This window comes from Macaca thibetana, chromosome 1 (assembly GCF_024542745.1).
Source record: "Macaca thibetana thibetana isolate TM-01 chromosome 1, ASM2454274v1, whole genome shotgun sequence".
Lineage (NCBI taxonomy): Eukaryota > Metazoa > Chordata > Mammalia > Primates > Cercopithecidae > Macaca > Macaca thibetana.
In genome coordinates, this window is record NC_065578.1 from 30679298 (window position 1) to 30821303 (window position 142006).

The 142006-nt window shown below is 51.6% G+C and overlaps 2 protein-coding genes across 9 annotated transcripts; both read right to left on the minus strand.

Moving 5' to 3' along the window:
• Nucleotides 1-10121: 10121 nt before the first annotated feature.
• Nucleotides 10122-47167, minus strand: ADGRB2 (adhesion G protein-coupled receptor B2). 7 transcript variants are annotated; one of them, XM_050794391.1, is made up of 31 exons: nt 46894-47167; nt 39012-39828; nt 27700-27783; nt 27245-27409; nt 25897-26061; nt 25130-25294; nt 24879-25046; nt 24703-24804; nt 24449-24555; nt 23422-23616; nt 23185-23253; nt 23001-23109; nt 22379-22706; nt 21904-22009; nt 21659-21702; nt 21272-21398; nt 20692-20795; nt 20470-20572; nt 19624-19774; nt 19372-19441; nt 18878-18944; nt 18631-18716; nt 18233-18331; nt 16019-16190; nt 15563-15658; nt 15163-15202; nt 13850-14469; nt 11608-11643; nt 11193-11288; nt 11036-11092; nt 10122-10610 (listed from the first exon to the last, which is right to left on the minus strand). In XM_050794391.1, the coding sequence occupies exons 2-31, from the start codon at nt 39811-39813 to the stop codon at nt 10425-10427; spliced, it is 4719 nt and encodes a 1572-aa protein (XP_050650348.1). In that variant the 5' UTR covers nt 39814-39828; nt 46894-47167; the 3' UTR covers nt 10122-10424. The 7 variants fall into 7 exon arrangements, with proteins under 7 accessions (XP_050650348.1, XP_050650344.1, XP_050650354.1 ...); XM_050794387.1 differs by having other exon boundaries at nt 11193-11291; XM_050794397.1 differs by lacking the exon at nt 27245-27409 and having other exon boundaries at nt 11193-11291.
• Nucleotides 47168-73605: 26438 nt separating this feature from the next.
• Nucleotides 73606-102367, minus strand: SPOCD1 (SPOC domain containing 1). Of its 2 annotated transcripts, XM_050794505.1 has the most exons (16): nt 102277-102367; nt 100288-101700; nt 84884-84925; nt 83665-83841; nt 83242-83364; nt 83034-83088; nt 82627-82711; nt 81663-81822; nt 81429-81545; nt 79821-79946; nt 77331-77442; nt 76954-77104; nt 76495-76645; nt 75843-75932; nt 75371-75557; nt 73606-74433 (listed from the first exon to the last, which is right to left on the minus strand). In XM_050794505.1, exons 2-16 carry the CDS (start codon nt 101659-101661, stop codon nt 73784-73786), a joined length of 3600 nt encoding a protein of 1199 aa, XP_050650462.1. In that variant the 5' UTR covers nt 101662-101700; nt 102277-102367; the 3' UTR covers nt 73606-73783. The 2 variants fall into 2 exon arrangements, with proteins under 2 accessions (XP_050650462.1, XP_050650471.1); XM_050794514.1 differs by lacking the exon at nt 84884-84925.
• Between the last annotated feature and the right edge of the window lie 39639 nt (nt 102368-142006).

The window sequence follows — 142006 nt, forward strand, 5'->3', positions numbered from 1 at the left end:
GCGAAGCCCTTTGATTTTTCTAGCCTCGGGGAACTGTGCAGGCCTGAATGCAAAGAGCTGCTTGAAGTCTGATGGCTCATCCTGCGTTTGGAAAGAGCTAAACTTCTGGAAGCAGGCGTGCCAGGTGTTCCCAAGGGATGGGGAGAAGAGGACAGAGAAATGAGGGACGAAAGCTAGCTGCAGAGGGTGCAGAAGCTGGGGGTCCTTTGGGTGGTAGGGACCTGTGTCTAGCTCCCCTGACAGGTGGTAGCTCCCTTGACAGGTGACAGGAGCTGTGGGGATGTGTGGTAACGCACCTGGGGTGGCTGGAGTGCGAACACTGGGGAACCAGCCTTAGTGCCCCAAAGTAGCAGGGGAACACCTTAGTCACTGAGCCTCAAGAGACCATATGGACTACTAGGACAATGGACATCTCTGTGTAATCAATGTAGACTGAATACAGGAGGCACTTCTTCTGTGCCCATGTTCAGGGGGGCCAGCAGCTCCTTGCACACGTCAGTGGGAGAGGTGGTAGGGAGCCTCAGTGATGGTTGAGATTAAATTTTTTGCCAACTCATAGGAAAACGTTTAGAGTGAGTCAGACTGGAGTTGGTTTAAAGTGAACACAGAAATGGGGTATTTCTTATTTGTGTGCCAAGCTTCCTCCCTACTACACCTGTGTGTCTCTTAATACCCTGCAGAGCTGAGACTGTATGTACCTCATTCAGAATTGTATCCTCAGCACCCAGCGTGGTACCTGGCATATATTGAGAGCTCAAAATATATCGGTTGAATTCACTTTTCTTCTGTAACTACAGAAATCCTTCTAAAACCCAAGTCTGCTTCAGTGGTTCCTCTCTGGCCCTCAGAATAAAATCCAAACCCTGATGATGGCCCACAAAGCCACTGTGATCTCACCGCCCCGTATCCGCAGCCCATCCTCTCCAGCTGAACTGCACTATTTGCAATTCCCCAAACTTGCCAAGTTGTTTCATGCCTCGTGCCTTTGCTTATGAGGCACCCTCTGCCTGGAGTGCCCTTTCCCCTTTCTCTGCCTGCTGAGCTTTCAATTAGTCTTCAGAGCTCAGTGCAAGTGTTTCCTTGTCTTCCCCGACACCCTCTTCTGAAGGCAGAGGAAACCCCTCCTGCTCTGCAGCCTAATGCTCAGGCCCATGTCTGTCTCTCTCTTCCCCAAGCCTGGTTTCCTGGACTGTGGGCTTCTCTAGTAGAGTGAGTGCCCCGTGCCCAGCATGGTGTCAGGTACACAACAGGCTCTCAATAAATGCTCACTATTCACTGGGCTTTAGCCTTGATCCTCCAAGGACTCATGGTGTGACCTCGAGCAACCTCTCCCTTCTGAGCCTCAGATTTCCTTTCTGCACAATGGGAGGAGTGGAACGGAATGTTCTCTAAGGGCCCTTTCTTCCCTCAATTGAACTTGGAAATGAGAGCATGTAAAACACAACTCACCTGTGTGCAAAGCAGACCAGCTAAGAGCAGAACATGCTCAGACATAGAGCTGCCCATAGCATCCATGCATGGCCACCTGGGAGCAAGCCCTTACCTAAACAGCTGCACATGACACGGTCACACAAAAGTGCATGTGACCCTCTGGACATGAATGTGCTGTCCTCCCAATCCCCATCCCCCATGAACCACCGGCTCTGACAGTGAAAAATTCAGCAGCAGTCAGGGATGCCAGTCTGGCAGTGAGTTAATATTCAAGGAATGAGCCTTCTGCAATATGCATGCCCTGAGGCTGGTGTCCTATGGGGCTCTCCCCTTCCCAGGCCTGCACAGGCAAAGCCCTCCCCACCCCACCACAGGCACAGACATAGATAGTCTGCCTGCGGCAGGGTACTGAAAACTAGACCTTCGGCTCTAATTGCTTCCTGGACAGCCCCCTCCCAATGTCTCCTCATTCATTCATTCAGCAATATCTATGCAGTTCCTATCCTGTCCCAGCAACAGTATGAAGGTATGACCCTGTTCTGCCCTCAGGGGCTCACAGTCCGGTGGGGGAGACAGACAATAAATAGGAAACAAGTGATATAAACTCAGATCAGGAGAAATTATACTGTGGAAAGCATTAGGTGATGTGATTTTTAAAACATGACTTGGTGGGGGAAAGGGGTAGTCAAGGAAGGCGTTTCTGAGGAGGTGGCATTGGAGGAGTTATCAAAAGATGAGAGCCAGCAAAGCAGACAGCCAGGGAAGAGACTTTCAAATTGAGGACACAGCAAACACAAAGGCCCTGGGAAGGGAGAAGCCATGAAATGTGTTTGAGGAGCAGAGAGGAGGCCATGGAACTGCTCAGTCAGTGACAGCAAGTGGCAGGACATTCGGACAGGGTAATGGGCAGGGACCAGAGTGTGCCGAGCCTCCTGGGCCACAGTGAGAGACTTTGTTTTAGTCAAAGAGCAATGCGAAGCCCCTGGAAACAATATCCATCCCTTCCCCCAGTTCCCCCATCTTGGGAGCCTTCTTAGAGATTATGCCTTCCTCATCTTTACGTTGTTGGTGCCCACCCCAAGGCCCAGCATGGGGTTGACATCAGACACCGTTTACTGATAAATAAATGACCAAATCAAGTTCTCCTGGCTCAAGGCTTGACTCAGTGGCTCAGAGTAGGTCAACGGGGCCAGATTAAGACATTTACATGCCATCCATTGGGAAAAGTCTGGCACTCCCATACATCATTCATAACAGAAATAATATTAATCCATGGTGCATACTTCTTTACGCACATGCTGGAATGAAAACCACTTCCTTTTGGATTTTCAATTGCAAAATTCTGGATTAGTTCATGAAAGCAGAACTTCTTCTTTTATTTCCGTTTTTTTTTTTTGTTTTTTTTTTCCGAGATGGAGTTTCACTCTTGTTGCCCAGGCTAGAGTGCAATGGCACAATCTCAGCTCACTGCAACCTCTGCCTCCCAGGTTCAAGCGATTCTCCTGCCTCAGTCTTCCAAGTAGCTGGGATTACAGGCACCTGCCACCACACCCGGCTAATTTTTGTATTTTTAGTAGAGACAGGGTTTCACCATGTTGGCCAGGCTGGTCTCAAACTCCTGACCTCAGGTGATCCACCCACCTTGGCCTCCCAATGTGGTGGGATTACAGGCGTGAGCCACCGCGCCTGGCCTCAGAATTTCTTTCTGCTTATGTGTGTGTGCATATGTTACTGTCTTGCTGGCATCCCAAACTGAACTCAGTCTGCCCATTGGTCACCCAGTGCTAGATGGCAGGGCTTGCCCAACCATCCCCTCAGTGACATGGTCTTGGCTTGTGCACTCTGGATAACGAGGAGAACCAAGGGTGCCGTTGTGGCCCAGGCCTAATTGACAGCAAGCAGCCCTACAGGTAGGAAGAAGGCAGTAGCACTGTCAGCAGGTTTGGGAGCTGCTCGTTGTGAGAACTCGGAAATACCCTCCTTGGACCATCAAGGCTTGCTCCTGCCCATCCCTGACCCTCTAAAAACAGTACAAAGTGACCAAGGTCCAAGAGATCTCTCAGAGAAGGTACCTAAAGCTCAGAGAGGTTACGTTACTTGTCCAAGGTCACTCAGCAAGTTGGAGATGGAGTTGCAGTTGGGACCAAAGCCTGGCCCCCGAAGCAGACTGGAGGCATTCTCTCCCTGGGTGAACCGGGCTGGGGAAGAATGCTGAGGGGCCCTTATCTGGATCCACAGAACTGATAAGAACAAACTGGAAGTTGGACCCAGCCAAGTATTTGAATGGGGACTGCCCTTCCCCCAGCCCCTCTTTTGCTACCCAGCTGAGCTCTAAACCTCTAAGCTCAATGCTCCCTCAGCCTCCTCTCTGGGTCCTAGAGATGACCTCATCTCAGGGCTCCCATGCCACTTCCACAGCATCACACTTACAGAACCGGGCACCTAGGAAGGATCCAGAAGCCGGGTCTCAAGATTTGCTCTCACTTCTCTCCCAGTGGCATATGTGGCAGGTGCTAGCCCTCCTTCACTCAGTCAACCCCAACCACACCTGCTCTATGTATGGCCCCAGAAGGGAATTAGACTCAATGTGGGGGCCTGGGAGAAAAGTTGACCTCCCCTCCCCACTTCACTGACCTCCCCAGGGATGGCACTTAGGAAACTCAGACAAAGCAGCTCAGTGATTGTTGGGGGATTAGAAGCTGGGTGGTTCAGGGGAGCACCTCCACATCCAGGCCAGTTCTCCCAGGCCAGGTCCAGGCTGAGCTCTGCCTCTACTAGGTTGCACCCCACCCCACCCCCAGTGAGTGGGAAGTGACAAATGAGCCTGAGGAAGGAGGGGGGAGCTGACGATCGATGGCATTAACATGGTGCCCAAATTAAATATTGACTTTCTTGGTTGACTCTAGGGACACTTGGATTGATGGTTGAGGCTTTGTCATGCCACCACAGGGGATGGGGACATAACAGCCTGGAGCAGGTCCATAGGGAAGCTGAGGCCTGGAGAGGAGGGGCTCACCTTTGCTTCTGCCTGCTCAGGAGGAGTAGGGGTGAGGGCTTCAGGGAGCCTGGAGCACAGTGCCTGCATCTCCACCTTTCCCATGGAGTCCAGAGTCCCATCCTTCCAGAAGGTCTTGGAGTTCAGGATTTGTTGAGTGTCCCCCCACCCCGTTCCCATCTCCAGGAACTGTGGCTAACCTGAAGTGCAACAAATGAGCAGAATCAATCTCTGTGATGATACTCATTACTGGGTCTCAGGACCCGGTCTCCCAAGGTGGTAGGGCTGGTTATTTCTGATCATTATGTAGGATCTTGGGGAAGAGGTAGGGACAGCCTCTCTATTCATGAAAATCTCCCATCATCCTCTCCAGCTAACTCACCTTTAGAGACTACAGTAGGCCCTGAGCTTTCTCTCCCTCTTTACTCTTTTTTTCACCTGTCCTGAACAAAGGGAGCCTCCCTCTTTTCAAAGCTCCACTTTGAGAACTGTCTCTAGTCCCTTGATTTATTGACCTCCCACCCCACTCTACAACCCACCTCAATGCTGGTTCCTCCCATAGTAATGACTCCAGCCCAGCCCCTCATTCTGAGTTCCAGCCCTGTGTGTTCAACTACCTACTTTCTACTTGACATCTCCCCTTGACCATCTCAAAGTTAACATGCCTGCTATGGTTTGAATGTGTCCCCCAAAAAGCATGTGTTGGAAACTTAATCCCCAATGCAACAGTGCTGGGAGATAGGGTCAATGGAGGGGTGTGTTTAGGTCATGAGGGCACCGCCCTCATGAATGGATTAACACTGATTATAAAAGAGCTCGGGTCTTTGAATTCAATCTCTTGCTCTCTCTCTCACCCTTCCGCCTTCTGCCATAAGATGATGTAGCAAAAAAAGACCTTGCCAGATGATGGCTCCACAACCTTGGACTTTCCAGCCTCCAGAACTGCAAGAAATAAATCTCTGTTCTTTATAAATGACCCAGTCTCAGGTATTGTTATAGCAGCACAAAATAGACTAAGACAATGCCCAAGGACAAATTCATGACCGTCTCCCCCAAAGCTGGTCCTCTTCCTGTACCCCTATGCCAATGACCCGGTTATCCTTCCAGGTGTGTAAGACAGAAGCCCAGGTGTCATCCTCTGATACCCAATCCACACCAGGTGCTGAGTGCTGACAATTCTACCCACTACATATATAGAAATTCCATTCCTCCTCCACAACACCCTCTAAAGTCTCCTTAATGCAGGTCATCTCCTTGCTGGTCTCTCTCTATCCACCCTCACTCTTCAGTGTCCCTGCCCCCACCAATCCATTTTTCATCTACTCAAGAGAAATTGTGTTGATATAGAAATCTGATCATGCCAGTCCCCTGCTCAACACTCTTCCATAGCTTCCCACTCTCCTTAAGGGCCAAAACCCCCAATGGAGTCTCCTCTACCTTGGACACTTAGCATGTATTTTCAGGGCCTGAGAGTGTGGAAGTCTTCCTGGAGTAGGTGGCCTTGGAGGAGTGGAGGGAGGAATATGGTGGGTACTGGGGACTGGATTAGAAAAGCCCCAACTGGGCGACCCCATGAGGTTCCAGGGTAGGCATGAGGAAGCCTAAAGGGAAATGAGTCCTGAGAAGCAGAAGTCAGCAGCATCCCGCACCCAGGTCCTCCCTCAGGCCACCTAATTTCCTTTAAACTGGCACCTAATGGAAGTGATTTAAGCCCAATTGAGTTTTAATGTGTCTGTTCTAGTCTAGCCTCAACTTGCTTCCCTTCTCGCAGAGTCTGTGGCTGCAGTAAGGGTAAGGGTGAGGGTGAGGGTGAGGGTGCACCCTTCCCCCAGAGCTGCTGAGGGAGGCCTGATACCAGTCCACAGGTCTCCTCAGGACCTTCCCCTACTTCCCCAACACCTCCTCCCTGCCCACCGGTATCCCCAGGATATATGGAGTCCAGGAACCCTGGCTTTGGACCTCCCTTGTGCGGGCACTGTGCTGGCAACTTTCCCTCCTTCGCCTCCTCAAGCCCTCTCCATGGCCCCATAAGGCAGGCTGTGGGGAAGTACCTCCTTTTCACAGAGGGCACTGAGTTCACTTGCTCAAGGTCACTGCCTTTGTTCTTCCTAGAGCTGTGCTGTCCAACATGGTAGCCTCATGGGAGTACTAAGCAGTCAGAAGGTGGTGAGACTGACTTGAGGTACACTGTATGCATAAAACACACGAGATTTCCAAGACTTCGTATAAAAAAGAATGTTAAATATATCTCAGTCATTTTTTATATTGATTATATGTTGAAATGATCTTTTTTAATATATAGAATGAAATATATTAAAATGAATTTCACCTTTTTAAACTTTTAAATGGTTACTAGAAAATTCTAAATTACATATGTCGTTTACATTGTATTTTTATTGGACATCTTGCAGGGTCTTTTCTCATGAAGGTAGGGACGGTCTGCTCACCCTTGACCCTGCCAGTCAGGAAAGCAAGGAAAGGCTGCAGCTGAGCTTGTGTGGGCCTCTCAGTCTTGTCTCCTCATCCTTTGGGAGAAGACACGTCCCTTTCAGCACCCTGGACAGCATCCAGGGCTGGCTTCCCACTTGGGGTTGAGGAAGGAATAACTGTGGGAGGAGTAGATTAACACCTACAAAATGCTTCCCATGAATCATCTTAAGTCATGCTCCGGATATCCAGTGAGGAAGACTGGGTAGGGATTGTCATTATCCCAATTTTGCAGATGAGGAAATCAATGCTCAGGAAGATTTGTGTATTCCACCCTTCACCCACTAAAGATCCACTGATGCCTGCTTCATGTGGGCCTCTGAGTGCATAAACTGCAGTAAGGTCAACACAGATGACAGCAGTTCTGTGTGATCAGTGCAGCAGTGACAGTGCTGCCAAGGCCTGTGGGGGCCTAGAGAGTGCTGATTGCTGGGCCAGGCAGTTCACGGACAGCATCACACAGCAGGCTACTTGGGCTGGGTCTGGAAGGCTGAAGGAGTTTCCCCTCTGTGAGAAGGAGGGAATTTCAGGCAGAAGGAATGGTACATGCATAGGCATGGAGGTCAGAGAGATGGGCCAGAGGAGGGAGGCAAGGGCCACATTGCCAAGGGCCTTGAACTCTAGGCTAATTCCAGGATCCACAGAAGGCGTCTGAGCAGTGGCCTGGCCAGATCTGCATTTTGGAAAGATCACTTGGGCCATGTGGATGAAGGGCTGAAGACTGGAGGCAGAGAAAATGAGGGCAATGATGTGAGAAATTTGAGTCCAGAAAAGAAATGACAGGTTGTTAGATATTAGCTCAAATGGAAGGGATATTGGACCAACTCATTTTGCAGATAGGGAAACCCAAGTCAGACAGGATCCAGTGGCCTGTCCAAGGTCACATAGCAAGTCAGTGCCTGGGGGAGCAGGGACTGAGGGCTAGGAAGGGACAAAGCCCCCAACCCAGGAATGCTAAGTGGCTGGTCCCAAAACCAGCAGAGGCCTCTGCTGGCAGCTGTGGTTTGTGTTTGAGCAGAATCAACAAGGTAAATACTAAACTTCCTCTTCAACCAGATGCAAAGCAGGAATGGACAGGAGGGCAGGGATGTGCACATTGCACCTCAGCCCCAGAGGGCCCCAGAGGTGGTGACCAGCGGAGCCCAAGACCACGAAGGAGGGAGGTGAGAGCACAGGACAAGGCACTAAGAGGGCCTTTAGGTGATGGTCAGAGGAAGGAATGGCCCAGGATGTGGAGCAGGGTCTGCTGGTACACGGTCCGGGATGGGGGCTTTGTTTGTGCAAACCCCCTTCTACAAACAGGCCCCCCCTTTCTCCCCCCTCTCCCTCTCCCCCAAGGTTCCTGATGGGACCGCCAATCACAGTGCCCCGCAGCCCGAGCTCTTCCTTCCTTGAGGGTTTTCTAATTGGGATTCAAGAGAGAAAGTTCCTTCCCCTCTAGGGGCAATGCTGAGTGATGGAGCTGGGAGGAGGAAGCCTGGCGGGCCCTGGGGGAAGAGGCTTTAAGGAATGAAGCTGACACACATTCCAGAGAATGCCAGGAAAGGATGAAACATGCGGGGGCACTCCTGATCCCAGGTCCTATCACCAAGGCCGGCCGCGCTTGCCCACTGCTGTCCTTGCCACAGCATGCTCCTGCGTGAACAAAGCTCCCAGGTGCCTAAGCTGGCTGGTATCAGATTCTGCCACTCCCAGCCACAAGTCCCAGTCACAAGCTGTGGGAGCTTGGGAAAGTCATGTCCCCTCTCTGAGCCTCGATTTACTCATCTCTAAAATGGGGCAGTCACAATACCTACCTTGAAGAATCAAATGAGGTAGTGCTTGAGTGAGCTCTGTGTATGCTTAAGTGCTGGGGCTGCCCGAAGGGAGGGAGGCAGAGGAGTGACTCGCAGGAGCTACGAGGGTCTAGGAGCACAGTCCTGAGTGGACTCTGCCTGCACGGCTCCTCTGACCAGGTCTCACAGCAGGCAGGATTGGAATGAGACCAAGAGCAAGCCTGTGCCATCAAGGCCTGCAAAACTCTGAAGAGGCCTCCACCCCTCCTCCAGCCCCCCTGGGCAGGCCAGTATCTGTGATACCCCCTACCCCAGCAGCCAGTCACTTCTGTCACTCCCACCCAGGCTGCCGCAGCACCTAGCCCTCCCTCAGCTCTCCAGGGACCTGTGTCTGTGTCTCTGAGTCCGTGGGAAGGGGCCCAGAGGCGCCCATGTTGCTAAATGACCAGGCGAGCAAGGACCTTTGACCCTGTTAACTGTGCCTCTGCTCCAGCTGCTGCCTGACTCGAGAAGATGTTCCCACATGTCATCCTGTGCCCCCTCTTTCCGGGGGCCTGAGAACTGAGCAAGGATCTGCTCACTCAGGCACGTAACGAATGCAACTCAGCACAAGCCTCCTGCCCCCGGCACCAAGCCAGCCTGGCTCCCGCACCCCACCCCACCCTAGCCCTGGCCTGGCCCAACACCTGCAGCTCCACCACAACCCAGCGCCTGAGGCCCCCCTTGCAGCCATGGTCAAGTTCCAGGAAGCTGAGCTGAAGCCCCACCTCCACCAAGCATGGGTTTGAAGTCCCAGCTCTGCCTGACTGTGGCCTTGAGCAGGGCACTTCCCATCTCTGGCCTCATTTTCCTATCCACAAAATGGGCCAACAACAGGGTTGTTATGAGGGGCCAGGGGACGTGTGTGAAGCTCCTAGCTTAGAGCACTGCATGAGACTGGTGCCATGTGGTAACAGCTAATCCTTCAAGAGCTTATCCTGTCCCAGGTATTTGCTGAACACGTTATACATAGGAATTTGTTTCATCCCCGTAACAACCCTGTGAGGTGGGCATTGTTACCATCCCCACTTCACAGATGTGGAACCGAGGTCACTAAGCTCTGTCTTGGCTCTAGCCCAGGCAGTCTGGCCTCTGAGCCCCAGTGAATGGCAGCCATGACCATCACAGCCACCAGGGAAGGCCAGCCATAAGAGGTCCTCTCCCACACTCCCAATCTGCTTTCCCCAACCCAGATCGGGGAAAGGATGAGTCACCCAGAGAGTCAGGGACAAAGTTGGGGTCAGAGCCTAGGCCGCCCCCTCCCAGGCAGGGCTGGCCCAACCCCATCACATAATCTGATGAGATCAAGTGAGTTCAACCCAGGAGACAGGAACAAAGTCAGGGTCCCAGAGCTGGGCCTTTACCTGAGGGAAGCAAACAGCTCAGCAGCAAAATCCACAGAGTGAAGTTTATTCCCAACAAAGTTCCCCTCCCCCCTCCCCAGCCCGGGACAGGGACGGACAGGCTGGGCTGAAGATGGGGTTCCAGTGGCTGAGGGGCCTCTGAGAAACAAGGAAGGGACCTGGGCCCCTAGGCCAAGCCGTGTCTGGCTCCCCAAGCCTGGCTGAGTCCACGGCGCCTCCCTGCCCAGCCCTCGGGAGAGGGGAGAGGGTGCTGGCTCCTGGGTAGTTCCAAAGTGGAGTGTGAAAATAGAGAGATATATATATTTATATGCAGTGGGCAGTCCAGCGTGGCACTCACACCTCTGTCTGGAAGTCACCATCCGGTGGTTCTGTGGGCTCCCAGGCTGCTGTCCGATGCAGAGTCAGCCGTTCTCGGGGCTTGGGGGGCAGCGAGCCCAGTGTCATAGATTTGAAGGTGCTCCAGCTCTGATGGCGCCGATGTTGGGACAAGCTGGGGCGCTCCCCGGGGCTGGGCTTATCCTGTGGAGGGAGCGGGAGGGGCCGTGGAGATGGTCCAGTATCCTCACCCATTGTACAGAAGAACAAACTGAGGAGGCCCAGAGAGGGCTGGTAATGCCCAAAATTATGGAGCAATCAGGTGTCAAAGCAGAGTTCAAATACAGACCTGCCTGGTTCCAGGGTGGGGCTCCTGACCCCTGCCTGTTCTCAGTGGCCCCCGGGACATGTCTCCTGCTGACCACTCTCCCTCCCAATCCTGGAGGACCTCCACCCCTGTTCGCCATCTGCGGCACCTTCCCCACCCCCAGACGGCCCCAGACTGTTGCCCATGCCATGGGGGAGGCCCTTGGTGAGACAGGCTGGGGATGCCTGGGAGGGGCAGGAGGGCAGGGAGGGCACGGGTCCCTCAGGCCCACCTCACCACACCCAACCCCGGGGGGACTCACGGTGCACACGCTCCGCTCGGCCGCCCCACCCGAGGACACACTCCACCGCTTCTCCCTCTGCAACGGGGGCCACCGGTCAGGCTTCAACCCCAGGGGCTGCTGCACCAGGTCAGGCCCTGAGCTTCGGGGCAGGGGCAGCCATGGGAGGAGCCCTCACCTTGGCCGTGGACTGGCTGCGGTAGCGGTCAAAAGTGTGGAACTTCTGGTTGAGCTCGTGGTAGAGTTCTGAATGCCGTTTCCGGGTGTGCATCACCTTCTAGGGGACACAGGGCATCAGAGGGTTGCTCCCTGAGGCAGAACCATGATCCCCCCCTACCCAGGGCACTCAGCACCTCGGGCCCCCTACATCCCTCCCTGCTGCCAGCCCCTCTGGGACAAGCCCTGGTTCTCTTCACATCGGTGCTATGGGCTTGGGCAGGGAGGGAATCATGGGAAGATCCCACAGAACCCACAGGCTTGGGCTCCTGGGGTCAGGCTCTGCAACAGAGCTTGGACTACTTTTAGGAGTGGGCCCTCCAGGGACAGATACCGCAGCCAGATGTCCCACCGCCCAGCACACACACAGCCCTTACCTCAAAGTCCAGGTCTGAATACCGTAATTTCTTTCGCTGGGAAGGAGCAACAAGGAGGCGGTGGAGGAGAAGAAAGCTTTTTACCACATGCAGGGGCTTTAGAGACAGGAAGCCTGGCACCCCAGGGGTCTGCCCGCTGCAACTCCCCCAGCCCAGGCCCAGAAGTTAGGGACCCTCATGGGGCAGCTTTTTAGGCCTCACTGAACATACACAGACACACATACACGGGTCAAATGGCATGGTGCGAACTTCCAACATGGCAGGCTGCGATGCCCACATGGAATCAGAGCCGATGCTCATTCTCTGTGCCCTAGAGCCCACCCTGCATCCTTCCCCATCTTGCCCCATTCTCTCTGCCAGCCATAGCTACCCCTCCCCTTGGAATCTTCCACTTGTCCTGCAAACACAGGGATTCAGGCTTTCAGAAACCTTCCTTTGACCTCACACTGCCCCTTTTCCTGCCAAACCAGGCACTGCCTCCCTGGCCTCTCTGCTCCCTCATGCCTCTCCTGGCTCTCCTTGCCCCAGACCACTCTCAAGGCCCCGGGAAGCTGCGCCGCACCCAGTGCTGCTCAAGAAAGAGGCCTGACAGTCTCAAAATGCTGGCACAGGAAGACCCATGAAGCCAAGGCCAACTTTCCCAGGTTACAGATGGGGAAACCGAGACCCAGGGAGGTGAAGGGAATCGCTCCCAGGCCTTCGAAGGTGGTACTAGGACCACCATCTGGATCTCCCAGGCCTGTGGACGTGCTGACCACCATGGGCCCATGGCACCCACTCTCCTGGTTTTCCTCCCCTCTCCCTACCTGCTTTCTCCCCGCTGCCCACCCTGGCTTCTCTAATACTAGGCACTCACGCTCTGCCCTGGCACCTTATCTTGCCTTTACCACACATCATCCTGTGTATCCTCCTCATCCTGGCCACATCTCTCTTTCTGGGGGCAACAGGGCACCTCTCCCTGTCTGACGCCCCACACGCACTGCACGTGCAGCTCACACCAATGGAATGCACTTGTAATTCCCTGCCCAAACCTGCTCCTCCGCGCATCACAGTTGCCCACGCCAGAATTCTGGATGTCATCCTTGACCCCTCAAAGTGCTGCTGCATTTACTGCTGCCTCCCACACAAGGAGCCTGACGTCCGCCCTCATCAGTGGCCAGCAGGCAGGTGTCCACAGAACAAAACCCGCCATGACGCCAAGCGCGCCCTTCTCCGACGCTGGTGTTGTGTTTTGTCTTTGTTACGCCTTCCTGTTTTTGCCATCTGTGGCAGGAGCAGGCACCAAATGTTCCAGAAACATTTGCGGGAGAAAAACTAAACTTGCGAGCCCCCTAGCTACTAACTTAATTTTCATTGTGTGGAGGATGGGGAGTGGGTTTCTGAGGCCGAGCAGGAACAGTCAATTGTGGCTAAGCCATGACTCTGGCCTCTTTCCTTAACCACACCCACTTCATGACTCCAATAAAGTTGTAGAATGTTCTAGAGTTCCACAGCAGGTCACTACTGTCTGTCTGTTCCCAGGGATCCTCTGCAGGGAGCAGACCTGAGGAGGCCAGTGGAAGGTGGAGCATTCACAGAACACACACAGGCAGGGACCCAGAGGGGTTTGCTTTTCCCAGGAAGAGATGGTCAGTTATCACAGGCCTGTGGGCGGCGCCTGCAGCTGATTTCAGGGACGCTAACAGCAGCAATCCCCAATTATCTAGCACTTTCTACTTGCTCCACACGAAGATAAATGCATCATTCAATCCTCAAAACTACTCCACGAAGAGACTGCTACATTATCCCCACTTTGCACACAAGAAAACTAAGGCTCACTGATCTCACTGCCAATCACAGAGTCCAGACTGGAACTCAGACCTGCGTGACGCAGAAGCCCAGGCTCACACCCTATGATGTGGCTTCCCCAACAGCATAGCACGCTGCCTGAGCCACAGTCTCCTGAAATGAGGACTCATCCCAACCAGTCACCCCAAGTAGGCCCTAAAGCAAGTACGAACGAGTCGAGAAGCGCACTTCCAGTGCATGAAGTCCCAGCGTGTCTGAGGGATTCACAGACCCCACAGAGCTGCCATGAGCAGAAACAGAGGGAGAAATGCTCAGTGTACCCACCCCCAGTGACTTTTACAAAAGGCTGCTCTGGGGAGGTTGAGGCTGTCCCTTCCTGGCTGCAGCCCGTGATTGACACACAGTCTCTGACACAGAGTCTCAGACACACACCCCATTCCCTACAGCCCCTCACCTCCAGGGAGCCCATCTTCATGGTAGAGCCAGGCACGGTGCGAGGCATGGTCCGGCTGCGCTCCCCTGGCTCGGGCACTTGGCGGGCGCTGGGTGTCGGTGGTGGCGGTTGGAAGGTCATTCCGTAGGGATTCTGGAGAGACCCATAGGCAGGGCCCAGCCCCAGGCCCGAGTGGTCCACGGACAGGAAGCTGGGGTAGCCTTCAGTGTGGGCCACTGTCTTGGCAGCCCGCCGGGGGGTCCCCTCCGGCCGAGCCCTGGGGGCATCCTCACCGCCTCCACCCCCACTGCCAGGCTGCAGGCTCAAAGTCCGCCGAGGCAGCACCATGTAGTCCCCCTCAGAGCCCGGCTCAGTGGGCCGCAGCCACGTGAGGTCCAGCTGCCGCAGGCCGCCCTCCCCACACATGTACACGGGGTTGGCCTCCTGCGGGGGCGGCGGCTCCCCCAGCCCTGGTGAGGCTGCCATGGGCACCAGGATATTCCCAGGCAGTGGTGAGAAGCTGAGGCTGCCCTCAGGGCCCACGAGGCAGGACTTGGGCTCCTCATCCTCATCCAGGGACAGGCGGGATAGTGTGCCCGTGATGGTGGACGGGTTGCAAGTGTTGACCTCCTTGAACAGAACTGGGGGCAGGAGTGGGAGGGAGGGGGTGAGTCCTGAGGAGAAGGAACCTCCAGATGTCCTTGCCCAGGCTGGGGAGGTACCAAGCCCCTGCGCTTGGACAGGAAAGGAAACTGGGTTCTGGAGAGATGGCTGGGTGGTTGGTAATCTCTCACATACAAGAGGGGTTAAGAAGACAATGGCCCCAAAGTCCCCACAGTGAGACAGGGCAAGAAACAAAGGCAAGGCCCAGCTCCCAATGTCCTGGTGCAGGTCCCGACTTTGATCCCATAGCCCCAGGGCTGTCAAAGGGCTTTGTCTTCCCACCTCCCTGTGCAGCAGTTCCCCAGGAGACAGAAATGGAAAGCGATTCTGGTAAGAATCTGGAAATCATATAATAACGTAACACTCTGTACCGGGGTCCTGCTAAGGACTTGATGTTCCGTGATTCAGGCATGCCCCTGAGCCTCCAACCTGCCCTGGGAGGACAGTATTCTCTCCTTTACAGGTGTGTTCACTGAGGCTGAGAGAGGCAGGTTGTCTGCCCAGGGTCATACAGAAAGGGACATTCGCAGCCTTGTATCCAACTCAGGGCTGTCTAACTTCGAAGCTGGACTCCAGCAGCCAGAACTCCATCAGGGCCTCCCATGATGGGGCTCGGGGCCTCCCCTTCTCCAACCCCAGGGCCATTCTCAGCTCTGTCACGGCACACTCACCTGTTTGACAAGCCAGATCCACATCCTTTTCAAAGTCTGACTATAGGCGGAAAGGGAGGGGCAGGTGGGCAGAGGGAGGATTAATGTAACAGGGTGGGAGGAGGCTCAGGCTCTCCCCAGCCAGCTTTGCCCAGTCTGCCTGCCTGAGGGTTGCCCATGGCCCAGTCCACAGCCCAGCAGAGCCCAGGCATGGTCTACCCCAGCCCTACCTGATGGCTGGGAAAACTGAATGGGGGAAGGATTTCCCAATGCCACCCATGCATTAGTGGCTGAGCCTGAATCAAACCCAATCCCTATCCCAACCCTGCCATGGATGGGGAAGGTAAATGGTCCAGGGCAGGAAGACTGGGGTGTGGGGTGCCCAGAATCTGCCCAGGCCCTGCCCAGGCCCCTAACTCACCAGGATCTGCAGCTGCCCGTTCTTACATGAGTCAGGGGAGTCTTCGCTCTCATCAGCCCGGCACACCCCCATCTGGCACTTCACCACATCCTGGACCTGGGGACAGAGGGCGCCTGCTAGGCCTGTGGCCACTGCAGGGCCCCCGACCACAGCTGGCTGTGCTTCCCACCCCAGATGCCCAGGCAAGTGTGGAAAGCAGGCAACACATCCAGCCTTGGGGAAGGTGATGACACCTGGGTGGGGTGCAAGGGGAGGAGGAGACCCAGGATGCCAAGGATAAGCATAGGGGACAGTTGTGGGTACCCCGGGCTATCAGCTTCCACACTAAGGGCTGCCCAGATGGGGCCTGGAACACCCTGGTCAGGGCCTTGACCCTCCCGGTCTGCACAGTGGGGAAGCAGCCAGGGGCCTGGCAGGTGTGGTGGGTACACAGGGGCGGGAGAGGCCCAGCCCCACCTCTCGGCGCAGGAAGCAGTGCACAGCAGTGATGACAAAGCCCTGCGCAGAGTTGAAGACAGCAAAGAGGGCCTGGAAGAGGACGGAACGGCGGTCTGTCATAGCCAGGACGGCAGACATCCAGGTGAGCGCCAGCAGGGGCAGCACCACGCAGGAGCTCCAGAGTGAGGCCCTGAGGGGACAGTGGCAGAGCCCATCAGAGTGATACTCCAGGGGACAGGATGGCTTGAGCCTAGGCCTCCACTCAGCTGGAGCCCTTCAGCTGCCCAAGACTGGGAGGGCCCCAAACCCCAGGGCCTCAGTAATGTCCCCAAGCAGAGAGGGGCTGAGGAGCCGGAGCCAGAGAAACAGAACAGAGACCGAAAGCAGCGAACTACAGGGTCAGAGCAGGGACCAGGAAGGTGGGGAGGGACACAGAGACACAGTGGGACCGAGCCACAGACAGTGGAAAGGGACGGGGAGAAAGAAGAGGAGGTAGACAGAAGCAGATGCTGTTTCAGCCCCAACTTGCACAGAATCACCTGAGAAGCTTTTTTAAAATGCAAAGGGCCTGGATGGCATCCCCAGAGCCTAAATGGGTAGGCTAGGGAGGGGGACTGGAAGAGGGACAAAAAGACAATAACCAGTGAGAGAACGCATGCGACAGAGACACCCAGACAGAAAGATTAAAGAGGCAGAGCACGCCGGGGACATCCAGAGCATGAATCCTCAGGGAGAAGACCGGGGGCCAGGACCAGTGAGGCAGAACTCCCCACACACACAGAGAAGGTGCCAGGCTCCCAGGCACTGCTCAGAGCCTTGGGCAGAAGGATCAGAGCTGGGGCTGAAAGCTGGGGTTGGGGCCTCCCTGCCAGGGGAGGGCAGAAAAAAAGCAGACGGGGCCTGGCATCCGAGCCATTCCCACCCCTCCCTAACCTGCTACAGCACACGAGGGACAGCGGGGCCACCATACCCTCCCGGGCCAGGTGCCACACTCAGCCCACTCTCCTTTGCAAACACCCCCAGTGGGAGAGTCAGGCACAGCTCTGGGCAAGGCAGAGGGTGGCACCATTCCACAGAGACAGCCGGGGGAGGCCAAGGCAGAGAGATGGGCAGGGGGCCAAGACCTGCCCTAGGAAGAGCAGTTCAGGGCTGTTCAGCCTGGCAGGGGGCGGGCACAATGGGCTCTGAAGCCCCTGGAGGTGGAGCCAAGACCAAGAGAGGGTCTAATCACAGTAATAAGAGCTACGCTGATTAACCACCAATTCTCTACCAGGCCCTACACTGAACACTTTACATATATTACTTCAAATCGTGATCAAAATAACTCCAATTAACAGGCATGGGATTATTATCCCAATTTATAGATGAGGAAACTGGAGTGTGCCCAGCTGGGCAGGGAGAAGCACAGTTGGGATACAAACACAGCTTGACCGACTCCAAAGCCCAAGCATTGAAACAGCTAGTGCAGACAGGGTGAGGGAGGCAGACGGCAGCCCAAGACAGAGGGAGCTTCGCAGTGACGGTGCCAGCCGCCTCCAGAGGCTCTGAGCTCCCTGACCCTGCAGGTGTGCAAGATAAAGCTGGACCTCACTAAGCAGGGAGGCTCGGATGGATTTCAGGCCCTGGGTGGGAGGCTGGGCCTACGGTCTTTGTGGATTCGTCTCACCCTCGCATAACTGGGATTTTAAGATTCTCAGATGCTAGGGCGGGGGTCTCAGTGAATTAATTCTCTACCTACATGATTCTCTGTCTCCAACTGAGGGTGAGATTCAATGCCTCTGAAATGCTAAGTCTCAGATTCTATGACAGATGATAAGACTCAATGATTCACTCATTCTAACATGCTTAGCTTCTGATTGTCTTATTCTAAGATTCTATCATTCTAATTCTAAGGTTCTATAGCTCAAAAATTCTAAGGCTTAAGATTGTCTGAGTCTCTGTAGGTTGGGGGTGTGGGGCTGTGCAGGATAGAACATTAGCTGGGAGTGAGGGCAGGGGCGGGATCCAAGGGTGGGCGAAGGAACCGGGCACCTGTGGGAAGCACAGACATCCACTCCTCATCGCCTTGGCCACCTCTTGCCGAGCCCTTGAGAGTGTGTGGCGGCTGGCAGGAAAGGGTAAGCTTTCCAGGGCACTGGGCTGATATCCCTCCTCCTCCCCCCACCATGGGCACTGCCCCCCCAATTCCTTTGCCCCACCCACCCCCACCGCCCCCCAGGGGGCACGACTAACATGGCGTTCCTGGCCGAGGCTGAGCTGAGCAGGGGGCTGGGGACCGCTCCACACGCTGAGCAGGGGAGGAGCAGGCTGGCCCAGGGGCACCGCTCCGACCTCGGGGGCGGCACAGACATGGGAGAAGGAGGGGAAACACATGGGAAGCCGGGAGATGGGGCAGAGTGAGCCCCGAGTGGGGTGGGAGGGGAGGGCAGACGAGAGAGAGAGAGCTGGGTTAGGGTGGGTGAGGGGCTGCGGCTGAGCACTCCAGGTGCCCACCTTGCCTGCAACCTTGATGCAACCAAGGTTGGGGAGCCCCGGTCGCATCATCGAGCCCTGAGTCTCCAAGAGCACCCATGTCCCTCCCTCCCTGCACCATTTCCAGAAAGGCCAAGTCTCAGAGGCCCTCCCCTTACCCGGCCCTCTGCTTCTTGGATTTGTCGGAGATGCCATCACGTGCCATGAGCTTGTTGAAGACGATGATTCCGATGAGCATGTTCACCTGGGGGCCCAGTGGAGTGGAGTGGGGGAGACAGGATCACCAGGTGCCCTCCTGGCAGGGAAATTCCCACATGGGAGCTGGAGTGCAGGGAGGAGGTAGAGGGAGAAACAGGATGACCCTCTGGGGCCACGCCCCTTCCAGGATGCTGAACGGGCACGTACCAGGACAATGACGGCTGCAGGGCCCACAAAGGCGTAGAGCAGGCCGCCCTCCAGGGAGAGCCAGCAGCTGGGGTGGGGGAGAAGAAGGGTGTCAGACACCCGGCAGCCTCCCTCCCCACCCTCAAACACCACCCCTCAGTCCTCCCAGGCTGCCATGCCCGCATGGCCAGTGCAGTCTGAGCCCCACACAGTGAGAGTGATCCACTGGCTCCTGCTGAGCCTCGGTTTCCCCTCCAACAAAGGTCCAGAACATTAGGCTCATCCCCCAGGGCTCCCATGGGGATGACACAAGGCTGATTCCTGAGCTAAACAGTCCCTTAGGGATTACCCAGTCCCAGCACATTCCCTCAGTCAGGGAAACTGAGGCTCAGAAATGGGGAGGAACTTGCCCAAAGACCCACAACAGGCATGGGCCAGGATTTCAGCTGGCCGCCCAGTCCAGTTCCCTAACAGATCCACTAACCCCTACTACCCACCACGGGAGGCCCACGTACTAGCTGGATGTACCGTATCCTTTGGTTCGGGTAAAGCCAACAGACACGGCCACCACCAGGGCAGGCAGACCTGGGGGAGTGGGGGCACCAGAGTAAGACAGGTGCTGGTCTTCAGGGACCCCTTGTTCTCCCAGACTCCCAGCCCAGCTGACCCCTGTGCCCAGAGAGCTGGGCCAGGGCCAAAGCTGAACCTCTCTGGCTGCCCCTGCCCACCAAGGCCCAGCAGCAGAGTCCAGCACTGGCCCTGCTCACCCCAGCCCAGGCAGAGGAAGCGCTTGCGAACGAGGCGGGTGCGCATCCGCCCAATGACAGCCAGGTAGGACTGCCAGGCCTCGGTAAGCACCCAGCAAAAGGAGGAGAGAAAGAAGAAGTGCAGGAAGGCAGCCGTCATGGTGCACACGCCCTGCAGGGAGAGGGAATGGGAGGGAGTGGCCCTGAGCAGCCGCCAGGGCAGGAGGCGCCGGGCTTCCCACGCCCGCTGCTGGGCGCTGCCACAGCCGCCCACCTGAGCCCCGCCCCCCACAGAGCCCTGCCAGGCTCCCCCGCCTTCCTGCACCCACACACAGCACGACACGGGCCTGGTGACACACACACAGCACTCGGCATCTAGGGAGGCGGGTGGGCAGGCCGCCCACGCACAGACGCGGCTGGCAGGGAGGGGGACAGACATGAGCACCTGCCACATCACAGCCGGGCAGGCCCCGTGCCTGGCGCTGTGCAGAGAAGGCCAAGGGGGCATAGGGAACAGTCTGCACAGGTCATCCACAGGTAGGTGGCAAAGGAGGCCTCACTCGGGCTCCCACACGCTCACAGACACGAGGAGGCCCAATGCCACCTGCCCAAAACACACCCGGCGCTCAGCTCACACACACATTTGCTGATGTTCACAGACGTTCCTCACTTGAGTACACACCCCCTCTCCAACGTCTTCACATACGGTCTCACACACTATTTCATACACACTCTAATCTCAGCATGGGGCACGCACACGCCACCACTGATGGACATACAAGCAAACACACACACTGCGCTCTCCACCCTCACCCCTCCACCCTCCACCCCGCTCACACCCTGGCAGCCCTGGAAGCCTGCACCTGCCTTGCTCAGCACCCGGGACTGGCCCACGAGGATCAGGATGTTGGATGCCAAGATGGAGAGGCAAAAGTTCAGCAAGATGATGGAGCGCTCAGATTTTATGAACCTGCCGGGGCACAGCAGGCAGAGACAGAGGCGCTGGCTGCCCTACCCGACCTGGTGTGGCTGGCCACCTCCTGCGCCCCTCTCCCCTCACCAGCCACCAGAGCCAGGTGTCAGACCTACCTCCAAAAGGCGGCATAGATGGCGAGCAGAGTGAGCAGTGCCATGCACGACACCGCACAGCCGATCACCAGGGGGACCGAGGGGGAGCCCGCCAGCTCCAGGGTCTGGAGAAGATGGGCAGACGGTCAGATGGGCAGACGGTCAGATGGGTAGATGGTCAGATGGGTTGCTGGGAGAGGGGAGCTGCAGGGGTGCCCCGTTCCTTCATCTACCACAGACTGGCATACCCATAGGCAGAAGGGCAACACCTTCTAGATGTTGTACTCATGCATGCACAGAACAGACCCAGGTATCCATGTGGACACATATTTACGCTCAGTCACCTGCACTCTTCCACACACCCAGACACACACATGTGCACACACACACACACACAACTGGCCACTGCTGCATACCCCCAGGCAAATATCATTGCTGTCAGCACAATCCCAGGGACACAGACTTCCACGTGCAATCCCACAAGTGCACCTGCAGATGCACATTCAGGATCACCCAGGTGCCTGCCAACACCATCACTGATGACTGCTGGAAGCCCAGGGCCTCCTCCCTTGTCCAGCCCAGGCACCTCTGTTCCACTCACCAGGTCCTTGGGTGGCTGGGCCAGCACAGCAAAGGTGGACAGGTGCTGGCACTGGCAGCGGGTGTGAGCTGCCTGGGTCTCCAGGGTCTGGCAATTTTCAGTGTCCCAGTCTCCTGAGCTGGCATCTCTTGGGTAGGGGAGAGATTCAGTGAGCCCCAGGCCAGCTACATGGCCTTGCCCCCAGTCCTGGCCACTGCCCAAGGACAGGCTAAATCCACAGTAAGGCCACATCCACGAGGCAACAGCAGGGAGGCCCAGGATATGTTCTTGACCCCTTAGGCTAGGATGGCACCAAAAATCCCTCTTGCCTTTCAGGCAGGAGACCCCTTTCTGACAAGGGGCCCTAGGGCTGCTCCCTTCCTCACCCAGAGGAGCCACCCAACTCACGCTCTGGAGTAGTCCCAGCTGGCGCAATGGGGATCCGTGGTGCCCTAGGGAGCAGAAGACATGAGTGCAGTCTAAAGAGGGAAGCTCACCACACTCCACCACTGCCCATGCCATGGGGGCCACAGCACCTCCCACACAGGTCCAAGGTTCAGCCCACCATCAGGGACAGAGTGCGTCCCACCAGGCAGGCCTCTGGCCACCCAGGTTGGGGTGCACCCAGGGTTTCTGCGTGGATCTCCACTCACATTGATGATGTAGGAGAGCTCCACAGTGATGAGGGGCTCGGCTGGAGGCTGGGTAGGGGGGCGCACAGTCACTGTCATCACCCGCGATGTGACGGCCAGTGGGGGCCTGGGGGACAGGTACTGAAGTCAGCTCCTGCCAGCGGGTGCCAGCCCCCATCAGAAACCCTGAAGCCGCTTTGGATTGGGGGGGCAGAGGTTTCCAGGGAGCCAAGACCTAGGGGAAGGCCTAGCTCAGTGGGGTCCAGGACCTCGGGTGAGGTCTAGAGCTCTGTCCATCACGCCCTGGGTGGCAGCCCAGCCTCTGGGAGCAGCATGGATATATTTGAGAAGCACGTATCCAGAGCCAGGCAAGGGGTTCCTGAAGGCGGAGGAGGCTGCCGTGGATCTCTGCAGCCAGCACTGGCTCAGTCCTCCTTCCCTTACCTGGGCCTTCCTGGACCCTCAGCAGCCCCATCCACCCATCCCCAGGACTCACCTGGGGGGCGGCAGGATGAGGCCAAGGGTGCGGTAGAGCACAGCACCAATCACAAAGTAGGAGGACTCATCGGGGTCTGCTGGGAGGAGGCGCTGGTGGGAGTGGCCCGGGCCAGGGGGCACCGTTCCTGGGCCCCTCCCCCTGCCAGGGCTGCCTGCTGCCCCAGATGTGGCTGGCTTCCCTGGGGAGGAGAGGCTGAGCACCTCCTTGGGCAGGAAGAGGCGGTCCTCTGAGTGCCGCACCCAGTCCTTCATGCCCCGGCGGCCCCGCATGGGGAACGTGATGTCGCTGGACACAGCTGAGACGGGCTCTCGCTGAATGCTGATCACTGCAGTGGGAGAAGGATGGGCAGAGACAGACAGAGGGGCAGAGGCAAAGGGTGGCAGACCAGGGGAAGAGATAGATGTAAGGGAAACACGTACCAGGAAAGGAAGATGAGGACACCGAAGTTGGTACAAACACAGAGACAGAGAGATGTACACAGAGAAACAGACCACACAGAGAAGAAGGAGAGGGTGGAATGTGGAGAGAAAGACACAAATATGGGGTTAGGTAGAGGAAAGACGGAACCTCCTGAGTTCTGGCACATTCAGGACCCCCTCCCCTGCCTGCCTCCTTCTACCTAGATTGTCCGTGACAATCAGAGAGCTCTGGAAGGCCTTGAGAGCATCGCCCACCAGGTGAATGAAGTCCTCCACGACACGGAGCAGGTGCACAGAGCCAGGGGACACCTGGGGACAGAGAGTGTGTAAGGGTCCAAGGCAGGGTGGGTCACGGGAGGAGAAGCTGGCAGCTGTGCCCCGCACCTGCTGAGCATCGTCCCACTTCTCCTTGTTTTCCGCATCCACCATGAAGCTCACCACCTGGAAGAAGCGCTGGGGAGAGAGCAATGAGTGGCAGGGGGTCCTAGCCCCAGGGAACAGGGGATTTCCCCCACTACAGCCAAACTTGCTGCCTCTGCAGCAGACTCTGCCTAGGGGCCTGGCCTCCCCCTTCAGTCTGGGCCTTCTCCACCCTCCGCCCTCCTTCCTCCTAGGCGGTACCTGCACATCATCAGCTGAGGGCACGTAGGTGGCCCTCTTAAAGGTGTCAGTGACATTCCTCAGAATGTCCACAGAGAAGAGCAGGTCCCCACTATAGTAGGTGCGCCGGGCCAGTAGCTCCTGCAGGCTGCGCACCACCTGTGACATGCCCTCGCCCGCCAGCATGCGCTGCCCCTTGGCCAGGTGCTCCCTAAGCTGTAGGTGATGAGGGGGCCACAGTCACTGAAGTGTCAGGAGCTGGAACCAGACCCTGGCCCATCCCACTCCAGTCCACCCACTGCTTGCATCCACGGGGAGAGAAAGGGGGAAAGGGTCAAAGAGGCTCAAAGGGGCGCACAGGGGAGACAGAATCCGAGAAAGAGACTCATAAAGACAGAGAGAATCCCAAAGGGTACTTTAAAAAAGACTGAAATAGAAACACCTAGAGAAAAAAAGGTGTTCAGATGTACATATGAAAGATATAAGCACAGTATGGGAACAGGGTACCTCCCCATCCCAAAGGGGTCATGTGTAATGAGTGTGTATGTGTGGGCGCGCGCGCGCACACACACACACACATTCTCTTTCTCTCTTTCTCTCACTCTCTCTCAACACAAGCTCTAAATGCATTCACACAATTAATACCCAGTTACAGTCAAACATGTACACATATTTGCTGACACTGCTCTTACCCTACGACTGGCCCTGGGCTGGGCGCTGGGGACACAAAACTAAATTCAATGTTTCCCCTGCCTTCCAGGAGGCCCCAGTCTAGCAGCACACACAGATACTTGGATGAGCACCTAATGACTGAGGAGCTCATTCTGCAGGAGTGCAGAGGTAGGCACCAGGGATAAAAGAAGACACTTGAGAGTCAGGCCTTGAGGTATGAGTAGGAGTTTGCCAGACAAGGAGAGGCACAGCCAGGCAGAAGTGGGCACAGCATATGCCAAGGCACGTGGGAATGAGTGAGAATCACGCTCCCTCCACCCCTTAGCAGAGTCTGAGACAGATTCTGCGGTGCCCCAGCCCAGCAGGGCGCACTCACTGACAGATACAGGTAGCGGTACTCATGGGAGATGCAGCGAGCAAAGCTGGGCAGCCCCCAGTATGCCACGCCTTGGGCACTGAGGAGACAGCGGCGGCTGGCAGACCCTGCAGGGCAATAGGACAGAGGTCTGGGCATGGGCACTGAGCTCTCACCCACACTCCTCCACACCTCAGAGAGGCTGGAGGTGCAGAAGGGGGGCAATGAGAAGGGGGGGCAATGAGAATGAACGGGGAAAGCCACCTGCCCCTTACCTGAGGCATTCGGGGGGCACTTGTTGTAGATGATCTCACCAGCAGCTGCCTTCTTCCACGTCATCAGCATCACGTACTCATCCCTGCACATCTCGTGGAAGGCTGTGGGTGCAGGAGTAAGGCTCAGCTGGGCCCGTACATGGGGCCCCCAGCCCCCAGGGTCATTAGGGCAGTACCTGGACACCTCTTCTCACTACAAGGCTTCACCTCCTCTCCGGTGCCCTCGCAGGGGTAGCCCTGCGTGCCCGTGGCCTGGCACATGCGGAAGCGGCGCTGCCAGCCTGTGTCACATGTCTTAGAGCACAGGCTCCATGCATTCCATGGCCCCCACTTGCTATCAGTGGCTGTGGGAGAGGGGAGGCATGAGTGGGCCCAGGTGCCCCCATGGCCAGAGCTGCCACCTGCCACCCCTGGGCCAAGCACTCACCTGGGCACTCGAGGTTGCTGCACTCCCGGGTGTCAGTGAGGGCACCCGTGCATGTGGCCCAGGCTGGGCCCGCCACACTGCACTTCCGGCTGCGCTGCTGGGTCCCATTGGCACAGGACGTGGAGCATGGGCCCCAGGGACCCCATTCTAGCCACTGGCCTTCCACTGCATGGGGAGACACAAGCAGGGGTGGCTGTTGAGCAGGATGTGTGAGGGCTGGTGGTGTGGAGCACCAGAGGGAGACCCAGAGCCTGCTAGGCATTCAGATTTGAGCCAGGCCAGACCCACTGGAGTGGGGAGGGGAGGGGGTTATGAGGGAGGCTGGAGTGAGCAGGTAGTGCCTGGGCCTTATGCTGCCTGCCTGCCACCAGTTCCAGAAATACAGGACATCTCTCCTCTTAGCACCAGGCACAACTCACTTCTGGCTAAGGGAAGGGGCTGCAGGGGTGTCTTCTGATCTTTGCCAGTACTTCAGCCGAACTTTGTGTCCTCTCACAGTCCAGCTGGCCATGCACCAAAATGCAAGGGCAGCCCACGACTTGGAGAAAGAGTGGTCCCCTTTTGATGGAGTCACAGGGTACTAACTCAAGTCAGGGCTAGGGGGTCACCTCGCACACAGGCAGGCATACTTCTCCAGTCTCCCCATGCTTGGTCAAAGTTTACGGGGCTCCCAGGGGCAGGTCACTGGACCTGATTGCCTCCCCAGGTCTCCCAACCCCCCACCGGGCTGGCCAGCGCCCTCATGGAAGCCCACGGGCGCTACTGACCCGGGCAGGCAGCCATACTGCAGAGCTTAGTCTGCAGCTCGGGACCCTCGCAGGCCTTGCCGCCGTGCTGTGGGGGCACGCAGGTCCGCATCCGGCTCCGGGACCCCCGCCCGCAGCTGCGGGAGCACAGGCTCCAGGACCCCCACTCCTCCCACACGCCGTGCACTGCAAGGAAGCACGTGGCCGGTGGCTGGGCGGCACCATGGCCCCGCCCACCACCAGAGCCTGCCCATCCGCCCACCAATCAGGAGCTCCGCAGCTCTGCGGCTGCTCCTCATTGGCTCTGCCCCGGGTTCTGTTGACAGGGGGATCTCCCAGGGCCCCGCCAAGGCACGACCCTTCGAAGGGATGTGCAAGACCAAGGCTTCTGGTCCTAATTCACATAGGATAGCCCCTGTGGACGCCTGGACAAGGAGGCCAGGACCAACAGAGGAGGAGAACCAGGGGTCCTCTCCTGAGGGCACAGGAAAATTCAGGAAAGGACCCAGGATCCACGCCATTCCACCCCTCCCCACCCCACCCCTAGACCCAGAGCCTCAATACAACACAGCAGTCCGGGGGCAAGAGAAGTGCCCTTCCCAGCCCCAAGCGCAAAGACACACAAATAAACATGAACCTCTACACAGACACTGACACACCGAGCTCACACTCTGGAACACAGCTTTGCCCCAGGGCTTTGCAAACTCCTGCCACACCCCCAGGTACCAAGAGCCCTTCCCAGGTAGGCCCTGCTCTAAATCCACAATACCACTGGCATGGCCTAGGCCCCACTTCACCCCCTCACGGAGCAAGGAGCAGGACTGGCTGAGGCTGCCCTGCCCTTACTGTCTCAAGCAAGCACATGCATTTCCTTAACAACTACACACTCAACTGAGGGAGGCTTGGGGGAGGCTCCCTGGAGAGGGGGAGTCCAAAGGAGGGAGGGGAAGGTCAGGGAAGTGGCATTTGTCTTAGATCTTGAAGGATAGGCTGAATTTGAATAGCCAAGGTGGGGGAGGAAGGATAGGACAAGAATCAGCAAATGCAGGGAGGTGGGAAAGTGCGCAAGCTACCGATATGGCCAGAGCGGAGTGGGTAAAAACATGAGCCTTGGTTACCAGGATGCAGGCATTGGGGGAATGATGTGCCCAGAACCGGACCCAGTAGCATGGGCCCTGGTCTGATCCATCTGTGCCCCCAGTGCCCTGCGCCAGGCTGGCATGGTGCACAGTTGGGCATGGTGTGGGGAGCAGCCACATTTATTGAATGAAAGGAGGAGGCAACTAACCATTTTGGAGATTAATCTGCCCGAGTACCAGGCAGGACCTAACCCTGCAGGCAGATGGGGTGGGGAGGAGGATGGGCCTACCTGGGCAGGTGGCTGAATTGTTGCAGGGCCGGGTCTCCCGCAGGGGCCCGCTGCACAGGGTCCCATAGGGGGAGGACACGCAGGAGCGGGTCCGCACCTGCAGACCCTGCCCACACGTCAGGGAACACACGCTCCACGGGGACCACTCCTCAGCCGCCGGGTCGCCTACGAGAGAGGGACAGCGTCGGCGGCAGGGGGCACCTCCCAAGCACTCAGTCTCATAGGGATAGGGGGAGCGGCAGTAAGGTGGGGGCAGGCATCAGAGGGATCCTCCTACCCTGACCCCAAGTAACAGACTCTTCAGGAGGCCACCCAGCCCTTCCCACAAGCTTCATGTGGCACAGATGCGACTGAACTCCAGGACAGAGACAGACAGGCACACACCAAGCACACATGCCACCAGACACACACAGTCGGGCCCCCGCCGCAGAGGAAGGGAGGCGGGCCCGAGTTACCTGTCTGTGCCATGTATAGCCCAGGCTCATCTGCAGACCTCGGCCACTGGGTTTTCACTTTCGGTTCCTCTTCCGGCTCCTCACCTGGAACACGGAGGTGGTGGCAGGGGCTCAGCAAAGGCCAGCTAGGTCCTGCCACAGTGGCACAGTGAAGGCAGCCTTGCTTGCCCTCCGCCTGAGGGCCTGGAACCAACTGCACGATGCTCTCTCAGGATCACATCCTGCCCTCGGTCCCACCACTACTGCTTCAGACAAGGAAACTTAGGTTCAGAAGGCTACACAGGACTAGCCCCTGGCCTCACAGTCATCTTTTCCACCTCTTGCCTCAGCCAGATGTGGGGGAGATTTAAGGGGCACGGCCACCCACATGAAAAAGCTCTGGGAACGCTTCTGTGCCAAGTGCAGCCCATACCCCTCTCCTTTAGTCCTCTCACTGGAAAGAAGAACCATCATCTCTGTTTACAGATAAGGAAACTGAGGGCTAGAAAGGGGAAGTGCCTTGTCCAAGAGCACACAGCTGCATTTGCTCCTCCACTGGACTGACTTCTAGGGACTGAAGAAACATCCAAGCTGAGCTGCGGCAACCCTGGCCCCGAGCCTATCTCTGAGATACAGTTCATGCTCCTCAAGCAGCACTGGACTATGACCTGGAGGCACAGGTCAGAATGCCACCCCATGAGACCCAAGGGGCCTAGGGCAGGTGCCCACATGCAACAGACCTTTCTCCTGCTGGCCCTGAGGCCAGGAGAGCAGCAGGTGCTTGAGGAGGCCAGGCTACCTTCACCCTGGCCTCACCAGGCTCTCAGCTGTCCTCATTTATGTGTCTGGTCTAGGCCTTGGAAGCACTACTAGCCCTGGTGGCTTCCATTCTCCAAAGCCTGGCCCTCCTGCACAGACATGCGCTCATCAGGGCCCTCTCTCACAATGGGGTGTCAGGGAGGGGCAGACATGGGCGCAGAAGGGAAAGGCCCAGCAGCCTCTGCATGAGCAGGTGGGACTGGAAGAGCCTTTGAGGATGGGCTCACCCCACGCTGTCCCCAGAGTATTAGGTGCTCCTCTCCCCCACCTCCAGGCTCCTTCCTAATCCTAAAAGCCGGCAGCACGTGACAGGCGCTCTGAGTGTGAAGAGAGCCACCAGGGCTGCCTCTTCCTGCCCCCTGCTGCCCAGCCCAGGCACAGCAGCCGAGAGGAAGCTCTTTCTCACCAAGCATGAGGAGCTGCCACCCTGAGCAAACCCGCTGCCTGGGGGCTCGGAACTGCCATCCAGCTCAGCCTCTGGTCTCATCCACTCTGGGGCCTTTCCCTCCACGTCAGTCACCAGCCCCAGGGCCTGAGCCACACGGTCCCTGAAATTTCTCCATCTCTGAAACCTGGACTCCCAGAAGAGCTTTGGAGTGAGTTAACCCTGGATCCCAAACGGGGTGTTGACACTGACCAGCTGCGTGGCCTCAGGCAGGTCTCTTCACCTCTCTGACCCTGCTTTATCCTCTGGAGAACAACATTCATTATACTCCGTCCCCAGGACTCGTGAGGACCCCCTGCCAGGAGGGCCCTGAACCCCTCAGCCCCTTGCTTGGCACACGGCAAGAACTCAGAAGACAGTCGCTCTCGTTTATTTTTATCATCTCCCTTCTCTTCACAGCCTCCACCCCTTCCAGCCCCTCGTGTGCTACCCAAGCCTACTCCCTCTGAATAGCATCTGCAGTTCCACTTGGCCCCTGCCTCTCTTGGGACCACAGAGGAGGTGGCAGGGCCAGGCGTGCCAGCTCCTCGATCCCCTCCCCCAGCCTTCCGTCATGCCCGCTCAGCCGTCCCCAGCCCTGGAGCCTTGTGACAAGCTACCCTCTCCACGCCCACCCCCAGGCTGCTGAAGAAATCTATGGCTGTGCCAACTGGCACCGTGACAGCTTCAGGGGCTCCACATCCGCTGGGCACCCGGGGCTTCTCAGTGGCCCTTCTTGGCTCCATTCCCTCCTCATTCCCCACCGCGGCCATACTGCACCTTGTCCTCTCTCCTCAAGCCCATCTCTGCCCACTCTCTCAGCGATGACCTCGACATCGGGAGCCCCCAACTTCTTGCCCAGCCTCTCCAACTACCAACTTCCCTGCAGCCCTTCTCCCCACAAAGGCCAGCTCTGTGGCCTGGGCCTGCATCCCCCTCCTCCTGCCTTCAGGAGGGCTCCACCCATTATCCCCTCTCATCAGCACCCATCAGCATTCTCCCCTTGCAGCAGCCCAGGAACGGATCCAGGCCTCCTCCCTTCTTGGACAGGCCCTGCTCTGACCCTCTGCTTCCCACCATCAGTGACTGGTCCGCAGCCGGCACTCTGGTTTTTCACCTGACACACCACTTCCTGGCTCAAATGTCACCTCCCCTGTTAATCCACTGCAGTCTGGCTTCTGCCCACATCTCTCTGCTGAACGTGCTCTTGATAAAGTCATCAGCGCCCTCTGTGTTGCTAAATCCTGTGGACACTTTGCAGACCTGGTCTTGCTTCACCCCTCAGCAGCATTTGGTCCTGTTGACTCGTCCTGCCTTGAAGCACTCTCCTGGTTTCCCACCTCTCTAGCTACTCTGTCCCCATCTCCTTGAGTGGTCTATTTTCCTGCTGTTTCCCATATCAGGAGTCCATGCTTTGTCCTGTTTTCACTGCAAGCGCTCCCCGCAGGCTTAATTAACCCCCTCTGAACCAATGCTCCCAAATCATCATCCCCCGGCCCTGCCTTTCCTGTGCTCCACTCCTGGATATCCTCCTGCCTCCTGAGCAGTTCTCCTGACCATCAAATTCAGCATGTCCAAGAGGCCCCTCTCAAACTTCTACCTGCTTGTTTCCCCACCCTCTTTGCCTAGAAAACTCCTACTTGACCTTCAAAACCCACCTCAAATGACTTCTCATCTATGGAGACTTCCATATTGTCAACTCCCGAGGCAGAGTCGGCCACCCGCTCTTCTATGTGCCCTCTCATCACAGATGGGTCCATCTTCTGACTGTCAGAAATACCCCCCAATCTCTACCATAAGCCCGCTGAGGGAAGGCTGAGTCCTCTCCTCCACCCCCAGGGAATGCCAGCACAAAACTCAGCCCAGCGAAATACCAAGAAATAAGCACCAATGAATACATTGTTCCCAGTTTCCCCCACAATGGGGCTCACGGGGAATGGTCATTTGTAATCCTGACTCCCCATGCAAAGTATGAGCTCCTTCCCACAGCACCAGCATTCAGATTTGATATGCCAGCCTGCATCAAAGGGACCACTAAGACAGGCTCAAAGACACAGCTTCTGGCCCCTATTTATTCACGAACACTTTGGAGGTGCAAATCCAACTAAGAGTCCTCCCATCCAGCTCCTGTGTGGGCTTCCTGCCCATCATCATGTCTGGGGCATCTACCAGTCTGGCATCCAGTGCCCACCAAATGTGGACACGTGAGAGACCAGCCTGACCTGCTTGTCGGGGACTCACACCGCTTCCTGTGGTCCCTGCTCCTCTTCTAACCGCTCACGGACCATCTGCTGGCCAGCCCCACAATGTCACAGGAGGGGCAGGGCGAGCAGGGAGCAGGTGGCGGTCAGTGGTTTCCAGAATCCACCCTATTTGAGAATCAGAACATGTCCGAGGTTCAGCTTTTGGATCCCTTTTCTGGCCTCCTGAGCTGGGCCAGAGAGGGGAAGGTACAAGCCCAGGGCCACACAACCAAGCCCTACACTGCCGGCCCGCCCCTCCATTCCCACCCATCCCACTCAGAGGAGAGGACAGGCCAGCAATTTATCCCCACACAGGGGAGGCTGGTTCTCCCTGGACGGGGAAGAAGACAGGTAAGAGCAGAGGTATCATCTACTGAAACACACACTTAGGCAGCACACACTGTGTGCAGGCCCCAGCCAGCCCTGAGGCCAGAGCAGGCTAAGCCACAAGGAAGCTGAGCCAGGCAGGGTCCAAGAGGACAGGAGGGGCCCCCAGAAGGGACGTGAGTACCCCGAGAACTCCCGAGTGTTCCACCCAGTGAGCTCAGCGGCTTGTGGGCCAGGTGCCCCAAGGCCTGCAGTCCTGCAATCTATCAGCTTTCCCATCGGGTTGCCAGTCGTGGGCACAGATGTGCTACCTGGGACAGGCTTCCTCACTTGACCACCTGATGACTTCATAACTGTTCTGTTCTGAATAAGGCAACGTTTACTAAACAACTCCTACACGCCAGTCACTATGCACTCGGCATCACCCCATTTCATCCTCATCAGGGCTGGTTTCCCCCATTTTACTAAAGAGAAAGAAGGCTCCAAGGTCTCACATTGGAGAGAGCCTGAGGTGGGATTCAAACCCAGGCCTGCCTGACTCCAGAGGCCGTGCTTTTTCCACTGTACTGCACTGGCTCTGACAAAATGCCACTCAACTTGGACCTCCTTGGAGACACCTTCCCTAATTTGCATGGGACCCCAAGTCACTCCCCGCCTCCATCTAAGCCCCTAGTCCTCGCCCCTCTTATCCTGTTTTCGTGCTACTGTCTAATTGCTCCTTTGCACACCTGCTCCCCTTTCCCCTGACATAAGCCTGATTCTCCTCTGTGTAACCTCCAAAGTGAGCCTTGGGGATCCCAGCCTCAACCACACCACTCCCAGCTGAGGAAATCTTCAGTGGCTCCTCCACTGCTACAGCCAGTGTGAAACTCTGAGCCTGGCATGCTCCGGCCCCTGCTGACCTGTCCAATCCTGGTTCCCTCACCCCACTGGGCAGCCAAACACACTGCAAACCCGTATGGACCTGTGGGAAGGGCACAGATTCTGGAGCCAGACACATGTGGGTTTGATTGACAGCTCTGCCACCGTCTTGCTGTGTACCCTTGGGCAAGGCACCTCACCTCTCTGAGCTTCAGATTCTTCAACTGAAGGTAAGGAGGACCCTTCCTACCACATAGCTTCATTGTGAGAATTCAGTGAAACCAGAGATGTGGACTGCCTGGAGCACAATCCACTCTCAATGAAAAGGAGATGTCAGCTGAATGCGGTGGCTCACCCCTGCAGTCTCAGCACTTTGGGAGGCCGAGGAGAGTGGATTGTTTGAGCCCAGGAATTCAAGATTACCCTTGGAAACATGGTGAAACCTCATCTTTACAAAGAAATACAAAAAAATTAGCTGGGCTTGGTGGCATGTGCCTGTAGTCCCAGCTAGTTGGGAAGCTGAGATGGGAGGATTGTTTAAGGCCATGAGTTCGAGGCTGCAGTAAGCCATGATTGTGCCACTGCACTCCAGTCTGGAAGACAGAGGAGGCCCTGTCTCAGAAAAAGAAAGAAAGAAAAAGAACAAAAAAGAAAAAGAAAAGGAGATATCACCACTTTTAATTATCCCTAGAATGTACAAATGCTTTCCTCCCTACACACATCTGCTAACACTATTCCCTGCCCTTGAAATACCCTTCCCTCTATTGTAATCTGCCAAAATCAATCTACATGTCAGTTGCCACCTCCTCCAGGAAGCCTTCCTAGACTGACAATACCGGGGTTTGGATATGTTGGTCCCCTTTTCTATGGCCTAGTCCCCAGGTCACCTTCTTCTATAGCTGTGAGGATCCTGGGCTCATCCCTTCTGTGGTCCCTGAGGAGGGGTCTCAGTCTCCCATGCCACTCTCTTGCCCAGAGGGCCTAGCTTCCGGGAAGACAGGCATTCAGCAAACATGGGCCAGATATTGCTGGGAGTTCCTCCACCCCAACCACACAGAGGACCCTCTTGCCTCACCCCTGGTGCCAGCAGGCGGGGTAAGCACAGGCTCTTTGCCACTTGCACAGGACTGCAGATACCTGCTATGCTGTGCTTCACAGACCCCGCCCCCCAAACTCCACACAGTCCTGTGCCCTCAGCCTACTATGGTATGAATGTGTTAAAAATAACCACAATAATCATCACTTCCATGGGGAGAGAGCGCTGTGATTTACAAAGCAATCATCCCTTCCCGGGGCTCCCTGCTTCCTCCCTGAGGCTGGCCCCAGAGCCCTGAGCAGGAGCTGACTGATCCCCCTGACATATGCTCTGTCATGTCCCTCCATGGCACCCCATCCCCAGCAGTGCTTCTTGTACCCCACAGTGTATCAGAATCACAGGGCGCAGTGGGGGAAAGAGGTGGCTTTTGAAAGGCACAGGCTCCACCCCTGCAGTCCAGTGAAACTGGGTACCCCTATGAGATCATGTACCTAGCCAGAATGCCAGACCCCTGCCTCCAATAATTCTTCCTCCCCAGGCTGCTGACCTATCTACTCAGCCTCCCATCAGAGATAGCTGGGTCCCTGCCACCTCCCCCATGTGGCCAGAAGCTCCTCGAGAGCAGGGATCGTGTCTGACTCAGCCTGCTTCCCCCGTGACGCCCAGTTTCTTGCTGCCATAAAGCCCTTGGCCAAGAGGATGAGGCCCCAGTGTCCTGGGATGGCAGTCAAAGTCCTGGCCCCGTCTCCCTCCATTAGGGCTACCATCCAGCACCTCCAGTCTCTTTATAGCTCCTACCCCCAGCGTGGTTCACACCTCCACGCCCTTGCACAGGCTGTTTCCTCTACCTCAAAAGCCCTTCCTCCTGAGAGCTTCCCCAAAGCATGGGGCGGAAGATGACTTGGGGTGGCTCACAAATGTGCCATTAAATAACACTGGATCCTAGACTGAGGCTATCAGGCTCTCCCAGGTCTCATCAGTTTGTATGGGATAGTCTGGTTTGTGCCTGTTGTCCTGATGTAATTGATGGTACCCACCTCTTCCCCTTCATAACCTCAGATGTGCCCTAGTTTAGATGATAAATTACATGGTCACTTTAATCCTTCCAACTGCATGAGAAATAAAGCCTGTGCAGTCCCAGACTTTAACACATCCCCAATGTGTGCTAATTCCTCTCTCTAACAAACGGAAAGGTAGGAAAAGCATCTAGCTAGAAGTTAATAATGGTGCTTTGTTTTCACTGTGGTTGTTTCTTTGGATATCTTCTATTTCAGATAAATGATACTCTTTCCATTTAAGATATGAAACTTATTTTTAATATATTAAATTTTAAAAATGATATGATTGAAAAAGAAATTTCACAGGCTAGTGAATTCCTATTCATTCCTTAAAACCCAACTCCAAATCACCTTTACACTACCGTCCTCCCCTCTCTTCCTCTTCCTCTTCCTTTGACATCTGGCAGGGTCACAATCGTACCTATTACACTAAATTATGATGACCCAGCTACTACTTTGTTAGGCATCTACCACGTGCCAGGCACTGAGCACTTACTCTCATCCTCTCACTGAACCCACCCCACAGCTCTGTGGAATAGCTGTCACTACCCTTGCTTTACAGGTGATGAAATAGGGGTGAAGGAACTTATCAACAGTCACTCAGCTAGTCAGTGGTATGGTCCGGAACTGAACCCAGACTGGGCAACTTCAGTCTGTGGCCTTGACCACCACTGTCCTAGTTAGTGCTCTCTCTCCCCCACCAGCGGGCAGACAGTGTGCCCAGCTCACCTCCTATCTCATTCAGAGCCAGCCCTAGGCCTGGCACAAACTCCACTCTGATAAAGACATGAAGATGTGTGTGAGGCATTGGCTGGAACTCAGTCCCTGCTGAGATGTCTGGGGACGTCTGGGCCCCACTCCCCAGCCTACGATAGAGAACACAGAGCTCCCCCAGCACAGATCTGGGCTGGAAGGACCTTCCAGGAAACACCACCACCGTGTGTGCTGGGTCTCCCCGCCCCCACTCTGCCTCCTCACTGCCTGAGCCTCCAACAGGCAGGGAAGGTCCCCACTTCCTGCTGCCAGACCAGGATGGCCAAAAGAGAGCAGCAGGGTCTGAGCGCTGGGAAGGAAATGCCAGTCTCAGGACAGGGCTGGGCAAATCAGAGGCAGCCTCCTAGAGGGGACAGGGCTTGAGCAGTGCTTAGAAGGAGGCAGGAGTTCTGGAAAACCAAGGGCAAAGACCATTCCAGGGGAGGAGTCTCGGTTGAAAGCGTCGGGGAAAATTTGGAAGAAGGCTGAAAAGCAGGTGTTAGCTAAGTCCCTGGTGGGCCTTGAACACCAGGCTGAGGAGTTTGGGTAACACTGGGGATTTGCTGGGGACTGGATCAGGGAGTGACACACAGATAACTGGGGGTTCTGAGGCCCCAAGATGGGCAGCACCTCGACCAAGTCACAGAGCAGCAGTGGCAGGGTGGGGGTTTGAGCCCACTCTTGCCTCCCAGGAGACCCCAGGTTCACCTGGTGGCCACACCCCAAGAATGGAGCCTGGTGATGGGGAGGGCGAGCCTGCAGCAAGCAGCCAGGGGCAGGCCAGTGCCCACAGGGGAGGTAGGGATTGTGGCCAAGGAGAGAGGCGTGCATGAGGTGGGGTTCTTTCTCCCAAGTGTCACTGGGCACAGCCATTCCCACTGCCCAATGCCTCCTCAGGATTAGAGGGTCAGTGGGCAGGAACTGCAGGCTGGCACCAGCCCTCAGGGCTGAGCCCTGCAGCTGGCACTACCTCTGCAGCCCACCTTCCAGCCCTGGCCTCACCCAGCCTCCGTGTCAGTCCTCCACCAAGCTCCTTCCTGCCTGCCTTTCTTTTCTTCCTTTCCCCCCACTTAACAGATTGCGGCAGCAAGATGGCACAAATTTATGGCTCAACTCACCAAAAATAACAAGAGATCTATCAAAGGCAGTTTGCGTGAAATTAACAGGCGCCTGTACCCTCTTGTCAAACTCACTCGGCTCTGAGGCGTCCCAGGCACTCCGCCCAGTCACTGCCCACCAGCCCCCAGCCCAGTGCTCTTCCGGTACCAGTCCAAGCCCACCCTGCTAGGCCTTGCTGTGGATTCCCCTCAGCGGTGTCCCAGAGTGGATGAACACAGCTTCCCTGCCCTGGTGCCTGGGAGAGGGGCCAGGACAAGGGTCTCACCCTTCCTGTTCACTACCATCCCCACGAATCTTGCTCTCAGTCTGGCAGCTGCAGGTGCCAGTCCATTCTCCTGAAGCCCAGTGGGGAGGAGACAAGGGAAGAAATGGAGGGGACCAAAGGCTTGGCAAAGGTGGTGCTGCCACAAGGCACAGACGGTGCCACGGACTCTCAGACATGCCCTGACATGTGGAATAAACAGTCATGTGCCCCCTGTGTCTCGCACCAGAAAGGTTGGGCAGGAGGGAGGAGATGGCAGAATAGAAGAACTTCCTGCCTGCCAAGGGAGGGGAAGGGGCTGTGCCAGCCCAGCTCTGGGCACCAGTGTGCCATGTGAGCCCCCTTATGACAACTGATGCCACACCATCCCATGCCAACTCCCTACAGGGGCCCTCCCTGAAAAGCAACCCCAAGGAAACATGCCAAGTAGGACAAGGGGCAAGAGCAGAGGTCAGGCTTGGGAACAGCTGGGAGCCCTAGCTCAGGGCTCCCTGCTCAAAGAGACACCTGGCCTCATGCCCAGGAATAATCAGGCATCCAATCTCCACCCATCTCTAGCCCCAGAGGCCTCTGCAGAGGTTCTGATGATGGTGCCTTTCCCATCGCCGGCCCTCTCTGATCCCCAAAGACACCCCAGCTACCAACCAACTCCTGCTTCCGGCTTCAACCAAGCCCAGCTGGCTGCTCCTGGCTCTGTGCTCCACATGGCAGCCTGCCCAGATGGTGCCCGCCCATGAGGGCAGAGCCTTGCTCCGTCCACTGCAGATCACTGGGCCGATGGACCGCAGGGAAAGCCAGACAAAAGAACCCGCCTGCAGCTGAGCACGATGGGGGAGACCCCCACAGAGTGACAGGCAGTGGTGGCCATGCAGGAAGAGCCATAAACCTCCTGATATACGCCTGGCGTTCTCCGCCGATGTTCAACAAAGAAGCGAAATTCAATTTCTTCCTACAGGCACTAAATCCCAGGCCAGCCTCCGGGGCCTGTAACCTGCCCGCGGCCTGGCTGTCACTCGGACGGCTTCATTGACCGCCGTTAGAGGCCAGGCTAGCCTGGGAGAGAGGCCACAGCAAGGACACTGGGCACTTGCTGTGGATGGGCACGATGCCAGATGTCTCATTGGAGAGGCCAAGAAGGCCCCCATCCAAAGTACTGGGTCAGGCTACTTTCAAGATGACTACCCCCTCTAATTAATTCAGGGATACCTCCCCATTCTACAAAGAAATCATTGCCCACCATAAATAAAGGGATCAACTCAAGGTAACAGTCAAAGGTAGAGGCCAACTCCAGGGCTCTAGCCAGCAAAGCAGGGCTGGGGACAGGCTGCACTCCTCCAGTGCTCCTAGCAGCCCTCACACGATACTCCGTCTCCTTGTAAACACTCTCCCAGTGAAATCCAGATGCCCTTTCCATCCTCTATCCCTGCATCCTTGATCCTCATGAGGATAGGCCAGCACCTGTTATACCAAATGGGGAAACTGAGGCCCAGAGAGAGGAGAGGCCTCCTGTCGGTACCAGAGCTGCAGAACAGACCCCAGACCTGCCTCCTTCCCATCCCCATGTCATCAGTCCCTGTTCCCTTCAGGTCTCCTGGTCAGTCCCCGGCCCAGCACTGTTCAGCGGGCACACAGGATCCAGCTGAGGCCCTCAGGCCCTTGAAGCTGCAGGAAGCAGGGTCTGCAGAAGGCAGCCTCGGCTGAGGGAGTTGGGGTGGGAGTGGGAGCAGGCAGGACTCAAGGGCTCGCAGAGCTTTTGCCCAGTCAGCAGGAAGCTCTAGCAGCTGGCGGCCTCAGTCCCAGAAGACATGGGCCCTGAGGGGGGAGACAGGGGACACCGGGAGCTGAGCCAGCCCAACCCTCCAAGGCAGCCTGGAAGCTCAGGCCTCTTCACCTAGGCACACTCTTCCTTGCCTCTCTCTGCCCTGACCCTGGGGCAACTGCCAAAACTCACTGACCTGTGTGGACAGGAATGCATCCCTGTTCCCTGCCTACTCCAGCCTCCAGGCAAACTTGTCAACTTGCAGCACCAGGGCCTGCCACGATCACTCCCAGCCTTGGGCCTTTGTGCACGCTTCTTCCTCTGCTTACAATGCCCTCATCTCACTTCTGCTTGTCCTTCAGGTCTCTGTTCCTGCATTACTTCCTTCAGGGAGCCTCTCCTGCCTGCCCAGTTAGGAGGTCCCTCCCTGGGTTTATATATCACCCTGCATTCTCTGATCTGTGCCCCCACTCTTCTAGCCAGTCTGCAAACTCTTCAAGAGTGAGGTCTCACTGCCATGCATTTTGGTGACTGCAACATTTGGTCAAGGCTCAGCAGAAGGGTGACATCAGTGAACAGCTACATGCATGGCCAAGGATCTGCCAGGATGGACACCAAGGACACTGTCAGCCCCTGCAGACCCCGCCCCACCCAGGCCCTGCTCAGACTCACCATATCTCATCTCGGTTGTGAATAGATCATTGCTGCTCCCCGAGTGCAAATCGGCCTCAGCAGGTGGGGCTGGGCCCCCGGGCACCAGGGCATTGGACAGGGTGTGGGCAGCAGGAGGGCCTGGAGATGTGGTGGTGGCAGAGCCGGCCCCCGCCTCTCCAGGGCAGCTGCAGCCTGGCTGAGCAAAGCCGCAGGCCCTGCCGGCAGCGCGGCCACACTCCTCACTCCAGCGGCAGAGCACACCACAGGTGAACTGGCTGGAGTTGTTGTTGTTGATGAGCAAGACCTCGACAAAGCGGAAGGCTAGGGCAGCAGGCGCCAGCAGGCGCGGGGCCTCGGAGGGCTCAGCCGACAGGCACAGCTGTACAAAGTTCTTGTCGAAGTGCAGGAACGTAAAGGGGCCCGAGCCGCTGCACAGCTCCAACCCCGCTGCCGCCTCCGCCTCCTCCTCCTCTGGCCGCCCCACCTCTGACTCCGCCTGGGCCACTGCCTCCTCGGAGCTAGGCCGCAGGCAGGTAAAGTTGACCAGGTAGTGGTCCAGGGGCAGCAGGCGGGGGGCAAAGTGTGCGCACACCTGCTCCTGGCGGTTGAAGCGCAGGTAGAGGGAGTACTTGGTGGGGTCAGGGTTCTCCAGGGTCCAGGAGCAGCCCGAGGCGATGGTAGGAAAGAGGTCCTGCAGCGAGAAGGCCCCGTAGAGCACACCCGAGGCCAGGGCAGAGCAGGCACTGGGGGCGGGGTCGAAGGCGGCGGCCAGGCGCAGGGACAGAATCACAGACAGTAAGAGGGGACAGGCTGGGGTCATCCTATGTCCCTTGCCCTGTGGAGAGAGACAGTGGTCAGTGGGCCCCCAGCACAGCCAGCATGGGCTCTGAACCTCCTATGGTGAGCTGTGGAGTGGGCCTCATAGTTAAGACCATGGTCTTTCGAGGAGTGTCACCCAGGTCCACCTGTGTGAACTTAGACAAGGGACTTGACCTCTCTGAGCCTCAGTTTCCTTACCTGTAAAATGGACCAATGATAGTACCTATCTCACAGGTTTCCTACAAGGGTAAAATGAGATAAGTAAGGGAAAGGACTTGGGAGAGTGCCTGGAATCTTGTGAACCCTGAAGAAATAGTAGCTGTTGTTGCCATTGTTCTGTTTCCTCAGAGTCAGCCCATCAACTACAAGCATATTTGCCTGACATTCAGATCCAAGCCCCAGCCCCACCATCCAACCTGTATTCTCCATAACTGTTGCTCTCAGTCCCAGTGTGTCATGATCAGCTGTGAGGCATGTCACACGTAACCTGCGGTAATTGTCAAAGCGGTGATGTTTGACTACGATTTGCTTTTTTATAAATTAAGAGCAATTTGAGGTTATTCCTGGAACAATGTCATTCTCACTTGCTTTACTGAGAGGGAGAGAAAGGGGCGGAGTTACAGCCAGTGTGCCAGGAACTGTGCACAACCTGAGCCATGCCCACAGGAGCGCACTGTCAGTGTGGATGTCATGTGTATCACTGCCGTGGATTTCCTGGTTGGAACAAGGGGGAGAGGCACCAAGCAAGGGGACTATGGGCTTGAGCCCCAACCCAGCCAGCCGCCTGCTGGCTGGGTGACCCTCATGAACCTCAGTTTTCTCGTCCGTAAAATGGGAGCAGAAATTCCCCCTCTTACTTCCCTCTTTCCCTCCAGCTCCATGGGATTATCTTCCAAGGTCTGGTTCAGGGCCTGCTACCCCCTGCCCTGTGAAGCCACCAGCCAGTCGCGACCTCTCTCCTATACTATTTCCCTAAGACTCGCTCATTCAGCTCATGGGTCTTCCAGTTCCTAAGAGTGGGGACCCGAACTTGTTGATTTCTACCTTCCCTTAAAGTGCTGCACCAAGCTGAGCTCCCAACAGGTGTGAATGTACTCCAGGTGTGGGTGGGCACCTAGGACCCAAGCCCTACCCCTACAGACACACAGAGCAGTCAGGCCAGAGTGGGTAAGGGCTGAGGATGGGGAGAGCTGCAGGTGCCCTCCCACCCATCAGGCCAGGGCTGTGTCACTGCCCACAGCCTGCCCAGCCTCTATCCAACTACCCAGAAAATGGAACCTAGTGCGTGGTCTGAATCAGCCCCACTTCCAATCCTACCCCCCAAGTAATCCACACGGCCTCCCTCCTCCATGCCACAGGATCGCTCACAGCACTGCACGGGCCCCTAGAGCCCAGTTGGTCCACATCAGAGGAGAAAAGATGGGGCTAGGAAAAGGGAGACAACCCACTCCAGATCACACAAAGGTGGCCAGAGGGGACTCAAGCCCAGGATCTGAGGCCCAGCCCAGGCCCTTCTTATTCCACCAGTAGCCTCTGCTCCTTCCCTGTGCTTGCTGCTCAGGCTTCAGGCCAGATGGAGCAGCTATTAGCTCTGGGGACTGAATCAGAAACACAGGACAATTCACAGGTACGGCTAGATTTTCCCAAGACACAGTTGCTCCCAGGGAACAGACTTCCCCTTGGGTCTTTAGGAGTATCAACACTGGGCAGAGGGGGGACAGGATTTAGAACCCTAACTTTCCGGTCCCTGTGCAGCAGCCATGGAGCTCCCCACTGCCCCGGATGCCACATCCCCTCGTGCTATACCTCCAAGCCAGGCCCAAGCAAGCATCTGCCCCTCCCAGTCATACAGGGGCTGGGGGAGATGGTGGAGTAGCTCCAGGAAGACCTACTCACTGCAAAGGAGCCACCTCACCCTCCTCCCAAGACCCGCATGGAGTTATTCGGCAGAAGCCAGACAGGCTGTGCCTCTGCCCCCACCCACCCACCCTCCTCCTTAGAGCTGAAAAAGGGATGAGACCTCTGGTCTTTCCCACCCTACATCATGCCTGTCCCAAACTGCTCAGCCCGCCCCACCTGCTGCAGCACTAGCAAAGCCAGCGGCTGATGATGAGTGACATCCAATCCCCCTGCTGCCCCCAATTATTTTTAAGCAGGCTGCAAAATTCAGGCCATGGCTGCTGCTCAGTGGAGGGGAGGTGGGGGCTCATTATAGCCGGCCTCCCCTCCCCCACTTACAGCAGCTCAGGGAACCTCCCCTCACACACACACCAACACATGTGGGTTTGAACACCCTTGTGCCCTGAGGACACACCAAAGCATGAGTGCACAGACGTTCACAGGAGTTCTGCATACGAACGGATACATATGCACACGGACATGCAGACAGACAGGTGAAACCCACAGATTCATGCTGTCATGTGCACTCAGGAGTGAACACACACACACAGGGGTGTAGAGGCTCACACGTGTACACATGCACAGAGGTGCACACGCATTCTCAAGTGAGAACATACATGAGTATCTGGCCCTCTGAGGCTCGGCATATGACAGCTAAGTGTCAGGCAGGATCCTCTGCGGGGCCTTCCTTTGCGTGTCTGAAGCTGGGGCTCCCTCCCCTACCCCGCTCCTGGGCTGCTGCTCCCTACTCCACAGCCCCGCCCCATCAAGAAGCACAAGGTCCACATCCTTCACAGCCACAGGCTGGCTTCTCCAGAACGGAGCCACTTTTAACCCAACCCAAACCCCCCTCCCCTCAGTCTCCTTCAGACACCTTCACGCTCATTCTGGGATTTCATCCTGGACATGCGCGACCCTCACTGTGTCGGCTGCGGCATAAGACCTTTTGGGGCACCTTTTTGTATCACTCCCCATCATTCAAAATAAGGCAAAGACCCAATTCCAAGCTGGGTCACAGACAGCCACTGGTTCATTAAAGACCCTCCTGCCTGTGTGTAGCCAGGCCTGTCCTCCTGGGAGCACTGACAACCCAGAGGCCTCTCCCGGAGCCACCCCGGGAAGGGGACCTAGAAGGATGATCCTTGTCTCCACAGGCAGCCCAAGTGGCTCTTAGTCATGATTAACCTCCCTGAGCCTCAGTTTCCCTCTCTGTGCAATGCAGACCGTGAGCCTTGCCCTCAGGATGGCAGACACCTCATCAGCCTCCCAACAAGTTCCCAACACAGAGCCTGGCCCACAGCCCTGTCTCCTCTCTGTCTATTCAGGACCTCATAAACGCTATCCTCTTGCCTGCTGAGGTGCAGGGCACTGCCTCTGGGAAGGCTCTTTGGGTTGAACCCTAAGTGGCTTGGCTACCTCCAAACCCAGGAAGACCACAGACCAATCCCTGCACAAGAGTTAGAGAGGAGAGGTACTAAGGTCAGCTCTGAGGAAGAACTTCCTGGGCCAGAGGTGGTTGATAGGAGGATCAAAAGGCCTCCTCCCTGAGAGATGGGTGAGGAGCTGACTGGAGTAGTCTCCCTCTCACTTTTAACCCTACCCAAGACCCCTCCTCTAGGGGGCTGGGGGCTGCCTTCACCACATGCCCCTGACCCCAGCAAGCCCAAGAATCCCACTCTGCCCAAACGCACTCAATCCCCTTTCTTTCAACCCCTCAGGGCTCCCCAGCTTCCCTTCTGCACCAATAAAGGAATTCAAGGCTTTCGGCAGCTGAAAGGGCCAAGGCAATACTGTGGGGTAAGGGGCAGAGCAGCAAGAGAGGGGTGTCTCAGGGCCAGGGCCGGTCGGGGATTCCCGGGATGACTCCCATTTGACGCTGGGTGGCGGGGGAGGGGCGAGCCGGGGGAGGGGGCGCGGCGATGCGCACATCCGTCGCGTTTATCCACCTGGCAGCTCCAATTCGCCTGCCCGTCACTCACCCTCCGCCTCCCGGGCGCTCGCCGCTGGCCCTGCCCAGGCCGCCACGCAGGCGGGGACCCCCATTCGATGCCTTCGGGTCCTCTGCCAGTGCTCGGACCCGAGGACAGGGTCCTCAGGAGCTGCTCTCCCAGAGCTCTGTCGCCCCGGGGGGCGCACACCCTCCATCCTGCCTCCGGAGCTGGGGGACTGGGCCGAGGGGAGGGCGCGACCCCCTCTGTGCAGCCCCGCCGCTCCAACTGCCAGAGAGGGTCGCTCTCTTGGGGGAGGGGGTTCCTCCTTAAGCAGGAAAACGCGGGCAGAACCGGGAGGGGGACAAGGGGCAGCCCTCAGCCCCTGGGGGCGGTGCCGAGCGGGCGGCGGGGGAGGGGGCGGTGACTCAGCCGCCCTCCGCCCGCCTCCCCGGAACTTTGCAGCAGCTGGAGCCGCCGTTGCTACAGGAACCGAATGCTTTTGTTCCCCAATGTCAGGGCTGCCGGGGCAGGCGGGTGACGAGGAGGCTGCCACTCCCCAGTGGGACCCAGGTCCGGCCACACTGCCCAGAGGACTTCCAGCCATCACAGGTTCGAGTCCCCTTCCTCCGCGCCACCTTCTCTTCCCCCAAGCCACTCAGGCCAAAGCCAGGTTTCTTCAAACTCCTCAGGCCCTCAGGCCCGGTGGCCCTGCTAACTCTGACCCGAGGTGAAGGGCCCTGGGAAATTCCTGACGGTGTCTGACCTCCTGGGGGAGGGGAGAGGCTCTTCTATGGCTGAGTGATTTCCCACCTGGCTACCCCTAACAGGCTGCCTGCCTTCTGGGACTCTGACTAGGGTTTCTTCTCTTACTTCTCCCACCTCTGCAGCCTCTACACTTGAACCAAGACCCCAGAGACCTTGGCCTGGCTTTCACTAATACCCCTCTGGCCACAGCTGATTCCAGAGAAATATAGTGGGAAGTTGCAGGACCAAGGAGGAGATGAGGGAAACTGACAGTCACTGGCTCCCCCTGCACCCATACTTTGTGGGGGAAGAGGGGACTGGGGGCTAAAGGTGTTTCTGTCTTTATTATACTGGGGGTTGGAGTGAAGGCACTGGAACCTATTTTTCATTTTTCTCTTTTGGGATTAGGAGTGGAGTGGAGAGGGGCCTGACCTTGGCCTTGAACAGAAACAGCCCCACACCCCTATCATTATTGAACATTGCTAGGTGCCAGACACTCTATACAAACAACCTAACTTCATTCTCCCAACAGCTATATGAGGCAGTGATCAATGACCCATTTTATAGAGGGTCAACTGAGGCTCAGAAAGATTAAGTAGCTTACCCATGTCACATAGCTTTTGAACATAGGTTGTCTGACTGAAAGCTGAGTTCCTAACTACTTACTCAGCTTCATTACCTGGGGGTGGGGAGGGAGGGAGGGATGGGGGCAGAGACCAGATGGAACCTCACTTTGTGTTACAGAAATGCAGACCACGCACGCACACCCCAGACTAGACATGTCCTTTTGAAGAGTGATACAGAAAGGGGGCAGAAGAGAGAGCGGAAGGAGGAGAGAGGGAAGAAGAGGGGAAGATCTCTTGTCTCAATCTTGGTCCAGAGAAGACCCTCCCTAACCTCCCCAGTACCATCACCAGGACATATCCTGCACAGAGTCCACACTGCCCCTCACCCCAGTAGCAGTGCACAGGATACTCCCCAGGTGCTTGCTCTGTCCCAGGGTCAGGTGGATTCCCCCACAACCGACTCCATGCACAAGCCAGGCACAGCCCACCTTTGCCCCCAGCCAGCCCTTACCTCATGGGAAATGCCATGGGGTAGAGGCTCCCTGGCAACACCTGACCAAGCACAAACAAGCCCAATCAGGCGTCCTGGAGCCCGCGGCCAATCCTGCTGGTCTGTGCGTGAAGGCTCAAAGGACTCTTGACTTGCTGCTGGGGTGAGCCCTCCACTCCACCCCAACCCATCCCACCCCCCAGAACATATGGCCTGACAACCAGCAGTGTTTGGGCATGGCTAGCACAAGGAGGCACCTGGCCTGGCCCACCAATCTCCTCTCCCCAGGGACTTCCCAGCGTCAGTCCTGCAGCCACCGCTGATGCTCTGGCTGCGGAAACCCGGGGTTGCCCACGGGAGAAGGGGTGGCGGGTCCCAGGCTTCGGGCAGGGGGCGCCAGAGGACGCCCAGGGACCCGGCCGGCAGCTGGCGAGGCGGGCAGGCAGGCGGCATCTCTCGGCCCGGGCGCCCCTCCCCCCCGCGGACAACAGACCCGTCGCCCGCTCTGCGCGGGCCGTGGCGAGGAGGACTTCCCCCGGCTGTGCCCTCAGACCGAGCTGACTGCGGGAGTGGCCGCCAACTTCACAGCTTACAACCCCCTCCGGATCATGCCGGCCCTGGGGCTGCGGGAGGGTGCGTCTGGTGCCCAGCTCTATGACCAGGGGTGGGAGGATAGGGATGGGGGATGGACAGATAGACTCCGGCCAAAGATGGACACAGGAGTCAGGGATGCGGGTCCAGTCGGGATCTCAGCTGGAGGGGAGGGGGCGCGGAGCAGACACGGGGGACACGGCCCCAATTTCAAGCTGGGGGGAGGGGACTTGCAGCAAGATTGGCGAGGGAAGGCGGGACTCTGGGCAGATATGGGGGAGGGGGCACTAGGGGCAGAAATAGAGAAGAAGCATGGTCAGGGTACGGGCGCGGGGGAGGGTAGAAACTATGGGCAGACATGGATGGGGACAGGAAACACTCTGGGCAGAGATGAAGTGGAGGAGAGGAGCAGCGTCCAGCATTCAGACTGTGATGGGAGATGGAGGGGGAGACACAGTTGAGCTGCAGGTTAATGTGGGGGGGCCTCTAATAAAGGTGGGGGGCGCACCGCCCGGATCCAGGCCGAGATAGGGAAAGACTCGAGACAGCAACCACGGTCTGTGTCAGAATTCTGGAAGGGGAGACTTTAGCATAGATGGGTAAGAGGGTCGGTCCAGGCTGGGGGAAGGGGGGCCGAGATTAGAGATTCACCAGCGATTAAGGGGGCCTCGGCCCCAGGTTTGGGAGTCCCCCAGAAGATGGGGGTGGGCGAACGCTGAACGAACTCAGTTCGGGCTGGGGGAGAATTCAGCAGAGACGGGTTGGGAGAGCGCCCTGAGTCCGGGCCGGTGCGGAAACTCGGGACCGCGCCGGGAGGGCTCGGTGCGAGGCCAGGTCGGGGTCTGGGGCCGAGCACTCACCTGGGCGCCGTCAGCAGCAGGAGCGGGGGCCGGCGCTGGCGGGGGCGGCCACGGGGCGCAAGTTTGCCATCCCTAAGTCGGGGACTGGGCCGGGCGCAGGGCAGGTAGCTGCAGCCGCGCGGAGGGCCGAGGCTCCCGCTCTCCCGGGCAGCGGGTGCAGAAAAGGCTCCGTGGAGCAGCGCGGGGCGGGCGGGCGGGCGCCGGGCCGGGCGCGGGCTGCTGCCGCCGCCGCCGCCGCCGCCGCCGCCTCCTTGCCGCGCCGCCCCCCGCTCCCCCGCCCCGAGCACCGCCCGCGCCGCGCGCCGCCTCCTATTTGCGGGCGGCGGCCGCAGCCCCGAGCTCTGAGAGCCGGTGCCGCATCCTCCTCGGTCTCTGAGCGCCGCCGCCGCTGCCGCCGAACCCGGTTCCTCCGGCCGCTCCGGCCGCTGCCCGCAGCGCGCGCCGGGCCGAGTGACGGCCGAGGCGGGACGCGGCGCCTGCGCGGGCCGGGCCCGGGAGGGGGCGCGCGCCGGGCCGGGCGCGAGGAGCCGCGGGAGAAGGGGCGGGGGGCGGGGGCGACGCGCGCCGCCTCCTGTTAAAGGGGGAACAGCGCCAGCCGAGCCGATCGCGCCCCCCACCTCCCCGCTTTGGGCCCCAGGCGCCGGCGCGGGAGAAGCCCTGGGTAAGCCCCCGCCCCGCCCGCTGCCTCCTGGACCGCAGAATGAGGCGATCCGCGACGCCCCTCCAGCTATACCCATGCCGGAGTCTTGTCGCGCCGCCAGGGTCTCCTGGGCCCTGCGGGCTGAAGCATTTGCTCACCTTCCCATGTGCATTGCATATTGCATGCCCCTGTGCATGCAGGTGCCAGTCATGTGCACTGAACTTTGCATATGCATACAGGTGCCCTAAGTGTGCACTACCATGTTGCCTGGGTAGGTGCATGCAAGTGCTACACACATGCACGGTGTATTAACATGTGCCCAAGTCCTGAATGCATGTTGCTTGTTCCTGTGCGCAGGGATGCTATATGTATGCAAGCTTACAGGTGCCACATGTGTGCTGAGGACTGTGGGTAACTCATATGTAGCAGCCACATATGTATACTGCAATGTGACATGTTTGATGCATACTTAAACTGCAATGTTGCACGTCCTTAGGCACGGGGATGCTACACGTGTGCAGTGTGTTACATGTTTTCCTGAGTCCCTGTCTATTCCCACAAGTGCCTTTCCCTGTGCCAGGGGCGCCCCCATGTTGCATCTGCTTGTGTAGAAGCAGCAGAGATGTACAGACCCACCCCTTCCCCATCTTGGCACTGTGCCCAGAAACAGTTGGGTGGGGCCTGAGCCCTCGTGGTTCAGGCGGTACACAGGGAGATGCCCATGGCTCAGGGCCCCAGTCAGGGGGTTTGTGGCCTGAGCATGTTGCCCTCAGTAAGGTAGGCTAATATACCGCTGCAGCCAACACAAGTAGGTTAATCCCGCGACTTTGGTCAGAGGAGAAACCAGCAGGGGGCAGCTTTGCAATAAGGGTGGGATGGTTTCAGCTTTGCAATGAGGATGGGATGGTTTCAGGACCATACTCTTTGAAGGTTCACTGGCCAGGAAGGGCCAAATTTTCAGGGCAAAGAAGTCCTCATTCCAGCAAATAACAACCCCACCTCTCCATGGATGCTCCTTGAGTTGTGTCGCCCTCGAGATGGGGCAAGAAGAGAAAAGCCTACCTCTTCCCAGGGGCAGTACCAAGAAGAGGCAGAGAACCACCCTCTTTTCCCTCCTTCTGTCCCTCCCACCTCCAGCAGCCTCAGTGACATTTGTTGTGAGTGATTGTGAGAGATTATCGACTTTAATGGAAGGAGGTAATAAGGGACGACGAAGGAATATCACCTGTCACCTTAAGAGAATTTATGAGGCCTTATGAGGCAGGGAGGAGGGCTGGGCCGGCACCTTCCCTTTCCCTGCGGATGCCCAAGGAGACCCATGCCTTGGGCCTAGCACTGGCAAGCAAGGCTCCTAGGGTTTGCTGGGCACCCTCAAACACACTCAGACATCTCTGGGTTTCAAGGCTCAGCTGCTATGTGAAAGCCAGGCCAGGCAGGCCTTGCCAGCTGCAAAGTGTGTTGAAAGCCACCCCAGGGCAGTGGGAAATCTGGACCCCCTCCTTACATGGGCATTGGGAGGGGCAATGAGGTAGCTGAGACTGGGGCTTCAAGGAGGTGGGCAAAAGTGGGGAAAATGGTGCAGACATGGATTGCCCACAAGGATGCAAGCCCCTTAGAAATCTCCAGGACCCTGTCCAAAGCTCCAGCCCCCTCCTCTCCCACAGGGAGCTTGCTTCCCTCTCTATGAATATTCATGACTATTAGCATATTAGAGACCTGGAGCCCAGAGAAACCCAGGCAGGTCTCTTGCAGATGTGATGCAGCTGGATCCCTGAGGACCCCCTCCTTCTTCCCCAGGATGCAGTTGGGTGAGAGGTGATGGGAGGGACTGGCTCCAGATGGACTGCAGCATTTTTTGTCTCTCTCTGTTCCTCGGTAGCCCTCTGACTTCTTGACCCCTTCCATCAGCCACAAAAATGTACGCCCAAGGAAAGATAGGAAGACAGAGTGAGGGACTGACAGAGATGGTGTCCCATACCTGGGGGCTCACTAGGGGCAAGGTGGGGAGGTCAGCAAGGCAAAGGGGGCTGTGGGAGCTGTGTGGGGACAGCAGGACCTCCCCGGGGTTGTACAGGAGTGAGCAAGCGAGACTAGGCTGACCTCTGGAAGGCTCTTCCTGGAGGCACCTCTCCGCATCAGGGTTTCCCCACCTCCTTTCCCATGAGCTCCTGCCCTTCCAGACTCACTCTGGTAATAAGGCCGCCCAGGAGGACTTGGTGTAATTACAAATCGTTTCCATATTCAAATCCAGCTGGTTGAAGAGAAATTACTTCTCTGAAGCTCAGGCGGGGGTGAAGAGAGCAAGTCTTAGCCCCAGGAGGGGCCTCCTGGGAGCCTGGAGCAGAGATTGGGCATGGGAAGGGGCACCGGCCAGAGCTTGAGCACAGAGCGCTTGAGCAGAATAAAGGGACATCCCCCTGAACCCCCTAAGCTGGACCAAGAACAATGACTTCAGCCCTTTAGTCCCATTGGGGCCCCCTCTGGAACCTCTGATGGGATTATGGGGACCCAACTGCCTTGCTGTCACCCTGCCATGCTAGGTGACCTTGAGAAAGTCCCTTCAGCTTTCTGGGCCTCTGTCTCCTTATCTGGGAAATGGTATAAATGATCTCAGCCTGGGATCCAGTGAGATAAAAGATGGATTAGCAAGGGTTATGTCCCTGAAGGGGCCTTTGTCAGTAATTATTTTATTACTAATTAATGAATATTTTTGTCAACAATAGCAACCATCAATGGCCCAGTTGGAAGGCAGACAACCCTCAAGGCCTAAGCCGGTGGGGCTGCTCAGGAGAGGATGGTGTGTGGAGGAAGGGAGCTGCCCTGGCCTCACCCGCCTGGCCTCAGCCTTGCCTCCCGCTGGGCCGGCCGCTGCTATGCTTCGTTGCCCTTTAAACAGATGAGAAAATGTTCTTCTTCCCTTCCCAATGATTTATTTGGCCCAGAGCCTAGGCAGGTTTCCTTCCAGCCAGTGGGACCTAGGAGCACCCCTCACTCAGCCCTGTTCACCACTGCCATTCAACTAGGCCACCCAAAGCTGTGGGTGCCAAGGTCTCCTTCCAGTCTCACCCCTACCCCAGACACCTATCAGGCGCTCATAACCTGTCCCTAAAGACACCTATATCCATGTGACAATCTTCTGCCCCAGAGTTCCTATGACCAGCACCTGAGAGCTCTGAATGGCATGCATCCTGGGGGCCATCCTGGAAAAGGTGGACTGGCCCTCTCTGCCTGTGGGAAATACTTCATGTCTAGCTTCCATCCTTCCTGCTGCAGATGCCAAAGGGGTTAGGAGCCTGGGGCAACCCAGGTTGGGTGTTTGTCATTTTATTGCTGTTGCAGATTGGGGAAAGAAGGGAGGATGCCTTGCTCCCTAGCCAAATCTTCCGAAATGCCTGGTTTGTGTGCAACTCCTCGAGCAGCACCTGCATTCTCTGGCCCCTGGCCCCTAGGGCAGAGGATAGAGCAGCCCTTTAGGGTCTTGGGTGATCTTTACATACATGCCTCATACCAGAGGGTACACACAAGTATATATAGAGCCTGGCACCTTTATTCATTTATTCAACAAATATTTATTGAGTCTACTATGTTCTAGGCACTGGGATCCCAGCCATCAGCAAGTCTTGTTGCTTCTACCTCCCAAAATATCCCAAATCTATCCACTCTTTACATCCCCACTGCCAACAGGGGAGTCCACGCCACCATCATCCAATGCCTAGATTCTCCCTTACTTAATTTCTGGGCTTCCACTCCTACCTCCCCCACCCCAGTCCATTCTCCTGGAACCCATTGAGCCATCTCTTTAAAAGTGTAAATCAGGGCACCTCTTAAGCCTGCTAGTAGCTTCCCACTGCACTTGACAATGTGGCCTTCCAGACCCTGCAGAGCTTGGCCCTTAGCAGCCTCTCGGACCCATCTCCAGTCCCCTCCCCCTGCCCCACACTATGCTGCAGCCACACAGTTCTCCTTGCTGCTCTTAGAAAACTCCAGACCCTTCCCCCAGCAATTTCCATGGCTGACCCCTTATCAAGAAGGTCTCACCTTCAACATCACTTCCTCCAGGGAGCCTCCCCTGACCACACCTCTAAAATAGCCCTACCCCACCCCCAGTTGCTTCATCCCATACCCCTGTTACATTTCCTTGGCAATACTCATTGCTCTGAAAATATGTTGTTTATTTACACACATGTCACCTGTTGTCCCCCTGGACTGTGAGTTCTGTGAAGTCAGGGACCTTGTCCATCCCTTCATAGCTGGGGTCTGTGACACCCGGCACCAGGTACAAGGTAAGTAGTCAGCAAATATTTGCTGAGCGAATGAATGGTGAAATGGCAAGCAGACACCTTGCCCTCACAGAGCTTTTGATCTGTAACTCTTGACTGATGTTTGTGCAGTAAAACACTGGTTCACAGTTTGCCATGTGATGAACCAAAAGACTTCAGGCTCTGAGGCCGCACAGATCTGGATTCCTACTTCTGTCCCTCACCAGTTGTGTGACCTTGGGCAGATCACTTATAATATCCAAGCCTCAGTTTTCTCTTCTGTAAAATGGAAACAATGATCCCAATTTAGCAGAGCTGATGCGGGTCACGTCAGATGAAAAAGAGGAAGTGTCTCACACAGTGCTATGCCCAGATGTCATCTGCATGTAGACGCTATCTGCATGAATGTGGGCCCCTTTCAGACTTACTAGGGCTATGGGCTGTTCCAGATTCTGGGAACACGGAGATCACTCAGAATTGGGGCCCTGACCTTAACACCTTTCCAGCAACCCCCACATCCCCCAAAGGAAGAGAGGTGTACCAGGAGGAGCTTTTATCTGCTGAGATCATTGCAGATAAGGAGGCAGGAGCCAAGGTTTTGCCAGTGTGATGGGGACAGTGTGGCGGGGGGATCCCTGCAGAGAAACTGAATCTGGATCCACTTCTCTGCAGCATCTCCTCTCCTTATTTGGAAGTTCCTCTTCCTTTTCAGCCTTCCATGTCTGTGTAAACACACACACACACACACACACACACACACCCTGCATGTACAGATAAAGCCATATCTACACACTGACACAGTTGCTGGCCCATCAACATATACACTGGACTGGGATTCACAAGTATATAAATAACCACGTACACACAACTCTAGGACACAAGCCCCCTCCATTTTTCTGGTCCAGTGGGGATCCGTCTGGCTTATTTATTAGTCCCATCACCTCTGGCTCTAGACTGAGGTCAGACACAGTCCCTTACAGGAGGGAGCCCAGGCACTCCCCCTTGGTAAATTCTTCTGAGGTCTAATCCCACACTCCCCTGCTGTAGGCCTTAAGGTCAATGAGCCCTGGCAGCCATTCCAGACAGCCGGGGATGACAGCACCATACCCTGTACCCACACCCTGAGGCTGGTGGATATGCAAGGGGCAGAGGCGCCTGAGGAGCTGCTCCCAGCTTCCTGCCATGGGCAGGGGTGAGGAGCATCCCTCAGGGAGGGGCTGGGACACGCTCAGCAGGCATGGGGCACGCTGGCAGTGGGGGAAGGCCAGTGTGTTCCACTGCCTGGGATGCCCCAGGTCCTCTCTCCTGGGCTCTGTGCCACCTGGATCCTGCTGAACTGGGCTTGTGCCAAGCAGGACACATGGGCTTAGCAGGCAGGGGTGCAGGGACCTAGAGGTTTGGAGGCACTGGCTCATCTAGCCAAGCCCTTCTGTAGGCAGACACTGTGCCAGCTGCTCTTCACCTATTGTTCAAATGAGCCCTCAGAACAACCCTTGCAATCAGTCTGGTCACCCGCATTTCACAGATGAGGAAGCTGCTTTACAGAGAGGCTGAGACAAAAGCCAGGCCTCTACCCCATTCAGGGTTTGCTAGAGGCCCTGCTTCAGTTCTGCCTCATCCTGCCTCGGCCTGGTCCTCCCTGCCACCTCCCAGAGGACACACCAGGCACCAACTTTTGAAAAAAATTATTTCGGGATTAGAGTTGATCTAAAGAAGACCAGCTCCCTCGGGGTGAGAGATTTGGTTGGTGGGGGTCTGACTCCCAGAGCTTGACACCTGCTAGAAGAGGCTGAGGCTGGACACCTAGGTTTTGGGGGAGGCAACCAGAGTTGCTGAGGGTGCTGAGAAGGACGGAATGCAGGACCAGTGACACCTATATGCCTCTCTGGCTGGCACAACCACACTCCTTACTGACAGGAGCACACGATGACACACCCCAGGAGGACATCTGTCCCTCTTGCTGGAGAGGAAAGTACATCAACTCATGCTGGCAATAAAGCAATCACTGCAGGGTTGCGGGGCTTGCTTCTGGCTCACCACCAACTCTGGCGCAACTCTCACCTCAGAGGGTCCCAGGCTTGGGGGTGAAGCCTGTGGATGGGGCGGGGGTAGGGGTGTCAGGCTCCGGAGCCTTGTAGTTGGAGGGGAGGGCCCTGGAGCACCTCGCCAAGTGAGTGTTCTGTGTGTCAGAGTGGGAGTGAGTGGGGCTGAGCTCCGGTACACGTGTGGGTGGTTGTGTGCGTCAATGTGTAGGGGGAGAGTCTGTGTGTGTATATGGCGTGCCTGTGTGCAGGTTTCGTGTTTGTCTGCCTAGGCTTTGTACGTCAGAAGCCTGGACCTGGCTCTGGGATCTCTGCTGCATGTGCGTGTGTGTGCCTTTGTTTGCAGGGTGTGCGGTGTGTTCGTGCATTTCTTTCTCTGTCTGTGTGTGGCGTAGAATGCATACACACCTACGATGCTGGGGTTTGGCATCCACTCAGTGTCTGGACGAATGTGAGGTGTATTGACAGGGCAGCATTTGCGTGTTATTGGAGTTTGTGTGCAACCAGAGTGCGATGTTTCCTTGTGTTCGGTGTGTGCTTGAACGTGTGTGTATGGAAAGTGTTTGCAGGCCTGTGTGTGTCTGTGCCTTTGGTGAGTCAGGGTGCCTGGCATTTGCAGGCCCAAATGTGACCGCGTCTGCATGTCAGTGGTATGTGTCTATGCCAGCCTGCCGTGCGTGTCTCTGTGTGTGCCTGGCGGTGCTGGCAGGCCCTCAACTTCTGTGTGTTACTGTTGGGTGTGTGTCTCTGGGTGTCCTATATCTGTGTCTGGATGAGGGGTTTGGATCCACTGTGGTGCATGTGGCCCTGGGATTCTTGTCTTTGGAGACTTTGGCAACTAATCCTTCCCTGGAAGCCCGCCACCCCCTCCTATTCCCAGGCTGAATCCTCCATCGGGCCCTCCCTTACAACCAGCTTGGCCAGCTTGGAGCCTGACTTTCCACTGGAGGTCCCCCTCCGGAGGGAACCCTGAGGCTGCACAGCCACCGGGTCAAGGTCACATATTGGGGGACAGAGGCTCCCACTCCTATGGTGCCCTTACCCCTTACCCTCACAAAGGGCCCCACCGCCGGAAGCCGCCCGCGCTCCCACACCTTGTGCGGGTCTCCCCTGAAATGAATTTTAATTTCCGCTCAAGGCAGGCCACGTCCTGAGTCCCGAGCCCGTGGCGGTGGCGGCGCGGGTGTGGGGCCGCCTGGGCGGGAGCGGCGGAAGAGAGCGCGAATTTGAATTTCAAAGGCAGCCGGGGCCCAAGTGCGTGCGTCTGCGTTGCCCGATTGTGTGTGCGGCGCTTTTGTGTGTCCGCGAATGCGCGCCTGCGTGTGTGGCGTGTGTCTGGGTGTTTTGTGACTGTCCTCCGTGAGGCCGTGTGTGAGCTCTTGCGTGGGCTGTGTGGCAGGGAGCGCGGTGTCCGTGGGCCGCCTGTCGGTGTGTCTTTGCGTGCTTGTGTGCTAGTCTTTGCCTCTGCGAGTGGGTATTTTTAGGACCGAGTCTGTCTATATGAGCCTGTGTCTGTGTGTGTGCGCTCCCGGCCCTGCGTGTGTCTGTGAGCGTCTGCCGGGGCGTGAGTGTGCTCGGACCCCCGCGGGGGTGTGCGGGTGTGTCCGTGTGTCTGTGCACGTGCAGGCGAGCGTTCCCATCTGTGTGTGTGCATCTGAGTCTGGGCTATGTGTGATTCAGGGACGAGTCTATGAGCCTGCCTGTGCCTTTGTGTGTCTGTGTTCCAGCCGATGCGTGTGTGTGCTTGGGTGTCTGTGTCGTGGCGTGTCCCTGCAAGCGTTTGCGCCTGCAGGTGCTAGAGTGTGTAGCTGTAGGAATGAGTGTGTGTGAGTGTGCGGAAGGGGCACTGCGCGAGGGGGTGCAGATGCGGAAGGCTAAGCGAGCCCACGCCCTCCACGGACGGTGCCGCCCCCACCCCCCCCAACCCCCGCCTGAGGCTATGTGCCCCTGTGTGCCTGCGCCAGCGGGGGCCCTCTCTGGGCGCCAGGAAGGAGCTGAGCGAATGGCCCTCTCCTCCCAGAGACCCCGGGCCGCCGCCAGCCCTGGGCACACCCGCCCCTTCCTCCAGAGGTCCCGCTCGCTGACCCACGGGCACTTAATGGGCACTCGGGAGGCAATGGCCGGAGAGGATGGGCCGTTAGCGGGAGGGACCGAGTGGCTCTGGCTTCACGCTCTCGCTCTGCTGAGGGCTTGGGGGCAGTTCATCAGTCTTCAGCAATGGGCCTGCTCACTGTGAGATCTTGGCTGTCTTGTGGCTGAGCTGGAGACTCAAGCTAGAGCGCAGGAGGGACAACCTGGGTCGGAGGCAGCGCCATCCCTGAGCAGATGCATGCACACACTGCCATAATTCAGACACACCACATTGCCCGGCACAAATGACCCAGCACAGGAGTCTGGGATAGGCCCCTGACACCGGGCTCATGGACAAGCCCACCAGTGCACACCCAGGAGTGCACACACCCACACCCCCCTGACCCAGAGACTCAGCAAGTCTGTGCACACCCCACACTCGAACAACTCCACCTCTCCCTGGGTCTTGGACCCTGTGGGGTGAAGAAGGCCAAGACTCAGAAGTCCCAGAGAATAAAGGCAGCCTTGAGTCACTCAGTGTGGCCTCTACTCTGATGGGCTTTGGAGAACCCGAGGTGGTTCTCCCTACATCCTACCTCCCTGAAGCTCTCAGTCAAGGGTTAGCAGGAAAAAGCAGACCCCAAATCCAGTCATTTCCATCAGGTGCCACACCACAGCCAGAAGCAGGCAAGGGTCAGGGGCTGCCTCTTCACAGAGATGCTCTCCCCCCAACCCCCGCCACAGAGAACTGGCTGGGCACAGGGAGGTGATGTCAGGATGTCCAAAGGACAGTAAAGGAGGAACTACAGATGGAATGATGGTTTCACGGCCTCCTTCCCTGCCAGATTGGGAGCATTTTGAGAAGGGGTGTGGGCTGACTCCTCCCAGTAATGCTCAGCTATGGGCCTGGCACCAAGGGTCTGCTCCATTTAAAACACTTATTGACGGAATGAAGGAAAGAAGTAAATGAGTCAGAGAATGCAGGACCACTTAAGAAGGGAGGGAGCACTGTACAGAAGAGGCAGAAATAGTATACCCAGGCTGTGTGCATGGCTGTGTGTGTGTGTGTGTGTGGTGCTGATGCTTGGGGGAAGATGTGCGAAATGAAGGTTAGGCTGGAAATACATCACTGAGGGCCTTCTAAGCAAAACCAGAGGTAGATTTTATTCTGAAAGCAAAAGAGATCTATGATCTATGAAGGGTTTTGGATGGGAATGAATCACAGTCAAGTTTGTTTAAGAAACAACAGGGGCAAATGGAAGGTAGATTTGAGGAGTCAAGATTAAAAAAGGGGACTGGATGGAGGCTCATTCATTCATTCATTCAAGCAATATTTATTGGGAGCTTACTAAAAGTATCCAGCACTGAATGAGTAGAACAGATACAATCAGTCGAACAGTTCCAAGATGCCAAGGAACTTCTAGAACCTGACCACATAACTGCTGTGTTTATGTGGAGTTCACCTTCTAGTGGGGAAAGGGAGGCAGACACAGACACCTAAATGTATGGAATGCGTATGTGGACAAGTGCAAAGAGGGAAAATAGTGTCCAGCAAGGGTGCAGAAGTGGTGGATGAGAATGGGGGCTGTTTTAGGAAAGGTGGTCAAGGAACATGTCTCTGAGAAGGTGACACCTGAGCAGAGCCCTGAGGGATGTGAGGGATATTTGGAGGAAGAGCTGTTCAAACAGGGGAAATTGCAAGTGCAAAGGCCCTGAGGGGGAGTGTGCCATTTACTCAGATGGGGAAAGACTTGTGGGAAGTCGATGATTTCTATTTTAGACATGCTGCATTGAGGTGCCTTCAGGACATCCAGAGACAGTGTCCAGGAAACAGGAGAGATCTGAGTAAAGATAGGGATTAAAGAGGCCGGGTGCAGCGGCTCACACCTGTAATCCCAGCATTCTGGGAGGCCAATGGGGGAGGATCACTTGAGCCTAGGAGTTTGAGACCAGCCTGGGCAACATAGCGAGACCCTTTTTCTCTGCAAAAAAATAAGATTAGCCAGGTATGATGGTGCACCCTTGTAGTCCCAACTACTCAGGAGGCTGAGGCAAGAGGATTGCTTGAGCCCAGGAGTTCAAGGCTACAGTGAGCCATGATCACTGCCTGGACAGAGTAAGATTGGGCAGAGCAAGACCCCAACTCTAAAATATAAATGATAGGGAGTAAAGAGAATTGAACCCTGGAAACTGACACAGAGGATAACTGCAGGGAGGGGAAGAGGGAGCAACCTGAGGTGTGAGAGTCAGTTGTGGGGAGACTGGATGCTAGGGATGGGAAGTGGGGAGTGGAGAACATGTGACTAATGTGGTATCCCCAGAATGGTCCTGAGAACAGCTGCTCCTCTTCCCAATCCTACCCAGCTGCCTGGGAGAGAGCTGGGGCTATTTCATCACATTTCAGACAGGTTCAGTGGTATGCTGGTACAATTTAACAACGGGCTTGGGGGCAGGGAAGTGCAGCCCTGATTTGCAGCATTTGCCAATTTCCATGGTGTAAATCCTCCCATGATGGCCAATTTACATTACCAATGTGAAGTTAACTGACTGGCAAAATTCCCAAGAATTTAACAGTCAGCTCTCACAAGCTGGTATGGGCTGGCTCTAGCACCTTCTCCAGACCCTTTCCAGAGAGATGGGGAGAGGCAGAAAGCCTAGGGTGGTGGTGGGGGATTTGCCTTTCAGTCGGAGGAAAGCATTCTGGCCTCCCCATCTTCCCTCTCGGCACCCAAGTCATTCCCCAGAAAGAAGCTCTGGAAACCTCTTCTTTGTTCCCGCTGCTCCTCCAGTTCTAACTAACAATTTGGTATCCTGCCTAGGCCCTCTTTCCATTGCATTTCCTACTTCAAAGATGGACTGGGCTGGGTGCGGTGGTGCACGCCTATAATCCCAGCACTTTGGGAGGCTGAGGCAGGCGGATCACTTGAGCCCAGGAGTTTGAGACCAGCTTGGGCAACATGGCGAGACCCCGTCTGTAATAAAAATACAAAAATTAGCCAGGCATGGTGATGCATGCCAATAGTCCCACCTGCTTGGGAGGCTGTGGCAGGAGGATCACTTGAGCCTGGGGAAGTCAAAGCTGCAGTGAGCCAAGATCACGCACTGCACTGCACTCCAGCCTGGGCAACAAGAGTGAGAACCCGTCTCAAAGAAAAAAAAAAAAATGTGGGCTGATACCATACCCCCACCCACTCTCCACTCTCCCTGGTTCCCTTCTTTAGAAGCAGATGCCAGAGAGCCGTGGGCCATGTCACCTTCACCCACAGCCAGAGCACCGCTCTGGTCAGTGTAAACAGATGGCCTGGATGTTTGGCCCAGCTCTGCCACCAGCTCCCAGGAGGTTCCTCGCCCTATCTGTTATCAGTTTCCCCATCTGTAAGGTGTTGGCAAGTGCTAGCCTCTCCAAAGGCCCTTTGACTGTGACATTCTGCAATTTCTATCACTCCCTGTCTCAGCCCTGATGGCAGCTCGGGGCCTTCTCTCTGAAACAACCATTTCCCCAGCCTCCTAGACCCTCCCTGCTCCAGCGGCCCCCCACTGCCTCTGACTCCCCAGGCTCCCGAATAAGGGGCCCAACTAATTACATTAGGATTTCATGCTAATTAGCAAACAATTACACGGGCAAATTGGTGCCTAATTTGGAGCAATAACAACAGCTCCATTGGCCGAGGAACATAGCTGCAGACAAGACTGTTCCCCTGGCCTGGTCCTGTCAGGGCCACTGGAGGATGGGAGCCAACTTTCTGCTCTAATCTGAGCCAAGGCCTGCAGTTCTCCTTGTAGAATCTTTACGTAACTGTTTATGCTCATTACATGGTCAGCCCAGGCCTGTGCTAAGTGAAGAGGGTAGAGGAAAGGGAGGGAAGGTGAAAGTGTGGGTGGAGGGGCACTAAGGCCTGCAAGGCTCGCTTCAGTGAGAAGATGGGGAAGATTTTGGGGAGGCAGGGAAGAGGGATGACAGCATAGGGAAGGGGAACAATAATTAATGTGAACAATGGCTTGGATGCTAGAATGAGCCATAGGAACTCATGGAGAGTTCCCATGGAGAAACCACATGGGCAAGAGCACAGGAAGGTAGGGGAGCTGAGGTCACAGAGGTATATAGGGCCAGGCTGGGACTGTCATTCCAGGAAATTTAAATATTCTCCTGGAGGCCTTGGGAGCTAACGCAGCTTCAGGGTAGAAGGAGTAGACTGTGCTGGGACTCATCTTAAACTCAGGATCTTGGATCACCAGCAGCCATCCATCCCACCTCCAGCCTGTCATGGGGTCTCGTTTGATTTGCCCTCTTAACATCTCTAGAACCCACCATCTTTGTTCAGGACCACAGATACCATAGCAGTAGCTGCCAGTCCTGTCCCCCCACCATCCCTGTCCATGTTTTCTCCACGTGACCACTCTATGGCACAAAACTGCCCCCTATTCCTCCCCTGCTTAAACCCTCAATGTCTCCCCAGTGCTCTCAGAATAAAGTTCCAACCCGCTGTAGACCTCCCAGCTTTCTCTCCCTTCCTACCTCTGCATCCACCCTATTCCCTGGGAGCTAGACGCCATTTACAGATCATGCCAGGCTCCTTCACACCTCCAGTCCTTTGGCTGTGCTGTTCCCTCTGCCCAGATTGCTTTCCCAGCACCCCTTTTTTGTTACCAAATGCACCCTCCTAGGCCCCCTCTTCTGCCTCCCAGATTTCCCCAGGAAGTATCGATTCTTCTCTACCCTGGGCTCTGTTTGTAAACTCCTTCTTCTGTGGCACAGGTCACTCCATATCAGAGCTCTTTGTGCCAGGGTCTGCCTGTTCCACCCGACTTGGAGCTGATTAGAATCAGGGCCTGGGCCCAGTGCACTGGCTCACGCCTGTAATCCCAGCACTTTGGGAGGCTGAGGCAGGCGGAACACCTGAGATCAGGAGTTTGAGACCAGCCTGACCAACATAGCGAAACCCTGTCTCTACTAAAAATACAAAAATTAAATGGGCATGGTGGTGCATGCCTTAATCTCAGCTACTTGGGAGGCTGAGGCAGGAGAATCACTTGAACCTGGGAGGCAGAGGTTGTGGTGAGCTGAGATCGTGCCATTGCACTCCAGCCTGGGCAACAAGAGCGAAGAAATTCCATCTCAAAAAAAAAAAAAAAAAAAAAAAAAAAAAAGAAGGGCGGCCTGGCGCTGATTTACTTGATGTCTCCTTCACCCAGCACCGAAAGTGAATGGAGAGAGAAGACAAAGGGACACGATAGAAACATTTGCCCCTGAGCAGAGTGCGGAAACTGAGGCAGAGACCCAGAAAAATATTTATGAACGTGGTGAATGCTTCTCTCAGAAAGGAAAGCTGGGTCAGCTTCCAGCCTCTGCCCATTGGAGCCAAGCCCCGCCTCCATCCCCTTTAAGGTTTTCTCCTGAAGCACCCCACCTCCACCAGCCCCCACCCTGGTGTTTTCACCTCTGCTTTCAGTAAGTGAGATAAAGAAAGCCCCCATAGCCAAGAATTCCCAAAAAGCAAAGGCAGCTCTCATGGGGGCAGTGGCAGAGCACACTGAACTGCAGCATGAAGGGCTGTGGGCAGGCTCAAGGAAGAACCTCCTGACCATCAGAGCTCAGGTGATCCCTAAAGTGATCCCTAAAGGAATGACCAATGGGGAAGAGGCGGGGGCTTGACCTATCCAAGGGATGTCGGGAAGAAGAAGCCGGGGATGGAACACAGATCTTTCTAGAGGCAGGGGGATGACCTGGCTGACTTGCCTGAGAGCTTGGTTCTCACTTGGGGGGCTGCTACTCTATCTCAAGGCCCATCGCTCACATTAATTACCGAGAAAAAGCTGATTTCCCCTCATTTCCAGATCTCAAACGACAGTATCATTAGGCTAGTAATGTGCGGAGAAATTGTGCGTGTCTGTCTTGGAATATGTCCTGAGCCAGAATGGATGAGGGCGCCCCCAGCAGGGGTTTGTCTCCAAGACACTCTCCATGGCTGAGGGACAGTCTCCAGAAGAGATGCTGTGCCACCAAGGCAGAGATACTCTCCCGCTCTGTTCAGTTGGTACTAATGATGGTGATTAAATCATAGCAGGCAATGGTGTGGGCAATAGCCCACAACACAAAAACCCTGCCACACATGAATAGAGCCACTGCTGACTTACCACAAGGACAGGAACTCCCTGGTCTGGGCTGAACTTGAATTTGAAACCTGCTCTGCTGTGCCATGGTCCTTCCCAGTCTTGCCTGGACACTTTTCTCTGAGCTCCTATCCACCTGGGAATCAAGAGGCATCTGGGCGCCATCTTGCCTCAGGGAAGGAGGAGTTGGCTGGTCCTGAACATTTTCTCTTCCCTCAGCAAAGTCAGCTCCCTGGATGTGAGCGGAACACTGCCTCCTAGCCCTGAAAAACTCCTCTGCTCACAGCTCTTCACACGCCTCTCCCCACTCTTCTCTTCGTGTCTAGTGCTCTTTATTTATTTATTTCTTTTTTTGAGGCAGAGTCTCGCTCTGTCGCCCAGGCTGGAGTGCAGTGGTGTGATCTCGGCTCACTACAACCTCCACCTCCCGGGTTCGCGCCATTCTCCTGCCTCAGCCTCCTGAGTAGCTGGGACTATACGCGCCCGCCACCATGCCCGGCTAATTTTTTGTATTTTTAGTAGAGACGGGGTTTCACCATGTTAGCCAGGATGGTCTTGATCTCCTGACCTCGTGATCCGCCCGCCTCGGCCTCCCTAAGTGCTGGGATTACAGGCGTGAGCCACCACGCCCGGCTGTCTAGTACTCTTTCAAACCCACTTGACACACGAGGAAACTGAGGCCCAGAGAAGCAAGGCGATTTGCCCAAGTTCAAGCCTCAGAGCTAGGCTTGACCCCCAGGTCTGCCAGAGGCCAAAGCTCAGATTGAAGCCAGAGGCCTCAATTCAATCCACACAGTACTCTAGGCATATGATGTCCTCCGTCCCAGCTCCCGCCCTCAGAGCTGAGGTTGGTGAGGGAGAGGCAGGATGTGAAAATATAATTATAGCTCAGTGTGATGCATGCATGACACAAAAGAGGAGATCCAAAAGGTTTATCCTCCCCAGTAATCAAAGAAATGCAAATTAAAACAACAGTGTAATGCAGTTTTACCTGTTGAAATTAAGACAGGTTTTTGTTTTGTTTTGTTTTTTAAAGATAGCACCAGTGTTGGTGAAAAGTGCAATCTGGGGCGCTGTCAGACTCCGTTGATGAAAGGGTAAATTAGAACAACTTTTCTAGAAGGCCACTGGGCAGGAGTGTCAAGAGCTTTAAAAACAGATAGACCCTTTGGCCCCATTAATCTACTTGGAGGAACTCAATCCAAAAAATAACCACAGCTGTTAAAAAGAACCAGGTACAAAGATGCTTATTACTGTTATTTACAACTATAAAAAATCACAACCAACATAAATGTCTAGCAATAGAGGGTTGGTTAAATAAATTATCATATATCCATATATAAGGATATTATGCAAACATTAAAAGTCATGTTCTTGAAGAATTAATCTGGGCAAATGCTCACAATATAATGATACATGAAACAAAGCAGGAGAGAAAACCATACAGATAGGATGGGCTTTATTTTATAAAGAAAATGTTTTATCAATTCATTTGAAGAAGTCTGGAAGGAAATAACCTGAGAGTTAATCTGAGAGGATTCTGGGTGATTTTTTGTTTCAATTTACACTTTTCTGTTTCTTCCAAATCTTCTATACATTTTTGGGGGAAATAAAAGCCATTAGAAATATATGCAGTGTGTGTGTGCAGGTGGGGGAGTAGCCCAGGATGAAAAACAGAGGCTCCTAACCAGCCTGCAGGCAGTCAGGGAAGGCTTCCTGTTGGAGGTAATGCCTGTGCTGTGTCCCAGGATGACTAAGCTTTATCCAACGGAGGGAGGATTCGAGTTCTAGGCTGGGGAACAGGTATGTGCACAGGCACAGAGGCAAGAGAGATCCTGGCCTCTTCTGGAAACTCTTAGTCACTGGCTAGGTGAGGGGACAACAGGGAGACACTGGGGGTGGGCAGAGGTCTGACCAGGGAAGACCCAGAAGACCAGGCTGAGGAGCTGACACTTTGCCCTAGGAACAAAGTGAAGCATTGACAGGTCCTAAGCAGGTGGGTGACAGGGTCTAAGCTGTGTTTTATTGTCATGTACACAGAATGGTGAGGGGATGGGGCATGGAAGATAAGAGAGAGGCCAGATGTGGAACCTGGGCCAAGGGGGCAGCGGTGGGGAGGCTGCTGCATGTCCGGAGGAGGGAGGGTTTGGCCTGGGCTGGGCAGTGGTGGCCAAGAGAGGAGGGGCCCCTGGAAGCAGTGATTAGGAGGAGATTGGACAGGACTTGTGATTAATGGAAGAGTAGCGGCAGAGTGCGGGAGGGGGCCTCTGCTGCTGACAGTGACTATAGCATGCTCAGAGATTTCGATCGCAGTTTTAGGAGTGGCTTCCTCCTCCATTTCCCCTAGATAGACAGATCTGGGCTTCTATGATATTAGGCTGCAGATGGTGGGAGAAGTTGACCTTGGTCCCGCCACCACACCCAGCCTGACCTCTGACTCACCCTGAGCACCCTGCACCTTCGTCACCTCTGCACTGCCAGCCCTGGAAGGTAGGGCGGGCAACGACAAGGGAAGTCCACAGGAAGGTGAGGAAGTCCCCGGCAAGGTCCCTCCCTCAGGACACAGGCACACACTGTCACACATGGGGACACACATCCTCAGAGAGAGAGCACAGCCACCCACGGGGCTCTGAGAGTCAAGTCACAGGCACTGATGTACACCCAGGGACACAGCCTGACAGGAGCTATAAGATACGGGACTGTCACACACACAGTCACCACCCCACAGTTACACAGCCTCTGACACTGCCAACCCCAGCCTGGGTCTCACATACAGGCCATTGTGCTCAGCCAGAGTCCCCAAGGTCCTCCCTCCTGCCCTGCCCCCCCCCACCCTCCTCCAGGAGGACAGGGCAGAGGGCTGGCTGGCAGAGAGGCCAGCACAGGGGGCTGGCACAGGGACCCGCAGCTCAACGGGGCAGCCCAGCCAGGAGGGAGGCCTCTGAGAAGGCGTTGCCAAGGCAACAGGCTCCTGCAGAACCAACCAGAGGCTGAGATTCTCGGCTCTTATTTTTAGAAGTTGGGCCTGGGCTGGTTGGGCCGGTCAGGGGCCAGGCTCCCCCGGGCACGCCCAGGGCATAGACACCAGCTGAACACCCTAAGAGGTTCTGGTGGGCAGCATCCATGCTGCGGCTTCTTCCACACACTCCCAGCCTCCTTCCTGGGGGTCATGCCCCAGGTGGGATCTTGCATTTCCTCTGTCTTCAAATACAGCCAGGGGCCTACCAGCAGCACCCACCACCCACCAGGGCCCAGGCCAGGGACACAGCCTGTTCGCCCTCTGCACTGCAGCCTCTGAGTGTCTGTGCTTTGACTGATGGCATCAGGGGAAGGGGAGCTTGGCCAGGCCTGTAGGGTGGTGTTGCGAGGCTTACGTGTCATTGCCAGTGTAAGTGTATATGTGTGTATTGCAGGGGCTGCTCTCACTCTCAACTGTGTGTGTGCATGTGTGTGTGCATGTGTGTGTGCATGTGTGTGTGTGTGAATTCCCTCTTCTATGGGGCAAAACAGAGGGTCTCCCTCTGGCTCAGCTCCACTCACCACCCCCTGCTAACTTCCACCCCTGCCTGGATTTCTTTAAAGTGAGGGGAGGGGGCAGAGATCTCAAGCTGCTGCACAAACCTTGGTGGCCCCCCTTGTCCAGCCCCTTTCTGTGTCTGAGCAGGCTTCTGAGGGGGTAGAAAAGTGGTGGCCAGGAGGGGGAGGGGCCAGGCAGGCCCAGCCCGACAGAGCCTGGGAGAGGGGTACTGGGGAAGCTGGGGTGAACTGACTTTAAGGTGACTCCTCCAGCTGCCAGGGATTTCTCTGTTAATCTGGGACGGCTCTGTTTGCATCTCATTTCCCTATATTTGCATAACAAGGGCCTGGCTGGCACCAGAGATCGAAATTCCTGGCCTGGTAAATTGTGTGGAAAAGCCTCTGGAGGCCCAGCAGGAATCCTGGGGAAGCAGAGGCAGGGGTTGGCTGTGTTGATGGGGAAGGTCCCCATCCAATCCCAGGAGCCTCCACTTCTTCCCCAATCCCTGGTCAGGAGGGATGGGAATGTTGGCGGAAACGGAGAGGGAGGGGTGACATATCGCTAACAGAGTAAATTTCTAATGTTCTCATCACCAAAAAAAGTTAAATATTTGAGAAGCAAGATATGCTGATTAGCTTAATTTAATCATTCCACAGTATATTAAAAACTCATAACACCACTTTGTACCCCACAAATAAATACAACCATAACTGCTCAATTTACAGTAAGAAAACAATTTGAGTCCTCCTCAACAGACCCTGACACCCAGCATGGAGCTGGGGTGCGTACCCATTGGTGGAAATGGCCTGAACTTGGTAAGGTCAGAGTTGGGATGAGGAAGTAAACCTCAGCCCCCACCAGTCTCGGGAGAGGGCCTCTCTGGCAGGAATGCCTGGGATATCTGGGACCTGCCACTTACTGTCCCCAGGACTCTCAGACCTGGGCAAACAAGGTCCATGCCCTGGGGTCCCACTTTAGATGACACCCTTTGGCCCTCTTCTGCATGGGGGTGAGGAATTCAAAGGTTCAGGGTCCACCCGGAGCTCCAGTCCCCTTCTAGGCCATATTCCAACCCGCAACCCTGGAATTCCCTGCCCAAGGAGGCCTAAGCCAGCAACCAGGGTCTATGGAGCCACTTTCCCATGCGCATCCTTCCTCCTCAAGCCCAAAGGGTGGCTGTTTGCCAGGAGTGTGGACCAAGCAGGGACTGGAGTGTTGGGGTGCCCACAGGCATGCATACAAGGGCCCTTATACTGCAGGATGGAGCCCAAGGTAGGATGAGAAGGGGGGTGGGCAGAGGGCTGGGGACCTCCTTTTGTGTTGTTGCCCTAGGCTCTTTAAACACTTGGGGTGGCTCTGACAAGCTGTTTGACCTTGGGCAAGTTACTTAACCTTCCTGTGCCCCCCAGTAGGGTTAATAATAGTACTTGCCTCTCAGAGTTGTTATGAGGATGAACTGAGTTAATTCATGTAAAGCAATTTGAACAGTGCCTGGCACAGAGTACCAGTGCGTAAGCGTTAGCTATTATTATCCATTATCCTAGGATTTGGCTTTTTTTTTCTCTCCAGCTGCAGAAGCCCCTTCTCTTTCATTTAAGAGACTGAGCAAGAAGCAGGGGAAGGGGATCCCCTCCACTTCCTCTTCCTCCTCCCTCACAGCCCAGGCCCCTTTTCTCCTTTCCCAGCTCCTGCACCCCCAGGCCAGGGGTGCCAGGAGGACAGCCAGGTCATTGGACTGAATGTCATGATTTGTTTAAAGTCTTTATTGGCTGAATGACTGAATGAGCAAGTGAATAAATGAAAAACAAGGACTGAGTGAATAAAAGTCAAACAGAAGGCTGGACGGACTGATGGAAGAAGAGACTGACAGACAGACTATTTGGCTTTGGGGCCCTCAGATCTGTTTCCCTGAACATTACTGTTTTCTGCCTGTTTTGATTAGATGGTGGGAGGCAGATAGGGGAGGCAGGCTCTCTGCAAGGTCAGCTCTGGCCTGGTGAGTGGCTCACCCTGCAGAAGGGGCCCCGTGCCTGTGGCATTAGAGGGAGAATGCCCACATTCAACCAAGTCCTTCCGTGTCCTGTAGATGTCTGACTGTGAATGAGAGACCTTGGGACAGGCTCTATCCTGGCCTAGGACAGCGGGGGCTGAGGGGAGAAGCTGATGAGCCTCATTACTTCCTTATTTACACCCCGGCCTGCTTCTGGCGGAGCCAGGCCTCAGTGCCCGCCTGTCAGCCAGCGGGTTAGCGGTGATGGAGATCTCCCTTGGGGCCTGTCAGCCTCCACCATCTGGCCAGGCTGGGGAAGGTGGGGGGACCTGTCGCAGGATGCCCCTCTGGGCCCCCCGGCTTGGCACTCGGCTCATCTCAGAGAGTGATGGACGAGTGGGCATGTGGGGGTACAGCTGTGTGGGCCTTCGTGTGTGTGGCCAGCCAGTGCACACAGTGGCTAGGTCGGGGTATGACAATAAGCAGCATTTGATGTGTTCGTATTCACGACTGGCCATGTTTGTGTGTCTGCGTGACTGTATTCTGTGCATGACAGTGTACGCCCCAGAACGTGAGCAAAGTGCATGGGTCTCACGTCTGGGGGTTTTCCAAGTGAAGCTCAGGGTGGAGACAAGGGTGGGGAAGGCTTGAGCCCAGTGGGGACTGGAGCTGTGACTTTAAGAGGAAGGTGCTCAGTGAATTCCTGGCTCAGCTTTCAAGCAGGAGAAATTAACCTCCATGTCTATCTCTTGAAAGGGGCTGGAAGTCCCTGTGAGGGAAGCCAAGTCAGCCTGAGAGCTTCCCTGCCTGTCCTTGAGCCCCATTCCGGTGGTGCGCGGTGGGGAGACAACTGCTTTCAGGCACCATCCCAGGCTTCCCAGGCAAGCGTCCCTCCCCGGCCCCAGCACAGAAACAGGATACGTGTAAAGCCACTCGGAAGTACAGGCACACAATTACCCAGACATGGACACTAGCACAGCATGATTACATGTGATCCAGTCACCCATAAGTGTAGTCACAGATCTGCTGGGCACAGCACACATACATATACCCAGGCATCACGACAGACACTCACCTCATGCAGCCAGACAAACGTATAGACACAGGCATGTTTACACACAGGAATGTGTCCATACATGGGTGAAACACATTCCTGTAAAGATGCACATGCTTACAGTCACATGCATGCAGACACACTTCCATGTTTTCACACACATTCTGTCACTCCTGTGTCCCCTCCCACCCTCCAGTTCTCTCTCAGTCCAATTCTCTCCAGTTCACGCCAGTTCTCTCTCAGTCCAGTGCCCTGCTGCTGCCCTCACCCACTACGGACAATCCTCTGAAGGGCATCACAGGAGGGTTGTATGCACATGTGACCCTATGAGTAGAAAGCTGTGTGTGTGTACACGTCTAAGTTTGTATATGTGAATGTCACTGGTAGTCTGTGTGGCTCTAGCTCTGTGAAAGTGTATCTTTGTGACACTGTGGGTATTTTTCTGTGTGTCTCTGTATATGCTTCTGGAAGGCCCTATGTGTGCTGTGTGTACTCGACTGTGTGAATGTGAGTATGTGAGACAGTGGGGAATTTTTATATCTTTGTGACTGCATTCTGTGGGCCACCTCTCTGATTATGTCTGGATGTGTTTATCTCTGTGTGCATTTGCATATCTGTGCCTGTGTACATGCCTCTGCGGTCCAGGATCCACAGTCTGGCTCAGTGGGCACCCCTGCCAACAGAGGCTGTGGCCTGGGGTGGGGCCAGGCAGGACTGAACTGAATACCCTGGCCGTTGACAGTTGTATTTACAGAGCTCCGAGTAGGACGTAATTGCTTCTATTAATCTTTCTCCGGTTGTTAATTGCTCACTTATTGGGTTGTGTATTATGCCGACTGTTGCTCTTAATTCGCCTCCATAGCTGCAGGTGTTTGCTGCCTTATTAACTGTTAATCGGCACGGCTAGGGATGGAGACTTAATTGGCCCCCAGAGTGGGACACAGGCGGGCCAGCCGGGCACTGCCAGGCTCACAGCCTGTCCCTGGAACCCTCACCTGTGGAGCACAGGTGGCTGGCCCACGGCCATCCACCAGTAGACAGCAGTTTTGCATACAGCAGTCAGAGTGACAACTGCAGAGTATGGCCCCATACAGTCCTATCTCCTCCAGGAAACCACTCAATCCCTTGGAACCCAGTTCTTATACCCCTGTCCATCACCAACAATCTTCCTCCACCTAGGATAGGAGCCAACCCCAGTTTTTAAATGAACAAGAGCCTCCAGGAGTTCTGCTGCTCCTATCCAGCACACTTTAGGGGTCCCTTTTGGCTTCTGCTTGCACAGCGCAAAGAACAGGGAACTCCCTCCACAGCACTGTTACCATAGCTGCAGCAACGAGAGGATTCTCCATATTGAGCTGATTTCTTACACCCCACACAAGTTGCAACAGAGGAGTCCTTACTGCCTACAACAGGGAAACTCAGGCTCAGAAATGGCAAGGGGGTGGCCCCAGGGTTCCCCAGTCCTCTCTGGTAAAGGTACAGACATGTGGCTCTCCAAGCAGTTTCTGCTCTCAGTCTCCCTTCCACCCCAGTCCTGCTCCATCCCAAACACCTCAGTCCTGGAAGGTACTTCCTCAGCCACCACCTGCTCCACCCTGGTCTTCGGGCCTCCCAAGCTCAGCTGTCACTGCTGCAGCCGTCTCAGGCTCTAGGCCTTTGGAACAAGAAAGCAAGTTTTCTGGAAACCAGTGGGCTCCCTGAGAGAGACAAGGCTGTAAGGGGGAGGCGGGAGGAGGGTCCACGCTCACCAACCTGACCTCCAGCTTCCAAGGAGGACAAATAGGGAAACCAATAGTCCTCATCCTGTGCGTCAAATCCAGTCTGCCCTGACATCTGGAAGTTCTTCTGGTGTCTAGTTGGCATGTCTTAAGCGGCAGTGGAAGTTGATTTGCTTTGGTTGGGTTCTGAGAAGAGTCAGGCTCCAGGGAAGGAGGAAGGGAGTACCACTGAGTGCCTACTATTAAGGAATGAGACCATTACTACTCCTGCCGCCCTCCTCCCCCCAACTTTGCCCAGTTCACAAGACAGGAGGAAAGAGAGAAAGCAAAAAGTTGGAAAAAAACAAAAGTAAGATAAATAGCCAGACAACCTTGGCACCACCACCCAGCCCTAGGAGTTAAAAAAAAGTAATAGTAATAACATCAACCCCTGACCTAAACTACTTGTGTTATCCGTAAATTCCAGATGCTGTATGAAAAAAGCATTATAAAACTTTCTGTTCTGTTAGCTGATGCATGTAGCCCCCAGTCACGTTTCCCATGCTTGCTTGATTTATCACGACCCTTTCACGTGGACCACTTAAAGTTGTAAGCCTTTAAAAAGGTCAAGAAATTCTTTTTTGGGCAGCTCGGCTTTTAAGATGCGAATCTGTGGACGCTCCCAGCAGAATAAACCACTTCCTTCTGTAATCCGGTGTCTGAGTTTTGTCTGCGGCCCGTCCTGCTACACTATATGCCAGAAAGCAGCAATTGGTGTGTGTAAAAGTGGCATCCCGTTTAACCCTCCCGGAACCTGGTAAGTTAGGGATTAGTATCCCTGTTTACAGAGAAAAAAACTGAGCCACAGAGAGGGCAACGAAACGTGTGCAAGGCCACACAGCCAGAAAAGGGCAGAATTGGAGTGCCAACAAGGCCTGGCATTGCTTGGGAAGCTGAGTGTCTTCAGTCAGGGATATCTGGATGGATTCATGCTAAGGGTTCAATAAGGGGACGTGGGGAAAGGGAACTGATGGTCACTATCACAGCTCACTCATCCACCCCACGTATGAGAACACGGACAGGCGAAACACGCATGCGCAGCCCACGTGCCCATCAGACGGGATAAGGAAGCAGCAAAGAGAACCGTCCAGGGATAGTTGCCCCAACAAGTTCCGGCCCCGCCTCTATGTTAATGACATGCAGATATATGTAAATTTGTACAAGCAACCGCTCAAACCTTTGGGAGCAATGGGGTGACACAGGAGCAGTTGCTATGGAAATCCAAAAGCGATACCCGCTCTGCGCCCCCACCCCACAACAGGCAGGCGCACAGACACGTGCACAAAGACGCAGCGTTCTTCACTCCGGAGCCAAGAGGCTCACGGAGTGACAGTGTGTGTGAACCGGAAGGACCCTCAGAAACTGCGTCCAGCTGGGGGAAGCTCAGGCCCGAAGAAAGTCACCGGGAGAGCAGCGTCGCGATCCCTGGTAGCCTGGGGCGCCTTCCACTAAAACCCAGGGCGCAACGTGTCCGTTCTGGGTCCGGGGCGATTCCAGCTCCGGCCTAGCAACGAGACCCGCCCAGCGTTGCATAGCAACGTCCCTGGAGCCTAGCAACCACCAGCCACGCCCCCTAGCAACGTCATGCCTAATCCTCGCTCCAGGCCTTTGCCAAGACAGAGAGGCAAGGGGCTCGTGGACTGGGGCCAAAAGGTGGCGAGGGTGGGGGAGGGTGTCACGTTTAGCAGGCTGCAGGATTGCGGGGCCCACCTACAGCCCTTCCACTGGCGAGCTGTTACAGAGCCGCGTTATCACCCCCATTTACAGAGGGGAAAACTGAAGCCTCCAAAGGACATCCCTGCCCAGAGTACAGAGCTCGCTCTTCCCTGCGTGCTCCAGGAGAGCGGCTCTGGCAGCTCTCTGGAGGAAGCCCTGGGCCTGGAGGGGAGGTGGTGCACAGTCGTTTCCCTCCGTACCAACTGCATTAGGAAAACCACCCAAACTGTGGGCTCAAAACGGAGCTGTAGGTTTGCATAGTAATTTGCGTCATTTGCATATAGTGCGGAGGCTGCGGCACTCCCAGGCCATTCCGAGCCGGAAAAGTTCCCGAAGGAGCCCCGCTTCCTCCCCCGGTTCAACTGTCCAGCCCCCTCTCCCTGCCCCTCACCCGCACCGCCCCCGCATCCCATGCCGCCCCCGCTTCCAACTCCTTCCGCTGAGTTCCCGCACCTCGCCCCACCCCCAGCTTTGACTCCGGTCCTGCCAGCCCCGACCTCCATCCCAAGGCCGAGGGCCCCCTCTGCTGTCTTCCGCCGGTAGGGCAGCCGCAGAGCTCATGGGGCAGAGAAGAGGGGCTCCCCCAACCCAACATCGCCCCACCCCTCCCAGTCCGGCAGGGTCCAGGGAGAGGCCTGTACATGGGTGGACGTTGCGAAGGGGTGGGCAAGGAGGGAGTTAGGGCCCTTCTGGGCCCGGGGCGAAGGGTGGGGTTCTAGAGGTTCTCTCCTGGAAGCCAGGCCCCTTTCCCCACGCTGGGTTGGTTTGGCCCTGGCAGCTGGTTCCCCCATCAGTCCGCAGACTCAGTTCTCACGACGTACACCCCACATGAGACACTTGACAGTTACAGCTGCTGTTAGAAGATTATTCTAGCCCCAAGGCAAGGCAGCACCATCCAACCCTAATAGCAGTCTCCAACCCCACCCTGAATGCCCACCACCAAGGCTAAGACCTTTGACACTTTCTAATACCAGTCTCTGGGATCTGGCAAGAGATACAGAGAGGAGTCACTCAATCTGGATCTCCTGACTTCCTCAACAGAGACCTACACACAGGCAGGCCATGAAACTCACACGGATACTCACGCATGCTTGCAGGCACACCCATGCACAGAGATCCCCCAGAAGCACATAGACACAGAGACTCGGAGGGAATAGGGTGGAGGTATGTACTGTCCTTCCCCATCTAGTCAAAGGAAAAAGATCTTAGTATTAACTGAAAAATTTAAAAACCACTGCAACTTGCTCTTTTTTTCTCTCTAGCAATCTCTTGATGTCTGTGATCCTCCAAAAGGCTCTGTCCATTTCTCTCTCCACCCCCAACCTTGGTCCTACTGTCTTTCCCACCACTTCCTCTTCCTTCCAGTTCAGAATACTTGCAAAATGCCTCCAGAAACTACCGTGGCAATAGCTGTGCCCTGGGGCACAGTGATGGTTCAGGACCTCAGATCAGCAATGAGCAAGGCTGCACATTTGTGCACAAGACACTCACTGACACACCCACCCAACCATCGGACCAGGACCAGGGGCTCTCCTGACCAGCTAGCAGATGCAATCCCAATTTTGCCAAATTCTTTATTGAACAAAAAAATCAACAGCAAACACTGTCAAACAAGAAGCTCAAACAGGGCAGGTGGGTAGAGCTAACCATCCTCTCCTTGCAGCCCCGTCTCTCTCTGGAACAGGCTTCAACACTAGTGAGGGCATCAAAACCCATTCTGGTGGGTAAGGAGGGTCAGGCCTTTCTAGGGAAGGGACACTCAGAGCCAGCTTCATCTGTAATCCCCAAAGAGGAGTCAGGGGCTGGGCCAGGGGGCTCTGGAGCTGCAAGGCGGCTGGACAGACACTGCAGAGGGCAGGAAATGGAGCTCTTGTCCTGGGGGCACAGTAAGGCTTGGAGCTGGTGACTCATAGTCACCAGGGATTCGAGGTGCCGGAGCAGGGCTTGGTGGGGACAGGAGTCCCTGTGGAGGTGCTGGCCACGGCCAAAGCCATGACCAGCTGGTGCTACTGAATAGGGATGCTGGGACTGGCGCAAGTCTGGTTCTGGGGGCCATTGCCCTCGCCCAGGACCCTGCCAGGTTTCAGGCTCCGGCCAGAGCCTCCCCCTGCCTCTGGGGGGCCTCTGCCAAGCACAGATTCCCCTTGGAGCTATACTGCCCCTGCCCTGGCTCTGCTGCCAGGCACCTCCTGGGGGAGGGGTGCCCTTCAGGGGCACGTTCGGCCTCCTGTCATCTGGCTGGTAGTATCTCTTCTCCACCTTACTGTTGAAGGAGACCATCTTTTGAACCTTCCCCAGCCAGAGGCTGGACCCTGCTGTGTCTGGAAGCCCTTCCTTGGGGAGCAGCACAGCCAGCAACAGACTTGAGTGAGTGACCTCCAGACCTGGGAAAAGAAGAGGGGAGACAGGAAGAGCCCAAAGGCCTGTGAGGGAGAACTGTGTTCAGCTTAGCTGCAGCAGATCTGGAGGCTAGATCCCAGGAAGGGCTTCTCCGAAGTGAGATGGGGCCCATGAGATGCTGGGAAAAGTAAGTGGGAAGATGGGACTGTCTTGGAAGATTTGAGCTCTGTGGGATTAAGGCTCATCCGGCTGAGGCTGGGATATGGATGGTTTGACCTGAAGACTCTACAGACTCAAAGTCTACCTCATTGTCTCAGGACATGGAGCGTCAAAAGGCCAAGCGCTTTGCTCAGGAGTGGGTAAAGCCCCACCGCCACCCTCGCTGCTTTCCGGAGCCACACCGTGGAGGGTGTCTGTGCACAGAGGCCGAGCTTGGTCCCCCCGCGGCTGTGGTGAAACCTCTCTCCCTCCTCTCTGAGGTGACAGTTACAGTCAAGTGTGTGTAGGTCCTGCCTCTGTCCTGCTGCCTGGGTGTCCCAGGAGTTTCTCTTCAAGGGTGCCTACCTTGAGAGGCAGTGTGGTGTGGTGGTTAGGGGCCAGGTTTCTGAAGCCATGTTGCTTGGGAGTGAAGCCCAGTTCTGCTACTGACTGGCTGTGTGACTTTCGACAAGTCACTTGCCTTCTTCCTCCCTCAGTTTCTCCGTCTATGAGATGGAGAGTCTAGTCTAACAGTACCATTCTCATAGAGTGATTTTGAGACTACAAGAATTCGTCTAGGTAAAGCTTTTAGAACAATGGCTGGCACGCAGTTCATGATATCCAAGCATCAGCTATTGCTGTCATTGTTCTCACATTTGCCTGGTTGGGTAAGGAGTTCCCTTCTGAGATGTGCCTGCCTCTGCTGGGTAACTGTGTCAACCGTGCCTGGTCTGGTCACCAAATGAGCAGGGGCAGGGTCTGGTATGGGGACTGGGCACTCACCTGGGCCCCCCAGAGGGCGCAGCCTGGTGGGCAGGGGCTGGAAGGCAGGCAAGGGCAGCAGGACCATCCCCATGTGCTCCACAGAGGCCAGGCCGTGGCGCTGCCTGTCATTGAGGTACGAGTAGAGCAGGCGGCAGTTCTGGGTGTCCCGGGCCCCATGTGGGCACAGTCTGATCACGCAGACGTCCTGAGGTGGCAGGAGGAGAGCAGCTGTAAGTGCAGTCATCCTCTGCTCCTGCCAACACCCCTGGGCTCCCTGAAATCTGAGAACCCCATAAGAAAGTATGTCCCCATCTTCCAGAGGAGGAAACAGAGGGACCTGCCCAGGGTCACACAGTGAGTCTGCAGTCACTCTGGGAACTAGAGCCAGATATCCAAGCCAGGCCTCTGCTCTGGAAATGGAGAGGGAGGGGGCACAAGGGTGGGAGTAAGGTGCTAGGAAAAGAAGGGATGCCCAAGAGTGGGCAGTTACCTTGGCCTCGGCTGGGCAGATGCTGGCCAGAAGGTCCCAGACAGTGTTGGAGGGGATGCAGCCTGCCGAGCGGATCACGGTGGGCAGAGCCTGGGGGCAGGAAGGATGGCCAGTCAGCCCCCCAGCTTCCCACCACTCGGGGTGGACGCATTCCCAGCCACCTGGAAGGTTGCAGCCTGTGGCAAAGATGGGCAGGCAGTATTCCAGTACCCTCGGTGGCTGCCCAGAAAGCTCTAATTGCCCCATGGAGGTCTGCAGCCTCTCCTGGCTAATCTACAACTTCTCCGAAGCCCCTCCCTCCCTCCTCTATCCTCTGCCCTCATCCAACACTTTAGCTGATCATTAAGTCACTCAACGATCACTCTTAAAACCCTCCTTTGGGCCCTTCTTGCTATGTGCTTTGGGTGACAAGGAGTCTTTCGCCCTGTTTGTCTCTGTAGGAATGGGACCAACATCTCATTTACTCCCATGCCTCGCACAGGGCCAGGCACAGAGAGGAGTGTCCATGACTTGTTTTAGAATGTGAGGGGGAGGGGAGGGGAGGGGAGGGGAGGGGAGGGGAGGGGAGAGGAGAGGAAAGGAAAACAAAAGAGAGAGGCTGCCTAGGCTGGTCAGTGTGTAAGGGAGTCCCTGGCGAGGAAGGCAGGTGCACCTGGACGAGCCGACAGCTGTGTCCCGAGACCAGCTGGGCCCTGGCCCGGAACCGCTTGATGGAGAACATGTCCAGAACCCCTTCCCAGGGTGGCATGCAGGGCAGGGCCTTTGTGGGTGCAGCAGACACCTGGAGCTCAGATGGAGGAACCCTAGAGGGAGGGATAGAAGACAGAGCAGGCCATGAGGACTCCCCCAGCACCTCCTTTCTTTTCAGAGCAGATCCTGTGTCCCCACTGTGGGGACTGGAACATTGGCCCAAGCTTGATCTTGTGCAGGGGGCAGCCAGGAGGCTGGGATGATTAGTTCCATTGCACAGATGGGGAAAATGAGGCTCCCAAGGGAGGGAAGACTTGCCCAAGGCCACACAGAAAAAGCCAGTGCTATGTCTGTTGCCCCAGCTGGTGGCCTCCCGCTCAGCCCTGCTGGGTTATCCACCTCCTTGCTCCCAACCCCACACCTGTCCTGTGGTTCTGTGGGAGGCATCTCCCTGGCTTTGGGCATCTCTGGAGCAGGCATAGGAGTTTGGCTTAGGGCTTTCTGGAAGATATTGTCCCCACAGCTCTTGGCGGCTTTGGAGGAGCCTAGCAGCTCATTCAAGGACTCCCGGTCTACAAATAGCAGAGGCAGGAGCTGAAACAAGGGCAGCAGTGGCACTGAAGCCAGTCCAGGGCTTTAGAGCCAGGGTTGAACCAGGTGCTTTTCTAGGTGACCTGGGGCACAGGCACCCCCGCTCTGCCACCCTCTCCCCAGGCCACAAATCCCTGTTGCTGCTGAACTGCATGCTCAGCCCCAGCCTGGCCGCCACCCCTGCACCCCTCCCGTGTCCCCTCCCACCCATGCAGATGCGGCAGTTGGGGTCTAGGAAGTGGTGGTCATGCTGCCCCGTGGTGTCCTCTGATGCAATGGGCAGGGCCTGTGGGCTGCAGTCCATGAACACCTGCGGTCCCTGGGAGGCAGAAGACAGAGGGGTAGGCTGAGAAGGTGGCTGGGGATGCCAGGAGCCCTCCATGGGTAGAGGGCCCCAGGATGTGGTTTATTTTTCTCAATAATAAATGTTGTTTTATTACGAAAATACTGTGAACTCATAAAGAAAATTTGGAAAACACCAAAACTTGAAAATTAAAAAGAAAATCCCTTCTTGTCCCACCACTCAGAGACCACTGTTGATATTCTAGGTATTCCTTTATAATCTTTTTCTTTTGTTATTGTTTTTTGTTTGTTTGTTTTTTTGGTTTTTGGTTTTTTGTTGTTGTTTGTTTTTTGAGACGGAGTCTCGCTCTGCTGCCTGGGCTGGAGTGCAGTAGCTCAATCTCGGCTCACTGCAACCTCCGCCTCCCAGGTTCAAGCGATTCTTCTGCCTCAGCCTCCTGAGTAGCTGGGACTATAGGCGTGCACCACTACGCCCAGCTAATTTTTGTATTTTTAGTAGAGACAGGGTTTCACTATGTTGGTTGGCTAAGATGGTCTTGATCTCTTGACCTCATGATCCGCCTGTCTCGGCCTCCCCAAGTGCTGGGATTACAGGCGTGAGCTACCGCACCCTGCCCTTTATAATCATTTTCTATACACGGGGCTTGGGGGTCCTTTTCCTAAAATAGCTGGGATAAAATATTCAACTTAGTGTTCTCTTTTTGTCCACTAATAATAGCAGAGGCGTTTGTCACGTCATATAGTCCCCATAGACACTGCTGTGATGGGGTGAGACTGGAGTGGACACCTCACCTCTGTTGCTATGCATTTGGGTCATTTCCAGGTTTTTACTATTACTAAATAGCAGTGAGGACATTTTTGTGCAGAAAGTAGTTTCCTAAACTTTAAATTATGTCCTTAGGATAAGATTTCAGAAGCAGATGACAGAATCAGGGATAAGGAACATTTTAAAGACTCTTGACGTCTATTGCCAAATCACTTTTTTTCCTCATACTAGAAATAGCTTTAAACATAAAACAATCATTGCTTTAGGACAATTTAAGAAGATTTTGAAACTCTACTCTTATCAACCACCTCCAGAACAGTCTCAAAGCACAGGCTTTGGAGTCAGACAGGATGGGTTCAAATCTCAGCTTCCCCACCACACACATGTGACCTTGTGTAAATGGCGTCAGGTTCTGCACCCCAGAAATGGCCAGGGAATAGCACCGATCTCCTAGGCCATTGTGAGATGTAAATGAGACACTGCTTGTAAAGGGGCACATAGCAAGTGTTCAATAAACAGTAAAGATTGTTATCATGTGTTATTTTCCCCTCCCCTCCCCTCCCACCTCCTCTCTCTCTTCCTCTCTGGGGCTATCTAGGTTTTTCTCCTATATTGCCTTCAGTTTGTTCAGGGAATACAAACTGATTTAGACTGGGGAGCAGCCACACCCCTTGGGGCTCCTCTTGGCACAGGTAGAAGTTCTCCCAATCGTTGGCCTGAATATTAGTGGTAGGAGTGGGGAGCAGGGATTTCTGTCTGTTCACTGTCACTTCCCCAGTGCCTAGAACCGTGCCTGGCACCTGGTAGGTGCCCATAAATGTACTGACTGACTGAATATAGTTCAAGGGACCTGCCCTGCACCCCTCTCCTGAACACGCAGCTAATGAGACCCAGGTGAACATCTGACGCACACAACACTCAACTACAGCCAGAGTGGCCTTCTGAGAATGACCGAAGGGAGCCAAGGGAAAGTTCTAATCAACTGCAGGAGTCTGAGATGATGGCTTCACGGATTCTGGGGCTGCTGAGTCACCATGTCAGGCTATGTGCAAGCCGGGGCCAAGGGGGAGGAAGGAGCAGGATGGACATAAGGATGGAGCAGACCCTCGGCGCCAAGACCCCTAGACTCTTGTCACTCCTGTTGGCTTTCCAGGTCTGAGGACAAGTTCCAGGAGGCCCTCTGGAAGGACTGCCAGGGCACCGGGTGGTTCCCTGCTTGGAGCATCCCTAAACCAATCCACTGAATACAGTGGGTCTTCATTCCTTCCATCTGAAAAAGTCACTGCCTGGAACAGCGTAGCCTGCTGCTTCCCAGCAGAGGTCTGGGCAGAATGCCTGAGGTTGGGGATGACTATGATGATGGGACTTAATGCCACTCATGTGGGGACCTTGGGGTAAGGCCAAAAGGAGGAGGACCGACAGTGACAAGGCACTGGCAGGCCTGTGCCAGCAGCACTGTCCCACCCCATGTTCCCCTATGCATTAAGGATCGCGGTCCCTACTTTATCACAAACAAAGTGGGCCTCAGAGCAGTCAGGTGACATGCCCAAGGCCACACCGCTGGTGAGGCGAGGCGTGGGACCCCCAGGCATGGGCTCTGCCCAGCACCAGGTCACGCTCCAACTTACCACCAGATCCTCCAGGGTCAGCGTCTGGTCCACGTCCCGCTGGATCTCCACTTCGCCCTTGTGGGTCATTTTGGAGGCTGGAAGTCTACACGGCTCCTTCTGTTGCTGCTCAATGATATTCAGGCCCTGAAGAGGCGGAGCAGCCCAAGCTGAGCCCAATTAGGGGACCTCTGGCCATCAAAAGCCCAAGTGCTCACTTTCCTCCCTTGAGGCCCCTCTCTTGTGGTTCTCCTCTCCTCAACACTTCTACTTCCGTCATACCCTTCCCCTGGGAAGCCCTCCACCCTTAGCGCTACCTCTCCATATTCCACTGATTCACCCTTCAAGTCCTGCCTCCTCCAGGAAGCCTTCCTAGATTTTGCTTTCACCCCAGGTCAGTTCAACCTCTGACTGTACCTCATCCTCTTCTGGGAAGGGTGTGGTGTTGCTGAAAGAGTGCAGGCTCTGGAGTTCCCACTGGGCCATTAATAAAATTCATAAGATGGTATGGCCTGGGGCAAGCACTTAGCTGCTCTAAGCCTCAGTTTATCTGTTCTGTAGGAATTTAATTAAAACTATATTAAACAACATATATAGAGTGCTTAGCCTGGAACATGGCTCATAGTAAATGCTAGTTGTGAGTCTTACTGTCGATCAATGTCACTCTACCTGCAATGCTTCCCGAAAACCTGTCTCTCCTTTTCTAACAACCCCTGGAGGACAGGGGGTCTGCTCCTCTCTGGGGGGATCAGCCTCGTGGGCATGAGATCTGTGCAATCACTCAGGGCCCCGCACTTAGGAGGCCCACGCTTGGTTTAGCACTCTGTTGTCACCTTGGAATTCTCAGCAGTTGTTGAACAAAGGGCCCCACATTTTCATTCTGCACTGGCTCCCGCAAATTACAAAGGCGGTCCTGATCCCTGGCCCCCACAAAGCCTGGACAGAAGCTCAGCCTCTAGTGGACAGATTCACCTGATGGACTCTGGTTATTCATTCTAATCAGTTCGGTGTCTTCCAGAGCAGGGGCTGGAGTGCCTCGCCCCATCCCAGTGGCCTCAGCCCCTAAATCAGTCCCTTCTTCTCTCACTGGGCCACCAACAAATATGAGGTGAGCATTCTCCAAAGCCCGCTCAGTGCCACAGCTTCCCTGTCCCAGAGCAGACCCCAGGCAGGGAAAGACCCACGGCCACAGGGTACATGGGGACACAGCTGTGAATCCTGGGGGCTATGGGGCCCCTCCCTCAACCTGGGGTACCAGGAAGACCTCCAGTCTTTTCCAGGGCATCTGAAGCTGGGATAGGAAGAGAGGTACCTCAGGACTCCAGACTCCAGGTCTCACCACAGTCCTCCCCCAGCCCCCGACCCCACAGTCCAGCTCCATTGAAAACCAAGTGTGTCACATCTCTACCAAGCTCTCCATCCCCAGTCCCTTTCATTTCCACCCCTTCTCCTGTTTCTCTTGTGGGGAGGGTCTCTCTGACTCCCTGTCTGCCTTCTCCGTTTCCTTGTTTCTGTCTTTCTGAATTCCTCCTCCCTCCTTCCCTGTCTCTGTCTCTCCCTCTTCCAACCTCAGGCCACCCACACTGCCCCCACATCCCCTCACCCATCCTGACTGGGCTTAGCACTCACCCTTTTCTCCTCCTGGTCCCGCCAGCGGGCCAGCTCCTGGGGGGCCAGCTGCATCGAGCTCATCCGTACCAGGTCGTAGTGGGTGACATCTCCATGAACCACTTTGAGAAACAAGTCCTGTGGGAGTAGGGGGCAAGGCTGCACCATACCCTGAAAGAGCTCCCCCACTCCAGCATCCTGCAGGGGCTCTGAGATTCAGAGAGGGGACCCGGCCCAGCCCAAAGCCCTGCTCACCAGGTTCCTGGGGTCCCGCAGGTTGAACAGCAGGCTGCGGTACTTGGTTTTGTACCGGCCGTTGGTGCCTTGCGTCAGGTCCCAGAGGGCTGCCTCAATGCCAGCAGCGATGCCCTTCACCACCTCCTCACTCAGCACCAAGTCTGGGAGCTCCCGAAGGCTGTAGAGGCCAGGGCAGGGCGGGGGGCACTGAGCCCAGGAGGCTCTCCAGGCACTTCATCCCAGAGGGAGGCAAATGGGTGGGCAGCAGGGTCTGGGCCAACTTGTTCCTGTCATGGGTGTTTCCCTGCAGGAACCTACTTATTCTCATCCCTACTCTGTGAGGAGGAAATAGGGTCATTCGCCTTTTACAGATGGGGTTACTGGGGCTCAGAGAAAATAAGGGGCTTACTCACAGCCGTGTAATTAGTGGCAAAAGCAAGATTTGAAACCCGATTGTCTGACTCGCCAGCTCATGACCCATCTCTGGCCCACGGGATGCATGGAGGGGAGGAAGCTGGGATCAGGTCAGAGTAAGGCAGGAGTCAGGGGGAGGGAACGGAGCCCTGGCCCTCGGTGTCATCTGTCATTGACTTGCTATGTGGACTTTGCAAAGTCTGACCCCCTCTGGGCCTTGGTCTCTCCATCAGCAAATGAGAGCTCTGGGCTCAGATCTCTGAGCCGCTCCCAGCACAACCTCTCACTGTGTGAAAGTATTTGCTGCGGGTGATATTGACGTGGATGGACCTGAGCCGAGGCTGAGAACTGCAGCAGCTGAATGGGGAAGCACAGCCTTAAAGCCAGAGAGACCCAGCTTCAAATTTCAGCTCTCCACTGGCTCTTTGTGTGGGCAAGAGACCTGGCACAGCTACCAAACAGGGTTAGCCAGACACCCAGAAGCTCTTAGAACGTGGCAAGGCCCTGGAGATGGGGGCATGTGAGGGCGGCCCTTGGGCTGTCAGGGGAGTGGGGAGCAAGGTCTCACCGAGTCCACAGCACCTCCTGCATGGAATGGACAACAGTGCCCCGCACCCCGATATACAGGGATGGCTTCTCCTGTTGGAGCTGAGCTGTGGGGAGAGAGTGTCACAAGTTCCCAGGGGTGCCCAGGGGGAAGGTGAGGGGGCTGACTCAAGACTGACGGGCTTAGGCAGACCGGAGAGGGGTCCCACCCTCGAAGACCTAGACCCCTCCCTCTATCCATCTGGGAGCCAAGACCAGGCAGCCAGTGGCCCCCACCCCTTTGGGGAGGAGCTACAGGCTGATGGGATGTGGGGAAAGAAGAGTCGTAGCAGGGGCTGGGGCCAGGAGCTGGGCCCTTGTCCTCCCCAGACCCCAACAGTCTCTGGAAGCCAGGGGCCAGCAGAGGAGGCTCCCTCCAGGGCCCTTCACCTGAGTCCTCTGCCCGCTCCAGCAGAGGCTCCTCTTCAGCCTCCACTGGGCCACTCTGTGGGGGAGGTGTGAGGAATTGAGGCTGTTCTGGTGGGCCCAGCCTTCCAGCCCAGGGGACACTGCTTCCTCTAGTCACCTCCCCACTCCCATATCCTCCCTGACCCATGCTCCAATGAAGGAGGCACGTGGCCAGGGCAGAAGCACTCACCTGGGGACACACAGGGTCCGAGGTGGGGTCGCCAAGGGCCAGGGAACCGCTTCTTGGAGGGTAGAAGGGGTGAGAGAGGCCACCAGGGTCCCCTGCTGTGCCTCCTGGAGGAGGCTGGAAAACCTTGGGGCAGGGAGCAGACAAGCTAGTTAGCTGGAAATGGAGGCCAGGGACTGTTCCCTCCCCAGATGCACTGGAGGCCCAGCCCCTCCCTCCACCAGTCCACCCTGAATTCAGAGCTGCAGAAGGAAGTACACATGGAGCCCAGGCCAGGCATGCAGGCTGGGGTCTAACCCTGCCTCTGGCTATTCTGAATGACTGCAAGCAAGTGGCACCCTCTGTCTAAGCCTCAGGGACATCTCTGTGAATCAGGTGTGAAGGTGCCTCTCCCCGCAGGATTAAATGGCATCGCTCGTTCCGTACCTGGCACCCAGCGGGGCCCTGCGCCACGGGCCTCTTCTTTCTTCTGAGCCTCTGGGCAGGTGAGGGTGAGCTGACCTCCATCAGGTCCTCCAGAACCTCCAGCTTTGGCGGCAGCTGCCCCCCTGCCTGGCCGTGGCTGACGGCCCCCAGGAGCTGGATCACTGGCCCGGAACCCAGCTACGAGGGAGATCGCACTTCAGAAGCAAGCAGGGCCAGCCACTGTCCCCGCCTTCAGAGTGCTCACCTCACCTGTAATTGTAATCTCCCACTGGACTATAAGCTCCTTGAGGATAGAGAATACGCCTGTCTTGGTTCCCCCTGAATTCCCAAAGCTTGGAAAAGGCCTGGCACATAGTGTTCAGTGAATGCTTGCGACCTGGCTAGCCTCTGTCCCAAGAGAGGAGCCTGTCTCCATCCCCATCCTTTCTCAACTTCCCCCTTAACCCCCAGTCACATTCACAGTTAGCTGGACTCTGTGCCAGGACCCTCTCACCCTCCTTCTGACCACAGATGCATCTCATCAGAAGGGACACGCCTTGTTCTGACTCCACCTCCTCCTGTTCAAAGCTCTGTCGTGACCCTTTCAGGGGTCACTGACTTGTCTGCCTCTCCCTTGAAGCAGCCAAATGTAGTCATCTGTAAGGCTTACACTCTGTAAGGCTGCTGATCACTCCTCTATTGCTGATTAAAGAAATCCTTTCATGACCATTTCAAGGTGCACAGATTTTGTTCTTCTAATGAACTATGGAGTCTATCCTGCTCCCCTTTTTGCTATGGCTGCCAGGAAGCTCAGTGTTAACTTTGAGCCTGGCAGGTGTACCTTTACAGGATTGGTAGAGAGTAAGGTGTTATTGTAACAAGATCCCCCTTCTCCTTCCTCTTTTCTTGCTTTCTTTAGGCTTTTAGCCCATTTTAAGTGTGTTTCAATTCTTTTCACTTATTGCAAACCATAGGGGATTGTTTTAAAAGTAGGTGAGTCTGAAGACTAATAATCCTTGAATGAATGATCATGAAATGGTCAGGTTCCAAGGTCTGCAGGAAACTAAAAGTCTAAGATCCAACATTACAACATTATAGAGGGAGAGGAGCACTAGGATCCACTGGGGCAGGGCAGGCTGGGTGGGGGTAGGATCTCCACATCTACTGTGGAGGAGCCCTGCCACTCCACCCTACCTGAGGAAACGGAGGAAGAAAGCAGTAATAAAACGTAAAAACCTACGTAACACACAAGCTTCACTCCATGGGGTATTTTCACTTCCTCCTTGGAGAGAAAGAGGATGCAGAGATTAGAATCCACAGGACCCAGCCACCCCATGGCAGGGAATTCACAAAAAGAAGACATTCTTGTTGAAAGGGTTATGTGTTCAGTGTTCACTGAGTTGTACTTATAGCAAAAAAGTTGTCCATCAAAGGGAAAATGGTTAATTAAAAAAAGTCCATCAGGCTGGGTGTGGTGGCTCACGCATGTAATCCCAGCACTTTGAGAGGCCGAGGTGGGTGGATTACCTGAGATCAGGAGTTCAAGACCATCCTGGCCAACATGGTGAAACCCCATCTCTACTAAAAATACAAAAATTAGCCAAGCATGGTGGCAGGCACCTGTAATCCCAGCTACTCAGGAGGCTGAGGCAGGAGAATCACTTGAACCCAGGAGGCGGAGGTTGCAGTGAGCCAAGATTGCACCACTGCACTCCAGCCTAAGCAACAGAGTGAGACTCCGTCTCAAAAAAAAAAAAAAAAAAAAGGCCCATCAAAGGGAAATGGTTAATAAATGGTGACACTTTGCACTACGAATTCTATGTGGCTTATAAAGGGTAAGGAAGTCATCATAAAAATTACCACTTGTTGAGGGCTTGTGAAGTATCTGACCCCACAGGAAGCACATCATTCATGCTATTAAGGTCTCAGAACGACACCATGAGGTATATACTATTTGTATCCCCATTTTACAGATGAAGAAACTGAGGCTCTGAGAGGATGTGAAAAGTCCTATAGCTGCTAAGCTACAGAGCTAGTATTAGAACCTAGCTCTGTCTGACTCCAAAGCCCAAGCACTTAGCTGTGGGGCTATGTGGAGACATGGAAAGATTCATGGAAAGATGTCATGAAGTATTATTGGGAGAAAAAGAAAAAATAGGTTACAGAACAATATCTGTTGCATAAACCCATTTATGTACATATATATCTATAGATACATAATAGAGGTTATCTCTGGGGAATGAAATTCCAGGGAGACTTTGACTTTCTACTTGTAGACACTTGGGTATTCATGCTATTCAAAATGAGCATGTATTTCTTTTACAACCAGAAACATATTTTTTATTAAAAACAAGAACAATACGTGTGGTATGCTATCATTCGTGTTACAGGCAGAATGAATTTTAAAATTTGTATTTGCTTGAATACGCATAAAATATCACAGGAAGTATCTGCAAAAACCTATATAACCCAGGCTGCCAGTAGGGAAGCGACTGGGTGCCGGGAAAGATGAGTTTCACTTTTTTTGTTTTTTTGAACCATGGAAATGAATCAGCCTTTCAAAAAAGTAAACTGAGAAAGAGGGAGAAAAAACAAAGAAAACAGGGGTGTGTGAAGAAGAGCAACAGGAAAAATATCAGGACCAGCCCTTCACAGTTCAAAGCCTTCTGGCTGGCCCGTCTCAGGGGTCCTAACGTCCACGTTGTGAGGCTCCAAAACAACAGGCAGGAGAATGAGGCGAGCGAAGGATTATCAGACCAGAATACAAACTACGTATGTATAGTAAGTTTGAAGAAATAAAAGGAGGACACGAACACATGAGTGAAGGACAAAAAAAAACTACAAAAAACAACCAGGCAGATTTGATCAGGAACCAAACACAACTTCTGGGAATGAAAAATGTAACAATCCTAATTAAAATTTAAAAACTCAATATATAGGTTTACTAGCATATTAGATGCAGCTGAAACAAATTAGCTAACTGGACAACACATTTAAATAAATTATCCAGAATCTTCACACAGACACTGTGAAGCACTAAGAGACACATCACGCCTGTAATCTCAGCACTTTGGGAGGCCGAGACAGGAGGATTGCTTGAGGCCAGAAGTTCGACAGCAGCCTGGGAAACACAGCGAGACCGTCTCTACAAAAACAAGGAAAAAAAAAACCAGCCAGGCGTGGTGTTGTGTACCTGTAGTCCCAACTACTCAGGGGGCTGAGATGGCAACATTGTTTGAGCCCTAGAAGTCAAGGCTGCAGTGAGCAGTGATCATACCACTGCACTCTAGTCTGGGTGACACAGCAAGACGCTGTCTCAAAATAAAGGAAAGGAGAGGGGAGGGGAAGGGAGGGGAGAGAAGGAAGGAGGAGGAGTGGGGGGAAAGAAAGAGAGAGAGGGAAGGAGAGAGAGAGGGAAGGAGGGAGGGAGGGAGGGAGGGAGGGAGGGAAGGAGGGAAGGAAGGAAGGAAGGAAGGAAGGAAGGAAGGAAGGAAGGAAGGAAGGAAGGAAGGAAGGAAGGAAGGAAGGAAGGAAGGAAGGTAGGTCTAAAGTTCCAGAAGCAGAGAGGAAAGAGAATGGGTAGAAGCAGTGTTTAAAGAAATAGGGCTAAGAATTTTTCAAAATTGATAAAAGACAAAAATTTACACATTCAAAAAGCTCAGTGAATCTCAAACAGAATAAATAAAAGGAAATTCATACCTAGACACATCAACACTCATGATAAGGAGATTCTTACATGCATAAAGAGAAAAAATAATACCTAACACTTGAATAGCACTTAAAATGTGCTTTGTCTGTGGCAAGTGCTTTACATATTAGTTAACTTAATCCTCACCACAGTCTTATGAGGTACTAGTACTATTATCTCCCCCATTTGACAAAAGAGGAACCTAAGGCACACAGAGGCACAGGGAGGTTGATCACCTTGCCCAGTGTCTCACAGCTAGAAAACCAAAGAGCTGGGATTTAAATCCAGGCCGTCTGATTCTAGAGGCCATACCTCCGACTACTATTCTATGATCCCATTCACCAAAATACATTTTACCTATAAAGGAATGGCAATTAGACTAACAGCTACTTTCTCAATAGTAATAATGAAAAGCAAAACATAGAAAAATAGTATTTTCAATGTGCTTAAAGAAAATAACTATCAATTGTGCACCCAGACAAAATACTTTTCAAGAATAAGAAAGAAAGAAAGATATAGAAAAAAATCGAGAGCTGTTATTTTTCTTGATAATTTTGTTTTGCTCAATAAACAAAATGCTAAAAGATAAACCTGAGGCAGAAGGAAGGAAAAACAATCCCAGATAGAAAAGCTGAGACAAAAGGAAGAATTTTGAGCAAAGAAAATGATGAAGATGGGCGGGCGCGGTGGCTCACGCCTGTAATCCCAGCACTTTGGGAGGCCGAGGTGGGCGGATCACAAGGTCAGGAGATCGAGACCACGGTGAAACCCCGTCTCTACTAAAAATACAAAAAATTAGCCGGGTGCGGTGGCAGGCGCCTGTAGTCCCAGCTACTCAGGAGGCTGAGGCAGGAGAATGGCGTGAACCCGGGAGGCGGAGCTTGCAGTGAGCCGAGATCGCGCCACAGCCTGGGCGACAGCGCGAGACTCCGTCTCAAAAAAAAAAAAAAAAAAAAAACAACAAAATGATGAAGATGTTGTTAAATCCAAACAAACACTGATTGTATGAAACTATAATAACAATGTGTAATTTGGGGATTTAAAAAAAAAGAGCTGGGCGCCGTGGCTCATGCCTGTAATCCCAGCACTTTGGGAGGCCAAGGCGGGCGGATCATGAGGTCAGGAGATCGAGACCATCCTGGCTAACACAGTGAAACCGCGTCTCTACTAAAAATACAAAAAATAGCCGGGCGTGGTGGCGGGTGTCTGTAGTCCCAGCTTCAGGAGGCTGAGGCAGGAGAATGGCGTGAACCCAGGATGCGGAGCTTGCGGTGAGCCGAGATCGTGCCACTGCATTCCAGCCTGGGTGACAGAGCAAGACTCCGTCTCAAAAAAAAAAAAAAAAAAAAGAGATAGGACCAATTTACTGGATAACAACAACATACAAATTGGAAAGGTACACACTTGGAAGTAGAGCATTCCAAGATCCCTATATCATTTTGGAGGAAGATAAACATTGTAACTACCTTTATACTTTGATAAGTTAGCTATTTGTGCTCAAATTTCTTTCTTTTCTTTCTTTTTTCTTTCTTTTCCCTTCCTTCCTTCCTTCCTTCCTTCCTTCTTTCCTTCTTTCCTTCTTTCTTTCTTTCTCTTTTTTTTTGAGATGGAGTCTCGCTCTGTCGCCCAGCCTGGAATGCAGTGGCATGATCTCAGCTCACTGCAACCTCCACCTCCCGGGTTCAAGCGATTCTCCTGCCTAGGTCTTCCAAGTAGCTGGCACTACAGGCGCCCGCCACCACATCCGGCTTTTTTTTTTTTTTTTTTTTTGTATTTTTATTAGAGACAGGGTTTCACTGTGTTAGCCAGGATGGTCTCAATCTCCTGACCTTGTGATCTGCCGGCCTCAGCCTCCCAAAGTGCTGGGATCACAGGTGTGAGCCACCAAGCCTGGCCTGTACTCAAATTTCTAAGAGAACCACCAAAAAAATATAAACTGAGGATAGGAAACATCTAAACTACTGCGGGATAAAAAGGAGTAAGAAAAAATAATCCAAAAGGAGGCAATGAAAGGGAGAAAGCGCCAAAATGCAAAACATACGCAAAGCACAAAATAGGCCGGGTGCGGTGGCTCATGCCTGTAATCCCAGCACCTTGGGAGGCTGAGGCGGGAGGATTGCTTGAGCTCAGGAATTCGCGACCAGCCTGGCCAACATAGCCAGACACTGGCCCTACTAAAAAAATTTTTTTTTCAAGAGCCAGGCACAGTGGCATGCACCTGTAGTCTCAGCTACTTGGGAGGCTGAGGTGGGAGAATTGTGAGCCCAGGAGATCAAAGCTGCAGTGAGCTATGATCACGCCACTACACTCTAGCCTGAGCAACAGCAACAGAGTGAGACTGTGTCTCAAAAAAAAGCACAAAATAAAATGGTAGGAGTAGATGTAAATAAATCAGTAACCATAACAAATGTAAATGAACTAATACTTCAGAAAAATACAAAAATTATCAAACCTTTAAGGAAAGAAAATACAATTATAAAATCTTCATGAGACCTATTTCTAAGACATAATGATGCAAAAAGGTTAAAATAACAAAATGGAATAATATATGGACAGGCAAATCACCAACCAAAATAAAGCTTTGTAGCTATATTAACAATCAGATAAAACAGACTTTAAGGCAAAAAATCATTAGAGGCAAAGACTTGACTACATAATGATATGTAGTTTTACCAGGAAGCTATAACAACTCTAAACTTATAAGCATCTAATAGCATAAGCTCAAAAACTATAAAGCAAAAAATGGTAGAACTATAAGCAAAAAGACAAATCCACCATGATAGCACAAAAATTTCATGTATCTAACTATTGATAAATAAAGCTAACAAAATAATCAGTAGGAATAAAAAATAATTAATGAAATCAACAAGCTTAATCTGTACATATTTATAAATATACACTGAATATTAATCCTAATAACTAGATAATACATATTCTTTTCCAGTATATGTAACATATATATATAAAAATTGAGCAAAGCCTAGGCCAAAAAGCAAATATTAACACATTTCAAAAGACTTTTTTAGCTTAGCACTGCCCAACAGAAACAGAAGCCACATGTATACTTTTAAATATTCTGGTAGCCACATTTTAAAAAGCAAAATTAATTTTGTATTTTATTTAATTCACTATGTCCAATATATTATCATTTCAACATGTAATTGATAGGAAAACTTTTTTTTTTTTTTTTGAGACGGAGTCTCACACTGTTGCCTAGGGTTGGAGTGCAGTGGTGTGATCTCGGCTCACTGCAATCGCCGCTCCCCAGGTTCAAGCAATTCTCCTGCCTCAGCCTCCTGAGCAGCTTGTATTACAGGTGCCCACCACCACACCTGGCTAATTTGTTTGTTTGTTTGTTTGTTTTCAGTAGATCAGGGTTTCACTATGTTGGCTAGACTGCTCTCAGACTCTTGACCTTATTATCCGCCTGCCTCGGGCTCCGAAAGTGCTGGGATTACAGGCGTTGAGGCACCTCGTCCAGACATAAACAACTCCTTTTTTTTTTTTTTTTTTTTTTTTGAGACGGAGTCTCGCTCTGTCACCCAGGCTGGAGTGCAGTAGCCGGATCTCAGCTCACTGCAAGCTCCGCCTCCCGGGTTCACGCCATTCTCCTGCCTCAGCCTCCCGAGTAGCTGGGACTACAGGCGCCTGCCACCTCGCCCGGCTAAGTTTTTGTATTTTTAGTAGAGACGGGGTTTCACTGTGTTAGCCAGGATGGTCTCGATCTCCTGACCTCGTGATCCGCCCGTCTCGGCCTCCCAAAGTGCTGGGATTACAGGCTTGAGCCACCGCGCCCGGCCCATAAACAACTCTTAATGAAATGTTTGCATTTTTTTGTACTAAGTCTTTGAAATTCAGTGTATATTTTACACTTATAGTACATCTCAATTTGGTCTAACCAGATTTCAAGTGCTTAATAGATACAAGTGGCCAGCGGCTATCAGACTGGATAACTCAGATAAAGACCAACTTCTCAGACCACAATATTACTAAGTTAGAAGGCAATAAAGGCAAAAGCAACAAAAGATTAGTTTGGAAATTAAGAAATACACTTTTAGCCGGGCGTGGTGTCTCATGCCTGTAATCCCAGCACTTTGGGAGGCCAGGTGGGTGGATCACCTAGGGTCAGGAGTTTGAGACCAGCCTGGCCAATATGGCGAAACTCCATCTCTACTAAAAATACAAAAATTAGCCAGACGTGGTGGCAACTGTTATCTCACCTACTCGGGAGGCTGAGGCATGAGAACTGCTTGAAGCTGGGAGGTGGAGGCTGCAGTAAGCCAAGATAGCACAACTGCACTCTAGCCTGGGGGATAGAGCTAGACTCTGTCTCCAAAAGAAAAAAAAAAAGAAAAGAAATAAACAAACTTTTAAAGAACACACAGGTCAAAGAAAAATTGTGATTAAAAATGATAAAATATTGAGATTGAATGATAATAAGACTGTATGTAAATTCTATGAATGCAGCAAAAGCGATAATTAAAAGGTTCCTTTACAGCTTTAAATGACTTATTACAAAGGAAAAAAGGCAGAAAACTAATGAACTAAGCATAATTTTTAAGACTTTATAAATAGTAGCATAAACTGAAAGGAAGGCGACATTGACAACATACAATGGAGAGGATGAACAAACCAAAAATCGGTTCTTTGAAAAAACTGACAATTCTCTGACAAGATTGATTAAGGAACAGAGAGGAGGTATAACTAGCTAATATTTGGAATGTATAATTACAAATGCACAGTCCTTAAAGAGGCTATTGTGAAATACTGTATGCCAACATGCCAATAAATTTAAAAACTCAGATGAAACAAATAGACATCTAGAAAAGTATAACTTACCAAAATTGATTCAAGAGAAAAACAACACTGGATAAACCTATAGCCACAAGATAAATTGAATTCATACAGAAGGAAACACCTTCCTTAAAGAGAACATCAGTCCATACTTTTTTTTAACCAGCCATTCTATCAAAATGTCCAAAGAACAAATAATTCCGATCTTAATTACATTATCCCAAAGAATAGGAAACAAAAAGATAATCCACAATTCATTCTATGAAGCTAGCAAAACCCTGATACCAAAATCCCAGAAGGGTAGTAGGAGAACAAATCATTTCAGGCCAGTTAATTCACCCACTGAAAACCCCAAACAAAACATGAAATTGAATTCACAAAATATGGAAAAGATATAGCATTACCAAATTGGGTTTGTTCCAGCAAGGCAAGAACTTAACATTCAAAAAAGCTTAATATTTAAAAAAACCCCACTAACTCCTTAAATTAATGTTAATAAATTCAAGGATAAACATCATATTATTATCTCAGAAATGGAAAAAACATATTTGATTAAATGCACTGTGCAATAATAATAATTGTAAATATTGTAATTGTAAAAATTATAATAATAATTGTAAATAATTAGCAAACCAGGAAGAAAGGGAGTTTCCTTTACCTGATAAAGAGCATCTATATAAAAAACATAGCAAGTGTCATACTTAAGGTGAAATGATGACCACATTTCCTTTAAAATCCAGAACAAGTCATGGGTTCCTTGCTATCACCACTTCTATGCAACATTATACTAACAGTCTTAGCTAGCACAATAAGGAAAGAGAAGGGAAGAGAGATGTAAAGAATTGGAAAGGAAATAACAAAAACTGTCATTTGTCTACATACGATTGTCTACACAGAAAACAAACAAAATCTAAATAGATAAATTATATAGATTAATAAAAGCAAGATTTCTGGATGCAAAAACAATAAACAAAACTCAATTGTGTTTTTACATGGGAGAAAGTGTAGAAATGCAAAACATATGCAAAGCACAAAACAGACCGAGCCTAGTGGCTCATGCCTGTAATCCCAGCACTTTGAGAGGCCGAGGCGGGTGGATCACCTGAGGTCAGGAGTTCAAGACCAGCCTGACCAATATGGTGAAACCCCATCTCTACTAAAAATACACAAATTAGCCGGGTATGGTGGTGGGTGCCTGTAGTCTCAGCTACTTAGGAGGCTGAGACAGGAGAATTGCTTGAACCCAGGAGGTAGAGGTTGCAGTGAGCTGAGATCACACCACTGCACTCTAACCTGGGTGACAGAGCAAGACTTCGTCTCAAAAAAAAAAATACATATATATATATATAAAAAATATATACACATATATATAAAATATATATATATACACATATACACACATATACACACACATATATATAAAATAGCATCAATAAATATAAAGTAGTACAAGGAGACATGTACCTTCTGATGGAAAGAACACACCACCAACCTATGAAGTAGTTCGGGCTAAAAACTGCATCCAATTCTAATCAAACCTCTACATTCAACCACCAGTTCACAGCTTAAAGCGAAGACAGAGGAACATGTTTAACTATACTACAGCGATGCAAAAATTACAGTGATGCAAAAATAAGAAATTAGGACAATCTAATTTCTTCACACACAAAAAAAAAAGACTGCAAGAAAAAACAAGATATGGAGGGAGAACCTATAGTTTAAAAGGCTTAAAAGAAACATCAACCAATCCCAAAGTGTGGACCTTATTACTATCCTGACTTTAAAAAGACAAGTTATAAAAATAAGTTTTTGGCCAGGTGCGGTGGCTCACGCCTGTAATCCCAACTCTCTGAGCAGCCAAGGTGGTCGGACTGCTTGAGCTCAGGAGTTTGAGACCAGCCTGGAAAACATGGCAAAATCCCATCTCTACAAAAAATACAAAAATTGGCTGAGCGTGGTGGCACATGCCTGTGGTCCCAGCTACTCAGGAGCCTGAGACAGAAGGATCGCTTGAGCCCAGGAGGTGGAGGCTGCAGTAAGCTGAGATCATGCTACTACAGCCTGGGAAATAGAGCAAAACTCTGTCTCAAAAAAAATTAATTAATTAATTTTTTAAAAATTTGTCATCTTTATGAAACTATTGCAAATTTGGATATTAAGTGAATATTTGCTGATTTTCAGGCAAGATAACACATGGTGGCTAGGGTTAAGTGTGAGTACAAAAGGGTTCATTCCAGGGGGTAATTCCAGCACTTTGGGAGGCTGAGGCAGGTGGATCACCTGAGGTCAAGAGTTCAAAACCAGCCTGGCCAACATGGTGAAACCCCGTCTCTACTAAAAATACAAAAAAAATTTAGCCAAGCGTGGTGGCGGGTACCTCTAATCCCAGCTACTCAGGAGGCTAAGGTAGGAGAATCACTTGAACCCGGGAGGCAAAGGTTGCAGTTAGCTGAGGTCGCACCACTACACTCCAGCCTGGTAAGGGAGCGAGACTCCATCTCAAAAAAAAAGAGAAAAATTTTAAATTAGCTGGACATGCATGGTGGCACTTACCTGTAGTCCCAGCTACTTGGGAGTCTGAGGCAGGAGGATTTCTGGAGCCCTAGGAGTTCAAAGCTGCAGTGAACTATGATCTTACCACTGCACTCCAGCCCGGGTGACAGAGCAAGACCCTGTCTCAACAATTAAAAAATGGCTGGGCGCGGTGGCTCACGCCTGTAATCCCAGCACTTTGGGAGACCAAGGCGGGCAGATCACGAGGTCAGGAGTTTTTTGTTTGTTTGTTTGTTTGTTTGTTTTTGAGACGGAGTCTCACGAGCTCCGCCTCCCGGGTTCCCGCCATTCTCCTGCCTCAGCCTCCTGAGTAGCTGGGACTACAGGCGCCCGCCACCGCGCCCGGCTAATTTTTTGTATTTTTAGTAGAGACGGGGTTTCACTGTGGTCTCGATCTCCTGACCTTGTGATCCGCCCGCCTCGGCCTCCCAAAGTGCTGGGATTACAGGCTTGAGCCACCGCGCCCGGCGAGGTCAGGAGTTTGAGACCAGCCTGACCAACATGATGAAACCCCTTCTCTACTAAAAATACAAAAATTAGCCAGGCGTGGTGGCGGGCGCCTATAATCCCAGTTACTCAGGAGGCTGAGGCAGGAAAATCACTTGAACCTGGCAGGTGGAGGTTGCAGTGAGCTGAGATCATGCCACTGTACCCCAGCCTGGGCAACAGACGGAGACTCTGTCTCAAAAAAAAAAAAAAAAAAAAAAAAAAAAAAAAAAAAAAAAAAAATCTCCTCCTACAAATCAATAAGGAAAAGTTAAACAACAAAAACTTTTTAAGGAAAAGACTTAACAAGAATAATCAAAATTCATGAAAAGATGCTCCTTAGTAAAAGGGCAGTGAAAATTAAAACAACGTTAAGACACTGCAGCATATCTCCATTTCAGCAAAAATCCCAAGTCTGATAACTATCAAGGGTTGGCGAAGATGAGAAGTCACTGGAACATTCATACACTGCTGATGGGGGTGTACACTGTTTCAACCACTTTAGAAAACATCTGGCACTGTTTAAGTTGAAGATGTGTGCACCCTATAACCTAGCAATTCCACCCCGGAAAATATTCCCTGGAGATACTCTTGCCCATATGTTCCAAAACCCATACAAAACTATAACTGCAGCACCAAATGTAGCAAAAAAAAAACAAAAAACAAAAAACAAATGCCCACACGGAGTCAACAAATAAATTGGGGCATATTCATGCAGTGGGGATACTTGGGGCCAACACTTAGGAACTGTGTGATCTTGGGAAAGTTACTTAATCTCTCTGTGCCTCAGTTTTCTCATCAGTAACAAGAGGATAATACCAGTATTTACCTCATGGTGTTGGGGCAAGGATCATTATCATTATTCGAGACTTTTAGAACAGTGCCTGGAACAGAACAAGCTCTCTCTGTAAATGCTGGTGTTGATAAAGTTCCTTGGTCCCTGCCCTGGAGAAAGGCCATCCTGACACTCGACCATCCTGCAGGCTCTCCATTTCCATTCAAGCAATGTTGCCCTTGCTGGTCTCTCCCACCTGGTTCCTGTCCCACCTGTAACCCCCACCTACCTCTCCGCTCCTGCAACACTCCAAGCTGCCTCCTGCAATGCAGCCCTGCAGAGCACTGACCTCTTCCTAGCAAGCCTCTCCTACTTTCTCACCTGCTGAACACCTACTTCCCTCGCCCAGACCCAGTTCAGACAGCCCCCTCCTCTGCCCTCCCCTCCCCTCTGGATATCCGTGGTCCACTGGGCTTCAGTCTGTATTTCAATTCTCTGGTTAGTGGCTTTCTCCTCCCACTAGACTGTAAGATCCCTGGAGGAGACCCCCTCCTTGTTCAACAAATTATAATAAAGCCCCATAAACACCCAAGTTATGCAGGACTGGAGTCAAATCCTGGCTCGGCCACTTACTCGGTATGTGCCCTGAGTGAGTCACTTAACTTCTCGGAATCCCAGTTTTCTTACTCAGTAAAATGGGGATATTAATGCTGACTTTTTTTTTTTTTTCTTTTTTTAAGACAGGGTCTCGCTCTGTTGCCCAGGCTGGAAGGCAGCAGCACCAGCACAGCTTACCACAGCCTTGACCTCCTGGAATCAGGTGATCCTCTCACCTCAGCCTCCCGGGTAGCTGGAACTACAAGCACACGCCACCGTGCCCAGCTAATTTTTATATTTTTTGTAGAGACAGGGTTTTGCCACATTGCCCAGGATGGTCTCCTGAGCTTAAGCAATCCATCCACCTTGGCCTCCCAAAGTGCTGGGATTACAGGTGTGAGCCACCAAGCCCGGCCGACATTGACCTTTAATGGTTAATGTGAGGATTAAATGAGATGACATACATGAAGCTCTCAGTCTATAGTAAGCACACTAATGAAACGAGCTCCTCTTAGGCTGCTCATCTGTTGGGAAGACACGCTCCTCCTTTACTCATCTCCTGACACCTCACAGCTGCAGACAGCATACCTTGAACCAGGGACTCTGGGTCAGACCAGAGGAGCTGTGTGCCTCCCTGGTGATGACGGGCGGACTGCAAGCAGCACAGGGTCACTGACAGAGCTGCCCTCCCCACACCCACTGCTCTCCTACCCACGGAGCAGCTCTAAACCTCACTGGCCACTGTGGGACCCAGGATGGACAAGAGGATGGCAGTCCCCCTCCCATCTCTCCTCCAAGAGTCTCTGGTTCATGCCAGAAGAATATAACATGGCCAGCCTCTGATATCTGACTCCTGGCAGTTCTGGGGCCCAGTTCATTCTCCCCACTTCATAGAGGAGGCAACTCAGATTCAGAGAAGGGACATTTCTAAATGTCTAAAGTCTTCTTGCAGCCAGGCGCGGTGGCTCACGCCTGTAATTCCAGCACTTTGGGAGGCCGAGGCGGCGGATCACCTGAGGTCAGGAGTTCGAGACCAGCCTGGGCAACATAATGAAATCCTGTCCCTACTAAAAATATAAAAATTAGCCGGGCATGATGGCCCACATCTGTAGTCCCAGCTACTCGGGAGGTTGAGGCAGGAGAATCCCTTGAAACCAGGAGGCGAAGGTTGCAGTGAGTCAAGATTGTTCCACTGCACTCCAGCCTGGGTGACAGGGCGAGACTCCACCTTTAAAAATAAAAAAAGTAAATTTAAAAAAATAGTAATAAAGTCTTCTTGCCACTGAGCTTAAGAAAAGTAAAAAAAAAAAAAAAAAAAAAAAAAAAAAAGTTAAACTCATCTAAATGTCTAAAGACAGGTCTAAAATCACCCTGGAATAAGAGGCAGAGCTTGACCTTGAACCTCTCTGTCTGCCCCTGCTACAAGCCAGGCTATCTCCAGGGGAAGGTGCTAAGGCCCTAAATGGGGCTCCAGACCAGCCGGCACTGTGCCCCCCATTGCCCAGGCCCCACTCAGCCCTGTCTGCAACCACCCGCCTGTCCCTGTCACAACCCAGACTCAATTCTTCTCCCTCAGCTGGTACTGGTTGTCATGGCAACGAGTTGTTTGGAAAGCTGTAGGATGATGGGCTGTGCCGCAGAGTCAAGGATGGAGCCTGGAGGAGCCAGCAGTCGTGGGCTGCTTCCAGTCAAGCCAGGCAGGAAGCTGGCTCCACCACCGCACTCAAACCAGCCCCCTCAAAGGCTGCAGACCCAGGAATCCCAATTCTGGGCATCTGGTCCAAATAAATCATGTGAAGAAGGGAGAAGCCAGATGCACAAGGATGGTCACCTCTGCATTACTTACAGCAGGACGAAATTGCTTATGTCGCTAACAGGTAACCCATTTGGGTATTTTTCTTGCACCAAGCACTGTGTTAAATGTCAAACATGTGTCATCTCATTTCATCCTCACCACCTCCCTAGGAGGTAAGTACTCTTCATACCCACATTTTGCAGATGAGAGAATTATACTTGAAAAGGTGAAGCCACTCACCTCGGTTGTTCAGACAGCGGCAAAGTCAGGACTGAATGTTAGCCTATTGGCCTCCAGGGCTCATGCTCCTAACTAGACTACAGTGGTTAGAAATGAGAAGAGGAAGTCCCAGCCCTCATCCTGACAGCACCTGTGGCTGTGACAAATACATCCATAGACACTTATGACGCAGGGCTCAGGAAAAGATCAAATTCGGCAGAACAAGGTGAACCCACTGGGAAAGATCTTCAAATACTACAGAACTTACAAAACCAAGCAAAGTCCTGGAACAATAAGGCATAACAGGAACCTATTTATAGATAAAAAGACTTGATGCATAGTGGAAAACGGCTCACTGGTTCTATTTTACTAATTGGCTGTTTGGCCTTGAGTACTCATGTCACCTCTCAGAGTCTCAGTGTTCAGATCAGTAAAATGGGTATATGTCAATAGTGTCTACCTCATAGGATTGTTACAAAGATTGCAGATATATAAAGGGCTTAGCACAATATCCAGCACATGCTAAGCCAGATGCTGTTACAACTGTGCCGATAACACAGAAGATACACAGAGAAGGCAGTGCAGTGAGATCTCAAGACAGACCGCCTGGGCTTGTACCCTTGCTCCCATTCACCAGCTGGGTCTGTTACCTCACCTCCGTGGACGTCATGTGAAGATTAAATCAAAAACACCTAGCACATCATGCACATTCAATAAACGTGATGAAAATTCAACTATGTGAGAAATACGCACCAAAAACAAGTAGAGTCTTATTCTGCCTTTGGTGTATAAATGTTAGCTATGATTATTAATAAAATGATGATGACGATAAGGAAAAGAACAAAGGAAAGGGAAGTGGTGATATAGGGAACATAGCTGGGCACTGACTCCCTAGCTGTGTGAGCCTGGAGAATATTGTTAACCCTCCGAGCCTCAGTTTCCCCATCTGGTTATATGGGGCTAACGCCTATCTTACAGGGTAACTGTGAACACTAAAAGAAAAGCAAATTTAACACGAATTAAGCAATTTACCTTGTGCCTTGTGCTGTGCTAGGCACCTTTGTTTCTTTAAGACAGAGTCCTGCTCTGTTGCCAGGCTGGAGTACAGTGGCATGATCTCAGCTCACTGCAACCTCTGCTTCCCAGGTTCAAGCGATTCTCCTGCCTCAGCCTCCAGAGTAGCTGGAACAGGCACGCGCCACCATGCCCAGCTAATTTTTGTATTTTTAGTGGAGACAGGGTTTCACCATGTTGGCCAGGATGGTCTCGATCTCTTGACCTCATGATCTGCCTGCCTCCGCCTCCCAAAGTGCTGGGATTACAGACGTGAGCCACTGCACTAGGCCTAGGTACATTATTTTATACCATAATCTCATTAATCCTTGAAACAAACCCATGAAGCTGAAATTAGTATCATTTTTTTACAAAGAGGAAACCTAGAGAGGTTAAAAAAACATCCCACAGTCACTCAGCTAGGAAGTGGGCAGAGGCAAGATTCCAATCCAGGACTCACTGACTCCAAAAGATAATGACCCCTCACAAGGATTCAGTGAATGTAGTTTACTTTCTCTTTCTCAGCTTGTGGGCCTCATTTTACCCAGTTTGGTTAATAGGGATGAGAGAGAGAAGGTTCACAAAGAGCCCGTCTCGCTTAGCTTTATTAAATTCTACCACCAAGCATGGTATTGAGAAACATGGCCAGGCCCTTCCTATCCCAAACTCTCAGACTCAGCTCACCAGTCTGGGGCAGCCTCCTAGGCTGGGTTCCTCTGGCCTGTCCTGGTGGGAGTTGTCTGAGCTTCTGTCTGTGCCCTGGTCTTGGGCACAGGGCACTGGACTTTTCTTCAGGTTCTTAGTGCCCTTGGATCTTCTCTGCTCCATGAGTGGGCCTGAGCAGGCCCTGCTGGCTTCAGGGTCCAGGGAGGAGCTGAGGCCGCCCAAGTGCTCCCAGGAGCTGGCACAGGTGTCAGCGAGTCTTTGCTCCAGCCTTCCTCTGGATGCTGGCTGAGCCTTGGCCTCCAGCTCCTCCTGGTCCTGTGCTGGAGGCCGGCCTTCATCGCTGCCAGCCCGCATGACACACAGAGCTTCTTGCTGCTCTGCAGAGGCCTGTGCTGACGCCCCCAGGCACAGCGCTGCGCTCTGTGGAGGAGCCTGTGCAGCTGAACTGAGGGACTCCCCTCTACTGAGCACTGGGAACCAGACACGGCCACAGGGGCTGCCTGGCTGGGCCCCACCCCCTGTAGCGAGCAAATATCCAAATTTCTCAGTCTCTGAGGCACATCCTGCCCCACTTCCACCTGGCTCTCCAGGCCCAGACCCAGTGTCTTTTGGAGAAGGAGGTCTGCAGGGGCCTCCCAAGGACTCCAGGTCAGCACTTTGGGGAGGGTCTCCCACAGAGAGGAGGTTGTCCCCACGAGGGCTCTGATCAAGCCACAGGAAACCACCAGCCCCTTCCCCGCACTCTGAACTAGTCCCTTGCTTCCTCCATTTCTTTCTTACCCTCACAGGGACTGGGCCTGGTGAGGATGTCAGGGGCCTTCCAGGGGGCTCCCCTTTGCTGAGTGTGGGGCTTCTTCTGTCACACCCTGGAGAACTCATTCCACCGTCTCTGGCCTCCCTAGGCCTGGGGCAGCTCACCTCCTCCAGCCCTGCAAGCCTCTCCCTGCAGACCAGAGCTCTCTCTGGGAAACCAGCAGACCTGCTACAAAGTTTCCTGGGGCAACTGTCATCTAAGATGTCACACAGAGAAACCTGGAGCCTCTTGGAGGTCAGAGCTCTCCCCTGAGCAGGCACCGAGGGCGGCTGCAAGTGGAGCTCAGGACCTGGCATCGAGCCCGGGCTCTGTCCCACAGCTAGCAGCTCCATGAGCCCTGGGCAGACCCCAGCCGCACCCGCAGCCTGCGAGCTGGCACCTCGACAGGCCTCCTTCCTGGGGATCTTCCTTCTGCTGCCAGCCCTGACTCGGGGCCCAGAGCTTGCTGCTGGCCCATGTGGTGCCAGGCCTGGCGTGGAGCTGGCTCCTTCCATGTTCTCTAAAAGCTCACAGTTGTGTTGGAGACTCAACACGGGGTCTCCTGTGCCGGGGCCTTCTACGTCCCCCGCCTGGGACATGTCTGTCCACCTACCTGGGCCAAAAGCACAACAAGGGCCCTGTGTGGAGACAGAAAGAGGGGACTTTGTTACGTAGAGTCCGACTTGTCAGCCCGTTCAGTGGGAGCTGGGAGAAGCCCCTCTTCCAGCCAGCGCTCCCAGATCCTTCCACTCCTGAGGCCTAGGGGTGAGCACTCCAGGCAGGGGAGCACCCAGCAGGAGCTGGTGTCCTGAGTGAGGATGGAGAGGCCTGCCTCCAAACAGGGCCGAGCTACAGTGGCCTCCAGGGTCTTCTTGTCTCTGAAAGTTCACGAATTCGCTCAAACGGGACCGACTAAGATACCATTTATTTATGACTTATGTGCTTATTTCATTGCATACTGGCAGCCACAGGTGAGGACAGAGATTCTGAGACGTTAAGACGCTCACCCAAGGGCGCACAGGAAGTGGAAAGGCCAGGAGTCTCTCTCCCAGTTCTCACACTCCGATACTGAACGGGGTTCGTGCCCAGAACCCTTCCCGTCTCTCTCCCATCGGTCCCGTTCTGAAAGGCGCCCCACCCAGGTTCCCAAGCCTTACTGGGACAGTCCCCCAGCATCCAGGAAACCCGGGCCCCATCGGTCCCGTTGCTCTCACCTGGGCTTCCCCGGGTTTTCCCTCCTGAGGTTCCACCCACTAGCTGAAAAGGAGCTGGGATCACGTGACGCGGGGGAGGAAGGCCCTCGCTGAGGGATAGGGGCGGAGTGCCTGATGGTGCGCAAAGGGCGGCTCCCCAGGCGTGCTGGCGTTCCTACCCCGGCAGAGGGCGCCCTCTTCCTCCTGAGGGCTTCCCGGAGGAGGTGCCATGCTTGTGGCTCCCAAGCAGAGGTAAGTGGGTGCAAGTGGCAGCGAGGAGCTTTGGCTGCCTGCCTGAGAGTTTAACTTGATCCTACCACAATAGTCCCTGAGCCAGTGGGGTAATGTCAGACTTATCTAGATTATTTGCCTAATTTTATTTTGTTTTATTTTTAAACTTTTATTTTAGGGTCAGAGGTCCATATGCAGGTTTTTAATATAGGTGAATTTGTGTCACGGGGATTGTTGTACAGATTATTTCATCACCCAGTTGTTAAGCCTAGTACCTAATGTTTATGTTTATTTTTTCTTATCCTCTACTTCCTCCCACCCTCCACCCTCAAGTAGGCTCCGTGGTCTGTTTTTTCTCTCTTTCTGTCCACGTGTTCTCATCATTTAGCTCCCACTTATAAGTGAGAACATGCAATATTTGGTTTTTCCATTCCTACATTAGTTTGCTAAGGATAATGGCCTCCAGCTCCATCCATGTTCCTGCAAAGGACATGAGCTTGTTCTTCTTTATGGCTGCATAGTATTCCATTGTGTATATGTACCACATTTTATTTAGCCAATCTGCCATTGATGGGCATTTAGGTTGATTCCATGTCTTTGCTATTGTGAATAGTGCTTGCCTAATTTTAAAAAAATTATCTCAGATATAATTAATGTAGATGGAAATGCAGATTCAAGCCCAGTAGAAGGTTAGAAATAAAAAGTTTAAAGCTATCTATCATTTGCCAATCCCCCAACTCCTGGAAACAACTATGGTTTTTTTGTTTGTTTTTAACCATGTTTGTTGTCATGTTAGTATTTTTAATTTCATAACTGTGAATAATATACTCATACCTCTATTACTTGATTTATTAGTTAACTATGTCTGTTGTATCTATCTGTTGACTTCCTGCTGTGGTGATTTTATTAACCACCCTTTCCCCCTTTCTCTTCCGTTTTTCATATATATATATATATATATATATATCTTTTTTTTTTTTTTTTTTTTTTTTTTTTTTTTTTTTTGAGACAGAGTCTCTCTCTGTCACCCAGGCTGGAGTGCAGTGGCATGATCTCAGCTCACTGCAACCTCTGCCTCCCAGGGTCAAATGATTCTCCTACCTCAGCCTCCTGAGTAGCTGGGATTATGGGCATGCACCACCATGCCCTGCTAATTTTTGTATTTTTAGTAGAGATGGGGTTTCACCATGCTGGCCAGGCTAGTCTTGAACTCCTGACCTTGTGATCCACCCACCTCAGCCTCCCAAAGTGCTGGGATTACAGGCATTAGCCACCATGCCTGGCCTTCTTTTTTATATTTATATTTTAAGTTTTACTATTGGTTTCTATTATCACTTTGAATAATAGTCTTAAATGTCTGTTTCTTCTGTATATTGTATCTCTTGACTCTTCTCCGTGTGAAATGGATAATTTCCCTTGATGTCCCCTCCCTGCTTCTGCCTTCATCCATGAACTAAGCTTTTACTTTTGTGTCACTGAGGTTTATAGCATTTACGTTCCATTCGGTAAAGATAATTCAGTTTACCATTGTTTACCTGTAGATTGATTCTCAACATTGAAAACTAAATGACATTTATAATGTTATGATTATGTAAATACTTTTACTGCAGAAACAGGGGGTGTTTGGCTTTTTTTGAGATAGGCTCTGGCTCTGTCACTCAGGCTGGGTTGTGGTAGTGTAATCATAGCTCACTGCAACCTCGAACTCCAGGGCTCAAGTGATATTCCCATCTCAGCCTCCTGAGTAGCTGGTACTACAGGCATGCACCACCATGCCCAGCTAATTTTTTTTTTAATTTTTGGTAGAGACGATGTCTCACTTTGTAGCCCAGACTGGTCTCGAACTCCTGAGTTCAAGCGATCCTCCCATCTTGGCCTGGGATTACAGGCGTGAGCCACCACACCCAGCCAGAACCAGAGATTTGATAAATCTGATTGCAAGGGAGATGGAATTCCCTGGCACTAAACCTGTGCCATGTGAGACTGTGAGAACCTTTCAGGCCAATGGAATACTAAACCACAGTTAGACTAAATAAATTAGATCTATATATCAACATGAATGTATCTCAATGACATCATGTGGAATTTTAAAAACAACATAATATGAATAACAAGGGAAATCGAGTCTGGAGTACACGGGAACTCCCTGTACTAATCTTCAGATTTTTCTGTAGATCTAAAACTATTCTAAAAAACAAGGTTTGTTACAAAAAACAAACCAAGCTATTGGATCATCCATATTGAACACTGTCATGATATGGCGTCGGAGCACAGATGAGGTAAGAGGAAAGACTGGATGTCACCGATGACCAAAATTACTGCTCTAAGGAAATAAGTTTTGTAAGTAAGAAGCCCTCCCTCTGAGGAATGTCTTGGTCATGATGGCAGAGTTGACCGGGTTCCCTAAGACAAGTGAACTAAGCCATTCTGGTGCGTTTGGATAGTGGAAGTCTCCCACATTAGGCAAGAAAGGGGGAGTGGAGATGTTGTCAGTACCACATGGTATAGAGATAAAGAACGGCTAACATGTAGTGCTGTTTTGAGCCAGGGACTGGTCTAAATGCTTTACCCATATTAATCCTGTATTTGCTTATATTAAGTTACCTATATTAATCCTTACACCAAGTCTGTGAGGTAAGAACTGTTATTATCCTTATTTGACAGATGAGGAAATAGGCAAAAAGAGATTAGTAATTTGCTCAAGGTTAGCAAGTACTGGTTTTAGAAACCAGCCAGTCTCTGGCCAGTTTCTCTATATCCTGGTATTCTATTTTTTATACTATTTTTTTTTTTTTTTTTTTGAGACAGTCTCACTCTATCACCCAGACTGGAGTGCAGTGGCATGATCTCGACTCACTGCAACCTCCACCTCCCGGGTGCAAGCCATTCTTCTACCTCAGCCTCCGGAGTAGCTGGGATTACAGGCACGTGCCACACCCAGCTAATTTTTGTGTGTGTTTTTTTTTTTTTTTTTTTTTTTTTTTTTTTGAGACGGAGTCTCGCTCTGTCGCCCAGGCTGGAGTGCAGTGGCCAGATCTCAGCTCACTACAAGCTCCGCCTCCCGGGTTTACGCCATTCTCCTGCCTCAGCCTCCTGAGTAGCTGGGACTACAGGCGCCCGCCACCTCGCCCGGCTGGTTTTTTGTACTTTTTTTAGTAGAGACGGGGTTTCACCGGGTTACCCAGGATGGTCTCGATCTCCTGACCTCGTGATCCGCCCATCTCGGCCTCCCAAAGTGCTGGGATTACAGGCTTGAGCCACCACGCCCGGCCAATTTTTGTGTTTTAGGTAGAGATGAGGTTTCACTATGTTGGCCAGCCTGGCCTCAAACTCCTGACCTCAAGTAATCTGCCCATCTCGGCCTCTCAAAGTATTGAGATTACAGGTGTAAGCCGCTGGGCCCGGCCTATCTCCTGGTATTCTAAAATGTCTCATTGTCATAAAAAAATAAAGTAAGGTTTTGCCCAGGTTTTGGCCTAATGCCATTTACCCCATCATTAGCTGTTTGCTCCATTGAGTCATGACAGCACCTCTGCGATATACCTGGTTCCCATGAATGAATGCAATTTATTTCTTGGCTTTCTTTTCTTTTTTAAATGGAGTTTTGCTCTCATTGCCCAGGCTAGCGTGCAGTGGTGGGATCTTGGTTCACTGCAACCTTTGCCTCCTGGGTTCAAATGATTCCCCTGCCTCAACCTCCCAAGTAGCTGGGATTACAGGTGTCCACCACCATGCCCAGCTAATTTTTGTATTATTAGTAGAGATGAGGTTTCACCATGTTGGCCAGGCTGGTCTCGAACTCCTGACCTCAGGTGATCCACCTGCCTCGGCCTTCCAAAATGCTGGGATTACGGGTGTGAACCACCACACCTGGCCTATTTATTGGCTTTCTTTTCTTTTCCATTGATCGATTTGTTTATTCTTGATCAATATTGTTTTAGTTCTATGGTTTTGTGATAAATATTGCTAACTGGGGAGCAAGCTCCACCCCCCCCAACTTGGTTTCTATTTTTTGTTATCGTCTTAGCTAACTATATACCTTTATTCTTCCATATGAGCTGTAGAATCATTTTGTCAAGATCCTTGCAGAATTCTGTTGGGATTTAAATTGGAATTTCATCAAATTTACAGATTAGGGATAAAATTGAGTAATACTAAGTCTTCTCATCCATAAATGTACCTTATTTCCATTCTTTCAGGCCTTCAATTCATTTTTGTGATTTTTCTTCATCAAAATATTATACATTTTAATTAAATTATTCTATTCTTTAATATTTTTATTGCATTTTCTTTTTTCTTTTTTTTGAGACAAGGTCTCACTCTGTGTCCAGGCTGAAGTGCAGTAGTACGATCACCTGGGCTCAGATGGTTCTCCCACTTGAGCCTCCTGAGTAGCTGAGACTACAGGCGCCTACCACCATGCCTGACTAAATTTTTGGTTTTTTGTAGAAACGGCATCTTGCTATGTTGCTCAGGCTGGTCTTGAACTCCTAGGCTCAAGCAATCCTCCCACCTCAGCCTCCCAAAGTGCTGGGACTGCAGACATGAGCCACCATGCTGGGCACGGTGACTCACTCCTGTAATCCCAACACTTTGGGAGGCGCGGGCAACAGATCACTTAAGCTCAGGAATTGGAGCCAGTCTGGGCAACATGGTGAAGCCCTGTCTCTACAAAAACTGCAAAATTATCCAGGAGTAGTGGCATGTCCTATACTCCCTGTAGTCCCAGTTATCGGGAGGCTAAGGTGGGAGGATGGCTTGAGCCCAGGAGATTGAGGCTGCAGTGAGCTGAGATTGTGCCACCGCACTCCCCCCTAAGTGACAGAGTGAGACCCTGTTGCAAAAAAATAAATTAATTAAATAAAATAAAAATTAATGTCATAAAGATATTCGTAGTATTCTCATGATTCAAAAATCTCTATTGTATCGGTTACAGTCCCCTTTTAATTCCTAATACTATTTATTTGTGCTTGCTGTCTCTCTTTCTCTCTCTCAGTCATCCTAGGGTTTTTTGTTAAATCAGATTTTTGCCTTTTTATCTCTGTTTTTTTATGATGTTGTTATTATATTTTCTATTTCACTATCTTCTGGTTTTACCTTTCTTATTTACTTTCTTCTACTTCCTTTGGTTTACTCTTGTTCTTTCATTTTTTTTAAGAGACAGGGTCTTGCTCTGTTGTCCAGGCTGGAGTGCAATGGTGTGATCATAGCTCACTGCAGCCTTAAATGCCTACTAATTGGCCTCAAGCTAATTTTCTAAATTATTTTAAATTATTTTGGAGAGATAGAGTCTCACTATGTTGTCCAGGCTGGTCTCAAACTTGTGGCCCAAAGTAACCCACTCCCAACACTTTGGGAGGCCAAGGTGGAAGGATCACTTGCATCCAGGAGTTTGAGACAAGCTAGACAACATAGAGACCTTGTCTCTATAAAAAATACCAAAATTAGCCAGGCATGGTGGTGCATGCATGTAGTCCCAGCCTAGAGACAGGGTGTCTAGGGAAACAGAGTATTAGTGCCTAACATTTCTATTTTGTGAAGATGAAGTCTCTCTATGCTGCCTGGGCTGGTCTTAAATTCCAGGGCCCAAGCAATCCTCCTGCCTCAGCCTCCCAAAGCACTGGGATTAGAAGCATAAGCCACCACACCTGGTGGCTACCTGTTATTATTAAAAATAAATGTAGTTTCAGGCCAGACATGGTGGCTCATGCTTGTAATCCCAGCGCTTTGGGAAGCCAAGATAGGAGGATCACTTGAGGCCAGGAGTCCAAGATCAGCCTGCAACATAGTGAGACCCCCATCTCTAAATAAAAATAAATAAATCATACATAAATAAATGTTTCAGCCAGGCATGATGGTGAACGTGTGTAATCCCAGCTACTCTGGTGGCTGAGGTGGGAGGATCCCTTGAGCTCAGGAGTTTGAGACTAGCCTAGGCAACATAGCGAGACCCTCTCTCTATTGAAAAGAAAATGAAAATATACTTTTACTGCATTGTGATCAGTTAAAATTGTCTATATAATGTTGATTTTTTTTTTTTTTTTTTTTTTTTTTTGAGATAGAGTCTTGCTCTGTTACCCAGGCTGGAGTACAGTGGTGCGATCTCAGCTCACTGCAACCTCTGCCTCCTGGTTCAAGCAATTCTCCTGCCTCAGCCTCCCGAGTAGCTGGGATTACAGGCACCCGCCACTGCGCCCAGCTAATTTTTGTATTTTTAGTAGAGATGAGGGTTTCACCATTTTGGCCAGGATGGTCTCGAACCCCTGACCTCATGATCCACTAGTCTCAGCCTCCCAAAGTGCTGGGATTACAGGTGTGAGCCACCACGCCCAGCCAACCGTTTAAGCTTTTCTTACCTCAAGCTTTTTACTCATGTTTTTCAAATCCATAGTAATCTAATCTATCGTAACTTGAATCTATAGAAATCAGTGTTCAATGCAGAAAACAAAACTACCGTAGGTATTTTAAGCAGAATGAGGTTTAATACACTGGGTACTTCAAAAGTCATTGGGAGGTCAGGCGCAGTGGCTCACGTCTGTAATCCCAGCACTTTGGGAGGCCGAGGCAGATGGACTGCTTGAACTTAGAGGAGTTCAAGACCAGCCCCGGCAACATGGCAAAACCCTGTCTCTACAAAAAGCACAAAAATTAGCCAGATGTGGTGGCGCGTCCCTGTAGTCCTAGCTACTTACAAGGCTGATGTAGGAGGATGGCTTGAGCCCAGGAGGCAGAGGTTGTAGAGAGCCGAGATCGCACCACTGCACTCCAGCCTGGGCAACAGCGCCAGACCCTATCTTAAAAAAAAAAAAAAAAAAAGTCATTGGGAGGCTGTAGGAGTGGACCCGAGGCTGGGCCTAGAACACACGTTAGAACTGTATTTATAAATACACTGCTAGGGTAACAATACAAAGATCTAACAACAGGCACCGCCACTGCTGCTTCTACTGCCCACATGCACAACACTAGGGGCCAGACATCGATGCGGGCAAACTCGACAGCGCCACAGTTGTGCTTGGAAGCAGTAACAGCCCACGGAAAAGGACAGTGGTCTTGGCCTCTCATCTGCTTTTCAGATTTTGCACAATAGCACTAAGTGGTGGAAAATAATTCACATCTGACACATTCATTGTAAGGGAATCTGGGAAAGAGCTTTTGGCTTTCTGTCCTCTACAGGCAGGCATACTAGGATGTGGAGGATGGCTTGAGCCCCGGAGTTCAAGGCTTCCATGAGCTATGATAGCACCACTGCACTCCAACCTGGGTAACAATGAGGCCCTGTCTCTAAAAAAAACTTTTAAATAAAATTTTTTAAAAATCGGCTGGGCGCAGTGGCTCATGCCTATAATCCCAGCACTTTGGTAGGCCAAGGCGGGCAGATCACTTGAGGTCAGGAGTTCGAGGCCATCCTGGCTAACATGGCGAAAGCCCATCTCTACTAAAAATACAAAAATTAGCTGGGCTTGGGGGCGGTTGCCTGTAATCCCAGCTACTCGGGAGGCTGAGGCAGGAGAATCGCTTAAACTTGGGAGGCGGAGGCTGCCGTGAACCGAGGTTGTACCACTGCACTCCAGCCTGGGCAACAGAGCGAGACTCCATCTCAAAAAAGAAAAAAAATATTTTTAATCTCACATAATTATTACGGACTTGTCAATTTTTTCCTTTACCTCTGTAAGTTCCTGCTTTATATGTATTTAAAAACACTTTTTTAGGAGCATGCAAATTCATAAATTTTTACATCTTTTTGGGAGATTATAACTTTCATCAGTGCCAAATGTACCTTTTCTTCCTATTAATGTTGTTCTGCTTTAATTCAGTTTTCTGATATTAATATTGGTACACTGCTTCCTTGTAGTCAGTATTTAGCTGATACAGTTTTGTGGGTTTGTTTTTGTTTTTGTTTCAGAGACAAGGTCATGCTGTGTCACCCAGCTTAAGTGCAGTGACACGATTACAGCTCACTGCAGCCTCTAACTCTTGGGCCAGGCTGGAAGGCAGTGGTGCAATCTCAGCTCACTGCAACCTCCACCTCCTGGGTTCAAGCGATTCTCTTGCATCAGCCTCCCGACAAGCTGGGACTACAGGTGCCCGGCAACATGCCCAGCTAATTTTTGTATTTTTAGTAGAGATGGGGTTTTGCCATGTTGGCCAGGCTGGTCTCGAACTCCTGACCTCAAATGATCTGCCCGCCTCAGCCTCCCAAAGTGTTGGGATTATAGGTGTGAGCCACTGTGTCCAGCCTTTAAAATTCTTAAAGTAGTAATTTGGCAGTGGAGTTTTGTTTTCAGAGACAAATTAGAGGTGAGTGGAGGAGAGGTGATGCTGGCACCAGAGACAGCTGCCAGAGAGGATAAGAGAATGTCCCACTTTACAGACTCATGCCAAACTGTCTTCCCGAGCACTTGTGCCAATTTACACTCCCATCTGCAGCCTCTGAGCAACCCAGTGAACCCACATCCTCTCTGACACCTGGTACTGTCAGGCTGCTGCTGCTGCTGCTGCTTTTTTTTTTTTTTTTTTTTTTTTGTAGATGTAGTCTTGCTCTGTCGCCCAGGCTGGAGCGCAGTGGTGTGATCTCGGGTCACTGCAACCTCTGTCTCCCGGGTTCAAGCGATTCTCCTGCCTCAGCTTCCCAAGTAGCTGGGATTGCAGGTGCCCACCACCACGTGGGGCTAATTTTTATATTTTTAGTAGAGACAGGGCTTCACCATGTTGGCCAGGCTGGTCTCAAACTCCTGACCTCAGGTGATCCACTCTCCTTGGCCTCCCAAAGTGCTGGGATTACAGGTGTGAGCCACCATGCTGGCCTTTTATTTTATTTTTTGGTATGGGGTCTTCTTCCAGCAGCACTTGCAGTTGCTCCATCTCAGGTCCTAGGGTCCTTCCACTGTGTTCTCCCAGCCAGAAATCTGGGTGTCAGCCTTGCCTCCCCAACTCAGCAGCCATCTAGGGTATGGACTCAGCCTCACTCTGCTTTTTCCAGGAGGTTCCTGGGCCTGGGGCGCCTTCGGGCAGCTCCAGGCAGCTCTCATCTGGCGGGACTCCCTTCCACCGTTGCGCAGGAGGCTGGGGGCTTCACTGGCTCCCTCTGGCTCCCAAAAGGATCCACCATCATGGATCCAGCTGAGGGAAACTCTCAGTCTCGCCTTCCTGAGATGCACTGATATTTGGGAACTGGCTTCTCAAGCTGCTGGGGAAGGATGGGGAGGGCAAAATTTCATTTTCCATGGATGCCTTTGTGCACATCCCTCAACCTGGCTTCATGAGCTGTGGGAAGGAGGGAAGAGGGGGCGGATCTGGACCACACTGAGCAGCCGGGAGGTGAACTCTGGAGAGAGAGCAGTCTCTGCAAATCACGTTAAGCCGGGGCACTCCCTAACCTGCCCATCCTGTGCCTGCCTAGTCTCGGCCAGCAAGCAGCAGGCACCACTGCTTTGCACTGTGCATGCCAGGCCCTTTCAGGCCCTTCAGCAGAAGGCAGTGGGGCCACTCAGCCAGCAGTCACCACTGCTGTCCACAGCTCCACTGACCCAGCCCAACATGCCGTAGCTCACTTTGTCACCCAACCTCCCAGGTTCTCTGATTTGCTAAAGGACATGTTCATGGTTGTCTATCTTATGAACTGGAAAACCGGAGCAGATCCTCAGGGCCCCAAGCAAGAGGCTCAGTGTTACAGAGCTTGCAACTCTGTGTCCTGAGGCTCAGTTCCTGCCTAGAGATGGACACCACTGCCCCCTAGGGCCACCAGCACCAGGACCCTCTGAAGCTGCCAGCTGCCCCTGCCCCTTGGGGCCTCCTCCCAAGGCCCTTGCTCTTCTTGCACCGAAGGTCATGCCTGCTGCCCCTGGACACTGCTAACTGTAGCTGCGGGTCACTGGCGAGTGTGATGGGCATTGTTTGTGCCTCCGACAGTGCTCTATGCAGACACCACTCAAACTGGTTGCACCTCTAAGTCCTGGGCTGCAGCCAAGGTGGCTGGATTTCGTGTGCCTCTGAGCTGCTAGCTGCTATAGACACAGTCAGATGCTCCAAGGCTCCTGATCCTTGTCCCGAGGGCACGTGAACAGACACAGCCAGGAGGAAACCGGAGCACTGGCTGCTGCGGGTGCATGTGTTTGTGCTCATGAAAAGTGGCCCTTTTCTGAGGCTGCCAGGTGCTGCTGGCAGCCTGACCCAGGCTGCTGAGGGACACACTTGGATCAACAAGCCTTATACTACAGATGGCGACCTGGGTCACCTGGTCCGGGTAGGGTTTGTCAAGTTTCTCCACTGAGGTGACTCTTCTCCCGTCCACGCTCCCTTCCATACTTACCCTTAGGAAGGAAGTCATTATGCACAGCCCACGCTTAAGCAGTGGGGGCTCATGTGCCACCTCCTTGAGGGTGGACTATCTACATAAATTATTTGGAATCTGCATGGGAGATCTGTCTCTTCTCATTCATTTATTTATATCATTTGTTCAATCACTTATTTATATCACTCTGGACTCACAGGTATTGATTTTATATTTTGGGTTGTAATCCATTGCTACTTTATTTGGTTTGTTGCTCAAACTGTTCCTGTTTTGGCTGTTGGGGGCTCTGTGTCTCTTTAACATTTTGTTGTGCCCCCAGTATTACGGGGTGGGATATGTTTCCTACCTCCTTGAAGACTTTCTACTCCCCTGATGACACACATCAAATGCCGTTGAGACTCCAATTCATCCCTCCTTCACTCACCCCTGCCACTTGCTACTCTGGACCCTGAGCCCTGGCTGGGCCTCTGGTCCTGGGGATCTCAGAGCTGCTGGACACACTGAACTTTGAACCTTGCCCTTCCCCCTGCCCAGCCACTGCCACGCACAAACAATGCCCTTTCCCCTGGTTGAGTCTGTCTGTCCTCCAGTTCCAGCCTCCAAAAAGCTTTATATCACTTTAGTGCCAAAGCTGCCAACTACAGTGTATATGAACAAATGTACTTAAAGGACAAAACAAAACAAAAAGGCCTGCCTCTCTATTGCCTTTCAAACCTACCTTATCTTCTCCACTCCCACACTTTAGATAAATGTCCATTTGCCTGCAACTGTTTTTATCACACACCCTCTCATTGGCCAGGGTAGTGTCATGTTCTCTGGAATCCCCCAGACTCTGATTCCAATCTAGTGACCCTAGGCAGTCAGTTGATCCCTCAAAGCCTCACTTTTAGGCATCTGTAAAAAAGGGGCAGTAATAGCCTCCAAATAGCTCACAGTGATTGATCACCATTATCGATATCAGGCAATAACTTCTGAAAAGTACCTAATATCCTCTATCTGCCAGGCCCTTCCTTCCTCCATCTGGGGACTCCAAGGTCTGGGTTTCAGTCTCCATGAAACCTTTCCCAACCAAGCGGCTGGAGTGAGTGGTTCCTTCCTGCCTGCCTGCACCTCCCTAGTAATTCGAGCGATGATTTGCTGACTCTCTGCTCCATCCCACCCCACCTCCAAACAGGCTGCCCAATGGTCAGAGTCAGGCTGCATTAGAGCCGGGGGTTAGGAAGAAGGGGCATGGACTTGGACTTGGACATCACACTTGAGTGTGATCTGCATTGGGACTGTGGCTCTGCACCTCAGCTGCTTGGCCTCAGCAAGTCCCCTAACCTCTTTGAGCTTCCTTTTCCTTATTTATAAAATTGTGATGACAGTAGTTATTTTATAGGAATGCTGTGGACATTTAAGTAGATAATCCATGTCAAGCATTTCACATAACACCCAGCACACAGAAAGTGCTTAATAAATGGTCCCTTCCTCTCTTCTTAATATCAGGCAGGCTGCTCTGCCAGGCTCCGTTTATTGATGGATTCAAGGTTAAAAATAGAGCGGCAGCCTTGGGGAGTAGGTCCTTCAGAGCTGGGAATTGACACCTTTGGGGCTGTGAATAGGGAAGGAGCCTGCCTCTCCCTTCAGGGGCCTCTCAGAGAAACACAAATCTTGATGCCTCTGGCCTTTCTCTCATTGATTTCCAGGGCCCGCATGCAGAGGCCAGACTGCTCGGCTGGCAAGCTCAGAGCAGAAGCTCTGCGATCAAACGCGCTGTCTTCTCACCCTAGCCCTGCCATTCAGTTGGCTGTGTGACCTTGGGCAAGCAGCGTTTCCTCTCAGAGGATCATCAGGGAAACTGACAATGTTAACAACATTGATTTTTTATATATATTACATATGTATATAACATATATATTACGTGTATATATTACATACATGTGATATATATATATAAAACACACACACACACACACACACATATATATATATATATAAATAAAAAAGCAAACAGAGACCTTGAGGTCGATGAACAACCAGCTCTGGGACTCAGGGTAATGGTGTCCCCTCTCTGAGCCTCAGTTTCCATATCTCTGAAACAGACACAGCAGCCCCGACCTACAAAGCTATTGTGAGGATGCAGCAAGGTCATGGACAGCAGCTGCTGACAGCGGTAACACCTGATGGGCACCTGAGTTATCTAATAGTCTATCTTCCAGTCTGAGGGTATGGGGAGACACATTTATTTTCGCTGTTTGTAACTATTGATCCACCAGCCTTGGAAAATGCAAAGAAATGCATCAACAGAAAAACCCTTCACATCTTGAGTTGCTAACAGGCTGGTCCTCCCAGTGGGTAAACCACTTCTGTGTGATTGACTTCCCCTGCCATCAGCTCAGCACTCTTGGCAACTTGTTTTGTCACCCAGGATAAGACACTGGTTTAATTAAACCAGATCCTGATTTGTGGGCAGGAGCCCCCACTTTCCCTTCTGCAGGGAGTCTTAGCAGTGATGTCAAAGGGCATAAATCTGACTTCCAGGGCCACTGAGCCAGCCTCCTTCAAGCAGATACGCAAGGGCTGGATGCTCCATGACTTCAGGGCCACACTCCTGGGTTGTTTCTCCCCTTCCCTTCCTGGGAGGGGTCTATCAGGCTCCAAAACCCTGTCCCTCACTCATTTCTGACCCTGAGATGGATACGGAATTTCATGACAATAACATTAATAAAAATACACAGTCCTGGCCAGGCACGGGCTTACACAGTCCTAGCTCTGGGATTATAGCTATGAGCCACTGCATCTGGCCTACCATTGTTATTTTAAATCTTTCTTGACCTGAACCCTCAGTTCATTTTTAAAACTCTTCCTTTGGCAGGACAAAGGAACATGGTGGCTCATGCCTATAATCCCAGCATTTTGGGAGGCCAAGGTGGGCAGATCACTTGAGGTCAGGAGTTCGAGACCAGTCTGGCCAACACAGAAATCCCGTCTCTACTAAAAATACAAAAATTGGCCGGGCGCGGTGGCTCATGCCTGTAATTTCAGCACTTTGGGAGGCCGAGGCGGGCGAATCACCTGAGGTCGGGAGTTCGAGACCAGCCTGACCAGCGTGGAGAAACCCCATCTCTACTAAAAATACAAAATTAGCTTGGCGTGGTGGCACATGCCTGTAATCCCAGCTTCTCAGGAGGCCGAGGCAGGAGAATCGCTTGAACCCAGGAGGTGGAGGTTGCAGTGAGCCAAGATGGTGCCACTGCACTCCAGCCTGGGTAACAAGAGTGAAACTCCGTCTCAAAAAATAAATAAATACATAAAAATAAAAATACAAAAACTAATCGGGCATGGTGGTGCACACTTGTAATTCCAGATACTTGGTGGCTGAGGCATGAGAATTGCTTGAATCCAGGAGGCAGAGGTTGCAGTGAGCCGAGATCATGCCACTGCACTCCAGCCTGGGCAACAGAGCGAAACTCTCCCTAAATAAATTAAATAAATAAATACACAATCCCATCACATTGCAGTCCTCAAGGGAGATTTCTGCCAGAGCTCAGGAGCCTTGGGCCAAGGCACTACATGCAAAAGCTCTCTTCCCTGCCACCTGCAACCTCTGCACCTAACAAGCAGAGACGAAACTCGTGTTTTGTCTAGGCTGAGCAGGATGATCACCTGAGGCTACGAGCAACCCCTATAGGACTGTTCTCACCAGGTGGGGGCGTTGATCTGACAGCATCCTATAAAAGTCCAAGCTCTAGATTCTCATTCTCTTGGGTTTCAGTCTCAGCTATAGCTTCGGTGACTCTAGGCCACACTCTTAACCTCTCAAACCGTTAGTTCCTCAGTGTGTGCAGTTACCCGTTGAATAACATGGGGGCACTGACCCTTGCATAGTTGAAAATCCACGTATGTGAATAACTTTTGACTCCCCCAAAACTTAACCACTAACAGCCTACTGTGGACTGGAAGTCTTACCAATAACATAAACAGTTGATCAACACATATCTTGTGTGTTTTGTATATATTATATGCTGTATTCATACCACAAAGTAAGCTAGAGAAAAGCAAATGTTATTAAGAAAATCATAAGGAAGAGAAGATATATTTACTACTCCTTACGTGGAAATGGATCATAGATCATCATAAAGGTTTCCACAGCCTCGTCATCTTCATGCTGAGTAGGCTGAAGAGGAGGAAGAGGAGGGCTTGGTCCTGCTGTCTCAGGGGATGACAGAGGCAGAAGGAAATCTGCATGAGAGTGGACCACACCATTCAAACCTGTGTTGTTCAAGGGTCAGCTGCATATTTATTTGTTTATTTGCATGTCTATTAGTATTCTTGCTTGTAGACAACAGAGTCCACTCTGGCTAGTTTCCGTAGAAGGGAAATTTATTTAGGGATGTTAGAGAAACAGGACCTGCATGCAGCTTCAGGAGCCTCTCCAAGAAGCGCACCGCAGAATCAGACTCATGGGGGACCTGCTGCCGCTGTCACTGACTCCAGGCCACACTGCTTTAGCTGCCACCAGGCTGGCAGAAAAAGGATGCCCTGCACACAGCTGTTCCCATACATAACTCATCTCTCAGGTGGCGTCTCAGGTGGGCAAGTGTGACTGGAGGAACTGAGGTCACATGCCTGCACCCTAGCTGCAAGGGAGGCTCCCTTGGCTCTGAGGAGGAACTCAAGATATCAGGAATCCTACTTCAATTTTTTCCACTTGATTGCTTTCTTGGGTCCCTAGTAAGTAGTTCAAATGCAAAAGAAGTTGGAAATTTTAAGCTAAAAACAAGTTATTTTAAAGAAGAAAAAATCCGGAGAATTTCATTAGAAGTAGTTCTTCACCAATAGACAACCAATCAACTGTAAGTTCAGGCAAGCTGTCCTGCTGCATCAGAAATGTTTAAAGGCCTGTATTCCCAGCTACTGGGAGGATCGTTTGAGTCCAAGAATTCAATCAAGGCTGCAGTGAGCTATGATCGTGCCACTGCACTCCAGTCTGGGCAACAGAGCAAGACCTCTCTAAAAACAAAAACAACACACACACACACACACACACACACACACACACAAAGGAAATGCTGAAAGGATTGCTTTCTTTTCTACAATAAGTAAAAATCCTCCAGAAAACAGGAGGAAAGGAAAGGGCACCAATACCTGTGTGTATATTATGTGCTAAGCGTTTTACACGTATTCTTTCTTTTAATTTTATTTATTCATTTTTGAGACAGAGTCTCACAGAGAGGAATTTTTTAAACTGTTGAGCAGCAGTGAAAGATAAATGGTCAGTACAGTTTCCTTCCTGTGTCCCTCAATTAGACTGTAAACTCCAGGTAGTCAGGTACCTTGAATATCTTGTTCATCACTGTATCTCCAGCACCTAACATGGAGCCTGTGATAATGAAACAGATAAAGGAAATGTGAATAATAATAGAACCACCTCAACTTTGAGGCTTCTGGCCAACTTACAGTCTCCGAAGGGGCTATGTCTCCAAACCTTTGGAAAAGCTCCTCCTTATTCATGGAATGTCCATTCCTCCATGAATGGTGAAGTTGTCTTTGTCTTTCTGTTCTCAGCTTTGACTCACCTCCTCCCGGAGGGTTTCCTTGATGTACATCTCCATGCCTATGACCTCTGTTGGCATCACCACCACATCCTTGCCCTAAGAGCTAGTTTTGTGCAGCAGTTAAGAAGGCAAGCTCTGAAGTCCAACTGCTTGATTTCAAATACTGGCTTCAGCTCTTATTGGTTGTTGGGGCTTAGGTAAGTCGTGTGGCCATTCTGAGGCTCATTTTCCTCATCTGTAAAATGGGGATAAAAATAGTAGCTAAGTCTCAGGATTGTTGTGAGTTTTAAATGAGACAGTATATGCAAGTTCTTAGAATGGGGCCTGGTGCAGAGAGAGAGGGAGCATGCAATCAACCTCTGCTGCTGTTGCAATTCTTTACTGCTTTAGAACTTAGCAGGACAATATTGTAATTGCTTTCCAGTTTGTATTCCCAACTTAACTGAGGCCTTCTGGAGTCAGGAACTGGGGTGTCCTTTACTCCCATACCTCTTCATGCACCTGGCTTCCAGATCGGATGTTCACTTAATGTTTGTTGTATAAACTCAATCAAAGAAATCACAAATGCAAAGATGGAAAGATAAAACGTTTAGAGTTTGTATAATAGAAAAATAACTAAAACTAAAATGTCACCTGGGAGTGGGGAAAATGGAAAATGACTAATAGCTACATGATGTAAAGATTTTACACACATCAATAAAAAATATCTGAGTTGCTAAGACAGATGGGTACAAAGGTCATGAGCAGGCAATTTAAGTAAGGAAATAGAAGTAGTAAGTAAAATATGGAAGAATAGTCGGTCTTCCACAAATGAGCTACAAATTATAGCAACAGTATTATAGAATGCAGAATTAAATATAGAACTATCCATAACTGAGAAATGTCCAATGGCAGAAGAATGGTTACATAAATAATGATATATTGGCTCAATGGCATGGTGTTCCGCCATAAAATAATTATGAAAATGTTGAAACAAGTGTTTATGACATAGAAAGTTTGCAAGCAGATTGCAAAATTAAACTTAAAGCATGATCACCGTGTGCGAAATGTTCATCTGGACTTGATAAAAGCTTGGCAGAGAATATAAGAAAATGAACACAGTTGCCTTGATAAAAAAGGGAAACTTTACTGAGTGCCCCCATAGGCCAGACTCCATGCCCAGGGCTTCCACACATACGGTCTCACTGAATCCTCCAGTTCTCCCCAGCGCCCTGTGAGCTAAGAGTCATTCCCCTTTACAGGTAAGGCAGCTAAGGCAAAGAGAAGGGCAAGAAAACCTGCCTGAGGAGGTGCAGGCAGTAATTAGCAGAGAGGCGTGCCAACCCTGGTGTGTTAGACTCCAAGTTCGGTGCTCTTTCCAACTCATCAGATGTGTAAGATGGATGTGATCCAATAGCTTTTATTTCTCTTTAAACATTGCCTTTAGTGCTGTTTAAATGTCACTTGCGCAATTAAAACACAATTAAAAGAAAAACCAAAGCTGTCTCGGGAAGGCAGTTTAGTCCCTGTTCCTCCAGAGAGCTCCGTGGACCAGAACCCCACCCTCTCCTGGCCGACGCCCTGGGTTTTGCCCAACAATCCCAGGACACAGCCCTGCTGAATTTTCTGTCCCTCTTCATTGGATTTAAAGCACATGGGAGGCATCTGGCATTTCCTCCACCCCTCTCACCAAGACTCTCCTTTCATTTGACGGTGACTAGGAACTCTGGTTACCCTGTCATGGGGACCCCAGTACTATTGTCAGTATTTCAAAAAGCCAAATGGAAATTGTGCTTTCATCATAACAAGGCCTTGTGGGCTGATGAAGTGCCCTTAGTGTCCGTCCTTGGATGAAAATATGTCCTGATCCTGTGCACCGGGAGAAAAGGTACAGAATCCCAGGTTGCTGAGTTTGAGGGAGTCAGGGAGGTCTCCCTGGAGAGTGGACTTTTCCAGCTGAGATCTGGAGGGCAAAGAACAGAAGAAAGAGGCTCACTCTGTTGTCCAGGTTGAAGTTCAGTGGCACAAGCATAGCTCACCATGACCTTGAAGTCAAAGCAAAAGTAACACAAAGGAGAACACACTGATGCAACACGTAAGATAGAAATGAAGAAAGAAAAATTAAATGAGAAAAAAATTTTAAAGTTTACATGATAAGAGAAAAAATGTGAGACCCTGTCTCTAAAAACAACAAAATGGGCTGAGCACGGTGGCTCACGCCTGTAATCCCAGTACTTTGGGAGGCAGAGGTGGGTGGATCACCTGAGGTCGGGAGTTCAAGACCAGCCTGACCAACACGGAGAAACCTCGTCTCTACTAAAAATACAAAATTAGCCAGGCATGGTGGCACATGCCTGTAATCCCAGCTACTCAGGAGACTGAGGCAGGAGAATCGCTTGAACCCGGAAGGCAGAAGTTGTGGTGAGCTGAGATTGCGCCACTGCACTCCAGCCTGGGCAACAAGAGCAAAACTCCGTCTCAAAAAAAAAGCCCTGAGGCAGGAAAGATGTGGAGCTTTCAAGGAAATGAAATGAAAGACGCACTATGGACCGGGTGTGGAGGCTCACGCCTGTAATCCCAACACTTTGGGAGGCCGAGGCGGGCAGATCATTTGAGGTCAGGAGTTCAAGACCAGCCTGGCCAGCATGGTGAAACCCCATCTCTACTAAAAATACAATGACCCTAAAAAACCATATACACATATCAGAGTCGCTGAAGAAGGAAACTCAAATAATGGTATCAAAACAATATTCTATTATATAATGATCAACATCAAAATATATTATATTGGCCAGGCACAATGGCTCATTCCTGTAATCCCAGCACTTTGGGAGGCCGAAGTGGCTGGATCACCTGAGGTCAGAAGTTCAAGAGCAGCCTGGCCAACATGGAGAAACCCTGTATCCACTAAAAATACAAAAAATTAGCTGGGCGTGGTGGCAGGCACCTGTTGTCCCAGCTCCTCGGGAGGCTGAGGCATGAGAATCGCTTGAACCCAGGAAGCAAAGGTTGCGGTGAGCCGAGATTGTACCACTGCACCCCAGCCTGGGCAACAGAGCAAGACTCTGTCTGTCTCACACATACACACACACGCTATATAAATATATATGCTATTTAAAAATTATTAGATTTTAAAGTTAAGAAAGATTCCTTTGAGAATCTAAACATAAAGGAACAAGTCACTTGAAAATCCCAGCTGGCCTCTGGCTTCTTCACAGCAATATCCAGCATTAGCATACAATAGAGAGATACCTACAAAGTCATCAAGGAGAGAAATTGTGACTCAAGAATTTTATTTTCAGCCAAACTGTTGTTGAAGGAGAAAAGCAAAAGACAAAATTTTTGAACGTGTGTGGGAAGTTTGGAGGCTGAGGCAGCCACACAGTCTGGATTTGTTGGAAGAATAGGATTTTTTTGCTTATGGTGACCCAGAGTTTTACTTAGGGGTTCATTTACACATTTATCCAACAGATTTTTTTTTTTCTCTCTCTCTCTTTTGAAACAGGGTCTTGTTCTGTTGCCCAGGCTGGAGTGCAATGACGTGATCACGGCTCACAGCAGCCTGGACCTTCTGGCCTCAAGCGATCCTCCCACCTCATTCCCCCACCCCGAGTAGCTGGGACCACAGGTGTGTGCCACCACGCCGGGCTAATTTTTTTTTATTTTTTAATTTTTTTTGTAGAGATGGGGTCTCCCTAGTTTGCCCATGCTGGTCTTCAACTCCCCACTCAAGTGATCTTCCTGCCTCAGCCTCCCAAAGTGTTGGGATTACAGGTGTGGGCCACCATGCCTGGCTTAAATAGATTCTTAAAGACTCAAGAAAGTGTTGGGCCCTGTGTCCAGAACTGTCTTATACCAAATGCTAAGAAGGGTGAGGGAGAAGTGTCTTTGCAGAGGTCAGTTGGCCTTTGAAGGTGAGTCAGAGTAACTGACAGGAAGGGGATCCCAGGCAAAGAAAAGGGCATGAGCAGCTGGGCGCGGCGGCTCACACCTGTAATCCTAGCACTTTGGGAGGCCGAGGTGGGCGGTTCACAACATCAGGAGATCAAGACCATCCTGGCCAACATGACGAAACCCTGTGTCTACTAAAATACAAAAAAGTAGCCAGGCGTGGTGGCACACGCCTGTAATTCCAGCTACTCAGGAGGCTGAGGCAAGGGAATTGCTTGAACCCGGGAGGCAGAGGTTGCAGTGAACTGAGATCACACGACTGCACTCCAGTCTGGCAACAGAGCAGACTCTGTCTCAACAAAAAAAAGAAAAGAAAAGAAAGGGGCATGAGCAGTGCCCTCTTTTCATGCCCTTTCCATGCAGTGGGCATGGAGGCACGGAGCAGATATTCTAAGGCAGAGGCCAAGCTGTCATCATGGATGGGACCTGGAATGTCCAGGTGTTTGGAATGGGAGAAATGGGTAAACCCTGAAGGCTCATGGTTGGGAAAGAGGGAGAGAGCCTGGACACTGGGCTTTCAAGAGGCTTCAACTTGGCTGGATGCGGTAGCTCATGCCTGTAATCCCAGCAATTTGGAAGGCTGAGGCAGACAGATCACTTGAGACCAGGAGTTTGACACCAGTCTGGCCAACATGGTAAAACCCTGTCTCTACTAAAAATACAAAAATTAGCTGAGCTTAATGGCACACACCTGTAATCCAGCTACTCGGGAGGCTGAGACACAAGAATTGCTTGAACCTGGGAGGTAGAGGTTGTAGTGAGCTGAGATTGCGCCACTGAACTTACTCCTGCCTGGGCAATAGAGCGAGACTCAATCTAGGGGAAAAAAAAAAAGGCTCAAACTTTATCCCGCAGGCAATGTGGAGCCACAGAATGAGTGAAGCAGGAAAATTCAAGGAGACGAGGAGATATCTTGAAACCTTCGCAATGAGAAAAGGTTCAGAGATTTTGTGAGAATGCAGCCATTCCCACAATTGCTTATAGCAGTCTTACCTAATGGTGCACACTAGAATCATTTCCTGCAGTCAGGAACAAGGCAAGCTTGCCTACTATTGCTGCTTTTGTTCAGCATTGTATTGAAGAGTCCTACTAGCACAGAAAAAGAAAGACCAGGAGAGAAAAAAAAGACCTGTGACCATCTACATATGTTTTATTGCTGAGTCAAGGAAGGTGCTTGTATATTTCCCTCTTTCTTCATCTTTATGTTTTTCCTGGAGTTTTAAATTGCCTTTCTTTTGTTCTTACACTATCTGTCTTTATTACTGAGGGCAGAAACTTCCCAACAAATTGGAAAGGTGGATATTCCTATTTCCTTTCTACAGATAGAGGAGGCTCAGAGGAATTGGCAAAGTCCACAGGAAATACCCAGTGGAGCTGGGATTCTTATCTATTTCGTGGGATGACTCTATCAACCCCTGGGCTGGCCCCATACAAAGAGCTGTAGTATGCGTTGGCAGATACAGAGGTGCAGTGGGTATGTCTCAGTTATCCAAACTTCATAAAGTTCACAAAGAAGAGGACAGTTGCAGGAAATCCCAGAGGGCACCAAATGAAAGAAGGTCCTATGAAGTGATGTGCAGAGGCCCAGCCATGCTGCCCAGTGTTCAGCTCTCTGAAGGGCCGAGCCACCTCTGTGCAGCACCAGGGTTTTTGGATCTTTATCCCCTTGCCTAGAATGTTCTTCTCTGCTCTTCCTTTGGTTGGCACTTGGGTAGCACTTCCTTGGGTTGCTCAAGGCTTTGTTACCAAGTCAGGGTCCCACCTTCCCTAGGCAGAATGCTTCATGGAAGCTCCCCAGGCCTTGTGCAAATGGGGGTCTATCGCATCAGGTCATCAGACTAGCCCATTCCTGTTGCAGCCTTGGGACTTGTGGACACCATCTCTGGCCCTTGCAGAAATACATGAAATGAAGCACTTGGAAAATTCCATGTTCAACAGCACCTGGAAGGAGAGGAGCACAAGTGAGACCCCCTCAAGGGCTCCCAGAAATACCTGGCTTCCCTCTCTCTCTCTCTCTCTCTCTGTCTCTCTCTCTAAACCGCCACATCTAATCATCTATTTACTCAATATATTGCATGAGCACTTCCCCGGTGCCAGCCTGTGCTAAGCACTGAACACCAGGGCAGGCTGTTCCTGGCACAAGGGCACACAGCCCAGGGGCAAGTAGGGCTGAGATCCAGCCCAGGGACCGTTTGCCAAGCCGTGGGCTCAGAGAGCAGCATCTGCCCCAAAGGATTCCTTTTTCTAATTCCCTCAAAAGCACTGCATGGGCTGGCTGCAGCCCTGCACATTAATGAATTAAACCCACATGGTCCCTGCCCTTGTGGAGCTCCAGTCCAGTGCAAGACAGACACATAATTAAACAATTAAACATATGATTAGAAATCACCCTTATTTTGCTGGTGAGGAGACTGGGTTTCCTAGAAACTAAGTGACTTAGACAGTGAGTGACAGGGTCAGGGTTCAAACTCTGGTCTCCTGGCTCCAAAGCCACAATCTGTGCTGCAGCACGAAAGAGGCATTTGAGCTACATCAGCATTCATTCTGAGCACCAGCCCCGATCTCCAGCATTTCAGATTCTCCCCTTTCTGACCCGCTTAATTATAAGCTCTGGTTCCCCTGATCCTGAAGGTCCCTCCTCTTGACCTTGCCAGCTCTTTCAGCTTATCCCAGCCTCTCTCCTCCCTCTGGCTGCCAAGCCTCTAGCTTGGATCCACCTGCTTCCTGTTGCCGAGGCTTGCAACAGTGAATGACTCTTGCAGCTGGTACTTCCTGTCTCAGGTGTCTTTTGGAGCCAGTCATGCATCCCAGAGGCTGGGCTGGGGACAGAACTGAGCAACAGTCCCTGGGTCATACTCAGAATTCCGTTCCCAGTGGCAACACAAGCCATCACAAATCTAGAAATAAGCTGACATGAATAAAATTATGAAGCTTTATTGAAGGTCATAAAAGGAGATCTGAATCAACGGAGAGACATGCCATGCTCCTGGGTGGAAAAAGTACTGTAAAGATGTCATTTCTCTTCAGAGTAATCTACAAATTTAATGTGATTCCAATCAAAATAGCAAAGGCAATTTTTGGCCAGGCATGGTGGCTCACACCTGTAATCCCAATGCTTCCAGAGGCCAAGGTGGGAGGACCACTTGAGGCCAGGAATTTGAGACCAGCCTGGGCAACATAGCAAGACCCTGTCTCTAAAAAAAAAAAAAAAAAAAAAAATTAATTAACTGGGCATGGGCCAGGCCTGGTGGCTCACGCCTGTAATTCCAGCACTTTGGGAGGCTGAGGCAGGTGGATCACCTGAGGTCAGAAGTTCAAGACCAGCCTGGCTAACATGGTGAAACCCCATTTCTACTAAAAATACAAAAAATTAGCTGGGTGTGGTGGCATGCACCTGTAATCCCAGCTACTCGGGAGGCTGAGGCAAAATCGCTTGAACCCGGGAGGCGGAGGTTGCAGTGAGCCGAGATTGCACCATTGCATTCTAGCTTGGGCAAGAAGAGTGAAGCGAAACTCCGTCTCAAAAAAATAAAAAATAAAAAATAAAAATAACTGGGCATGGTGGCAGGAGCCTGTAGTTCTCAGCTACTCAGGACGCTGAGGCAAGAGGATCCTTTGAGCCCAGGAGTTCAAGGCTGCAGTGAGCCCTGATCACACCATGCATTCCAGCCTGGGAGAGACAGAGCAAGATCCTGTCTCTAAAAAAATAAAAAATAAAGGCATTTTAAATGGAATTTGACAAGCTGATTTTCAGGTTAATCCAGACGGAAAAAAATACAAAGAAAATACACAAGAATAGAATATCCAAGAAAAAATTTTCAGTAGTTTTCATTGTGGTAAAATATATATCACATAATATTTATCATTTAAACCATGTTTAAGTGCACAGTTCAATGGCATTCAGTACCTTTACACTGATGTGTAACCACATCACCGCCACCCATCTCCAGAACTTTCCATCTTCCCAACTGAAACTCTGTACCCATAAACACCAACTCCCCATTCTCCCTTCCCCACAAGAAAAAAATTTTAATGAATAAAAATGAGAAAACCGTCAAGCCAGAAATAAAGACACCTTACAAAACAAGATAAATTCTATCAATCAATCATAAATGTAGCATTTCAAATCCATGAGGAAAAGATAAACTATTTAATAAATGGTGTTAGGACAAATGGCTCTGCAATTTTAAAAACAGAAAATTTGAACTCTACCTCCACCAGACACACACACAAAGTCCCTTGAATTTAAAGAACTCAATATAAAAAAGCCCATAAAATCATTAGAAGAAAAGTAAGAAAGATGGGCAGATTTGACTACATAAAAACATTTAACTTCTGAATAACAGAAGGACTCGATGAGCAAAGTTAAAAGACAAATAACAGGCGGGGAAAACAAACCCACCATAGACATGCAGAAATGCAACAAAAACATATCTCGAAATAATAACAATTTTGCTTTTATTTTTCCCACTTCCTCACATCAATCAGAAATTTAAAATTACCTCCAGGAGAATTTGTGCTTTTATAGCGGGAATATAAAGAGAGAGAAACAGTCAGTGTTTAGATGTCATTGTTTTTTTAACTTTCCGGATAGTCTACTGAAGCCCACATCAGAAATCACACTTTTGAAAAGCAAAGTCTTTTGATTTGCTAGAGGCTGCTTTTGCTGAGAGAAGAAAATGCTCTTGAAAATCAAAAGGGAAGGTCTTGGAGGAAGCTGAAGATAAAATTTATGCCTTAACGGTGGATTAAGAGGGAATGGAGAAGACCTAGGTTGTGTTTCCCTGAGGGAAGTAAATGGGGTCACTGAGCTGGGAAAGAGAAAGACAGTAGGAGTGAGATGACCTTGGAAGAGGTCAGGGGGATCCAGGATGGGGAACTGGACCTGTGGGACCTACGGAGAGGAGTGGAGTCAGTGCCCAGAGACAGCTAAGCCTACTCTGTCACCACTACTGAAGAGCTTCCTGGGGACTGGGCCATCACCAGCAACCCTTCTGTGGCCACTCAACTGGATATGACAGGCCACCTTGGCTGAAGAGCCACATTAGTCATTGTGTTAATCCATTCTCTCATTGCTGTAAAGAACTACCTGAGATTGGGTAATTTATAAAGAAAAGAGGTTTAATTGACTCATGGCTCTGAAGGCTGTACAGGAAGCATGGCTGGGAAGGCCTCAGGAAACTTAAAATCATGGCAGAAGGTAAGGGGAAGCAAGCACATCTTACATGGTCAGAAAAGAAGGAAGAGAGTGAAGGGGAGGTGCTACACACTTTTAAACAACCAGATCTCATGAGAACTCACTATCACGAGAACAGCAAAGGGGATGTCCACTCCCATGATCCAATCACCTTCCACCAGACCCCTCCTTCAACACTGGGGATTACAATTTAACATGATATTTAGGCGGGGACACAAATCCAAACCATATCAGCCATTCAGCTCTGCACTGTCTGATGAGGGCCTTCATTGACAGCTGTCTGGAGTGCTCAGCAGGCGTGATACCTACCCATGTCCTGATACTTTGCTGAGGACCCCCACCCACACTTATCCCTAGTAATGCCTTCCCTTTTCACATGGCTCAGGACATTCACCAGCCTCCCAAACCAAGGGTGGGATCTTTGATACCCACAGAGGAGGCAGTAATATGGAGTGAAGACCGCCTGCAAGCTGTCCTTGGGTAGAACTAGATAATGGTATAATCTACCCGGGCTAAAGTGATTCACAATATATAAAGAGCTCCTATAAATCAACAAAAAGAGGCCAACAACCTAATAACTAAATTGGCAAAAGATATGGAAAAGAGAATTCACAGAAGAAATACAGATGTCTAGTAAGTATATGAAAAGATGTTCGGTGACTGTTCTAATTAGAAAAATGCAAGTTAAAACAACAATAAGATACATTTTGCTTAGCAAACTGGCAAAAATTTAAAAGGCAGAAAAGGGAAAACAGCACCCTCCTTTGCCATTGGTGGAATTATCCATGGGTGAAGGCTTAGGAAAGGGCAATTTGGTAATTCTATTGAAATTTTAAATGTGTACACTTTTAAACCCAGCAATTCCACTTCAACCAAAATGTCCAACCAGGGGATGGTTGAGAAAGTCATGAGCAAAGGGGCCTGTCCGACATGTGTGTGTAGAATGGTTTTGCAACATCATTGTTATGAAAAACTGGATTGGGAGTAAAGTTGGGAATGTTGCCGTTGAGGTGGGGATCATGATAGGCTGGACTGAGAGCACGATCCTTGAGTGACCCATGAAAGAAGTGAGAAGTGGCCCATGCATATTCTGGGGGTAAGACACTCCAGGAACAGGGAATAGCCAGTGTGAAGGCCCTGGGGGAGGTGGGAGCCCATGCTTAGCATGTTTGAGAAAGTGATGCCACTGTAGCTGGAGCAGAGTGGCAGGGAGGAGGGAGGGGGTCTGAGAGGAGGGCATGCCAGGGAGATCCCCAGAGGGAAGGTGGAACCAGTAGGCCATCACTCAGGGCCTTGCCGGTCATCATAAAGGCGCTTTGGTTTGGCTCAGAAACTGGAAGCCACTGAAGGGATTTATTATTAAGATTAAAAAAGCAGAATGTAAAATCAAAGTATAGGATGCTATATTGAAAAAGTCATTTTAAAAGGTTGAAAGGGAATCATCAAAATTGACCACAGCTGCCGAGTTAGGGTAAAGGGATTATGAATTTTTTCCTCTATCCAACTTTTAATGCTTCTGTGTTGCATGTTTGTGATTAAAATATGTTTCTAAGAGTTTTTTAGGTTGTGGTGGGTTTTGTTTTGTTTTGTTTTGTCTTGAAAACTGACTCTCGATAGGATGGCAGAAAACTATTATGAGGGGTCAGGCACAGTGGCTCACGCCTGTAATCCCAGCACTTTGGGAGGCCGAGGCAAGCAGATCACTTGAGGTCAGGAGTTTGAAACCAGCCTGGCCAATTTGGTGAAACCCCATCTCTACTAAAAATACAAAATTTAGCCAGGCATGGTGGTGCACACCTGTAATCCCATCTACTCAGGAGGCTAAGACAGGAGACCTGCTTGAACCCGGAAGGCGGAGGTTGCAGTGAGCCAAGATTCCGCCACTGCACTCCAGCCTGGGTGACAGAGGGAGACTCCATCAAAAACAAAAAAACAAAAAAACAAAAAAAAAACCTATTGTGAGGGAGGAGGAGGGGTGCAAAGAGCTATGGAGTTAGAGGTGGGTGGAGGGCAGGGCCAGGACCGAGAAAGAAGAGGGGCCAGGGGTAGGGAAACCGATACAGAGGAGTGATGGGAGGGAGAGAAGAGGACACTGAGGCAGACAAAGAGATGGGAAAAGTGAGACCAAGAGAAGCAGAGGTGAGAGATAGAGAGAGACAGAGACAAGGACAGGGGTAGGGGCCCGTGAAGGAGGCCAGCTCCATGGTACTCCCTTCAGGACCTCAACACCCCATCAACCTCTCGAGACCCCTGTAAGACCCACGGGCCCAGGTGCTTGACTCAGGCAGCCCAGGAATGGCCCATCCTCCAGCCCTACTCCAGCATCTCAGGGTCTGGGAACTCAGAAGCCATCAGTGCCACTTGGATGACCTTAAGCAGGGAAGTGGCATGACCAAGCTCGAGTGTCACAGAGCCCCTGTCTGCAAGGAAGAAATGGGTTGGGTCCAGGAAAACTACTCTGAGAAATATTGGGTACTTCTAAGAGCAAGGCAGGGCTACAAAGCACTTTCATATCACACGCACACACACACACGCGTGCGCACACACACGCCCACACACCATGGGGAGCCTACATATCTGTTACAGCCCACACAGAGAAATTCTGGTATGTGGTGAGGGCCAGAGCTCTCACATCTGCTGGAGGCACCTAGCAAGGCCGTAAGTGCATCTGCAGCAGGAACTCATCTGCTGAGACACCGTACAGACCTTGGTGGGGCGCTCCTCACACCTGCTTGGCCCACTTGACTCAGGGCATTCAGGGGGACCGTTGTGTGCACCCTGCTTGAATCTCATTTCAAATGCACCCTGCAGCTTCCCTCAGCTTTTCTGCCTCTGGGCTTTCTCCTTAGCTGCAGAAGGCCACTCAACCCTCCAGCAGACACAGCTTAAAAGTTCAGGAAGTTGATGTCCCTGGGGCAACCCTCAGCAATGAGGGACTGGAATCATGGATAAATGCGTCAGCTTTCCGACCTTCTGTGGAACAATTCTGAGGGTATTCCTCATGGTTTCTCCAAGGGGCCCCAGCAGGATATGCCCAGTTGCCTACAGTGGAAACCAGCTCAGAGAACACCCTCGTGGAAGGAATCATTGGTCCTGTGGAGCCCCACGGCCTGGGTGCATCTACTTGCCTCCTTGTGGTATCATTTACTTGCTTCTCTATCCCTTGTATTTCCTGTAGATAGAAGTCCGGCCTCAGATCCAACTCTTCTGGCAAGGCGCCAGAGCAGGCACTGTTGGTGTCCCACCATGTTCCGTGGGTCAGTGCTGGAGGCCACCTGCAGACCTTCTGGGTCTTGCAACCCGAGGGCATTTTCTGCTCCTGAGAAGAGCCAGGGAGTTAACATCCCCAAGCAGCCTTTGATCAGCGTTGGGTGGAGATTGGTGGCTAAATAGCGCAGCTCCTCACCTCTCTAGGGAAGGTTTCCAACATATTCTGTATAGCCTTTCAGAGGGCCCCCAGAGGAACGGAGCTCCAGTTCCCGGAGTAGAGACCCACTCATTAATTCACTTTTTATCGGCTTTCTGCCTTTCCCTGCCTCACTTCCCTATTCCCTTAAAGATGGATTCTTTCTGGGATCATCTTCCAAATAAATCACCTGCACCCCGATCCTTTTCCTAGATAGAGTCTGCTTTTTTGGGAAATCCAAACTAAGGCAGCCTGTTCTCTGCATGGGGCTGTATACTGCACGTGGCTTCATGTCAGGAGATACAAGAGCAGTGCTAGGGTGGGCCCATGGGCTCAGGTGTGACAATCTGATCCCTCCATTATGAAATTCTCTGTCAACCTTTCACATTAATAATTTCATCCATAGGGGATTATTGCCTGAATCCATCATTTTATTAGGAGTTGTAAAAAGATGGTTTTCTAATCCTACCAATCCTTTCACATTTATTATCTGGAATTTTTAAATAAAGAACTTTCCCTCATAAACTAGGGCTTTTAAATTGAGATGCAATAGTAGAAAAATGACAGGATGAGGGCCTAATTCTTTCTTTCCATTGCTAATTCTCAGGACAAGGAATTGCACCCTGGTTATCTCCAGTGGCGTTTAATGATACGTGTTTGATTTAGGGCTTTCTCTCTATCAGTATGAGCAAATGAGTGTTTACATAGTATGTTTCAATCAATTTCAGTCATTATTCTTTCTGATGATAAATTGTCCCATCTTTAGCCAGTGAGTGTCCCTTCTTGTTTACCCCTATGCCTTTTGGATGTGATCCCATTACTCTTTTACGATGTCCTTGCTTTCTGGCCCAACAGGATGTCCCAGGCTGTATGCTGTTTTTTTGTTTTGTTTTTTTTTTTTTGAAACAGTCTCCCACTGATGCTCAGGCTGGAGTACAATGGCACAATCTCAGCTCACTGCAACCTCTGCCTTCCAAGTTCAAGTGATTCTTCTGCCTCGGCCTCCTGAGTATCTGGGACTACAGGCACCCGCCACCACGCCCAGCTAATTTTTGCATTTTTAGCAAAGACGGGGTTTCACCATATTGGCCAGGCTGGTCTTGAACTCCTGACCTCATGATCCACCCGCCTTGGCCTCCCAAAGTGCTGGGATTACAGGTGTGAGCCACCGTGCCCGGCCATGTGTCTGCTTCAAAAGAAGCAGGCTGTCTGGCAGATTCCCAGACCTGGAATCTACTATGCCTCCAAGGAGCCCTGGTTCTTGGTAGATGGTGAACACAATCTGGGCACAAGTGCACACATTGCTGCCTGGTTATTATTGTTTCTAAACCTTTTCAGTGGACAGAGCTAGGAAATACATACTTTTGAACAGGAAAAATGAAAGGATTAAGAGTTTCTCCTGATAGTTGCAATTCCAATCTAACGTTTCAGGGTATTTATTTAATCTCTTTGGTCTTACCTTCATATCTTTTTTCTCATACACTGAAGATTTTAGATTCTAGCACTAACAATTGCTTATTTGCATTATCCTATAATTTTTATAAAATAGTTTCAAAAATAATGCCAGTATTTTTATTAACAACAAGATTTCCAGATGAAGATGAACTATTAAGACCTCCAGGAGGTAATTAAGACATGAGGGCTCTCAGCCTCAACCTCCTGGGCTTCAGCCATCCTCCCACCTCAGCCTCCCTAGTAGCTGGGAATACAGGTGCATGCTGCCACGCCTGGCTAATTTTTGTATTTTTTGTAGAGATGGGGTTTCGCCATGTTGGCCAGGCTGGTCTCAAACTCCGGGCCTCATGTGATCCGCCCGCCTCGGCCTCCCAAAGTGCTGGGATTACAGGCATGTGCCACCATGCCCAGCCCAGTTCGTCTCTTACTGATGAACATTTGGATTGTTTCCAAAATTTCAAATAATGCCACAATGTGCGTAAGTCATTTTGGTATTTTTATCTGTGTACCTTTAGGTTAGAACTCGAGAAGCGGGATTACTGTGCCAAAAGGTAAATATTAATATATTAATATACAAGTAATTATTTATTTATTTATTTATTTATTTTTGAGACAGAGTCTCACTCTGTCGCCCAGTCTGGAGAGAAGTGGTGCAATCTCCGCTCACTGCAGCCTCCATCTCCTGGGTTCAAGCGAATCTCCTGCCTCAGCCTCCTGAGTAGCTGGGACTACAGGTGCGTGCCACCACGCCTGGATAATTTTTTTTTTTTTTTGTATTTTTAATAGAGACAGGGTTTCTCTGTGTTAGCCAGGATGATCTCAATCTCCTGACTTCGTGATCCACCTGCCTCGGCCTCCAAAAGTCCCGGGATTACAGGCGGGAGCCACTGTGCCTGGCCGTAATCATGTATTTTTTAAGGTGTAGCCAAGTTTCCCTCCAAAAGAGTTGCTCTGTTTTGCATTCCCATTAACAACCATTTTTCATTCAATAAACACATGTTGCATAGCACTATGTGTCAGGCACTGGCTGGTTTGCCGAGGATGCATACAGCAGAGAAAGAGACACACGGCCCCCTGCACTCAGGAGCTTCTAGTCTGGTGAGGAAGCAGAGGGTAAACAGATAACCCCACAAATAATCACTTATGATATGTATTAAGAAGAAGAGGCTACTGGCGATGGCTGACGCCTGTAATCTCAGCTACTTGAGGGGCCGAGGCAGGAGGATCACTTGAGGTCAGGAATTTGAGATCAGCAACATAACTAGACCTCATATCTACAAACAACAAAAAATTAGCTGGGAGTGGTGGTGCACTCCTGTGGTCCTAGCTATTCCAGAGGCTGAGCCAGGGGGATTGCCTGAGCCCTGGAGTTGGAGGCTACAGTGCGCTATAATCACACCAGTGCCCTTCACCCTGGGCAACAGTGAAAGTCTGTCTCAAACATAAGAAGAAAGAAAAGAAAAAAAGAAAAGAAAAGAAGAAGGGAAGAGAAGGGAAGGGAGGGAAGGGGGAGGAGAAAGAAAAGAAAGAAAGAGAGAGAGAGAGAGGGAGGGAGGGAGAGGAAGGAAGCAGGGAAGGAGGGAGGGAGGAAGGAAGGAGGGAGAGAGGAAGGAAGGAAGGAAGGAAGGAAGGAAGGAAGGAAGGAAGGAAGGAAGGAAGGAAGGAAGGAAAGAAGGAAGGAAGGAAAAGGGGAAGGGAGGAAGGAAGGAAAAAGGAAGGAAGGAAGGAAGGAAGGAAGGAAGGAAGGAAGGAAGGAAGGAAGGAAGGAAGGAAGGAAGGAAGGAAAGAAGGGCCGATTTTATAAGAGTTTACAATAAGGAGCCTTAACTCAATTTGGGGATCAAGAAGACCTTCCTGAGGAATAAAGACTAAGCTGAAATCTGATGAACAAATAAGAATTAGCCAGGAAAAGTGAGTGAGGGGAAATACCTGAGGTCAAAGAGGAAATCCAACCAGAAATTACAATAATCAAATTAGTTAAAAGAGAAACCCTTTAAAACAAAACCTATAGGGTAGTGACCAGTAGTCCAAAGATAATTTATAACTTTAAATAATTTTGTTGCTTAAAAAAACTGAAAATATGACCGGGCGCAGTGGCTCATGCCTGTAATCCCAGCACTTTGGGAGGCCGAGGCGGGTGGATCACCTGAGGTCAGGAGTTCAAGACCAGCCTGGCCAACATGGCAAAACCCTGTCTCTACTAAAAATAAAAAAATTAACTGGGCGTGGTGGCAGATGCCTATAATCCCAGCTACTCAGGAGGCTGAGGCAGGAGAATCACTTGAACCTGGGAGGCAGAGGTTGCAGTGAGCTGAGATTGCACCACTGCACTCCAGCCTGGGTGACAAGAGTGAAACTCCATCTCAAAAACAAAAGTAAACAAAACAAAACAAAACAAAAAACAAAAACAAAAACTGAAAATAAATTAATTATAAATATGCAACTTAAGAACCTAGAAAAAGACCATGACAAAAGAAAGTAGAAGAAAATTAATAAAGATAAAATAAGAAATTAATGAAGTAGAAAAGAAAGAAAAAAATCAGTTAATAGGATATATTTTTAAACTGACTCTTTGAAAATACTTTTTAAAAGCACAAAATCAGCCGGGCTCAGTGGCTCACATCTGTAATCCCAGCACTTTGGGAGGCCAAGGTGGGCAGATCACTTAAGGTCAGGAGTTCAAGACCAGCCTGGCCAACATGGTGAAACCCCGTCTTTATTAAAAATGCAAAAATTAGACGGGTGTGGTGGCGCGCCTGTAATCCCAGCTACTTGGCAGGCTGAGGCAGGAGAATTACTTGAACCCAGGAGGTGGAGGTTGCAGCTTGTCGAGATTGCACCATTGCACTCCAGCCTGGGCAACAGAGCGAGACTGTTTCAAAAAATAGAGATAAAGATAACAAAAATAAATAAAAATGAAAATAAATAAAAGCACAAAATTGACTGGCACAGTGGCTCATGCCTGTAATCTTAACCCTTTGGAAGGCCAAGGCCACCAGATCACTTGAGCCCAGGAGTTCAAAACCAGCCTGGGCAACATGGCGAGAGCCCGTCTCTACAAAAAAAAGAAAAAGAAATTAGCCAGGCATGGTGGTGCAAGTCTGTAGTCCCAGCAACTCTGAAGGTTGAGGTGGGAGGATCAATAAGAGGTTGAGGCTACAGTGACCTATGATCGCACCACTGTACTCCAGCTTTGACAAAATCACTTGCAAGCTTAAATAAGTAAAAAAGAGAGAAAAAATATATATATAAAGGATGAGAAAGGAGATATCACTATGATTATAGAAGTTACTAAATAACTGAAAAGATAGCATTATGGCAACAAATGTCTTAGTCCACGGGAGACTGATAGTCAATCAAAATATAAATGACCAAAATTGACTCAAGAAGTAGAAAAGCTGAAGAGAACAATAATCAAAGAAAAGATTTAAAAGGCTGTTGAAAAGCTCTCATTAAAACAAGTCATAAGTCTCTCTCTCTGTGTTTTCCTCTTCCCCGATCTTCCTTCCTTTTTCCCTCCCTCTCTTCCTCCCTCCCTCCTTCCTCCTCCTCCATCTGTATCTCTCTCTCTACCTTTTTTTGTGTGCTGGCTCCACTCCTTCATGTTACACATAGTCTCTGCTATGGTTTGGATGTATGTGTCCCCCAAAACTCATAAGGATGGAACTAAAACCCAGTGTGATCATACCCAGAGGTGAGGCCTCCAGGAGGTGATTAAGACAGAAGGGCTCTCAGCCCGGGCAACATCGCAAAACCCTCTCTCTACAAAAAAATACAAAAAATTATCCAAGCATAGAGGTGCATGCCTGTAGTCCCAGTTACCTGGGAGGCCGAGGCAGGAGGAACGTTTAAGCCTGGGATGCAGAGGTTGCAGTGAGCCAAGATCACACTATTACACTCCAGCCTGGGCAACAGAGAGATACCCTGTCTCAAAAAAATAGGCTGGGTGCAGTGGCTCACGCCTGTAATCCCAGCACTTTGAGAGGGGAAGGCAGACGGATCACTTGAGGTTGGGAGTTCGAGACCAGCCTGACCAACATGGAGAAACCCCATCTCTACTAAAAATACAAAATTAGTTGGGCGGGGTGGCACATGCCTGTAATCCCAGCTACTCAGGAGGCTGAGGCAGGAGGATCACTTGAACCTGGGAGGCAGAGGTTGCGGTGAGCCGAGATTGCACCATTGCACTCCAGCCTGGGCAACAAAAGCAAAACTCTGTCTCAAAAAATAAATAAATAAACAAAAAAATAAAAAATAAATCAATAAGGGCCCCATCTGCATGAATGGGAGCAGTGCCCTTATAAAAGGCCTCAAGGGAACTAGCTAGGCTCTTTTGCCCTTCTGTGGCTTCCGCCATGGGAGGACACAGCATTCGTCCCCTCTGGAGGATGCAGCAACAAGCCACCCTCTTAGAAGCAGGGACCAACCCATCACCAGACACCGAACCTGCCAGCACCTTGATCTTGAACTTCCAGCCTGCAAAACTGTGAAAATCAGTTTCTGTTCCTTACAAATGATCCAGTCTCGGGTATTTTGTTAAGGCAGCATGAGTGCACTAAGACATTGTCCACACAACCAGAAAGGCATCCACTGGCAATCTCAGAGGCAGCTCGCCGACAGCCTACCCTACATTCCCTTGTGAAACATAAGAACAAGGACTGACCTATCCTGTTCATTATAACAGTAATAATCGGAACAACAATAATAAAAACCATAGGCTGCTTGTCCCGCTTGAGTTGCAGGGTCAGTCGTTACAGTGTCTGAAGGATGCAGTCTGGGGCCCAGCCTAGGTTGGGTCACGCTCCTCCACTTCATGACTGAGGCAACTGGGGCACTGTGATCGATAACTCCACCCAGGTCACATGGCGCTGAGGGCAGTTACCCAAGGAGTCATAAACCTGTGGATGATCACCGTGCCCTGCAGGCACTCCAGCACTTTCAGACAATGAAAATGGGAAGATTTCCCAATCTGTTCTGTACTCTACTGGTTCCTTCCCATTTTCATTGCCTGACTTGAGGCATGATGAACCGTGACCTCAAGTCAGACAAGGCCACAAGGCTAAAATTTAACTGGATACCATCTCAAATGTCATGTATACGACATTTAACACATACTTGAGCACCCACCTTGCTCTGGGCACGGGGAAATCAGTAAGGAACAAACAGAATTTCCAACAAGATCTGTCTCCGGGGTGCTCACATCCTGTCCATGGAGTTGTGGGGTCTCAAGAACATGACAGAATGAAAGATCCAATCCAGTTCAAAGGTCTTTGTTATAAAACGAAATACCATGTTTACATATCTTAGGAGACAAAGAAATGTGAAACCTAGCCCCAATCTGAGTAAGAGTGCAGCATTCTCAGGGTGAAGAGAATAATTAGATCATGTGAGTCACTGGAATCCAGGGAGCAGCCTACATGAGGCTCCCATTTTGTAAGTTTCAATGAAGCAATTTAAAGTAGCGGCTAAACGCACGGATTCTTAGTTCAACTCTCAGCTCCACTACTTACTGGCTGGGTAATCTTGATTAAGTTTGTTATCTTCTTTGTGCCTCAGCTTCTGGGGCCAGGCCCCAGACTGCATCCTTCAGACACTGTAAAAGTGGTAAAAAATATATTTATCTCATGGATTACACATACAAGAAGTATTTATTGAGTGCTTACCAAATGCCAAGCATTATTCTAGGCATTTGGTAGACATCAGAGACCAAAACAAAGATCTTGACCTCTCGCAGGGGGAGACAAATAGCGAATGCAATAAGCAAGCAAATTATATGTATTTTTGGAGATGATAAGTGCTGTGGAAGAAGGAAAAACTAAAGCAGAGAAAGAGGGAGAAAGAGGGGAGGGAGGGCTTGCTAGATTCCTAGGGTAGTCAGAGTTGGTTGCATTGAGATGGTGAGCTTTGAGTGGGAACTTGAAGGAAGTGAGTGAGTCAAAGCAGATATCTGGGGAAAGAGCTCTCCCAGCACAGGGAACAAACAGCTAGTGCAAAGGTCCTGTGGCAAGAGCTTGTCAGGGAGTGCTGCAGAAACAACATGAAAACCAGATGGCTGCAGCTGAGGAGGGGAGAAAGGAGTCAGAAAAGGAATCAGGGTCAGGTGCAGTGGCTCATACCTGTAATCTCAGCACTTTGGGAGGCCAAGGTAGGTGGATCACGAGGTCAGGAGTTCAAGACCAACCTGACCAACATGATGAACGCTGTCTCTACTTAAAATACAAAAATTAGCCAGGCATGGTGGCGTGCACCTGTAATCCCAGCTACTCAGGAGACTGAAGCAGAAGAATTGCCTGAACCGGGGAGGCAGAGGTTGCAGTGAGCCAAGATCGCGCCATTGCACTCCAGCCTGGGCAACACAGTGAGACTCCGTCTAAAAAAAAAAAAAAAAAGGAAAGGAATCAGATGGTGGCAAGCCCTGGAGGGCACTGCAAGGACTTTGGCTTTTACTCTGAATGATATGGGAGCCACCAAAGGTTTTGAGCAGAGGAGGGACATGATCTGATCACATTTTAAAGAATCCCTCTGGATTCTATGTTGAGACTAGAAGACAAGTGAACAAGGTAGACACAGGAAGAACAGTTAGGAAATGCAATGGCTATCGCAGCAATCCATGCGAAAGATCATAGTGGTTCAAACAAAGGCAGTAAGTAACAGCGGAGGTGGTAAGAAATGGCCAGATTCTGAATGTATTTTGATAGTAGAACCAACAGAATTTCCCAACTGGAATATGGGGTGTGAGGAAGAGAGGGGAGTCATCTGTTTTTGGTCTGAGCAATTGGAAGGACACTCATCAATTGAGGTGGGGGGGGCGGTGCTCCAGGTGGAGCAGGCTTTGGGGTGGGGGAAAAGATCAGGAATTCAGTTTCGAACATGTTCAGTTTGAGACGTCTATTTTTTTTCTTTTATTTATGTATTTATTTTGAGAAAGGGTCTCACTCTGTCGCCCAGGCTTGGGGTGCAGTGGCGTGATCACAACTCACTGCAGCCTCCAACTCCTGGCTCAAGCAATCCTCCTCACTCAGTGTCCGGAGTAGCTAGGACCACAGGTGCGTACCACACACCTAGCTCTTAGATGTCTATTAGACATCCAAGTAGAGAGCTCCACTAGGTGGTTGGATACTTGAGTATGGAGTGAGAAGAGAGTTCTAGGCTGACAATAAAACTTCAGGAATCATAGGCATATAAGAAAATGTATTAAAGACCAGCCAGGGAATGAGAGCACATAGGGAAGAGAGGCGCTTCAGTGGAACTTGCCAACACCCAGGACATCCAACATGAACAGAGACGAGGGAAGAGGAGGAACCACCAAGGAGACTTAGCGTAACCAGTGAGGTAGGAGGAAACCCCAGATAAGGCGACGTCCTAGGAGTGGTGTCTGCAGCAAGAGAGGGCATGTCAGATGCTGCTGCTGGGTCCGTCCACTAAGATGAAGGAAGATGATCGAGGCAAGTGCTGAAGAGAAGGAATGACAGGGTGGGTTTAGAATAGCCTGGAAGGAGAGGAATGGGGAGCCAAACCCACCACTCTCTTGAGGAGTTTTACCGCAGCAGTGAGTAAGAAAAAAATGGGGTAGTAGCTGGCAGGAAAATCTGGTCAAAAACGTTTGTTTTGTCTTGTTGTGTTTTATGAGATGGGAGAAATCACAGCATGTCTGCTTGCTGGTGGGGATGACTCAGTGGATCCTTGCAGGGCAGGTCACTGGCTGAGAATGAGACGGGAGAGGTGCTGGGAGGTTGACGAGAGAGCAGGATGTGTGAAACACTCACTTCACGTGGGAGAGTGAAGGGTCTGCGGCACGGAGTGTGCTTGCTAGGCAGCCTTCCAGGCCCACTCGAGGTGTGTGGTCACGGGTCGTGAGAATTAAACGCACTAATGCACAATACATGAAAAGCACTTAGAACAGAACCTGACACATAGTAAACACTATACAAGCATTAGCGATTATTATGTAAAATTAAGTATAGAAAGGTCTAAGACCATCAAAACCGTAGTGTTTTATGTATTTATAATATTTAAGAGTATTTGGCCTACTAGAATGACAATCTTATAACTCCATTTTAAATGTGTAATGGGGAAATTGATTAAGACTTATGATTTCAAATTGAAATTCTATTAAAGTAATGCACAATACTGGAAAATCTAAGTGAGTTTTAGGCTCACCATATTTATTAGTTTAATTTTCTAGATTGATAAGAATTATTTTGTACTTGGGGAAGTTTTGCTTGTTAAGTGAGAAAACTTAAATACTTAAAAAAGAAATCAAATATATTTAAATTTATCAGTACGGTTTTATAGTTGTAAAGGTGTTTAATTGAGTTCTTAAGTGGGACCAAATGTTATTCAAAGTCACCTTAAAAGTTATTGTTGACATTTATTAGGCTTATAAATAGAATAATAAGATTTGTAAGCTGAACGTAAAAGCCTAAGGAGGAACCAAGGTTTTTGAATTTGTAATTTTAATAAATCGACTCCATTTTTAAAACCAAAAATAAACCTTCTTAATAGTCTTCTCTGCAAACAAAAATCATCCTCAAGGACATCAAAGAACAGCGTCAGCCAGTTCTAGGAGTGGCTGGTTCATGTGGGAGACGAATCAGAGCCCAAAACAAACTACCTTGCCTTGGAGGTCATGTTGGGGGCTGAGCTCCATGAGTGAGCAGCATGTAGAGAAGGAATGGAATGGGGGCTGGAAGGAGAGGGAATGATCACCCAGCTGGGGTGGGAGTTGAGGGTGAAAGGCTAAGTCTTCAAGGCAGCTGGGAGGTGAGTGAGACAAGAGGCAACTTTAGGTATGAGCATTCTTCATTGAATCCTGTATTATTAGTCAGAGTTCTCCAGAGAAGCAGAACAAATAGGATCGATGGATGGATGGATGGATGGATGGATGGATGGATGGATGGATTGGCTGGATAGATAAGTAGATTAGATAGATGATAGATTAGATAGAAGATAGATTAGATTGATAGATAGGTGATAGATAGATGATAGATAGATAGATAGACAGACAGACAGATATAGAGATGAGATAGAGATTACGGGTGCGGTGGCTCACACCTGTAGTCCCAACAGTTTGGGAGGCTGAGGCAGGCGGATCCCTTGAGCTCAGGAGCTCAAGACCAGCCTGGGCAACATAGTGAGACCCTGTCTCTACTAAAAATACAGTAATTAGCTGGGCATGGTGGCACACGCCTATAGTCCCAGCTACTTGGGAGGCTGAGGTGGGAGGATCACTTGAGCATGGGAGACGGAGGTTTCAGTGAGCCGAGGTGGAGCCACTGCCACTGCACTCCAGCCTGGGTGATAAAGCAAGACTCCACCTCAAAAACACACACACACACACACACACACACACACACACACACAAAGCTAGAGATTAGATAGATACAGATGAGATGGATGGATAGACAGATGAGAGGAAATTTACTGTGGAAATTGGCTCACATGATTATGGAGGCTGAGAAGTCTCATGGTATGTCATCTGCAAGCTGAAGAGTCAAGGAAGCTGGTGGTGGCAGAGCTCAGTCCAAGTCCAAAGGCCTGCGATCAGGGTAGCCAATGGTGTACCTCTGAGTTTGAGGCCAAAGGCCTGACAACTTGGCGGGTCACTGGTGCAAGTCCTGGAGTCCAGAGGCCAGAAAACCTGGAGTTCCGACGTCCAAGGGCGGGAGAAGATGAGTGTCCCAGCTCCAGGGGAGTGAATT

Coding starts and splice junctions, on each gene's coding strand:
- ADGRB2 (XM_050794387.1), bottom strand. CDS start 39,813: ATGACCCCAGCCTGTCCCCTCTTACTGTCTGTGATTCTGTCCCTGCGC. Junction 22,707..23,000: donor GATTGTCACGGACAATCTAG/GTAGAAGGAGGC, acceptor CTCCCACTGCAG/TGATCAGCATTCAGCGAGAG. Junction 11,093..11,192: donor GCAGCCAGTCCACGGCCAAG/GTGAGGGCTCCT, acceptor CCCCCGTTGCAG/AGGGAGAAGCGGTGGAGTGT.
- SPOCD1 (XM_050794505.1), bottom strand. CDS start 101,661: ATGTCCCAGGCGGGGGACGTAGAAGGCCCCGGCACAGGAGACCCCGTG. Junction 83,842..84,883: donor GAGTGAAGCTTGTGTGTTAC/GTAGGTTTTTAC, acceptor TCTCCCTCGTAG/CTGGGTTCCGGGCCAGTGAT. Junction 75,558..75,842: donor TCTGCCCAGCCGAGGCCAAG/GTAACTGCCCAC, acceptor CTGCCACCTCAG/GACGTCTGCGTGATCAGACT.